The sequence below is a fragment of the Pipistrellus kuhlii genome, unplaced genomic scaffold, assembly GCF_014108245.1.
Source record: "Pipistrellus kuhlii isolate mPipKuh1 unplaced genomic scaffold, mPipKuh1.p scaffold_m20_p_22, whole genome shotgun sequence".
In the NCBI taxonomy this organism is placed as follows: Eukaryota; Metazoa; Chordata; class Mammalia; order Chiroptera; family Vespertilionidae; genus Pipistrellus; species Pipistrellus kuhlii.
This window is the reverse complement of record NW_023425521.1, coordinates 5,464,585-5,568,257: the sequence shown is the minus strand read 5'-3', so window position 1 is coordinate 5,568,257 and position 103,673 is coordinate 5,464,585. Positions and strand designations below refer to the sequence as shown.

The 103,673-nt window shown below is 52.4% G+C and overlaps 4 protein-coding genes across 13 annotated transcripts; all 4 read right to left on the bottom strand.

The window, feature by feature from the left end:
• Positions 1 to 335: 335 nt before the first annotated feature.
• Positions 336 to 19,347, bottom strand: KCNH4 (potassium voltage-gated channel subfamily H member 4). 8 transcript variants are annotated; one of them, XM_036451547.2, is made up of 17 exons: positions 18,912 to 19,347; positions 16,682 to 16,915; positions 16,226 to 16,372; positions 15,974 to 16,101; positions 14,786 to 15,029; positions 14,134 to 14,291; positions 10,957 to 11,164; positions 9,410 to 9,604; positions 8,816 to 9,015; positions 6,762 to 7,011; positions 5,967 to 6,211; positions 5,091 to 5,138; positions 4,545 to 4,897; positions 4,170 to 4,276; positions 3,441 to 3,514; positions 1,964 to 2,170; positions 336 to 754 (listed from the first exon to the last, which is right to left on the bottom strand). In XM_036451547.2, exons 1-17 carry the CDS (start codon positions 18,985 to 18,987, stop codon positions 515 to 517), a joined length of 3,114 nt encoding a protein of 1,037 aa, XP_036307440.1. In that variant the 5' UTR covers positions 18,988 to 19,347; the 3' UTR covers positions 336 to 514. The 8 variants fall into 8 exon arrangements, 5 of the variants coding, with proteins under 5 accessions (XP_036307440.1, XP_036307441.1, XP_036307438.1 ...); XR_004990334.2 differs by having other exon boundaries at positions 539 to 754; positions 1,481 to 2,170; positions 18,912 to 19,346; XM_036451548.2 differs by having other exon boundaries at positions 539 to 754; positions 1,809 to 2,170; positions 4,170 to 4,371; positions 4,748 to 4,897.
• Positions 19,348 to 21,109: 1,762 nt separating this feature from the next.
• On the bottom strand, positions 21,110 to 22,579 carry HCRT (hypocretin neuropeptide precursor). The gene is made up of 2 exons (XM_036451592.2): positions 22,305 to 22,579; positions 21,110 to 21,596 (listed from the first exon to the last, which is right to left on the bottom strand). The coding sequence occupies exons 1-2, from the start codon at positions 22,317 to 22,319 to the stop codon at positions 21,219 to 21,221; spliced, it is 393 nt and encodes a 130-aa protein (XP_036307485.1). The 5' UTR covers positions 22,320 to 22,579; the 3' UTR covers positions 21,110 to 21,218.
• Positions 22,580 to 24,548: 1,969 nt separating this feature from the next.
• On the bottom strand, positions 24,549 to 28,788 carry GHDC (GH3 domain containing). 2 transcript variants are annotated; one of them, XM_036451574.2, is made up of 10 exons: positions 28,662 to 28,788; positions 28,397 to 28,480; positions 27,943 to 28,220; positions 27,545 to 27,666; positions 26,901 to 27,402; positions 26,357 to 26,549; positions 26,165 to 26,236; positions 25,948 to 26,081; positions 25,478 to 25,566; positions 24,549 to 25,228 (listed from the first exon to the last, which is right to left on the bottom strand). In XM_036451574.2, the coding sequence occupies exons 3-10, from the start codon at positions 28,205 to 28,207 to the stop codon at positions 25,010 to 25,012; spliced, it is 1,596 nt and encodes a 531-aa protein (XP_036307467.1). In that variant the 5' UTR covers positions 28,208 to 28,220; positions 28,397 to 28,480; positions 28,662 to 28,788; the 3' UTR covers positions 24,549 to 25,009. The 2 variants fall into 2 exon arrangements, with proteins under 2 accessions (XP_036307467.1, XP_036307468.1); XM_036451575.2 differs by lacking the exon at positions 27,943 to 28,220 and having other exon boundaries at positions 28,662 to 28,787.
• A 3,267-nt stretch (positions 28,789 to 32,055) lies between these two features.
• On the bottom strand, positions 32,056 to 95,159 carry LOC118726604 (signal transducer and activator of transcription 5B). Of its 2 annotated transcripts, XM_036451568.2 has the most exons (19): positions 95,049 to 95,159; positions 56,203 to 56,339; positions 52,597 to 52,753; positions 51,201 to 51,290; positions 50,221 to 50,395; positions 47,342 to 47,472; positions 46,983 to 47,134; positions 46,369 to 46,524; positions 45,863 to 46,042; positions 44,463 to 44,550; positions 44,262 to 44,384; positions 43,144 to 43,236; positions 39,654 to 39,860; positions 38,491 to 38,585; positions 38,236 to 38,366; positions 36,688 to 36,858; positions 35,033 to 35,084; positions 34,685 to 34,789; positions 32,056 to 34,507 (listed from the first exon to the last, which is right to left on the bottom strand). In XM_036451568.2, exons 2-19 carry the CDS (start codon positions 56,328 to 56,330, stop codon positions 34,381 to 34,383), a joined length of 2,361 nt encoding a protein of 786 aa, XP_036307461.1. In that variant the 5' UTR covers positions 56,331 to 56,339; positions 95,049 to 95,159; the 3' UTR covers positions 32,056 to 34,380. The 2 variants fall into 2 exon arrangements, with proteins under 2 accessions (XP_036307461.1, XP_045442212.1); XM_045586256.1 differs by lacking the exon at positions 95,049 to 95,159 and having other exon boundaries at positions 32,056 to 34,386.
• Between the last annotated feature and the right edge of the window lie 8,514 nt (positions 95,160 to 103,673).

Sequence of the window (103,673 nt, the reverse complement as noted above, 5' to 3'; positions counted from 1 at the left end):
CATCTGGTGTTGAGGGGGCCTCTTTCTAACAACATTCCTAACACTCATCCCATCCACCCCTGCGATGGTCATCAGATAAATAAAAACTAAGAGGGAAGAAAGGGCTTAGGAGAGCAGAGGACGGAGCAGAGTAAGGTTCCTAGCAGTTCTTGGCTGGTGACCAGACCTTCCCCCAGGCCCTGCTGTACCTGGCCTGCAATGGGCACAGGCTCAATGGAGAGTTCCATGGCCACCTTTCCAGGCCTGGGGGTGAGGCTGAACCTGGACTCTGTCCCCCACATACTGTGTCTTAATCTATGGTTGTAACTGGGGAAGGAAGAGGGAGGGGAATAATACCCATAGTGACTCATTAAGATTTCTGCCTCATCCCTGGGGCCCCTGGGGCCTGAACATGGTACCAAGTGAATTGGATGTCGCCTTTGCCCTTTCTAGACACAGCAACCGGGCCCTGGGGTACGGTGGGGAGTCACTGCAGTGTAGTTCCTCCAAAGCCCTGGGGCTCTCTGACCAACCTCTAGAAACAGCCAGAGACAACAACTACAAAAATAAAGAATTTATTTCCTATCCCAAAGTGTCGAGCGGTAAAGGAGAACTGGAGACCAGGGTGAGACTGAGAAGTCAGGGCTCCGAGGGAGACCATGTGGGTAAAGGGGAGAGCAGGCTTGGCTGAAGCCTGGAGGCAGGGGAGGGGCAGCAGTGCTGCTGGAGCTGTTTCAAGTTGTTGGCAACAGAAGAGACCACCTTTAGTGACAGCCTGCAGAGAGAAACAGAGATGTTGACAGGCCCATACCCAGGAGTAGAAATAGACATTGCCGAACCCAAAAGGTACCTTTTGGGACACAGGATCCTGGAAACACACTCTACGGCAAGGACTGAAAACTCACACCCCACAAAGACCAGACAGATAATCCAAGTGAGGGGAGTTAGCTGAGTATCAGGAGATGCTGAAGAAATATGGAGGCTGTGAAGAAGTGGAGAGGACGGTCCCCATCCACAGAAGACATCGGCCACCCAACACCAGCTGATGACTGCCTGGTGGCATATGGATTGCCAGGTCTCCCAACGTTTCATAGAGAGGCTGGAATAGTTTGGTTCTTATGTATGCTCTCCTGATTTTTAATGTTGGCAACTCATTCATTTTTTAAAAAAACGTTGAGAGCCAAAGAATATCTGGGGGTCATCCTTTTGTTGCCTGTGTGGGCTGTGAGCCCCTCCAGTTCAGGTTGATAGTAAGAGGCCTAAGAAGTCTTGGTTTGCTCAAATGCCAGCCAGGATCTGAAACTTAGCCCTCAGATTTCCGCCAGAGACCAGGGGCTGGTACAGAACACCTCACAATATCACTACGCTGTCTCTGCAGTGGGATCTGCGATCTATCCCTCTGGCTGTAGACACCAAGAGCCCGCCTGCTGTGGCCTCACTCTTCATTTCCCAGGCTGGATCTGGGGCCCTTCCCCATCCCCGTCTGCTCCCCCATCTCTACCTGCCTCCAGGTCCTGAGGAGAAGGCGGGACATCTCATCTGCCCAGCCGATGGGCATCGTGCTCTGTCTCATGCCTGTTGGGCTCCATGGCCTGAGGTAACGCCCCTCCCAAAGGAGGAGTGTAGGAGAAGGTTCGGAGAAGGAAAGAGGGTCAGAAGTGACCAGGCTTTATGAAAAAGGTCCTGAGAATCCAGAGCCAACCAGACCAGCTGGTGGCTGCTGACCCGAGGCAGGAGGCCCTGGGCTCAGCCCCTCCCTGGTGGCAGGTGGCAATGCCCACCCCAGACAGGCCTGGGCCCAGGGCCAGAGTCAGTGGAATGTGTCCGACCTGGACCGGAAGCTGGGAGTTGGAAGTGAGGCCTCTGGCACTGGGGAGGGTCCCAGAGGGTCAGGTTCTGAAGGGTAGGGGGACAACATGTAGGGTCTGAGGTTGGGGTGGGCAGCCCCCATCTCTGCTGTCCCCACATTGGCTGGGCAGTGGACCTCAGCGAGAGTAGTATCCTGGATGCTAGATGGCGGTCCCGACCGACAGGGAGAGATGCGTGGAGGCCTCCACTGGAGGCACGGAGGGTCTGAGGGCCACGCTGAGCCTGTCGGGTGGCCTGGGGGACCCAGCCTGGCCTGCAGCAGGCCCATCATGTGCCGGAGCTCCTGGCTGAGCTGAGACACTTCTTGGTTGAGGCAGGAGATCTGTTGAAAACACACCAAATTGTTTCCCAGGTGTCACAACCGTCAGCCCCCTCCTAGGTGCTCCCCCCTCTACCGTTTACAGAGTTCTCTCCTAACCGCTCTGGGCAGGGGTCATTTTGTCTAGCGGTAACTATCCCAGCCCTTTGCCAAAGAGGATTGGGGACAGCAGCGATTGCCATCCTCCCAACACCCCACTCTTACAAGAGGCAGAAAAATGTGCTCGAAGAGGTTACAGGGTTTTGAAGCCGCAGAGGTAGCCTTACCGTCAGGTGATCCCATCCCAAGAGCTCAAGTGTTTTTCGAATGTCAGGGAGTACAGAATCAACTGAGAAACTTATTCAGATGACTTCTGGGCCCTGCCCCAGACCTCCCCATTTGGGTGAGACCCAGGAGTGTGCATTTTACCAGGATTTCCGGGCGCCCGGAGACGCTCCAGTGAGGAGCCCCTGGCCTAGAACTGTGAGCAGAAGCAGGGCTGGCCCTCAAGCCGGCCCAACAGGGGCTGGCCCCGCCCTCGGCCCCAGGCCCCGCCCAGCCCAGGTGCTCCCCTGGGAAGCTTGATGTTTATCTGAAGGAGGGAAGGCCAACTCCCAAGGGCTGGGCAGCTTCGCCTTGGCGACGGTTCTGAGATCCCTGGGGAGGAGGCTGAGGCAGAGCCTCCGCATACAGCATCTGGGCTCTTCCAGATCAGGATTCAGGTATTGGGCTCCAGGTCCCCCAAGGCTGAAGGCCCCTTAGCCTCCCTGTCCTCTACCCCCCAATCAAGGCGACTTAGACTGTGCTGGGGACCAGCCAGGCATGTGTGCCCTCTCATTGCATCCTCACAACCACAGGGGGACGAAAGCATTATTTCCCCCATTTTCACGTGAGGAAATCAAAGTTCAGAGTGGTTGTGGGACTTGCCTGAGGTCACCCAGAGAGTGTACATATATTTATTTTATTTTATTATTTATTTCAGAGAGGAAGGCAGAGGCGGAGAGAGAGAAACATCAATGATGAGAGTCATTGATTGGCTGCCTCCTGCACGCCCTCTACTGGGAGTTGAGCCCGAAACCCTGGCCCATGCCCTTGGCTGGAATCGAACAGGGGTGAGGGGTGGCAAGGGACCCTTCAGTCCACCGCTCAGTGCTCTATACATTGAGCCACACTGGCTAGGGCTAGTGTGAGTATTTAAATTCGGGACTCTGACTCCAAATCCCAACATGGTTTATATGATATTCCCAAAATGATATTCTCTAAAGGTGGAGGCAAGGAACCAGCCCCAACCAACCTCCTGGTTTAGCCTGCAGACCTTTTCCATCATCTCCTCCGCTTCAGTGGCCAGCTCCTGGCTGGGCCTGGTCCCTGCAGGCAGAACGGGGTAAAGGGAGGCAGTGAGTGCAGGGAGCATGTGTGGGGCTTGGGCTGCCCCCCTCCTGTCGCTGGGAAGGCAGGGAGCAAGGGGAAAGGAAGCTCTGGGGCAAGATGATGGGGAAACCAAACTCTTAGGCCTCAAACTTGAGGCCCTATGACTTCCCCAGGATCCCCCATCACCCTGGTCCTCCCAGCTCTAGGCACGGATCTCCCTTTTGATATCTAAACATAACTGTTATGCCTTGCAACAACTGCCTTACTCCACCCCTCAAACTCCTACCCACCCTTGAAGACCCAACTCAAGAGCCCCCTCCTCTAGGAGGGAGAGTTAAGGGAGCTCTCCTTTCCTACCTCAGAGCCCTGCTCCTGGCTCAGTGGTGGTGCTCAGCAGGCCATTCTGGAATCATTTATCTGACAATACAGGTGTGTCTCCACAATAGACGGGGAGTTCACTAGGAGTGTGGGCCAGGCCTGGTTTATCTGTGTATTCCCAGCACAGCACCCAGCACATGGTGAGGCCCTTACTCCATGTGGGATGGATAGTTGGATAAATGAATGAATGAATGAATGAATGGCAGGTGAATGAGTGACTATGAATGGCAGGTGAATGAGTGACTATGAGTGGAAGTCCACTGCTGGCCCTTACCTGGAGGGGAGGCCTGAGAGCGGGGCCCAGGGTGCTCAGGCCTCCTGCCGAACTGGAATGTGGGGGCCTCTGCTGTGCTGCCGGCGTCCTCGATGCCGTCCACTATGCTGGGACAGAGGCAGTGGCCGTCAGTCCCAGGGGGCGAGGGGAAGGGCCAGAGCAGTGCAGGCAGAGGGTGCATGGGGGCAGCGGTGCCAGGGAGCTGGGGAGGAGCAATGGTCAAAAGAATGGGATGGGGTTGCAAGCTGTGGTGGGTCAGGAAGGGCACAGGGGAAACATGGGGCAGAGACAAGCGGGAGCATTGGGGGCAGAGCCCCGAGAAGGTTCTGGAAGCCAGCAGTGGTATGGAAACGGCAGGGGAGGCCGGTGTCTCACCGAGGACTGAGGTCCGAAGTTCCAAAGGTTCCCAGTGGAGGAATGAGAAGCTGAGGGGGCTTCCTGGCAGCAAAGCCCCTGGGGGGGCCACGAGAGGAGGGGCCGTGTCCTCGGCCAGCCAAGGCAGGGGACGAGGATGGGGACAGGGAAGGGGAAGAGACGAGGGCTGAGAATGGAGGCAGCTCCTCGCCCAAAAGGCTGACCAGGGAGCCCCGGGGCCTTGCTGGGCTGAGGCTGGGCAGCAGGAGGGGCCGGCGGGGCCTGGGACCGCCTCCACGCTCCGACTCAGCCTCGGCCTCGGTGATGGACGGCAGGGTCTTGTCTGAGGAGGAGCCAAGGCTTTCGGAGTGGGGCTGCGGGCAGAGGGAGCAGCTGATGTTGCAGGACAGTGAACAACAGGCCCCTTCATTAAGCAACAGTCTTCCCTGGCAGAGGATGCTCCCCATCCCCTCTCCCTTCTCCCTGCAGCAGAGGAGCCAAGGAAGGTGCTTCCACCCCTCACCACTCCCCCATTCAACCTCAACTCCACCAGGAAGGCCGGGTTACCTGGGAGGGCCGAGGGGATCGAGGGGACCGGGAGAAGCGGCTGAGGCCCTGTGGGGACAGAGGGGACCACCTTACTCACGCCTTCCCCCTCCATGAGTGCTACACCTCCTCGGCTCACCCATCAGCATTGTGGGTTTGAGAATACGGAGCCCTTTTGTGGATTTGAGTCAGAGATACCTCCAACTCTGAACTCAGAGAAATCCCGAGTGGAAAGTCAATGTGAAAAGCAGTAAAAGACAAAGGCCTAGGGCCGTGGTCGGCAAGCTGCGGCTCGCGAGCCACATGCGGCTCTTTGGCCCCTTGAGTATGGTGGCTCTTTCACAAAATACCACGGCCTGGGCCGAGTCTATGTTGAAGAAGTGGCGTTAGAAGAAGTTTAAGTTTAAAAAAATTTGGCTCTCAGAAGAAATTTCAATCGTTATCCTGTTGATATTTGGCTCTGTTGACTAATGAGTTTGCCGACCACTGGCCTAGGGTATACCCTACAGACCTAAACCAAAAGGGGCTCAGGAAACATTTGGGGGGGTGAGAAAACCCCAGGGGATGGTGCCTCGTCCAGAGAGGAAGTTGATGGATGGGAAACACAGAAGGATGGTTGTTCCCTTTGGGGATTCTGGAGCGAAGCTGAGGGTGGGCCAACAGGAGATGGTTAGTACAGCTGGAAGTAAATGTGGTGAGAGATGGTCCATGCGGTTGGGTGATGGCCAGTGGGTTAGGGTCAGTGTTAAATATGGAAGGGGCAATGGACAGGGATGCCTGGGGTTGAGGACCTTTTCAGGGTGCAAGGCAATGCATGAGGCTCTCTTTAGGGCTGAGAGAGGTCTGCTCTGAAGGAGGGAACCTCAGGGGAGATGGAAGTCGTAGGGGTCTACGTACATTGGTGTCAGAGCCCTGGCGCAGGTTGAAGGTGAGGTCCCGGGGCAGCCCAGCCCGGAAGGCAGCCCCGTACTCAGGATAGAGCCTCAGGACCTCCGCCAGCCCTCGGCTGCTCAGCTGCTGCAGGCCACAGTAGGTCAGTGCCTTCACGTCAGCGCTGGTCTTCAGCACGCAGCTCGGGCCTGCTCCTGACCCAGGCTCCTGTCCTGGCTCAATGGTGTCTGCCCCAATCAGGTCCCCCTTTCCTGTGGGTAAGGGATGGGGCCAGTCAGCTGGGGAGAGGGACCAAGAGGATATACCTGGCCAATGGATTTGAGGGGTGGCCAGGGTATCTGAAGGATGGCTGAAGGTGGGATTGGTGGAAATGACCAATGGAATTGGGAAAATGTTAGTGGAGAATGACTGGTGAAGTTGGGAGACAGTTAATGAGGGTGTCAGTAAGGATGGAGGAATGACCAATGGAATTGATCAATGATCAATAAAGAATGGCCAGAGAGGTCAGTTAAAGGGTAAAGGTCAATGGAGTTGAAGGTCAATGGTGAAGAATCAATTTATTTGGGAGACAGTCACTGAGGAAAGGTTGATGAGTTGAGGGCTGGCCAATGGGATTAGGGGAGAGTTTGAGGGGAACAGCCAAGAGGGGATGATAGTAGGGTGAAGGGACCAAGAAAGAGTACTCCTCAGCAGGAATTCCAGATATCCACTGAAAGCACCCCAGTCTCTAGATTCTTGGCCACCCACAGGGCCTCTGGGGAAGGTCCCAGGGTAGGTAGTAGGTGGGGGTGGTTTCCTCACCCAGGATGGCCAGCACCATGTTGTCACGGAGCACCTCCAGCGAGCCTGAGCAGACGTAGTAGTGTGCCTGCAGAGCATCCCCTCGGCGCAGCAGGTACTCGCCCGGAGCACAGAATGAGGTCTTGATGTGCAGGGAGAGGGCCCGCAGGCAGCCCCTGCTGGCTGCTCCAAACAGCGGCAGCTGCAGGATCTCCCGATTCAGGTGCAGAGCGATGTCCGCTCTCAGCTCATCCGGGAAGTCACGCAGTAACTGCATAAAGAGCACAGGTCATTCGGGCCATCCCCCCTCTGCAGCTGCTACCTGATTTCTACGAACATGCTGAGCTGTCTCCAAGGAGATCACTCCAACTTGCCCTTTGCTCCGAAGTTACCCATTTCAGACCTTAATTTTGTGACCCTCCCAACCCAACTGCTGGGGCGGAGACTAAGTCTTTGCCCGCCTGCCCACTGGCCTTGGTTACACTTTTAGTCACTCTCGCATGCCCCGGTTCCTCAACACCACAAATGCAAGAACCTTCCCTGGTGGGTCAGCCTCAGACGGGAAGCCAGACTAGAAGTCAGCTCTGCTTTTAAGTCACGGTGGACCTTGAGCAATCCGTTTCCTCTCTTGGAGCCATCTGTAAATCGCTGGGTTACATCCAACCTTGAATATTATCCATGATCTCCTAGAGCTAAACTTAATATTCACGGTGCCATCGGCACTCTAGGCAGGCCTTTACTCCCTGTGGCTTGCTGATCTCTTTCTCGTCGCCATTGTCTCCCCAGTTTCTCTTCTGCAGCGTGCCTTTTTGGCTCTCTCCTAACTTTCCACACGCTCCCTGTGTCACAGCAACCAGCTCCATGACTTCCACTCCCTGGAAGCCCTGAGCCCTACATCTGGGCCCAGACCTGTATTTTCAACTACCTTCGGGGCTGACTCCACCTGGATCTCCCACAGACACCACACTCTCATCACGGCCCCACACTGGGCTATCATTTTTACCCCCAACTACAATCTTCTTCCTGTCACTCCCATCACACCCCTTGGCCCAGCCAGAAACCGGGGAATCACTCTGAGCTCCTCGTCTGCAACCAGGACCACCAAGCCCCATGGTGCCTGCGCTTAGACATCTCTCCTAGACCCCCAGGCCACTCCCCAACCTCAACATTTCGCAGGATAACATCAAAAGTCAAGACCAGCCGAAACTGGTTTGGCTCAGTGAGTAGAGCATCGGTCTGCAGACTGAAAGGTCCCAGGTTTGATTCTGGTCAAAGGCATGTATACTGGTTGCGTACACATCCTCAGTAGGGGATGTGCAGGAGGCAGCTGGTCGATGTTTCTCTCTCATCGATGTTTCTAGCTCTCTATCTCTTCCTCTCTGTAAAAAAAATTGATAAAATATATTAAAAAAAAAAATCAAAGCCATCTGTGACCTGGGCCTGCCCACCCAGTCTCTTGCACTCCTCTCCCTCTCCACCCACCAAGGCGCCCACACTCCCGTTCCTGAGGGCTCACAGAACCACCTTCGGTTTCCTGAAATCACCCCGCCCTTTTGTGTCAACGTTTCTGGAGCTGAGCTCCCATGGCTCTTCCTGTCTGGAATGGCCTTCCGGTTGCGGGCCCATTTCCTTCCTGTCCTTCCTGGTGCCCCCTTCCCTTACTCCTCTGGGCCCAGATGCAGCACAGAGGGGTTCCCAAGTGGCAGGCACATCCCTCCAGCAAGAATCCCACTCACTGTGTGAAATGCCTCCCTTACCGGGCTGGTGTCTCCCTGAGGGAAAGAGCTATGGTCCTTGGAGCCTCTTGTGCTCAGACAGAGGCTGGCCCCCAGCGGGTGCTCTGGGATTGCTGGCCGAAGGGAGCATCATGGCTTTCGGTAAGGCCTGAGCCCCCTTTCATGTCCCAGATTCTAGTGCACAGGAACAGGGGTGTGGATTCCAGCGGGCACAAGCCCTTGTGAAGAACACCTCACCGCCCTGGAGCCCATCGGCCTCCATCCCAAACCCGGAGGGAGCGGCTGTCCCTCTTCCCCATGGCACGGCCCCCGGCAAAGACCGGGAGCTGGGCCCGCTACCTGGTTGGCGTCGATGCCGCTGTTGACGGCCCACGAGGTCTGGAAGTACTCGAGCATGCGCTGCTTGAGCGGCCGCGGCAGGCGGTGCAGGCGGACGAAGTCCTTGAGGTCCCTCATGCGGCTGTGGTAGAGCGAGCGGCGCGAGTACATGCGCTGGATGATGGCCGTCACGTTCCCGAACACCACGGCGTGCATCAGCGCTGCGGCAGGGGCGGCGGGCCGCGGGTCAGGGTGGCTGTCCGCTCCCACACCCACCCTCCCCGGACAGGCCTCTGGGGTCCTGGGGAGGGCGGGAGAGCCAGGGGGCTCCTAAGCTCCTGCCTGGTGGCAGGGGCTGGCTTGGGAGGGGACTAGAGAGTGGTCCTGAGGGGAGGGTCAGACCTGACGCGTCTCTCACCTGCCCCTCCCCGGCCCCCAATGAGGTCATGAACTTGAGTGTCCCATTCCCTAAACAAGACACCATGCCTGTGCGTGGAGTCCCCCAGGGCCCGTATGTTGTAGGTCAGTCTATGTGTGAATGCAGGACTGCCTGGATGGCCTTCTCTGGGCCCCGGTCTCCCTATCCGCACGCTTGGCCTGGCGGCCCGGCCTCACCGCCTATGAGCATGGTGCAGATGGAGAAGATCTTCTCAACGTCGGTGTTGGCGCACACGTTGCCGAAGCCCACGCTGGTGAGGCTGCTGAGCGTGAAGTAGAGCGCGGCGATGTAGGCGCTCCGCCCGGACGGGCCGCCCGCCGAGCTGTTGACATAGGGCACCTCCAGCCGCTTGCCCAGCTCATGCAGCCAGCCTGGGGGGTGGAAGGGTGCGGGTGGTGGGGAGCTGGGCTTCCCTGAGCTGCCCGCACTCCGCTTTAGTCAAGTGTGGGCAGCGGGGAGGGGAGGTCTGCATGGGCAGCCTTGGCCTGAGCCTCCCCACCCACCGGGAATTGGTTACAGTTGCGGCTCAAGGCTACCGACTCTCTACCCTGCTGACTACTGTTCGGGGCCTCTGCTTCTCTCTAAGAGTTTATGGAGTGCCTCCTGTGCACAGGGTGCTGGAACTTGACCCAGCCAGACATTCTCCCTGCCCTGGAGGGAATGAGCTACTAAAAAAGGAACTATAAGAAGAAATGGGAGATAATCTGTAATACTATCAACAATAAAAATGTATTTAAAATAAACATAAATAAATAAAAGGGAACAACAGGGTATCTTAGGTGTCATACTGGGTTAGGGAAAGCCAGTACAGTGGGTGCGGGAGAGTTTGGACCCTGAAAACTCCCCGAGGACAGAGCATTTTAGCTGAGTTTGTAAGGAACAGACAGGTCACCTAGGACAGTGGTCGGCAAACTCATCAGTCTACAGAGCCAACTACCAACAGTGCAATGATGGAAATTTCTTTGGAGAGCCAAGTTTTTTTAAACGTAAACTTCTTCTAATGCCACTTCTTCAAAATAGACTTGGCCCAGGCCGTGGTATTTTGTGGAAGAGCCACACTCAAGGGGCCAAAGAGCCGCCTGTGGCTCACGAGCCTCAGTTTGCTGACCACAGACCTAGGTGAAGGGAGGGAAGACAGAAGGAAAAAGATTCCAGAGAGGAAAACTGGGTCAAGGCCCCGAGGGAGAGAGCAGTCCAACGTGGGGGCCGGAGGAGGCCAGTGTGGCTGTGGCCCAGGGGGGATGGGTAGGGGTGGGGTGGGGTGGGGGTGGGTAAAGAGGGGCCAGGTAGGGACAGAGAGGGCGGGCACTGAGTGTGGAATTGGTGGCAGTAGGGAGCCACCAGGAGGAGCCAGGAGGAGTACTGCTCCCTCTGCCCCAAACACCCCCCTACTACTGGAGCGTGTCACCCGGCAAAGACCAGGAGCCCCCGCACGCTACCTGGTTCCCTACATACCGTATTCTGATTGCCTATCACCCGTCTTGCTCCCCTGCTAGGCTGTGAGGTCCCCCCCCCCCCCCCCCCCAGGCAAAGCCCTTGTCTACAAATCAGTATTCCCACGCTTGATCCAGAAGGAGCTCAGTGCGTGTTGGTGGGGTGAATAGAGAAATGTGGGTGGTGGGTGGTGGGTGGCGGTACAGGTGAAGGCGTCGCGTGGGGGCCTGCAGGCCTAGCGCACAGGGCAGTGGGTGGGGGTCCGTGAAAGCGGGGGGAAGTGGCTCACCGATGTCCCAGAGCAGTGGGTCGTTGGCCTCCATCTCCCGGCGCCCGACAACATACCAGACGCAGGCCATCCAGTGGGCGAGGAGCGCAAAGGCGGACATGAGCAGCGTGAGCACCACGGCACTGCACTGCGAGTACCGCTCCACCTTCTGCAGCAGCCGCAGCAGCCGCAGCAGCCGCACCGTCTTCAGCAGGTGCACCAGCGACGTCTGCGGGAGGGTGTGGGGGAGGCTGTCAGAGGCACAACCCCTCAGAGCCTCCAGGCCCCCCCTCCCCGGACCCGCCCCCATCAGAGGCCCTGGGGCCAGGGGAAGCGGCAGCAGGAAGAACACCTCTTCCCTGTTGGAGGGATGGCCAGGAAATGCAGGGGATGGGAGAATAGTACCAAGACGAATAATGGCCAACATTTTGGAAGTACTTACCATGTTCCAGGACTGTGCTACGTTTTGTAATCCTCGTTTAAAAAGTTAAGCTTTCAGTCCTGTTATCATCATGGTTCCCAATTTGCAGATAAACTAAGGCCCGGAGAGGTGAGTGACTTGCTCAAGGTCACAGACCAAGGAAATGACAGAGCTGGGACTCAGATCTGGGCTCCCACCAAAGTCCATTTGGGGTCCAGCACTGTGGGCTGGGAAAGAATAAGTCCTGGCAAAGGCAGGGGGACAGACAGAATGACCTCTGGGCCTGCACCAAGCCCCGAGCGTCCAAGCAGTCAGCTGTGGACAAGAGTGGTTGCTAGTGATGACAGCAGTTGTGGTGGGACAGAGGGATGCATGGCAGAGTGGGAACGGGCTAGGTAGGACCAGGCAAGGTTTAGGTGTAGGGCGCTTTTCTCTTATGGCTCGGCTGCCAATGAAATGTTCAGGGAAGAAGATCAGGGACTGAGGAAGCCTGGGCTTCGAGATTTCCACCCTCGTGGGGCTTGGTGGGGGGCTGTGGAGCCAGTGGCCCCTCCTCAGGCTCCTGTGAGTGTTGGCTAATATCATCAGTGCCACTGTTTCCATTTGGCTATTAATGCCTCAGTTGCTCTCCCAACCTTGGAGATGAGGAGCAGATGGAGGCTTATCTTCTCACCACCAGGGCGGGGCTCTGGGACAGGGCGTAGGTAACCTGGTCTGAAGGCCCTCACTGTCCTCCAGGGGCTTCCAGCAGCATCCCTGTAGCCCTGGCCCCACAGGCTCCTGAACAACCTCATCCATTCTCTCTCATCTCAGCTGACGGAGGTGGCCCTGAGCCCCCCATATGGGCCCTCTCCAGGGCTTAATGCCTACCCTCCCCTCCCCTCCCCTCCCAGAGCTCCTGATTTTAGTTCTTCAGGACTTTCCCCCAGTCACTGTTCCTGGGCCCACTCCCTAGGGGCCCTTCTCTCCCTCTCCTAGGACCTGGCTCCTTCAATTCCACCACTCTGCCGGTGCCTCCTCATCCTCTCCCTCCTCCCTCCAGTCCCAGCACTGCTCCTCACCTGCCTGTATCCCAGACCATACACTCGGGGACCCTGGTTTCCTGGGAAGCAGGGTGCTATGTTGGGAAGAACCCTAGGCTAGGAGTCTGGAGACCTGGCTCCAATCTCATGCCTGTTACTGCTAGCTGTGTGACCTTCAGCAAGCCGCTTAACCTCTCCGAGCCTCTGCATCCATCTCTGAAAAAGAGGGCTAAGAGAAGCTGCCCTGAAGGGTTATTGTGAGGTTCCTATGGGACCCCGATGTGTGAAAGAACTCAGTAAACTGTAAAGTGCTTCCAAAGCTACCGGAGGAGGGGGAGCCTGGGAGGAGGGACAAGGGGCTCTCTGTAGCTCTCTCTTTCCCCAGGGGCAGCTGTCTGCCCAGCTGGCACAGTCCAGTGGGTACAGGGGACGGGGAGGGGCTGGGAGCGCTTCCTGGAATGGCCCGAGCCTCAGGGCAGACACACACACGCACGTGTGTGGGAGCGTGCATACACGTGCACACCGCCAGGAGAAGAGGCCCACAGCTTGTTGGCAGCTAGTTAAATCCGGCTGCATGTAGGTGGTTTCCCACTATAGCGGAGTGTGGCAGAGAGAGGAGCACACAGGGAAACCGCTTTCCACTTCCCCGCCCAAACCGAGGGGTCTGGGGACAGAGCGGGGGACTCCCTCCCCCTGGACCTGCTACCTACCGGCTGGGTGCAGAGCTGACCACTCGAGGGCATTCCCTGCAGCCCCTAGGGAGCTGGGCGGACACAGGTCTTAGCTCTCTGCCTCCAAACTCTCCCCACAACCTCTCCCTCCTTGTCTGGGCTTGCTGTGCTCCCCCCACATGCTCTCTCTCTTCATCTCCTGCCGGCCAAGCCCTACCCTTTGTCTAGGGCCTCGCTCTGCTCTCAGCTCCCTCAGGAACCCTGCCCAGGCCACCCTCGCCTCTGCCCCACTGGGGTGCTTTGACCTCCCCAGCACAGGCTAGATTTTAGATCCTTTTTACCCATGCCCACGTCCCAGTGTGGAGCTCCGAGGTCAGCTAGCTACGTGCCAGCCTCCACTCACAGCACCAGGGCCCCATGTTCCACTTCATCCACCTCTTCTGTTCCTGCTGGCCCCAGTCCTGCCCTCTCCCCAGCCTGGCTGCCGGGAGGCCGAATCCTTGTCCCTTTTCCCCACAGTGGCCGTGCCCCGCACAGCACTTCACAGACAGCTAAATGCTCATCAGTTGTTTGCTCAATAAGAAGGAGAAAAGCACCACTCATTTGGTATCAGGCCAACGCTGCCTTGGTAGCTCGACTCAGCTTTTCATGTGTCTCAGCTTCCCTCGGAGACTGTGCGCTGAGCTCCCCACTCACCGACCCCCTCAGGTCCTTTTCGGCTCCTAGCACAGGGCTCTGCCCCTAGTGGATGCCTGACCGGGAGCCACCGATGGGTTTACGGCACATGTGTCAAACACAAGGCCCGCGGGCCAAATCCGTCCCGCCAGGCCTTGCAAGGTGGCCCGCACCGCGCTGTCATCACTGCACTCCGCTGCGTTTCCATCACAATGACAGTTTCTGACTGTTCAGTAAACCATTCGGCCCGCGATTTAGGCTGGATTTTAGATTTTGGACCCTTCTCTGATTGAGTTCGACACCCCTAGTTTACGGGAAGGACTGCGTCTGAGTTCGGAGTCAGTCCCTTGGTGGCAGGTGCCATGCGGAAGCTGGGAGTTAGCTGCGTGCTGGGCCCGGAGCCACTCACCACGGTGATGTTGAAGATGTAAAGCAGGTCGAAAGGCAGAGCAGCAATCAGGTCGACAAAGAACCAGGTGGCCAGGTAGTGGAGGCCGATGGAACGAGGAGCGGAGACCACCTGGCCGGACTGGGACACGTAGGTGGTGCGGAAGTTCAGAATGATATCTGGGGGTGCGAGAGGCTGTTACGAGGGCGTCCTGGTCCAGAAACTCAGGCCAAAGGGCCCAGACGCTGGCTAGGCTGGGAACCAGCATTAGAGACCCCGGATGGAGTGAGAGGTAGAGTGGGCTTTCAGCTGATCCTTAGGAGGAAAGGTCTCGAGGCAGAAGGCTGCAGGCAGGGGTCAGGGGTCAGGGCACATGGACTGTTAGGACTTCAAGACCCAGAAACTAGAACCGAGCTTGAGATGAAACATGTTCCAAGGGGAGAGGGGTGATGGTCAGGGACACTTGGGGGAAAGAGGAGCCAAGGCCGGGGGAGGGCGAGGCAGGGGATGGGGAAGAGAGGGAGTGGACACTGCAAACACAACCAGGAAGAGACAGAGGGTTCAGGAGAGAGGCTCCAAGTGACTGGGTTCTGCAGCCCAGGACAGAGCAAGGCCAGGATGAGCGGGTCCCTCCAGCCTCCTCCCCGGGGTGTGCGGGGGCAGAGGGTCTAACCCAGGATGAAGAGCATCTCCACGGCGACGTCGCTGACCAGGGTGTGTCGGGAAGCGACGGGGGTGTCGTCGTCGCCCAAGAAGCAGACGTTGTAGGGGACGGTGACGGCGACGTAGAAGGTGGCGAGGAGGATGAGGCCGTCCCACACGGCCTTGGGGACGCTGTAGTGGAGGAGGAGGCAGCGGGACCCCCCCACGGAGGCCACCTTGTACTCGGGCACGGATGGCTTTGGCTCAAACACGCTCTAAGGGGAGAGGGGTGGTGGTTGGGGACACGTGGGGGAAAGAGGAGCCAGGGCCGGGGGAGGGAGAGGCAGGGGTGGGGAAGAGAGGGAGCGGACGCTGCAAACACAACCAGGCAGAGTCAGAGGGTGCAGGAGAGAGGTTCGGGGTGGCACCTGACCCTTCCTTGGCCAAGCTACTGCCCGGGGCCCCTTGTGAATCGGCCATGTTTTGTGGGGAGTTTAAGGAGTGACCGTCCCCCTGTGTAAGGATGTCATGACAAATCAGGCACACGCCCTACCTTGAGGGGTCACTAACTTCTCCCTCGGGTTCTTCTTGGGTTCTGGGGGCCCGGTGGGAGATCGGTGTATCCAGGACTGAGGGGAGACTGGCACAACACCCCGTTCCTTATAGATCTAAGAGACTACGCAGAGGATTGGAGACCTGATCCGTGGCTTCATTGGGGTCCTAGAGGAAGGCTGATGCGAGGCCCCCAATGGGGCCTTCTCACTAGGACCACAGCTGTGATCCCGCCCCCCCCCCCCCACACACACCTAGGTAACTTTATCAGCCAGAGTTGGGTGATATAATTGCTGCTAGAGTAAGGTGACCAGACGTCCCACTTTTGGCGGGACAGTCTCGATTTTTTACCATTTTGCCACGGGCTGTGGGACAAATTGTTAAAAATCGGGACTGTCCCGCCAAAAGCAGGTCGTCTGGTCACCTTATACTAGACCCCAGCCTTGTGACAACTTCTGAGCAGAGTAATCTCAGTCACAAGGAAGCAAGGGCGGTGGGGATGGAAGGAGATGAGGGGAGGCATGAGTTGGAGCAGAGCTGGACATGAGAAATGGGCAGGCAGAGGCCCAGGTCGCTGGAGGGAGACCAGACAGGCAGGGAAGCAGGGAGGCAGGAACAGGGCCTCGGCATCCCGGCTGGGAGGCGTTGGGGTGGAGATAGGACTCACATGATTGGTTTTCATGCTTCCCTGGCCCCGGCGGCCAAAGCGGCCAGTCAGTCTGCGCAGGACAGTGCGGTTCTGTCTCCGGGCGAATCGAAGTCTTGAGCTGGCTCCCCTCCTGCCAAGGGAGTTTTCTATTGGGAAGAAGGGTACGGGGATAAATGGGGCGCATCCCACAAGGCTGGGGAGGGAGAGGTCTGTGTGACCTTGGGCATACACCTCTGACCATTCATGCCTTCTCCCCAGACTCACCGTTACCGTGACTGCTGTCCCCATGGCTTTCTGAGGGGCCAGGTCCCGGGCCTCCGCTCGGAGTGATGTCCTTGAAGGAAAAGAGGAAAAGCACCACCTCCCCCATCCCGTTCTTGATGGGCATCATGTCCAGGAGGCACCGAAAGCCTGAGCCTGCAGGTGTGGGAAGATGGAGGGAGGAGGTGAGCAGCCCGTGGCATCCCTAACCCCCTCGGCTCCTGGGCATAGTCGAAGGGTTTGGTAAACGTTCGGAACTGGAGAAGTCCAAAGCTGACTCCTTCCCCTTCCAGATGGGGGGGGGAGGGCGGACCAAGGCCCAGAAAGGGTCAGGGACGCACTCAGGGTTACACAGCTGGTGGCAGTGTGTGGGGGGGACCAGCACCCAAGCTTTCACTGGGCCAAGTGGATTCTGGGTAAAGCCTGGGGTCTGGGCAGGGCTGCAGGCCAGGCCAGGCCCCTCACCATCCTTCCGGTAGAAGCAAATCTCAGTCCGGTGCTCCTCGTGGCCCTCTAGGGCCTTGTGGAGCCTCTGCAGGGCTGACTCGCTGGTCTCGGGACCGTAGAGGAAGCGGCAGCTGCAGGTTTTCTGCATGACCTCGGTGCGGCCGTAACCCGTGAGCTCGCAGAAGCCGTCAGAGCAGTAGACGATGGGAAAGCCCCGTGGGCTTTGTGCGTTGGCCAGAAGGAAGTTACTGTCTGTGGGGAGAAGAGGTCAAGATCAGGCCAAGGGCAGGAGGGGAGCTCAGCTTCCAGGGGGCAGCACCTCCCCCACGCTGTGGTCAGGGCCAGCAGCGCCCCAGGCTTCCACGCGATTCCTGGATCCTGCGTTGGGATCTTTTGAAATAAGAGTGAGAAGAGATAGAGACAAAGGACAAGGACTTAAGGTTGACCTGGTACTTGGAAAGGAACTGCTAGGGCCGTGGTCGGCAAACTGGGGCTCGAGAGCCACATGCGTCTCTTGGGCCCCTTGAGTGTGGCTCTTCCACAAAATACCACGGCCTGCGCGAGTCCATTTTGAAGAAGTGGCGTTAGAAGAAGTTTAAGTTTAAGAAATCTGGCTCTCGAAAGACATTTAAATCGTTGTACTGTTGGTATTTGGCTCTGTTGACTAATGAGTTTGCCGACCACTGGCCTAGGGGATTGGAGAAGGAACCCCAAGAGCTCATCCCCCTGCCTTCAGGGGGGTTCGCTCTCACTGTGGGGAGGCATACAGTGTGGTGAGCGAGGGAATGGGCTGCACCACCCCACCTGACCTTGGGCACGTTAATGAACTCTGCGTGTCAGCTTCCCCTTCTGCAAAGTGTGGGCTAATATATCTTCCTCCCGTGGTTATTGTGAGGGTTACGTGAATTCCCAGAGGAAAACCTTCGGCAACAGCCTGTGCCACAGTGTCCACTCCTCCACAGCTTTCAAAGCACACCCATAGCCACTACCCGGTCACCCCATTGGAGAGTGGAGAGGACAGCGATTCTGGTGATGTGACACCGTTTTATTGATAGGAAACGAAAAGGCGGAGATTACCTACACTCACAGATCTCCTTCGTGGGAGGAGGGAGAGCCATGACTAGCGTCCTCATCCCCTGCCTTCTGAGAAAGGCCCTCTTTTTAGCATCCCTTATCTAATCCCAGGCCTGTCCCCGGTGCTCAACGTCTGACAGGATTGGGCAATGAAGTTGGGGCTCCAGCAACCAGAGCCGCAGGACCTGAGCTGGCTCCCTCCGGTTCCAATGGACAGGAGGCTGCAGAGGGGCCGTATGGGCCACCCAGGGACAGAGTCTCAGCGAGGGAAGGCGCCTGAGACACGACCAGTCCCGGGGTTGCTAGGAAGGGTGTGTGCCTGGGCATGGGCTGGGCTGACCGGGACCCTGAGGGTGCTGGGCCCAGGGCAGCAGCCTCCTTCTCCCTCCCAGAGCTCGTTGCTCCGGGTGATGGGCACTATGGAAACAAGGGAGGCGTGTGTGGAGGAAGGGTGGAGAGGCGGGGAGTCTCCCCCGCCTGGGCCCCCCGCAGATCAGTCTCCGCTCTTGGGTACCGCTCGCCACATCTTCCAGGGGTAGCAAAGGTGCCCAGAGGGGCAGGCAGGAACCTCTAGGCTGCAGAGTAGGAAGAGGGAAAGGCGGGAGCAGGAGCGGGGAAGGAGGCGTGTGGCTGTCCAAGGTCCTGAACCGGGACACCCAGCTGGGGTGGTGGGCGAGCAGGGAGTTCCCTTCCTCGCCCGGACCACCCCCTCCTCCTGCCTCACCTCCCTCAAACGCAGACACGTCACGATTTGGGGGTGCGTGACCTTAGTCTAAACTAGGTCCTGCCTAAGTCTGATCTTCTCTCTTTCTCTCCTTCCCTCTCTTTTTCCTGGGGGAAGGGGGTGCTGGAACTGACCGCTTCTCCAGCCTTCGCGTCTCGGGCGCCACCACACGCGCCCCCCGCCAGCGGAGCTCTGCCCCGGCCGGGACTGCTCCCCAGGCCTCCCCTCCGCTTCGCCATACACTCAGCCCTTCGTGCCTCCAGCCACAACCCCTGCCCCGGGTCCCCGCACTCTGGGTCCTCTCCCCGCTTCCCCCCGCAGCGCACCCCTCAGTCCCGCTCCTTCACCGCGGCGTCCGGAGCTCCCAGACCCCCGGCCCCACTCGCCCTTCTCGCCCCGGGTCCAGAAGACCAAGCAGGAGCCCCCAGCCCCAGCCTCCGCCCCACTCACGCGTGCCGTCGAAGCGGGTGGCGATAGTGTCCAGGAAGGTGTTCTGCGGGGCCAGCAACCCCTTCATGACCGGCATGGCTCAGGGCGCGAGTTCAAGGCGCGGCGGCGCCGGGAGCGGTCAGCTCGGCCGGGCCCCGGGGGGCGCGCTGCCGGCGGGGCCGGGGCGCCCCATGCGCGGGCCTGCCTCCTGCCCTCCCTCCAGCCGCCGCCGCCACAGCCTCTGCTCTGAAGCTGTCGGCTTTCGGCTCGGCGGGGCGCCGCCTCGGTGGCCCTTCTCCCCGGGGCCCAGGCTCTTCCCCCCGGGGCTCGGCCGCGTCCGCCACGGGGCCCCGCGCGGGGAGGGGCTCCGGTGACACCGCACCTCTCTCCGCGGCCCTCCTCCGGGAGCGGGGCGGCCCACGCGAGTCTGTCTCTCTCGGAGGGAATTGGAGACACGCCTCCGGGGAGCAGAGGCGCCGCGAGGGTTCGGAGCCGGAGCTGCAGACACGCCTCCTCCCGTGGCCACGCCCCCGCGCGTGTTGCCGGCTCCGCCCACGGGCTTCCCCAGGCGCCGCCCCAGCCGGGAAAGGTAGCGGGGCCGCAGTGCTGTCTGCTGGAGCAGGGCTGCTCGGCAGTGCTCCCAGGTCCCGCTCCCCAACACGAGGCAGCAGGGGCTAACGAGGCTGCGCCTCCGTTGGCGCAGGGCCCGCTGGCAAATGCTGCCTCCCAGCCCGGCAGGACGGATGAAAAAGAGCTTTGGAGACCATCGGGCAGAGTCTTGGCTCCTCCACTTACTAAAGGTGTGACTTGGCCTCTCTGAGCCTCACTTTTCTTATCTGTAAAATGGAGCTAATAATGTTTACCTCATGCGGTTGTGTGAAAGTAATAGCCTAATGCATATATGTTGACACAAAATAAGTGTGTTGGAGAGCAATTTTCTCCCTTTTCCTATCGTCTTGACTTAAACCATCCTCTCTGCTGCCATTCAAGTGCAGGAGAGGCTGGAAGCAAGTTTGGGGCTGAGAAAGGTAGTTTCAAGGGGGACAGAGTCAGTTTTCAAATCTCCAAAGGTGAGCTGGTGGACTTTGAACTCCATCTTTTTCAAGACTTAACCAGCAGCAAGAAGGACCCAGGTGAGACCAGATACGGGACTTTTTTCACCGCGGAAGCAGACAGTTACCGGGGCAGCTGAGCATGGAGGCTTAGGTGACTGCTTCGCTGCTAAAGCCAGGGAAGACGGAAAGGTGGTCTCCCTGCCTCCTCAACCCCTTCCTCCCGGAGCCTGAACCCAGGATTAAGTTGCTTAGAAGCGCCACATCTTTTTGTGTCTCTACTCTTGGGACCCCTGTACCACAAACAGGGCACTTAAACAACAGGCATTTATTTTCTCACAATTTTGGAGGCTAGGAATCCAAGCTCAAGATAATGGAGGACTGGTTCCTTTTGAAAGCTGCGAGTTTCTGATGGGCTGCTGGCAATCTTTGGCTTACAGATGCCCCACCCACCTCTGCCTTCCTGTGCACGCGGGTTCTTTCTGCCTTACAGATGCCCCACCCACCTCTGCCTTCCTGTGCACCCGGGTTCTTTCTGTGTACATTTCTGTGTCCAAATCCCACCCTCCTTTTTTGTAAGGACCCCAGTCAGTCACCTTGGAGTGGAGACCCACTCCAACAGAACCTCATCTGCAACGACCCCCATAATAAGATTCACATTCTGAAGTGCTGGGGCCTCGTTAGAACTTCAACATATGAATTTGGGGAGGGGTTCACAAGTCAATCTATAACAGGTGTGTTCCAATAAAGTTGCAGGAAAATCTTGCCCCACCCCCGCATCGGAACTCGAAACTCCCAGCCACCCACAGGATAAAGTGACTCCCGTGACGGCCTTCGCAATCTGGGCTGCACCACCTGACCGCTTCCCCTCCAGGGCCTCCCTTCTCCCCACACACACCCTCCACCCCGCGCTGCAGCCTCTGGATGTTCCTTGCACCCTCCCCTCCAAGCACGCACATCTGCGACTCTTCCCGCGCCCACGGCCTTGCACCGCGCCTTGTCCTGGGGAGCTCCCCATCCCAAAGTGTTTCAGGTCCAAGGCCGCCCAAGCTGGGGTGAGCGGGGGAGGGGGCTGTCCCGGAGGCCCTCGGGCTCTTTCCAGTTCGCAAGACTCTGACGCCCCCTGGAGGGCAGGGCGCTACCACACAGGAACCGAGACCGGCCGCGTTAACGGAGACGCCTCTTTATTGCGCACTTTTCTGGGGGCTGAGAGGGGGCGGGCGGGCGGGCGGGCAGAGGGGAGAGGGCAGTGCCCGGACCTAGGCTGAGCGCGGGCTCAGATCACGGACCGACCCCCAGGAGCGACGGAGGAGGAGGCGGCCGCCGCCGCGGGACAGCGGCGTCCCGGGCAAGGGCGCGGCGTGGGCTCTGCGCCTGCGCGGCGGCCCATGGTCAGGATGCCGGCCGCGTGGTTGCCGTTGGCCTGCAGGAGGCGCTGCAGCCGGCCCTGCAGGCCCGGGGGGCCGGGCCGCCGCTTGCCCAGCGTGAGGATGCCGGCCGCGTGGTTGCCCGCGCCGTGCAGCAGCTCGTAGAGGCGGCAGGAGCACGTCTTCTGGCGGCAGCAGTCGGGCAGGGGCTGCGCGGCCGCGCCGGGCGACAGCAGCGCGGGCGGCAGCAGCAGCAGCAGCAGCAGCGTCACGGCGGTCCAGGGGACCTAGGGAGGAGGAGACGGGGCGCTGGGGTTCCTAACGCCGCGAGAACCCCTCCAGCCCTGCACCCCGGCCCTGCCCCGAGTGCTGCGTGCCCCCTCCTCGCCGCCCCTTGGTTTTCCTGCCTCTTCGCTATGCTGTGGGAGGGATGGGAGAAGCGGTCATGGGAGAATGAATCCCTGTCTCCTCTGAGTATCCTTACTTCGTCGTTACCCCATCAGAGTGCTTACCACTCCGCCTGAAAACACGTGTGTGAGCGTCTGTCTGCACCAGAAGTTTGTGCACTTTTTAGTCCAACTCCCTCCTGACCACAGCGGCAAACCAGTGCACATCAAGGACCAGCAGGATCCAAATCGTTGTCTTGCTTGCCTGCTCCTTCGCATGGGGACACTGAACTGGGCTTTGGCCCAGTTTCCCACCCTCTTAGGGGCCACAGCCTCCTCCCTTGGGAACTGGGTGTTACATAATTCCTACCGGGCAGGGCTGCCGGGAGGAGGAAAAGAGGGGACAGGTGCCAGCAGCACCTGGTGAGAAGTACGTGCTCATTAAACGTGAGCTCTTAGGAGAGCTGGGCACGACTGACCGTTAACCACGCAAGACAGGTCCTCAGCTAAGGGTCCACCCAGCCCCCTGCCTGCCTCAGAGCCGGCATGGGAGGAGAACAAGAGGGGAGACTCTCCCAGCCTTTCTTCCCGCCCCTGGAAGGCCCGTACCTTTGTAGGGCTCATGGTGTCCGGAGCTCAGAGTGGAGCTGCAGGGGAAGGCGCCGTCTCCAGGGGTCCAGGCAGCGAGGAGCTGGAAGGCCGTCGGTGCACGGTGACCTGCTCCCGGGGACCTGGGGTTTATAACGCTCTGAGTTGGGGGGGCACTTGCGTCCACTCTGGGGCCAGACAAAGGCACATCTAAGATTAGCCTCGCACAGGGGGCCGTCTCCAGGCTGGGCCCCAGGAATGGCCGCCAGGACACGCCGAGGCTGGGGTTGGATCACGGTGCCCCTGGCTCCCCCGCTCCCCTGTCTGCCTGCTCCTTGGAGATGGGGCCGTCTCCCGGCACTAATGAGGCCACCTTGCACCCAGGCATCTGGGAGCACAAAAGAGGCCTTGGCCGGGCCGGGCGCTGGTCTGGGACAATGTGGGGAGAGGCGGCTGCTAATTAGGGCAGGAGAGGAGGCAGGCGGGAAACCCATCCTCCTGGGGGTATATGTGTGTGCGCGTCTGCATGCCTCCCCTCTTCCCGGGCGTCTGTCAGGCTCCAGGGCCTTCTCCCCCATGGGAAAAAGGCTTTGAGCTGGCTCTCCCTCCCCCAGGCCCATTCCCTCCGCCCTTTCCATTAACCTCCCAGATGGAAAACTTTGAAAATCAAACCTGGGCAGCAGGGAAAAGAGTGCCTGGTGTTACCCTTCGACCTCCCCAGCTTCCTTCCTGGAGGGCAGAGACGGGGTCCTCTCCCACCATCAGCAGCGAGTGAGCCCCCTGAAGTCCCTCTTGTCAGGACACTGTCTATTGTTTTTTTTTTTTTTTAAATATATATATTTCTTTATTGATTTCAGAGAGGTAGGGAGAGGGAGAGATAGAAACATCAATGATGAGAGAGACTCATTGACGGGCTGCCTCCTGCACGCCCCCTACTGGGGATTGAGCCCAAAACCCCGGGCATGTGCCCCTATCCGGAATCGAACCTGGACCCTTCCGTCCGCAGGCCCACGCTCTAACCACTGAGCCAAACCAGCGAGGGCCAGGGCACCGTCCACTGAGCAGCTGCCCTGTGTCAGGCCCTGCCGGGGCTCTGGAGGGACCTGTGCATGGGGCAGGCCCAGTTTTCACGGGGCCCCACAGGTGGGAGTGTGGCCGGCACAGGACGGTAGCTCTGCAAAGGACTCTGAAAAGGCCTCTCACGAGAAGGGGATTTCTACCAGGCGAGGCCCGGGAGAGGCTCTCTCCTGAGGGACAACTTAGGCAAAGAGCGGAGGGCAGGGCCTGACGCACGGGGGGTAGTGTGGTGTGGTCCTCGCGGCCCTGGCTGTCCTCAGAGGAGAGCGGAGCCTGGACAGGAGAGCAAGGCCGGGGATGGGTCCACGGGCCTTGCGGGCTCAGCTGATTGGCCTTGACCCTGTGGGCGCTGGGGCGCTGTGGAGGTTTTCATGGGAAGGAGTCACGGGCTGGTACAGGGACTGGGTGGGCGGGCATCGGGGCCTGCATGTAGGGCATGGCGTTCCGAAGTCATTCGGGGACAGAAGCGGAGCCTTACACACAGGCGCTGCGTTACTCAGGCCGGTGGTCGGCAAACTCATGAGTCCACAGAGCCAAATACTCACAGGACAACGATCGGAATTTCTTTTGAGAGCCACATTTTTTAAACTTAAACTTCTAACGCCACTTCTTCACCCAGGCTGTGGTGTTTTGTGGAAGAGCCACACTCAAGGGGCCAAAGAGCTGCATGTGGCGCGAGAGCCGCAGTTTGCTGACCACGGCTTAGGAGGAGCTTCTGGGCCCAGAGCAAGTCTCGAAAGCTCAGGAAGCCTCCATGTGTCCCGCCAGGAAGAGGGGCGGTGAACCCAGGAGTCCCTGCGGTCGCCTCCTGCCGTGATGATGTGCAGCAGAGCTGCTGCCTGTGGCAGTGATCTCTGGGTGTCCGGCCAGGAAGGGGACCCCTGCTGAGCCAGGGCCAGAGAAGTTGGGGAGTAGCCCCTTCACATTTGGGTGAAGCTTGGGATGGGGAGAGGTGGGAGGAGGGGGCTCTGAGACTCCTGGGTTGACCTAGGTCACGGCATGAGTCCCCGAGGTCTCCTGAATGCACACACATGGGGCCTCCCCAGCAGAGAGAGGGGGAGCCCTGTGATCAGAGCTGAAGGGAGGGGACAGGCTGTGGCGGGATCAGAGCCAAGGGGACTCTGTCTGGCTCTGCATGGGGCTCTGGAGTGTTTGCAGTCTCCCCACACATAGACCCTGAGCCAGGAATCTGGGTGCAAGAGGTTTATTTGGGGGGTGATCGCAGAAAACACCTCGGGGGGCGGAGGTGGGAGGGTTGCCTGGAGAACCGTGTTGACTAGAGGGCTCCCCCTGCGGGCAGCGACACACTTCAGAATGGTCGCCCTGAGGGACAGTGACGCTGAGGTCGGGGTTCACCACTCCTGTTCCTTGCTGACTGAGGGCTGCTTCTGGGAGCCCCAACTCCCAACACACGGCGACCCCCCCCTCCTGTGTGGGAACTCTCTAGCAGGGTCCTCCAGAGGGGGCCACGGGGCTCCCCCCTCAGGCCACCTCCTGGGAGCTGGCTGGCGGGGCTGCACCTCCCTCAGGCCCAGGAGCTCAGATGAGCCACTGCGAGGTGACACGGAGTCACAGAGCCTGGCCCAGAGAGGCCCCGGAGGAGAGAGAGAGGCCGCTTGTGGGGTGGCCGGCCAGCGGGCAGCCCCAGCTCAGCACAGCACTCTCCCCTGCAGAAGCCGGGCCAGGCGCCTGTGCCGGAGCACCCGGGGCATCTCCGGGGGGAAGGGGCCCGCGGGGGAGGCGGCGAGGGCCTCCCGGAGGGCTCCGAAGGCCCCCGGCCCCACCAGGTGCACCCTGGCCGGGCCCACGCTGCCCCGGAAGCGCAGGGCCTTGTAGCCGGGAGAGGCCTCCTGGAGGCAGCGGTCCAGCTGAGGACAGAGAGGCGGCGTGAGGCTGCCGCGGGGCCACGGGGCTCGTGGATGGGGTGCGCTGGACGGTGCCCAGCGTGTGTCTGGGACTCACCCCTCCCTTCTTGGAGCCTCGGGGAGGTCCTCCTCCCTGCCCCCACCTCCCCATCACTCCGCTGTGCCCACTGCACCTGGCCGGGGCGTGGAGGGGGGGAAGGAGGGGCAGAGGGAAGGGGACGTGCAGGCAGGCCCGGTCCCCGTCTCACTTACCTTGTCTCGATTTTCCTCCGACAGGTTCCTCAGCCCCCTCAGGGCCACAAACACCTCATAGTGTGGAGCAGCGGAGCCCCCGGAGGAATCTGCAGGCAAACCCCACACACACGCCCTCCTGGGAACGGGGCCGCTTCCAAAACCAGTGCCCACCGCCCCACCCCGTTCTTCCCTGCTCTGAGGGTGTGGGAAGACAGGGGTTTCTTGGTGTGTGTGTGTGTGTAAGTGTGTGTGTGAAGGGGGGGAATAAAGGAAGAGGAACCCACAGCCTCGTTCTAAGTATGAAACCAGTCAGGAAAGTGACCAGGGAGTGGCTGCCGCCGGAGGGATGGGAGTGAGACCTGGGGGGGAAGGAGCAACCAAGGAGGCTGGGTCGTACCTCCTTCCCCGAGCGCTGTCAGCAGGAGGGGCGTGGGTTGTGGGGGAGCTGACCCAAGAATGGGGGGTCAGGAGCCCACGGAGACGCTTACCCAGAATGCTGCTCTCCACACAGACATGGTCCAACAGCTTGGCCCCTGGCCACTGCCCCACCGCCCGGCCCAGGGCCTCCGAGAACACGTCCTCGCCGATGTCCTCCCCGCGCACGCTCAGGGCCTGGCCCCGCCTGGGGAGGAAGGAAGGAGCGGGAGGCAGAGGAGGGGCCCAGGGTTGAAGGACGGCCCCTCGGCTCCCCAGGACGTCACCCACCTGCAGATGAACCTGACGACGGGGCACTGATTGTAGGCACCAGCTACCCGAACCACGTCACCCAGGCGGCATCTGGCAGGGTGGAGGGAGGGGAGGTCAGGCCCAAGGACCCATCGGCTCATGCCCCTGGCCCCCAGCAGGTCCCAGAGGGCCCGAGGCACCAGGGGCGGGGGGTGGGGTGCAGATGATCACCTGGTAAGGCTGGCCTGGTCCGTCACCACCAGCTCGTATTCCTGGCCCTTCTGGGCCTCGGCCAGCAGGACGGTGGTGGCAGCCTCCTCCTGGCCTCCCGCCGGGACTGGGAGCAGCTCGATCACGGGAGCTCCCGGCGGGAGGAGGTAGTGCCCAGCAGGCTGCTCTGGCCACAGGCTCAGGCCCACCACGCCTGCGGAGAGCAAGCGGCCTCGTCTGGTGGTGCCGTGGCTTTCGGCTGGGCCCTTCCCCCTGGGCCTCCACCCTCCGAGCAGCTGACCCTCCTGCTGCCCTCCCCCCCCTCCTTTGTGGCTCCCCCGGGCTCGGCACTCTGCTTCTGTGGCCCTAATTGGGAGGAGGCAGTGGGTCTGGGTGTGGCAGACCCGGGGGTAAATGCTGGGGCTGTGTGTGCATTTGTGCAACCTCTACGAGCCTCAGTTTCTCCATCTGTAAAATGGAGCTGCGAGTGTTGGAGGGATCACCGAGAAGGTGATGTAGGGCTCCCTCTATGGCAGCCAGCTCCCCGCCCTTGCGTCCCGCTGACCTCCGGAGGCGGCGTACGCCGGCGAGAAGAAGGCCAGCCCGTGGCACCACAGGGCCTCCAGGGCAGCCACGGCCTCGCCCTGGCCTCCCGCATCCAGAGTCACCACCACCTGCAGCTCCGGCCAGAGCCGCAGGGCCAGGCCCCGGGGTCCCTGCTCCAGAGCTTCCCGCAGCTCCGCCGCCCGCGCGGGGAGAGGTGCCCCTGGCTTCCCGGCAGCCATCGCCTCCGCCAGCTCCTCGCCATCGGCCTCCAGGCCCGAGAAAACGTCCAGGAGTTCGGCCGCCGTCCCGGCCTCCAGCGCCCGCAGCCCCAGGGACCTCAGCGCCTCCAGCAGCAGGGCCCGGGGGTCCTTGGCTCCCGGGGGCCCAGCCCGGCGGGGCGCGCACCACGGCCAGGGCAGAGGGTGGGGCCAGGGGGATGTGGGGGTCACACAGGCCCTGCTTCCCGGGGCCAGCGCCGCTGGGTAGGCCTGGTTGAGGGCTGCCAGGCCCAGCAAGGTGGCCTGGAGGGAGACAAGAGAGGGCGTAGCGGGAGCCAGACCCCGAGACGCCTGTTTGGGGATCCTTCTCCGCCCACCCGGAGGGGAGGGTGTGCCCGCGCACCGGGGTCCGCGGTGGGGCCGGGCCCCAGCCGTCTGCGTTTACCTGCAGAGAGGCCTCCCCAGGGTGCCGTTTGGAGGCAGGGGCCAGGAGCTGCTCCCCACTTTCTTCTTCTGGGGCCTGGCTGGCCTCGGTCAGAGGGAGGTGACTCCGGAAGGTGGTCATATCTGCAGCCGCAGAGACATCATCAACTGCCCATGAAGCCACACGAATTTTCCTAAGCGTTTCGGACCCGCCGCTGAGACCCTTGGGGCGGGGACTGGGACCAGGCCCAGGTGGGGGAAGCGCTCTCGGAGGGTCCTGGGAGGGCCTCTGGGTCAGCCTGTCTGTGTTGGGAGCAGGAACGGGGGAGCGGGGGAGGGAGGTGTTCAGGTTCTGGAATCTGACTGTTCTGTGGGGTTTCCTCCTCATTGGGCCACCGCCTCGGACCCTGGGAAACACACCTGTGCTCCCCCTGAGAGGAGAGGGGGGACCCCGGGCTCGCTTCAGGCACCGGCTCAGGGCCTGCTGCTGGCGCGGGCCCGCGTGCAGGGTGCTCTGCTCCAGCCTCCACTGCTGCCAGGCGGCTGCCCAGCACAGGGCCCCGCAGGCCACCCGGTGCTGCAGGCTGGCCAGCCAGGACGGCCCGGGCCCCGGGGCCCGCTGGCGCCAGAGCACGGCCAGGGGCAGCAGCAGCAGCAGGAGCAGCGGCAGCAGGAGCAGGAGCATCTCCAGGCAGCTCCTGGGGGAGGAAGGGCCCGGGAGAGCTGGTGCTGCGGCTGCAGGGGATCCCCCGTTCGTTTCTTACCCCCCTTCTGCCTCCCGCAGGAGAACCAGGACAGAGCAGGTGTAGGAGGAAGCCAGGATCCCCCGTCAGGCAGCGAGGAGGACAGCATCAGGCTTTAGCGTCGCACTGACCTGAGTTCGGATCCTGGCTCTGCCACTGGCTACCTGTCTGGTTCCACTCGGTTCAGGGGGCTGCTCTGAGCTCCGTCCCCCTGTCTGTCCAATGGGAACACAAGCCCTGCCTCAGAAGGTGCAGAGAGGGCTTGGCACGGTGCCCAGCGCCCAGCGGCTGCTTGACGAAGGAGTGGCTCTGCTCCCCCCCCCCCCCCAGGTCACACCCTGTCCCAGCTCCGCGTCCCTCCTGAGCCCTGGGCAGTGGTTCGTGTCCCACATGTACCTGTCACACCCTACTCCCAGCACCCAGGGCCCCTCAGCACGCCCAGCTCAGCAGACAGCTGACCCAGAAAGGGCCATGGTTTAAAGCGCTGGGCCTCACAACAGGGAAATCCGGTCACTGGGCCTGAGGGAGGAGCTGGGGTGGGGGAAGGGGTGCTCTTAAAGGAGCAGGTTCCCCAGGGGGGGCGTGCTGGGTGCTGGCCCGTGCTGGCAGGCATGGGAAGCGAGGGCTCAAATTCATGCAGGCGAAGGAAGAGAAAGTTGACTGTGTGGGAAAGAGCGCCAGGAAGCAGCATCGGCTGGGGGTGGGGCACACCAGTCCTGGAGCAGATTCGAGCTTGAGAACTGTTAAAAAGCAACGTTTCCTCCCAACCCAGAAAGCTACCCCACCAAGATAGGAGAGAAAGAAAGACACTTAAAATAATAATAATAATAATAATAATAATAATAATATATATATATATGTATATATATGTGTATATATATGTGTGTGTGTGTGTGTGTGTGTGTATATATATATATATATATATATAATTGATTTTTTTACAGAGAGGAAAGGAGAGGGATAGAGTTAGAAACATCGATGAGAGAGAATCATCAATCAGCTGCCTCTTACACACCCCCTACTGGGGATGAGCCCACAACCCAGATACATGCCCTTGACCGGGATTGAACCCAGGACCCTTCAGTCCACAGGCGGATGCTCTATCCACTGAGCCAAACCGGTTTCGGCGAAAGACACTTTTATTGAAGAAACATTCCGTTGGAAGGTGATGGGCACCCCAGGCTGAGAGACTGCAAAGGCAGGAAAGAATCTCACCCCTGTCCGTCGCCAAGCAGAGAGAACCCACCACACAGTGTTCTCCAGAGAAGTGACAGCTAGTCCTCCAGCCAGAGAACCCGACGGCCCCGCTTCCTCCGATTTGGGGGTCACAACCTGCGTTCGCTTCCCGGTTTCATCCCAAGGAAACACATGCTTCCGGAGGACACGGAGACCCTCCTGCAGTGGAGCCCGCGGAGCTGTGTGGGGCTCTTCTTCGGCCCATGGCTCACCCCTCTCCCTCCACTGTGCTCTGGACCAGGCTGGTGGACACCCTCCCCTCGGCCCCTCCCCTGGCTCTAAGCCTCGCACCATCTCTCCCTGCTCTTCACGGCTCCTGTGCACAGTCTCCTGCTCTCAGTCTACCCCCGTCCCCTGTGTTCACTCCTTTATTTCTTGCTGAGCTATTGCGCTTGCTTTTTAAAACCCAACAGCGTTATTACATGTCACTCACGCAAGCCACCCACTGAACGCGTACAATGGAATGGTTTTTAGTATATTCGAAGATCCGTGTGACACCAACTATTTCTGTAACCTCAAGAGTAATCCTGTACCCTCGAGCGATACCCCTCAGGCCCTCCCCAGCTTCCTCCACCACGGCCCTAAGCAAACACAAGCCTGCTTTCTGTGTAGGTGCGCCTGTTCTGGACGTTCCACGTCAGTGGAATCACACGACACATGGTCTTTTGCATCTGGCTTCCTTCACTTAGCATCATGTTTACGAGGTTCTTCCCTGTGTGGCTGTGGACCACCAGCTCATTTATCCGTATTGCCACATCGTCTCCCATTGGAGCGGACACCCTCCAAATGTGCTGTGTGAACACCATCAGGTTTGCTTACCCCTCCACCGATGGATGGGCGTTTGGTTCATTTCCGCTCTTTGGCTGTTATGTAGAATGAACATTTCCGTGCGTGTTTTAAAAATATATATATATCTTTATTGATTTCAGAGAAGCAGGGAGAGAAAGAGAGAAACATCAATGATGAGAGAGAATCATCGATGGGCTGCCTCCTGCATGCCCCACACCGGGGATCAAGGCCGCACCCCGGGCATGTGCCCTTGACCGGAATCGAACCTGGGGAACCCTTCAGTCACAGGCCGATGCTCCATCCACTAAGCTAGGGGTGTCGAACTCAATCAGATAAGGGGCCAAAATCTAAAATCCAGCCTAAATCGCGGGCCGAATGGTTTACTGAACAGTCATAAACTGTCATTGTGATGGAAACGCAGCGGAGTGCAGTGATGACAGCGCAGTGCGGGCCACATTGCAAGGCCTGGCGGGACGGATTTGGCCCGCGGGCCTTGTGTTTGACACATGTGCACTAAGCCAAACTGGCCAGGGCAGTGTACATGCTTTTCTGTGGACAGATAGTTTTTTTTTTTTTTTTTTTTTTTTTTTTTTTTTAATGTTTAAGGAACGGCTAAATTGGCTTCCCAAGTGTCCGCATCATATTACATCCCCACCACTAGTCCATGAGGGTCCCGATTTCCCTACATCTTTGCTAACTTATTACCTGGCCTTTTGACCTGGCCATTCTAGTGGGGTACGAAGTGACGTGAGTCTATTTTAATTTTAATTTTCCTGATGACTAATGACGCTGAGCCTATTTTATGTGCTTAGTGGCCACCTGTGAGTCTCCTTTGCAGACATGTCTTTTCAGATCCCTTGCCCATTTTAACTGGGTTGGCTTTTCACTATTAGGTGATAAGAGCTCTTTATGTATTTCACAAACTAGTACCCTATGATCCGCAAGTGTCTTCTCCTGTGGGTTGTCTTTGTATTTTCTTGATAGTGTCCTTTGTGTGGGAAAATTTCCTGGGGCGTACCCAAACTGACTTCTCCAGGAGGACAGGGCTGAGACCGAGAAGAGAGAAGGACAGAGAATTAAGCGAAGCGCTTATTAAGAGAACTGACGGGCAGCAGCTGTCTCTCTCGGGCAGCATCCGGACGCTGGGTCTCCACACCACAGAGGGACGAGAGCTGGAAATACGCAGCCTTCGGGGACACCGGTGGCTCTCAGCCAAGGGGCACGGGCTTGGTAAGAGCTGAATATTCCAAAGCACCAAACCATTTCTCCACGCAAGAACATTCCTTTCAGGTGGCACAGGGGCAATTTTCAAAACATCACGTGAGCAGGAAGGTAAGAAATGCCCGCATCGGCTCCGGCCGGTTTGGCTCAGGGGATAGAGCGTCGGCCTGCAGACCGAAGGATCCCAGGTTCGATTCTGGTCAAGGGCACGCACCTCTGTTGCAGGCTTCTCCCCAGCCCGGGCGCCTGGTCAGAGTGCGTGCAGGCGGCAACCCATCGGTGTGTTTATCTCACATCAATGTTTCTCTTTCTCTTTCCCTCTCTCTTAAACTCTCTCTACAATCAATGGGAAAATACCTTTGGGTGAGGATTAAAGAAAAAAAGTGAAATAAAAATAAATGCCCCCATCCGCCATCAGACCTGGCGGCCTGCTCTCAGAGGAGCCAACTCCCAAACCCTTTCAGTCACACAGGACGGCCAGCGTCCCCCTTCAGACCACCCTCCCTCGTCCTCGGATTGGAGAAACAAAACAGGACTCAACACGGCCCCTTCAGAGCAAGGCTTTATTGTAACATAAAATACACTATTCTGTGATTGGCCCAAGTAGAATTGTACACCATGCGCTTTTTTTTTTTTTTGCTGCCTATATGCTAATGGGCCTCCACACTAAAATATGTATCTGAAATAATTTCACAAAGTTTTAAAAAGGAAAGTTATAAAAAGTATACTTCCATCTTAAGTTATATCCACTCTGTCTCCCCGCCACCCCCACCGAACCCTGCAGGCCGCACACGGGGAGCGGGGAGGCGGGTGACTGTGTGCCTGGGAGCGAGCGGGAGGTGGAGGCGGAGGCGGAGGCGGTCCAGGCTCCCCCGGCCTCCCCCGATCTGCAGGGACGGGGAGGAGAGAGAAAGTACAATGCAGACAGCGAGCGCACCTTTCCGCCAAACATCTCTCCCACCGACAGGCACAGTTCTCAGGAAAATCGAGGACACAGTTCAGCCACTGTACAAGCATGGGCAGGAACCCCACACCAGGCCCCGGTCCCCACAACCCTACTGCCAGCTGCAAAGCGGGAGCTGGACCTCAGCAGGCACAGGGCTGGGTCCACTTCCCAATGGGTCAATCCCCGCCCCGGCCCCCGGCCCCCAACTGGGACAAGGAGGCAGGTGTTGGTGACGCCTGAGTGACAGGCAGGTGAGGGCTCTCTTACGTCCTTTCGCCTCTCCCCAACACGCCCTTCCTCACAGGCGGGGTTTTAATTGAATCCTGAGGGGCACGCAAGGGGCTTAGCAGCATCCTGCACCAATGCTGGCCTCCACGGAGGGCTCGGCCTGCTCCCCGGAGGCAGGGAGAGTCTACTTCCTGGCATAGAAAAATAAATCAGTGTACGAAACCAAGCCGGGGCAAACAGCAGCTTTTAGAAAGTCAACTCCCAATAAATAATTTACAACAGAGAAATATTTTCCTTTAACATCAAAACACTGGTAAGTTCAGAAGTTTATTTTATTTTTTTGTAAAAAAAATAGATTTACTCACACATATAAAAATAAGGTTTTTAGGGCCATTCTCTCCTGGGCCTAGTCACGTCCTTTTTGGAGAGGGGGCTAGCTAGGAGTGACCTCGTCGGCCTAACCTGAACACGATACCCGCTCCCCCCTCTTCCCACCTGCCTGCCACACCCCATTCCTTCCGCCGGGCAGGGAGCCGAGGAAGAAAGTGTGGACGAAGTGATGCTTGAGGCTTTTTTTCTGCAGCTTACCAAACTTCCAGCACACCCACCTTCCCAACGCCTGACGCCCAGCACCCCGCCCCAGGTGGGCAACAACGCCTGCCGGACATGCCGCCCCCTCCCCGAGACCTCGCGTGCACATGAACAGCGAAGGGGAATGAGGTGACCTGGGTGGGAATGGCACAGGACCCGACAAAGGAAACAAAGAAATTTCCGATGCCAGACGAGGGGGCGGAGGGGGAAAACAAGAAGTCCCAAGTGAGAAACAAAAACACCATCCGACGTCTGCAAAAAAGCTGGCATCCATCAGCCTTCCGGCGCGGAGGGGGGACGGGCAGGTGGGACAGTGGCTTCTCGGGGCGACGACGAGGCGTTCTACTCTGGCCGAGACACAAAGGACACCAACGCGGCGGGCTTCGGGGACAGGACTCTCCCTTCTTCTCTCCAGCTCCTCCGCGCGCGCGCGCGTGTGCACACAGAGGGGCGGAGTGAGGGGCGGGGAGGAGGGGCGGGGAAAACATGAAGACGTTATTTATAAAAGCCTCTTCCCATCCGAAGCCCTCCGGCTCCCCTCGCGTCCACAGTCCTCCTGAGGCGCCCCTTTCCCATCCCTGCCCGGGAACGCGGGGGGAGGCACAGGGGCGGGGGGCGGGGTCTTCGTCGAGAGGCGGTTTCCACGTTGCAGAAGAAAAGCAGAGAAGGTCATGGTTACAGCACGGCGGCGTGGCAGACACGGTGACAGACTCGCCGAGGCGGAGGCCTTTCTCCTCCCCACGTCCTTCCCTCACTCACAGGCCACGGCCGAAGTCCACCCTCCGGGCACGTGGCCTCTGTGCACAAGGTTCAGGCAGCCACAGCCTCTGTCTGCGGCCCCGGTGCCGCCGCTGGGCTCCGGACAGCAGGGGAGAAACACACCACGGACAAGCTCGCTCACACACACACACACACACACACACACACACGCTCGCCCTTCACTGGTGCCACCGTGCACAGGAACACTAACGTCACACTACTATTAACACTTCACATTATGAGTATTGAGAAGCGATTCATGGAATTAAAACATCCACAAGAGCGACGCCTCTGGCGAGGACGGAGGAGGCGCGGGCGCGGGCGCGGGCGGCGGCGCTGGGGAGGTCAGGACTGCGCGTGGGGGAGCCACTGCGTGTCCATGGGCCGGCCCAGCAGCTCCTCCACGCGGCGCGCCACGTCCATCGTGTCGTCCAGGTCGAAGTCCCCGTCGGGGTCCAGGACGGGGTCGGGGCTTGGGAGGGAAGGAGAAGAGAGGAAGGGGGAGGGGGCGGCTGTTAGAGACCCACGATGAGGAGCAGAGACCACCCCAGGCCCTCACCCGGGCCAGGGAACAGCCCTAGGCCAAGTGCCCAGTCCCTCCCCTCCTCCCCTCGCCCCCACGGTGAAGCCCTGTGAGAACACAACCTACTTCTGTGGGTACATGTTATAAGGAGCCTGGGGACCCACAGCCGGGGAGGGGGCCTGGTCCATGTAGGTGGCACTGCCTCCGGCAGAGTCCGCAGATGTCACAAACCTGGAGGAGGAAGCAGAGCAGAGCCTCTGAGGCCGCTGGCATGGGGAGGGGGGTGCCCTGGGCACTGGCCCATGGCGAGACCAAGGCCGGTTCCCTCCCCAGGGCTGAGCCGGGTGTTAGGGGGAAGGGAACGCTAAGCCCTTGGACGGGAGGGGTGGCGGGGAGGGGTGAGGACAGCGGGGAGGGGGTGGCGGGGAGGGAACAGAGGCAGCGGGAGACCAGAGCTGGGCCCCGGGCACTTACTCAGGGACCACTTGCTTGATCTGTGGCTTCACGTACCCGTCCACCGCTTTAGCTGCCGAGAGGGGAACGGGGATGAAAACCAAAGTTCTCAAGTGAAATCTCCCTTATGAATCACATCTTTTCTTAGGATAGGGCAGCACAGCCACCTGATTTAGCTTAGGATCTGACACCAGCACCTAACACTTCAGTCTGGCAGGACGGCCTGGCACAGGGAAGCCTCGGTCCTAATACTGCCCGTGGAGAGATCTCCCAAGGTGGCTCCCATGTGCTTACGCCGACTTCAGACCACAGAAAGCACAGGCTTCCACACAGGCCGAAACCCAGCACTAACTGCCTACTAACGGGGAAAGGGAAAATCCTTTAGGACCAGCAGGAGGAGGTCAGAGGAGGGGCCAGTCTCCGTCAGATACAGAAGCATGTTGTCACACATGGGACGGCCCCAAAGAAATGGGAAAGTCTTGGGAAGAGCTGGTCTCCTTGTCACGGGAGGTTTTCACGAGGAAGGTATACAAACGTCAGGATAACGGCTATGTATAACCCAGGGTTTATCTACTAAGAAAACTGTTTACACATCATCAAGGAAAAAGGGACTCCAAAAGAAAGATAAGCGAGGAACATGAACGCACTTCACAGGAAAAAATACAAACGGCCAACGTGTAGACGTTAAGAAACACAGGCTCTGGCGCTAGGCTCCCTGAGCTCCGATCCCGCGCGGCCTCTTCCTAGCTGTGTGGCCTCTGCCAAATCACTGACTTCTCGGGGCCTCCGTTCCTCAGAGGTGAAAGGGAGACAGTAACTGCTTCACAGACCCCTTCTGAGGACTAAATGAGATGCTCCATCAAAACGTGCCCAAGCCGAACCTGTTTGGCTCAATGGATAGAGCATCGGTCTGCGGACTGAAAGGTCCCAGGTTCGATTCCGGTCAAGGGCATGTACCTTGGTTGCGGGCACATCCCCAGTAGGGGGTGTGCTAGAGGCAGCTGGTTGATGTTTCTCTCATTGACGTTTCTAGCTCTCTCTCTCTCTCCTTTCCTCTCTGTGAAAAATCAATAAAATAAAATAAAAGTGCCCAAAAGTGGACCTGGTACTCAATAAGCATTTAACAAATGCCAGCCATTACTAGAATTGTACTTAGTATTGCTGCCATTATCATTATATGAAAAGGTGCTTTGACCTTACCTGGAGTCAAATAAATGAAAATAAAACCTGAGATGTCATTTTTATGCCAATCAGAGCCACACCTGAAACTGAGGAACAGGTTTTATGACTGGCAGGAGGATGAACGAATTCTTTTTTTCTTTTTTTCTATACTTTTCTGGACATTTTATAATAAATGCATAACACTTTTAGGCTCAGGAAACAAAGCCATCTCTGATGTGAGAAACAAAATTTTGCCTTCCTAATTTTGTTTGACTTAAGCTTGTGTTAAAAGCAAGTTGTTCCCTTCAATTTGGCACCTGGGGTTAGCGGCAGGCGTGCTTTCTGTGTGACTGCAGAATACAGCCCAGGATTTACATCTGCCCTGGAAAATGCTTAAGTAACTGCAGGCTAACTGCGTAGATTTCCATGCAAGACAGACACACACACACACACACACACACACACACAAATAACCAAAGCACAACAAAACCAAGTCAGAATGCGAACATTGTTACCAGTGGCAGGCTCGCAGGGGACTGGTGTGTAGTATTTGGAGTACACTTCGTCTTTCGGCCGGTCGGGGAACACGTAGATAAGGTAATCCAGGTCCCCCAGGCGGTCGGCCAGGGACCGGATGGAGAAGTCTCTGGTGGTAAAAGGCATCAGATTCCAAAACATTCTTTCCTCTAGATCAATAAAGAGAATAGTGATGTTCTAAACATAGTTTCTGAATAAGAAATCTTAATACCCACATATTCTACAAATTAAAATTGTACCCCCTCCAAAAAAAATCTCCATTTAAAAATAACGACAGATTATAGATCAAATCTGTTTTAAAAAATTAATTTTTAAATGTTTTATTGATTTTTTAAAACAAAATTTTAAGAGACAGAGGAAGGGAAAGGGGGAGAGAGAGAGAGAGAGGGAGAGGAAGAGAGAGAGAAAGGAAGAGAGAGGGAGAGGAACGGGACAGGCGAGAGGGAGGGAGGGAGAAACATTAATGTGAAAGAGAAACATCTGATGGCTTGCCTCCCATACCCAAGGATGGCACTCGACCAACTGAGCCAGGGTTGGAGTGGCTGGTTTTTTTTGTTGTTGTTGTTTTGTTTTGTTTTTTAATATATTTTATTGATTTTTTACAGAGAGGAAGGGAGAGAGATAGAGAGCCAGAAACGTCGATGAGAGAGAAACATCAACCAGCTGCCTCCTGCACACCCCCCACCGGGGATGTGCCTGCAACCAATGTACATGCCCTTGACCGGAATTGAACCTGGGACCTTTCAGTCCGCAGACCAACGCTCTACCACTGAGCCAAATCAGTTTCGGCTGGAGTGGCTGTTTTTAAAAGCCACGGGGAGCTAGCTGGTGATGCCTTCACCCCTTTCCTAGAGATCCAATGATCTCCCTAGGTGGCTCCAAGTTAAATGTCACTCTGTCCCTTTCCAGAAGACACTTCTTGACTCCCTGATACCCTGTACAAAAGCGTGTAAGAAAGCTAGGAAGCAGGTCCGTGGCCAGAGGACACGTGAGCGCTACTCAATGCCACTGAAGTCTTCAAGCCACACAAGGCGAACGCGGAAGCTGCTGGCGCCTTATGTGGGAGGGTCAGAGGGAAGCACTAGCGTTCTTGGGTGAAAATGAGCAGGGACAATGTCCTCGGGTCCGTGAGAATACAGGAATCACGAAGGTAACTTTATTTCTATGTGAACGGCTCCAACTTATTCCAGTAAGTTTCCACTGAACCACGCTCAAGGTTGAGTCGTGAGAAGGTGGACATCTCAAAAGGGAAGCAGCGGGGAGTGTGCCCAGGACACTGTGGCGAGCAGCTCCATCAGGGTTATCCATCTGCGTTCCTCAAAATGAGGACTTGTGTTTCCCATGATAAGATGGTACACAGGCTCTGGTATCACCGGCCGCTGTGTGCTGGGTGTGCATGTGTGCTTCCCACAATCAGTGCCGGCCCCAGCAAAGCACACGGAAAGTGCATGCTAACGTGACCTCGAAACAAAAGCAGCTCACCGGAGCCCTCTGGCCTCTGCTCTTAAAAAGGGAGGGGCACTCACGAGAATCAAACTTCCACGCGATGGTGATCCCGCCAATTTCAGAGTCGCTGAATCTCAACAGGAAGGTCCCATCGGGCTTGTTAATGAGCAGATCGTGGGCCTGTTGCTTGTTCACGAAACCCAGAATGGCCCTGGATCACAGAGGTCAAAGGAGCGGAAGCAGAGTGTGAGTTACTTTATTTTATTTTATTTTTTTAACCGTAGAGCTGGGTCCATTCTCACTTTATGGCAGACGCAAGGAAGGACGATGCTCACCCATCGTTCCAATGAGGCTTGAGATGCTTTTTCAACACCTCCATCACACCATCAAACCACTGCCAGAAAGTGTAATTCCGTCCTGGTAAGTTCTCCTGATGGGAGACACAACGATGAACGCAAGAAGGCAGAGGGAAGACTCCGGATAGTGCCTGTGTCTACATTCACTGGAGAAACCAAGTGGAAAACAGACACCTACACTGTCAGAACCATACAAATAGGAAGGCCTGCCTGAATTTCCCCAAATGAATGGTCCAACAACAACAACAACAAAACAGGATACGGGAGGAAAGAAGCAAACGGGGCAAAACAGCCCCCACTGCGAACACTTCTACCTGGCTGCCTGGGCCTCTGCTGTCTGTGATGTGGACTCTGGGACCAAGAGCTTCTAAGAAACGCAATATTTAAGGCTTTATCCCAAACTCTCTGAATCAGAGCCGGCATCTTAGCAAGATGCCCAGGGGGCTTGCACATTGGAACTGGGTTAGATCCCAAGGCCACAGAGATGGCTCCATCCCACAGCAACATGCAGTTCTTGGATTCCAGCGAAATTCCTGCTTCCCCTATCAAAACACCTTTGACCGCCAGCCAACACGTTGGCCAACTGCTTCACACACAACCACTTAAAACATGTACACTCAGAGACTGCGAGATCTCGGCACGAGGGTGCTTAAAACACCGGGGTGGAGGTGGGGGGTGATGGTGTCGAAAGGAAAACGAAAGTTAAATTTCCAATCGAAGATGTGACAGGGATGACATCCGAATGAGCAGATGCTAGAGGAAACGTGTCCCCCATCAGCATCCACGTGGGTGGGCTGGGTCCACGGGAGCCTGGCTTTGCATCTCACATCAGGGCACATCGGAGTCAACGGGACAGCCGTGGCGTTCTGATCATCGCCCAAGCTGCACTTCTCCCGAGTTCCGAGAATGCTTCCTCGGCTCTGCTTCCCTTATAAAACGCACTAGCTACACACAAAGCCCGGTTTACTTAAAATTCGAAGACGTCATTTTCTGCATGAAAAGTATGTCGTTGTCTGTCCATTCAGGAGCTTCCCATCATTTCAGGTGCATTGTATCAGACAGGAAGCCCGAGGGCCCAGGAAGGGAGGTTTCCGGTTGGGAGGGACTGATCTCGGGGCGGCCGGCGGGTGGCGGGCCCTCACCCTGTTGAACTGGGACCAGGACACGGACATGCTGTTGTAGTCCTCCAGGTGGCTGCTGCTGCCGTTGAACAGCTTCTGCGCCAGGAACACGAGGTTCTCCTTGGTCAGGCCCCGGTTGCTCTGCACCTCGGCCTTGAACTTCATGTTGAGCGCCTCGCACAGCTGCGGCCACAGCACTTTGTCGGGCACGGCGAAGGGCACCCTGCCCTGAGGGGGAGAGAGGCCAGGACAGTATGAGAGGACAGTTGCATGATTTGTTTCCTCAACCCACGAAAGGAGAACCCTGGTGGCGGGGTGGCGGGACAAACGTTTGTCTGACTGGGTCTGAGGATAGGTTCAAACTCTCATGGGGTGTGCGGTTCTGGAAGGAAACTCAGGTTCATGTCGCCTTCTTTGCACACGATAGAGAGGGCAGCCTCGTGCTGCGGACAGTGATCTGTAAGTGGTCCAACCCGGCATTGTCACAGCCACTAAAGCAAACCGTGACCGAGGTCTGGCTGTAAGCTCAACGGGACCAGAAATCTAAAACACTGACTCTCTAGGTACAGAGCGACAGAGAGAGACTGTGTGTGTGTGTGTGTGTGTGTGTGTGTGTGCACTCATACATATGTGTGCACAAGTGAAATCCTTGCCTTTGAAAACTTCTGCCAAGAAAGAACTCTGGCTCAAAATGAAACAGCTTACGGAAAAATAGAAACTCTGAGTCAGCTTTATTAAAAACAGGTGAGAATATGAATTTGTAACAAACTGCTTTTCCTTCCATTCAGCCATAGTACTTCATTTTAATGATCACAACAATATTTTTGAATCGGCAATTCCTTCACACGAAGTAAACTTTTTAAAGTGCAGCAAGTTAGACAGTGAGGTCTCTTTCCTATTCTGTCCCCTAGCAGCCCAACTCCTCTTCCCAAAGGCATGCAGCATAGTTTCTTGTTTACACCTCCGAAGGCATTCTATGCTGGCCTGCAAATACATACAAAGGGAAATTTTTTTTTCCCTTTTAAAAAATACAAATGGAGCCAAAACCGGCTCAGTAGATAGAGCATCTGCCTGAGGACTGAAAAGTCCCAGGTTCGATACCAGTCAAGGGCATGTACCTTGGTTGTGGGCATATCCTTGGTAGGGGATGTGCAGGAGGCAGCTAATTAATGTTTATATCTCATCAATATTTCTAGCTCTCTATCCTTCTCCCTTCCACTCTGTAAAAAGTCAATAAAATATATTTTTAAAAAATAATAAAAACATTAAAAAATCCAAATAGAAGCATAAAGTGATCCACATGTCCTGCATCTCCCTTTTTTCACAGAATACTATACTGGGGAGACCTCACATCAGCATGTAAAGAAATTCCTCATTTTCATTTGTGGCTGCTAACTATTCTACAATTAGAGGCCAAGTACACAAAATCTGTGCTCAGATAGGGTCCCTAGAGGCTGCTGACGTCCGGCTGGGGCCTCCCTTCAGTCCATGCCACCCCTGATGGACAGCACACGTCATAGCGAGTGATCAAACTGCCGATCGGTCAAACTCCCGAGGGGACACTTTGCATATTAGGCTTTTATATAGATAGATATGGACAGGATACTATTACAAGTAGCTACATCAGGGTTATACATCCGTGTTTCTCAAAATTAGTACTTGTGTTTCCCGTAATAAGATTTTACACAGGCTCTGGCATCATCTGCTGCTTTGTCATGGTGTACAGTTGTGCTTCCCATAATTAATCCTGGCCTCAGCATATAGTGAGTACTCACTGAAGTGTATGCTAACGTGATCTTGCAACAAAAGCAGTTAACGTTAATGGAAGAAGAAGAATATATTCAACCAGACCCCCATAGATGGACATCTATGTGTCAACCTTCAACCTTCAGCTAAGCAATGCTGCGATACGCTTATATCGTGGCATATATACAAATGTATCTATAAATTCCCATGTATTTCAAAACAGCGTAAAAATAAATGCACCCTAACATTCTGAAAATGTTTAAAAAAATGCTTATTTATTGAGACAAGATACGTTAGCAATGGCATGCTGCGGGGGGGCCCGCAGTGGCCGGGGGTGGGGTGTGTGTGAGGTCTGTGGACAGGCAGAGAAGGGAGGAGAGATGTGGCAATCCTATCCAGCAGGCTTATCAGGACAAGATAGAGGCAGATCGCTTTCAAAAAGAGCCTCACACTCAGGGTGTGTAGCACAGCACAGCAGAATTTCTGATAAGAATCTCACCTCGGAAGCAAATACATTGTTCTGTAAAGACAACTGTTGAGAATGTAAGACTGCTCCCGTTAGAGAAGAACATATGTTTATGTCCCAAATAACAACTAGACCCCTTCAGTCATGCTTTTACAGGCTAACCTCTCCTGGAAACACACGTAGAACGGGGCCTCCTGACATGGTGTGAAAATGCCCAGCAGGCAGCACGCCCGGGGTGTTCAGAGAGCGTCTGGGTGCATAAACCCCTGACATCGTGTTTTTACCCTTGGTCTCGTGGTTGGCAAAACTTCGGCTCGCGAGCCACATGCAGCTCTTTAGCCCCTTGAGTGTGGCTCTTCCACAAAATACCACGGCCTGGGCGAGTCTATGTTGAAGAAGTGGCATTAGAAGAAGTTTAAAAAAAATGTGGCTCTCAAAAGAAATTTCAATCGTTGTGCTGTTGATATTTGGCTCTGTTGACTAATGAGTTTGCTGTCCACTGGCTTAGGCAAAGCATCTCATTCTTCATGAGAGACCTGGGATGAATCACAGAACCTAACATTTGGAAAGTAAATGTCACCCTTTCACTGGAGGGAGGATGACAGGAAGCAACTTCTAAGCCAAAGGGACCTCCTGAGAGGTCTCTCTAGAAGGAACCTGGGAGTCCCAACGTCCACGTATGGCTTCACCCACGGAGTCAAAACAAAGCTTCCTGAGCACGGCGTCTGAGACAAGCATTTTGTGCGTTATGTGGTTTATCTTCCCAACAACCTCATGGAGCATTATGTTTCCGGGTGGCAGACACTGAGGGGCCTTAAGCCCAGAGAGGGAGAGTGGCTTTCCCACAGCCACAGAGTGAGGACACGGTGCGACGTGCCCTGAAACCTTGGCCTGGCTTCAAGCCCACCCTCTTTCCATTTTCTTTTCTTTTTAAAAAAATATATTTTATTGATTTTTTACAGAGAGGAAGGGAGAGGGATGGAGAGCTAGAAACATCAATGAGAGAGAAACATCGACCAGCTGCCTCCTGCACGCCTCCTACTAGAGATGTGCCCGCAACCAAGGCACATGCCCTTGACCGGAATTGAACCTGGGACCCTTGAGTCCGCAGGCTGATGCTCTATCCACTGAGCCAAACCGGTTGGGGCTCTTTCCATTTTCCACACACACTCCCTTCTGTCTCCCACCAACAGAAACAGCGTTTCCCTTCGTCTATGCTCTCGTGGGGATAGCACGTGAGAGAGATTCACGACACCAGCATCCAGAGCTGGAGGCCGGAGGTCCGCGGGGCAGACTCACAGACTCTGCGAACGCGTTGTCCCAGAGCACAGTGGCCGTCGCGTTGTTGTCCTGGCTGCCGTGGACGATCACCACCACCGGGAGGGACAGGGTCTGCAAAGACACAGAAGGGCTGAGCGCCCCTTCTCTTCTTTTCTTCAATCACAGTATGTTCATTCTTCTGCAAGTTCCCGCACGTGTCCCCTGGGACACAGCATGGAAACGGCTCCGATAACGACATGACTTTTCCATCCACACTGGCAAAATCTTAAGACAGTTTAGATCTGGTAAAACAGATTTTATTAGGTATTTCTGAAGGATGGGCTAAGTTCTCTAAGTGACACAGAGAACAAGAGAGAGAAGAGAGAGTGTGGCCCGGCCGGTGTGGCTCAGTGGTTGAGCATTGACCCACAAACCAGGAGATCACAGTTCCATTCCAGGTCAGGGCACAAGCTTGGGCTGTGGGCTTGATCCCCAGTAGGGGGCGTACAGGAGGCAACTGGTCAATGCTTTTATTCCATCATTGATGCTTCTCTCTCTCCCTTCCTCTCTCTGAAATCAATAAAAACATTTTTCTTAAAAAAGAGAGAGACCTCTCAGCATAACCATTACGGCTTGTTGCAGCTTAGGTTCTTACAGGGGTATTTCTTGGATCACATGATCTCACACATCTAGAGGAAATAATGAACAACGTAAACTGATGAACAAAAACAGACCCAGAGAAAGAGAAGCAGCGATCAGACTCTCAAACCTCAGAGGGAAAGTAAGGGAGGATGGGGGTAAGGGGAAGAGATCAACCAAAGGACTTGTGTGCATACATATGGGCCTGGCCAGTGGCCATGGACAACGGGGGTTGTTGGGGGGAGGGCATATGTAGGGAGGAGTTTGGGATGGGAATGGGGGAATAAGGACAATTATGTGAGACCATAATCAATTTAAAAAAAAATTTAAAAAAAAGAGAGAGAGTATGGAGACATTTTTTGGGGGGAGGTGGAGTGGGGGGAGGAGGAGGGTGAAGCAAGTAACAAACATCCATCCTCACTTTCATCCATAAAAAATGTTTAAAGAGGGACTGTGTGACCCAAACCATTCTCGTGGGATATAAGTGCTCAGAGACACCGGCTGAGGGGGGGCTTTACCTTGACTTGAAAAACCAGCTCGTTTCCACCAACACTGAACTGTGATTCGAACAGGATTGTAAATTTCTCTTCCGTCACGGACTCTGCCCCACGACGGTCCGACCTCTTGATGCGTTTCAGGGACTGCCGAGGAGAAAGCTAAGGTGACACGGTCCTCGGATACACAGGGAGGATCTGCTCTTCCCCGCCCGCCACCCTCACCATGTTCCTGAAGTGGGCGCTGAGCGTGCCTGTGGCCTGGTGGTACTCCATCACACAGCAGTTGTTCAGGATCTCGCCACTGTAGTCACTGCAAACCAGAGAGAGACGCCGTTCAAACCCACGCAGGGTCTCAGCTCACAGCGGGCAGAGATACGCTCGGGGTCGGAGGAACCACGGAAGGTATTTAAAACCTTATGTCCCGCCATGACTGGTTTGGCTCAGTGGACAGAGAGTCAGACTGAGGACTGAAGGGTCCCAGGTTCGATTCCGGTCAGGGGCACAGGCTCCTGGGTTGTGGGCTCGATCCCCAGTCGGGGGCGTGCAGGAGGCAGCCGATCAATGATTCTCTCTCATCATTGATGTTTCTCTCTCTCTCTCTCTCTCTCTTTCTCTCTCTCTCTCTTCCCCACTTCCTTCCTCTCTGAAATAAAAAATACATTTAAAACATAAAAAAATAAAAATCTGTCATTTAGAAGAAAGGTTAGCTCCATGAAACATACAAGAAATAAATATACATAAAATATACACAGGGTTTCGACTAGGTGAAACCCAATCACACTACCTTCACAGAAGAACCCCTTCTGTTCGTTCTGAGAGCCAGAGCGGCCAGAGGGGCGGCTGGGGCTCCCACATAGGACGGCTGTGGAGAGCAGCCACCGTGTCTGCACAGGTTCAAGCCTCGGACCGATGACAGGGCACTGTCCTCTCGGGGCCACGTGCAAGTCCCAGCTTGGAGGGCGGAGCCCTCCCCGCACAATGACAGCCAACAGCTATGGTCCGAACACGTGGCCCCAGGTACCGGAGTGATGTGGGTTTGACAGAGTTCAGGTGCGTGTAACTGAGTAGGATCGAAACCCACCAGAAGGTTGTCAACATCTTGACCAAGCCCTTACTTTTTTTTTTTTTTTTTTTTAAATATATTTCACTGATTTTTTACAGAAAGGAAGAGAGAGGGATAGAGAGTTAGAAACATCCACCAGCTGCCTCCTGCACACCCCCCACTGGGGATGTGCCCGCAACCAATGCACATGCCCTTGACCGGAATCGAACCTGGGACCCATCAGTCCGCGGATGCCAAACCGGGCCCTTCTTTGCCCTGTGGCATCGGCTGTAAAATAAAGACACGGCGTGCAGTCCGTGGCGCTGTCGCTAGCTCTCCATCGGAGCGGGCAGCGTCCCACCCAGACCCAGCTTTCACTCCCTTGTCTGTCTTTTCTCCATCCTGCACCGCCCCCGCTCAGGGCCACCGAACCTGGCTGAGCTGGCGCGGCACATCCGGCGCCTGGGGACCGAGCGTGCCCTGGCCGCGCCAGCACCCACAGAGAGCGCCCGGGGGAGCCCTCCTTCCCACGGCCAGGCCCCCGGGAACGCGGCCGAGACACAGGCAGGGACGCACGTACTTGCGGGTGTTCTCGTTCTTGAGCAGCGACTTGGCCTGCTGCTCGCTGATGATGGTGGCCTTCACCTGGGGCGGGTTCATGTGCACGTTCAGCTTCCCCCCCACCAGCAGGCGCACGGTGGCTGCGAACTTGGTCTGGGTCTTCAGCACCTGCGGGGGCTGCTTCTCGATGATGAACGTGCTGCGGGACCCAGGGGCGAGACGCTGCCTCAGGGGCCGGGCCTCCCGCAGGGCTCGGCGGGCAGAGGGAGGGCACGGGGCCTGGGAGACCCTGCGAGGGGATGGCGGGAGGGGAGGCCGGGAAAGGGACTGGGCAGCGGGCACGGGTGCAGGAAGCAAGGGCAGCCCGGGGAGCGCTCGCAGAGACAATGGGGACAGAAGGGAAAGGGTGTGAGCAGGCAGACGAGGACTCCAGTGAGAGCCCTCCCGCCCCCCATCTGCAAAGCACCCCTGCCTCCCCCAGCCAACTCCATGCGGGGCTGGGCGGGGCCGAGAGGCTGCAGTCACCTGGTCACCAGGGCTGAGATGATGTCTGTGATGGTGGCATTGACCTCCGCCAGCATCTCCTCCACGGGGCCGGGGATGGGCAGCTGCTGGCACAGGTGCTCCGCTCTGCGGATCTGCTGCCGGTTCTGCCAGATGATCTCGGCCAACTTCTCACACCTGCACGCCCGCCGCGGGGCCAGAGGAGAGGACAAGGCCTTCACCCCTCCCCCAGGCCACAGGGGAGAGGCGCCCGGCTGGGGGGAGCCCCCCAGGACCCAGCCCCACCTCCCCCAGGAAGGCTTGGCACCTCAGCGCCCACTCCTGTCCACTGGGCAGAGCAGGACAGGGGCTGCCCTGACTTCCAGAAACACAGACGCCCAGGAGGCGGGACCCTGATGTGTACCCAACCAGCCCGAGCACCTGGCCCTGCCCACCCCCAGCACAGTGACCCCCGCCCAGGGAGGGCATGACTGCGGCTCCCAGGTCTGTGTCGGGAGCCAGACCACGGGTGAAGCAAGACCTGCCACGGACAGAGCGAGCGGCTGCACATGGAAACACGGAGCAGAATGAGCAGCTGGTAGACCACCCCGAGCCCCTGCCCCCCTCCCTGCCGGCCCGGCCCCCACCCCCATTACCAGGACTGCAGCACGTCCAGGCTGCCCTCAGGGGGGCCCCCATTCCCGGCCAGCTGCTGCCGCCGCTTCCACTGGATCAGCTCGTCGTCCAGGATGATGGTCTGCTGCTTCCGCAGCAGCTGCAGGGTCCGCTGGTGCTTCTCGGCCAGCTCCTGAGGGGGGGCAGGCTCGCTCAGGAGGCCGGTCCCCCCAACCCCCGCCTGCTCTGCCTCACGGGCCCCACAGGCCCCCTGCCCCCCACCCGGGGTCCCGGCCCCCCACCCGGGGTCCTGGCCCCCCACCCGGGGTCCTGGCCGCCCCTCTCGGTCCCGGCAGCTCAGGACGCGGCCCCCACGCCCGGAGGACGGCCGCCCACTCACCACGCGGTACTGCTGCAGCGTCTGCGCCTCGCGCTGCAGCCAGGCCTCCAGGGACGCCTGCTTCTGCTGCAGGGCCGTCTCCCGGCTCAGGCGCTCCTGCGGGGTCAGCTGGGCCAGCTGGGCGAACTGGGCTGCGGGGGGACAGCACACCCGTGGCCACGGTGCCCGGCTCCCAGCAGGAAACCCAGAGAAGCCACGCTCCCTCGCTCCGCAGACAAGACCCTCCAGGGGACGTGTCGACGGCAAGTCAGGGGTCTGGCAGCCCAGGGCCCCAGAGGAGCCGGCGTCACTGCCTGGCCCCCCAACGCTGAGCTCCCCTCCAGAGACCGGGAGGCAGAGGCTGTGGGTGCAGCTGAGGAGGGTGCTCCCGCCCTCGCCCGCACAGCCGGGCCCAGCCCTCCTCAGCCACCTCGGGGTCCAGCCTGGAGCCACGCTGCCTCGTCTGCCTCGGCCCGGCCACTGGCTAGCTGGGTGGACTCGGGGAACCCCTTCTCTCTCCTGTGCCTCAGTCTCCCCGGGTGCACACGGGGAAGCCCGCTCCCTGCCTCAGCGGGCTGCGTGGGGACAGAAGGCTGACATGGAGAACGCTCAGGAAGCCGCTGGCACGGGGAAGCTCCTGGTGAGAGCTGGTCCTTGCTGCTCCATGGGCTGCAGGACAGGCCTGAGGGGAGGGACCCGCAGCTCCCAGCGCCCCCTCACCCGCAGGCCTGGCCTCCTGGGGAGGCTCTGCTCCCGGCCTGGCCGCCTCCTCCAGGCACAGCTAGCTCCTCTCCTTGGGGGGAGGAGTGTCTCTGCCCAGGAAGGCGCCCAGCACGTGTGTCCAGGTTGGGGCACGGTGAGCTCAGCCGGCCAACAGGACGAGGAGAGAGAGAAGATGGAGAAGAAAGAAGAGGGGGGGAGGGGCCTACACAACAGCAGCGAGACTGGCGCCTCCTGCAGTGGCTCAGCTGCCTGAGCATCCTCTGGTGCCCCCAACAGCCAGGGCACCCACAGAGGGCAAACGCTCAACGTTCTCCCTCTCTGTCCTCAGGTGGGGATTTAAAATTAACTAAATAAGTTAAGAAGAAGAAAAAAGTAGGAATATTCTCTGAGGAAAAAGAGGCAGCTCGCCTCATATCAGTGTGAGGAAGCTCAGCAATGGCAGGAATGGGGAGTCTGAGAGACACAGTTACCGTCGTAAAAACATCAGCTATGAAATACGTACAACACAGGGGAGGCAGAAAGAATCACATAGAAGCACCTGTGACTTCATGACCAGCTTAAGAAATCCAGCATTTCCCAACCAAAGCCACCGCCCACCCCCACAGCCTGCAACCCCATTCCCCACCCCACCCCCGCCAGGGGAGCCGCTGCCCTCCGTTCTGGGGTGATCATGCGCAGCCAATGGCCATTGGGAACTCGCAGGGTCCTTCCTCGGGCTGAGTCAAGGCGAGGTGAGCATCAGCACGTCTTGGTCCAGCTCCTGGCAGGCCTCTGAGGCCCATGTCACCCTGACCGAGGCCCCACCCCAAGGTCACTCAGGCTGGGACGGACCAGAGCAGCTCCGGACCGCCAGGAAGAGCCCGGCCGAGGAGGGAAGGCGGAGACCTGGCTCCCCTCTCCCCGCAGGGGCCCGGGCGGGAAGGGCAGCGTCCAGCGGGGAGCCAGCGGGGGCCCTGGGTGCCGCCTCGGGAGCCTCGCCTCCACAGGGCGGGGGGCGGGGGCGTCCTCAACACCTGGTCCCGCCTCCCTCTGGGAGCGACCCGGTTAGTCTCTCCTGGCGACAGGCAGGCGTTTCTGGGAAGGATGCCAGGGGAGGTGGGGCAATTGTCTGCTCCGCTGGAGGGAACGGAGCCTTCCCTGCACAACAGATCAATAGTCTGTGTTTCTGATGGGGAACCTGGTAAGTGAGACCGAACTGACATTGTGTGAGGGGTACGAACCCAAACCCAAACCCACACACAGGAAACGGAGAACCAGGAACAGGATCATCGACGTGGTCACCGGTGCCCGGCCTGGGACAGAACTGATAGTGTGGCTGCCCTGTTCCCTCACCTAGGAAGTGGGCTTTCCCCCACCCTCCTGGGGCCAGTCAAGTGTGGAAGAAGACATGCTAGAATCATCCCACTGACGTCTATTCCACACCTGCTGTGACTCAGGCCATGTGCTGGCCGCAGGGTGCAGAGATGCAAGACGCAGTCCCTTCTCAAAGTCCCTTCACATGCTAGTGGGGAAGACACAGATAATAAATAATATCGACATGACTATCGGACGGTGCCCACACGCATGGTGATGGACGAGCACACTGCATGTGCATGTGTGTGTTTCTGGATGGCTGGTCGGTGGAACACCGTGGCCAAGCTTCTCTGAGACTGAGCGGGGCACGCAAGTGGGGAGAGGAAACCACATTGCCAGGCGCCCACAAGGCCAACAGAGGGTGCTGTGGAGGCTCCACAGCCTCCGGACTGACCCTGACGTTCTCTGTACCCAGAGAACCAGGCTGCATCCCCACCAGGAAGGGGGCCTTTGTCTGCGGGCACTGATGTGCCCCAGGATTGGCCTCTCTGAACAGCTGTGCAGAACGTGAGAAGTTTGTCACCAGAAACACGCTCCTCAGCCCTTATACCAGCCCGGCTCAGAGCGTAAGCAACACCGATCACACACAAAACTATCGCCCGGGTGCTGCTGACTGGACCGGGAGTACCTTCCTGCAAGACCAGAGCCAGCTGGGTATGGGAAGCTTGAGTGAGCTCCATCCTCTCCGAAGGCAAGACGTTGCCCTCTCCCCTCCCCAGGCCTCACTTTCCCAACCCTAACGATGCCCCGATACTCCAGAGAGAGAGGCAGCCGGTTCTCTCCCGACCGGATCCGAGCTTCCTCCAGCCCCGCTCCCGCCTCACCCTGGATCCGCAGGCTCTCCTGGTACTGGATGATGAAGTACTCCTGCGTCTGCTGCAGCTTCTTCAGCTCGCTCTCCGTGTCCTGCGTGACCAGCCGCAGCTCCTCGAAGGTCTGGTTGATCTGAAGGTGCTTCTGGGACATGATGTCGGCCAGACTTCCCGCCGGTGAGGCGCCCTGGACACAGACGGGGGCAGAGCGTGGGCGGCCGTGAGCTGGGCAGCGAGGACCGGAGACCGCCCACCTCGGGCCCGAACGCAAGGGATCGGCCGGCACCCATCAGGGGGATGGAACTCCATTATCTTCCTTTTGAGTCCCCGGCATTGCTGACGTCATGTGTGAGAACTGGCGTAGAGCGGGGAAGGAGGAGAAAAGGGGGAGCTGGCGGATCCTGGCGTCTTCCTCAAACACAGGAGGAATGCCTAGGGCAGCTCTGGCCTCTCACGGCCCATCTGATGCCCTTCTAAGTCACCTGGGTTTTCCCACTAAGGGTGATGACCCCTGGGGACAGAGTGGGGAGCAGGCAGGTGAACACACATGGTCTTTGTTCTCGCTCAAGACCTACTTGTGACTGAGGGGAGAGGGAGACGGGGGCCCCTCTCCCAGGGGTCATCCTGCAGACCCCGAAGGGAAGGTACACGGAGGCATCCACAGGGGCTTTGTGGACCCAGGCATGTACGAGGCCCGGTCTGATCCCTTCTTTCCCCAACCGCTGGCCCAGAGGAGGCGGGCAGAAGTCGCACCTGAGTATAGACATGACTTTACTGAAAAGCGACCCATTTGGGGTTGAATTACTAATTGTTTTGTGGCTGCGAGCTCATCGAGGCTATAAACCAGTTAAGACCAGAGTATGGTCTTCTGTTTCCTTTAGGACAGGCTCTGTTTATAGAGACACCATGGTCACCATGACAAACGGGGTCCGGAGGGAAGTGGGCGAGATGGGGGTCCCCAGCTCCTCTCCCCACGCCCAGGGGGCACTCACGTTGTTGGCTTCTCGGACCAGCCTCTGCTCGTTGTACAGAATGTGCCGGATGCAGCGGACCAGCTCCAGGGGGCAGCGGTCATACGTGTTCTGAAAGAATCCAAGAGCAGACAGTCGCTTGGTCCCACTCCGAGCTCGGGGCCTACCCCCGCCTTAGAGGAGACGCCTAGAGACACGACGGGGTAATCACGAGGTGTGTCGCTCCCCCCATATCAATGGGGGACAAGGAAAGCACGTTGTCAAAGGCCTAAGAAGAAGAGAAGAGTATTTTACTAGTACTTCTTGCACCCTAATTTGCCCCGAGTACTAGGGCATCCTTCTTGGACACAGGAAGGATAAACCCCAAAAAAGGCCACATCAGAGGAGAATCTGGACAGCACGTTGCTGGGCAATCAAAACTACTCCACCAGCTGAAACCAGTTTGGCTCAGTGGATAGAGTGTCGGCCTGCGGACTGAAAGGTCCCGGGTTCGATTCTGGTCAAAGGCATGTACCTTGGTTGCGGGCACATCCCCAGTAGGGGGTGTGCAAGAGGCAGCTGATCGATGATTCTCTCTCATCGATGTTTCTAACTCTCTATCCCTCTCTCTTCCTCTCTGTAAAAAAAAAAAAAAAATCAATAAAATATATATATATTTTTAAAAAAATACCCCACCAGAGACGGGGAGATGGACATTGTACGTCTCAGATGTGATTCCGTGAGAAGGATGTGACAACACTTAAGAGTGCGGATCAGGGTTGTGTAACCTGAGTCTAATCATGAGGAAACGCCACACAGACCCGACGTGAGATACGTTTTATCTTAAAAAGCAGAGGCGCTACGTTACTTCAGCATGTTCGTGTAGCAAAAGACAAAGAAAGGCTGAGAAAACAGTTCCAGATGGAAGGCAATTAAAGAGACAGGATGACTAGATGCAAGACGTGACCTGGGACTGGATCCTGGCCGGGAGGGGGGAAAAGTGCCCGAAAGGTCATTGGACAAGATGGGAAGACGGACGTAACGTCACCTGCGGGTGTTCTGTCCAAGCACCGTTCACTGATGGCGCTAACAGGATAACAACGGTGTAAGGGAAATGGACTCGGAGGTGCTTAGGGCAGAGGGAAAGGGACACGGTATGCACAACTTACTCTCCAGGGACCAAAACAATGCGTGTATGTGGAGATCCTACCATAAAGCCAATGTTAACAACGGGGTCTTTGTATCAACCTTGCAACTTTTTATAAACTTGAAGTCATTTTCAGATACAACGTCTAAAGAGAGTGACAGCCGTGACAATAAACAACAGGATCTTTATGCAGGCAACCTGGCCGCCCGCGCTGGGCTGGAGAGGGAGGACTTCACGAAGGAGGGGTCCCGCCCGGGGGGGGAGGACAGCGGTGACCAGGCTCGCACCCACCTGGAGCTGCTTGGCGTAGTGCCCCAGCTTGATCTTCAGCAAGAACCCGTCTTCCCCCACCTGGTGCTCCGCCTTCTTCTGCAGCTCCTGCACCAGGCCCTCCAGGAGCTGGGTGGCCTTAATGTTCTCCTGTGGATTATCAAGATCTATTGAGTCCCTAGGGGAAAAAAATTACATACATATGTATACATACATGCACACGAGCCTATACAAATGCAGCCTCAACACGTCGCACCTCGTCTTTGGCTACAGAGATCTCGGCATAAAGCTCTCGGCAAACTTTAGGGGAGGTTCCGTTCAGACTGACGAGATGCCTCCATGAGTCCAATCCTAACCCACCGACTGCATGAGTGGACTGTATAGGACCCTATTTTCTTTCTCTTGTTCTTTCTCCCTTCCTTCCTTCCTTCCTTTCTTCCTTCCTTCCTTCCTTCCTTCCTTCCTTCCTTCCTTCCTTCCTTCCTTCCTTCCTTCCTATTTTTTTTTACAATGTACTGCCCTTTCTCCTTCCTCCTACACGTGCTCTGGTGCTTATGCTCTCTGCCGGGAATGGAGAGGAAAGGGCTGTGAGTGCCCTGAAGGAAATAGGGCTCCGATAATTTCCTATTTATAGTCACCCCTTCATGGTGTAAGGGACACAATGTCCAGAATGGTCTACTTTTTTCCCCCCACCCTCGACTGGTTCTATATGTTGCTAATGTCACAGAGAGTATTTTCCGAAGACAGGTGAAACAGCACTCATTGCTGTTTCTAAGGAGCCTCGGAAATGACTTCTTCAGACAGACGCTTCCCCCGAGTGTTCGCACAGGTCGCAGGCCTGGGACCTGCAGCAGCACTAACTCCCCTGGGGAACCGGAGACGCTGCATTCGCACAGAGCCAGGCAACCGGTGACAGGGTTTGGGTGGCCTCCCTTCCCCCCTCTCTCCATCCCCCCCTTCTCAACCCCCCTCTCTTGGACGCTCTCATGTTTTAAACAATTTAAGGCAGGAGTTGCTATTTAGCAGAACTTAATTACTCTGCTCACTGCAGAAACCCAACAGCTATCAGACTGAAATAATACTCAGTTACTGTTGCTCAGGTCTAGAGCCGAACAAGAGATTTGGTGCAGCTAGCGACTAATTTCAAACAGAGGCCCAGCAGGGGTACCACACACTGATAGCGGACTTCATCAAACGATATGCTGAAATGTGCACTTGGAGAAGGCAGGAGAGAAAGTCAGATGTGCAATGTGCATGTTCCACGGACCAAATAAAACAGACATTAAATAAAAGACTGGGAGGAAGGGATGGCGGCCCAGCATGCACCCCGGTGTCAATTGGCAACAAGGCTCCTCGTCCCAGGAAGCCATCCTTGAGAAGATCCAGCCTCAGAGCAAAACTCATGGAAAACAAGCACTGGTGCTTGCAGTTAATTCTCTGTTCCTTCCCCCTCAGTCACCTCTTTCCCGCCCCCCCCCCCAAAAAAAAATATTTTCTTACTGTGTACATGAAGGACTGGACATTTTTATTAAAATTTTTATATTCCTTTTTAAAATATTTTTTTTTATTGATTTCAGACATGAAGGGAGAGGGAGAGAGAGAAACATCAATGATGAGAGGGAAACATTGATTGGCTGCCTCCTGCACATCGCCCACTGGGGACTGAGCCCACAACCTGGGCATGTGCCCTGATCGAATTGTGGTCTCCTGGTTCATCGGTCAACGCTCAGCCACTGAGCCGCGCCGGCCAGGCTAAAATCTTTATGTTCTTTTTTTTTTTTTTTTTTTTAATGTATTTTATTGATTTTATACAGAGAGGAAGGGAGAGAGATAGAGAGTTAGAAACATCGATGAGAGAGAGTCATCCATCAATCAGCTGCCTCTTGCACACCCCCCACTGGAGATGTGCCCGCAACCAAGGTACATGCCCTTGACCGGACTCGAACCCGGGACCCTTCAGTCCCCAAGCCGACATTCTATCCATTGAGCCAAACCGGTCCCGGCTAAAATCTTTATATTCTTGAGAAAACCCAAACGAGGGAAAATTCTGGAGTTATCGGGGCGAGAACTTCATAAGTTAAATAAATGTCTGATAACTATGTTGTATACCTGAAATGAATGTAACATTGTATGTCACTGCCATGGGGGGGAAATTTTTTTTTAACTAAATAAAATTCAGATTTCCTTTACTATCAACAAGTCTTTTAACATTTGCTCAGTAGGAAGACGACGTGGAAACTCTATCAAATGAAATTTTGAATAAACAGAAACTTCCTCTTCATGTCTTTCTGAACTCTTCGAGATCATTAAAAAGGGAAAGGAAATGGAAAAGCATGAAGCAAGGTGCAGTTAGTTGGCATGCTCACATTTAGCTCTTTTTTTTCTCACTTAATTACACGAGGCTGATTTTTTTTTTTTTTTTTTTTAATTGCCTAGAAAATTGCCTACCTGGTGCTCTCTAGTTTCTGGAGAGAAATTTGCCACTAATTTCACAACTGCGACTCTGCCCGGCAGTGCTACTGCCAGGGATGCAGCCCTCTTGAAAAGCGTGAAGGCTGTCTCTCCCCTTCCCCCTCTCCCCGAACCGCCCTCCCCACCCCGGGTCTGTCAGAGAGGCCGCGCCACCCGCACCCGCCACCCGCCACCCGCCACCCGCAGTGATGCAGGCCTGAAGCAGAGGCTGAGTCTGTCAGATCAGATTGACAGGCTGGTGACAAACCAACCTGCGTCAGGCCCTGAGCAGAGCAGCAGGCATCCTGCTGCCTGGGTGTGACAGTGTCAATGACAAATACTCCTTATCAGCTGGCTGCATTGTACTCATTCTAAAGGAGTTTAAAAACAACCCCCCCCCAACATATAATAAAGAGTAATTTGAAAACAAGAAAAATAAACATGCTTATTACATCTGCCATCAAGATTTAGTCTTTTTGTGTCTATATAATTTACATATAAACGTAAAAACACCAATGTCTCTCCATTGTTAAATTTGTTAACAATATTATTATTATTATTATTATTATTATGTGAATAGACATACCTTATCTGTCCCATTCAGCACTAAATTCTATGTGGACAAAGGTTTTAATTTTTTCATATGAACTCTGCTACCTAGGACTCTGCTAGGCACCCTACAGGCACTCAAAACATTGGTTCATTGGGTTTTACTAGCTGCAATGCTCAAACGTTTTTAGCCAGAATTAAAGAGAAGATATATATTTTTTTTATTTTTATTTTTAGATATCCTATTTAAAAAAAATTTTTTTTTAATTGATTTCAGAGAGAAAGAGAGAGAGAGACAGAAACATCAATGATGAGAAAGAATCATTGATCGGCTTCCTCCTGCATGCCCCATTCTGGGGATTGAGCCCACAACCTGTGACCTCATAGGTCAATGCTCAACCTCTGAGTCATGCCAGCCGGGTGGAAGATACCCTTTAAAAAAAAAAACCAAAAAACCCTAAGAGTCATTCTATCTTTCTAAAATTTCAGATGGCGCCAAATACCTCTTCATGAGTCAGGATTTTTTTTTTTTAAGGTGTAAGTTTTGGAGTCCCCATCGTGTTATCTTTCCAAATGTGAATATGCTTGTGCTTCATGAAGTGTGACAGAGAAAAGCCGCTCACTCACCAGGGCTGGCTCTCGATCCACTGGGACAGGTAGTGGCGCACCTCGATGGGGAAGTGCTGGCCGTACAGGGCCTGCATCTGGTGCAGGGCATCCCCCTGCAGCTGCTGGGCCTGGATCCACACGGCCATGTTCACAACCTGCCGAACAAACAACCGGGGGTTTGGGTGGTGTTTTTCTTCCCCTTTTAAGTCCACAAGAATAAATATTAATGTAGTTAAAAAGCTGGAGATAATTGCTTTTTAAGCCCTTTCTGGTAGACTGAGGATCAGGGTTCTTGAACTGAATGTTAGCGTTACAATGTTTTCAGGATGTAGGCGGCCATGGGAAGGTACCTAAGTGGGCCCATAAAGCTCTGACTGGCCCATAAATCGAAGTCCTAGAAGCAGAAGTGCAAGGCAGCCTTAGGGGGAGAACTGCCTATAGCTTTGATATCATAGACATTTTCTTTACTTTAAAATTTCTTTATTGATGAAGGTATCACATATTTGTCCTCAACCCCCCATTCCAATCGCCCACCCCCCTATTGTCCTTGACCACTAGTTAGGCTCATTTTCTTTACTTTTGTTCAGAACTTGAAGCAACCATAAGCAGCATCTGAATAGTAATGATACATAATTAGCATGGGGATTTTTAAAAATCACTTGTTTCATATTCTTGTTTTGACTTTTAAGAATCGCAGCAAACATACTGCCATTTTTTAAAAAGAGGAAAGTGAAGATGTCTGAAGCATGGATAGAACCCTATGGATGATGACTAGTTACCTAAGCAACAACGCTCTGCACACGAAGGGCACAACTTTATGGGAAAAACATCCCAAGGTTCACCTTCTGAGCCATGGCTAAGGAATTTAAGAAGCAATGTTCTGTTAAATGACGGCCTTTAGAAACCTTCCAGACATAAAAACAATACATTCCAGCGGAGAGTCAGAAACAAGAACCATTATATTCCAATCGTGGGCAGGTTTTTAAAATATGCTCTCGATTTCAGGAAAAAAACAAACGAAAGTCTCATAAAACTACCAAGATGCCTTCTCAGACCCACCTGAGAATTCTAAATTCATCTGGCAGGAACACTCTGGGCTTAACCTGACTGCAGTGGTAACATGACTTTCATGTCCACAGAAGGGACGAACACGGAACCTTGCTCTAACTCTGATATAAGGCAGGGCTATCTCTAATCCCATCCTAAAAAATGTGGCTATTGATTGGCACAGTTCTCCCAAGAGCCGTTACGGTTGGGGTCCTGTCGATGAGAGCTCGCTCTTGTTGAATACCAGAGACGACAGGACTGGGTTAGGAAATAAAAACCCCATCTCGGTTAGTTATCGTTATCCAATAGCATAACCCTGAGCTATTTATGGGCCTCGTCAGTTAGCCAGCAGCGGGGCGTGGGGAGGGCGCCAGCTACCTATTTTAGCCTTGCGCAATGCTATAGGACACGTGAGCGGTGTGCAAGTTTATTTAGAGCTTTGGGGGGGGGGGGGGGCCTGAGATCACCACCGTCACCCAAGACATCACGTTTCGATGGCCGAGCGTTTACCAGGGGAGAGACTCTTGGATGAAGGAGCTCCCTCCGCATTACGATCAAACATCTGGAAGACATTGAATTGTACAATGTCATTTTTAATCACATAAATCATGTCCCAAGATTTTGGAAACTTGGAAGAGACACCAAAGCATGTTTTTTGTTTTTTTTTGATAAAAGGTAAAGGGATGGATGGGTGGACGGACGGAGGCGCATAGGCATTTACACGTATGGGATGAAAGAAGGATGAATAAAAGAATGCAGGTTTTAGTCTCCTTTAGTGAAGGGAACTGGAGAGAAGACCTCACCACGGTTCTTGTAGTGACTCGTGAAAGATACCAGCGGACTGCCAGGACCGGTTTGGCTCAGTGGATAGAGCGTCGCCTGCGGACTGAAAGGTCCCAGGTTCGATTCCGGTCAAGGGCATGTACCTTGGTTGCGGGCACATCCCCAGTAGGGGGTGTGCAAGAGGCAGCTGATCGATGATTCTCTCTCATCAATGTTTCTAACTTTCTATCCCTCTCTCTTAAAAAAAAAAAAAAATCAATAAAATATATTTTAAAAAAAAGAAAAGGTTCCAGCGGACAGGAAAGCAATCCTGCATCCTGCGTTCGTTAACTGAACTGACCCAAGAGACACAAGAAGGAAAAACGTTTCTCTCCTCAGAGCCTCCTTCTCAGTCCACCCAAGTAACGTCACGGTCTGGTCGCTTTACCCGTCTATTTTCTTCCCGTCACCGACCACTTCCGGACTTTTATCCCGTATTTGTCTGCGGTCTCCCCGCCGGGCAGAAGTCGCCCAAACACAATGCCTGTTTTGTCCACCGCTTCTTCTCTTGGGCCTAGAACAGTGCCTGGCACATCAGCAGTCAGTCAATGTTTCTTTCTGTTGCCTAAATAAAGGTCTACGCACCACTTGGTCAAATCCATAAGCTCTTTTCAAAGTCACTCTGGAACAAGATGATCAGTATGAAATGCCCAGCAAGAAGCTGGAACACATCTTAACACGGGGATGACTTTCTAATGTGGACGAGTCTATACTTACAATGGCCTATCTGTTCCTTAGTAATGCTTGCCACCATTTGTCACTTTTCCTTTTCGTTTCCATTCATCTGTTTTTGTCTGTCTTCCCCTCTGAACTCCGAAGGACGGTACGTGACAAGAACACAGCTATTCGCTTCTGTGTCCCCAGTGCAGAGCCTAGCACGGCGGCCTGACACGGCAAGCAGTCGATAAACACTTGCTGAGTGGTTACACACACACCAAATATTTGGCCAATGTTTCACGTGTCCTGCTGTCGCAGCATATGCCAGGAGTCTATTATTGTTTTGTTTTGTTTTTAAAATATATATATTTTATTGATGTTTTACAGAGAGGAAGAGAGAGGGATAGAGAGTTAGAAACATCAATGAGAGAGAGTCATCGATCAGCTGCCTCTTGCACACCCCCTACTGGGGATGTGCCCGCAACCAAGATACATGCCCTTGACCGGAATTGAACCCGGGACTTTTCAGTCTGCAGACCGACACTCTACCACTGACCCAAACCGGTTTCGGCCTATTATTATTTTTGTTTGTTTGTTTTTGTTAATCCTTACCTAAGGATATTTTTTCCATTTTTTTTTTTTTTTCTTGAGAGAGTGGAACGGAGGGAGGAAGAGAGAGAAATAACAGATAAATGTCGATGTAAGAGAGATACATCCATTGGTTTCCTCCTGCACATGCCCAACCGGGGCAGGGAATCCAGCCTGCAAGTGAGATATGTGCCCTTCAGTTGGTGCTCTAACCACTGAGCACACTGGCCAGGGCCTATTATTGTTTTAAGAAAGACCACGGTGATATGCCAAACGTAGTAGGGGTACTATATAGACATCATACATTCATTTTGTCTCGTGGGTTGGTTTTTTTTTTTGTGTGTGTGTGTGTGGGTTTTGTTGTTGTTAATCCTCACCCAACGATATTTTTTTCCATTGATTTTTAGAGAGTGTGGAAGGGAGGGTGAGAGACAGAGAGTGAAATATCGATGTGAGAGAGACACATCGATTGGTTGCCTCCTGTACGCACCATGACTCGGGACTGGGGATCGAGCCTGCAACTGAGGTACATGCCCTTGATGGAATCAAACCGGCCACCCTCAGTCTGGTGTTCTAACCACTGAGCAACCCAACGAGGGCTTGTCTTGTATTTTACATTAGTTCTTAGTTTTCATCAAACAGTGGGATGCTGAGCTGTTAGCATTTGTCAGAATATTTTTTTGGCTCCAAATATAACAGTTACTTTCTAAAATGCCACTTGAAGAATAATAGCTGGAAAATATAAGGTGGCAACCAACTCATTTTGATAAATACAGTGTACTTTAATTCCACGACACGAACATTCTTTGATAAAGTAGGTTTTGCCTATGAGAAGTAAAATAAAATAAAATAAAATAAAAAAATACACAAAGTAATACAGAATCATTTTTACTTTTTAACTAAAAATTACATATGCATGGAAAATGGGGTAACTTCACTGAGATTATTATGTAACAACTTAAAATATGTGGTTGAAAGTGAATCTAAATATCAAGGAATTAAAAATCTGATGAACAGATTTAGAATGTAATGGAATATAATAGAATCAGGGGCATAGAAAGGGAGTGGACTGACAATTCTCAGGGGGAAAAGGGTGTGGGAAGGGCCTGGACAAAAATCGTACAGATGAGGATGGCGGGGGCGGGGGGGGGGGGGGGGGATAAGGGCAGAGGGTGGGTGGGAACCAGGTGGAGGGGAGCTATGTGGGGGGGGAGGAACAATTGTAATAATCTGAACAATAAAGATTCATTAAGTTTAAAAAAATAAAAATAAAATATGTGGTTGAGGGAGAAAAAAACGCACTTTCCCCAATCGTATCAATAAAACCTAGATTAAGCACCAGTGCTTTTCTACATGCAGGTAGCCACTGGCCACACCCATGACCGGGCGACACCTACACCTGCACAAGCTTATCCTCTGCCCTTTCTCGCCAGCCTGGCTGCTCCCACGGCCTGGCTGCTCCCCACGGCCTGGCTGCTCCCCACGGCCTGGCTGCTCCCCACGGGCGGTGCCTGCCCCTCCCCCCCGCCCCGCCCTGGCCTCTGTGCACTCTCTCTTCTGCTTATTTACGGGCAGCTCCCTCGTCAATGCGTGAGGTTCTGACAAGGGAAGTGGTTTGTGTCTTCGGTAAATCATCACAGGGGCTTCTCGAAAGACTGGGAAATGGATTCACAATCTTATTTTTAGCCGAAGATGAGAACTGTGTGAGCGCTGCTTAGGTGCACTGGGTGTTCAGGAGCGTTCCCGGCGACCCAGCACAGCGCTGGACGCAGGCCGGCGTGCTTTCTGAGCGCGTGAGCACCTGCACCCACTCTGTCCTGGACGCTGCTCGGGCGTGCCAGGCCAGAGAACGTGGACCCTCGGGCAGTTGTTAAAAAAGGCCTCGGAGTTTAATAGCTCCTAATGATACGGGCTTATTGAAAGCCATAAAAATAAATGCCCACTAACAAATAAATTATACCAGTGCCTGGGATTTAGGGATAATTTTGTCTCAATAATAAGTACCTTTTTATGAGATGCTTTTCCTTTTAAAAAGAAAGCATAGAACTTTGTAAAGAAAAACATCACGGTCTCTGAATTCTTCCGGAACACTGTGGCCAAAGTCACGCCCTTAGCTGAGCTCTGAGCTGAGAAATGTGGGGGACAGGACAACAGCAGGTCCTGAGGCAGATGGGCCAACGGCGTGGCTGACTTCCAGCGTGGGAGGGGAGAGGGAGGCGTAAATGTGTGCGGGGATTTGGTCTGCCGGACTTATGTGTCTAATTTATGTCCTTAATATGTTTTAAAAAATTAGAGAGTGAGAGAGAAAGAGAGAGAGAGGTTGACTGGCTGCCTTCCCACACACCCCAGCCAGGGATCGAACCCATAAACTTGGGCATGTCCTTGACTGGAAATCAAACCGGAGATGGTTTGATGAACAGGACAGCGCCCAAGGAATGGAGCCGTACCGGCCAGGGCTAGGGGTATAATTTAAAGCATCTTTATCCCTGGCTAGTGTTCCTCAGTGGTTACCGTGTGGGGGCGAGCACGGGTTTGCCCCCTGCCACCACCCCCACCTCACCCCATCCCTATTGTGTGGGCGCCAGCAGGAGGCGAAGGGTTGATTTATCTCTCTACCTCTGTCTCCCTTCCTCCCACTCTTTCTGAAAAGCAATGGGGGGGGGGGGGGGAGGAATAGCCTCAGGTGAGGATAAAATAATGAATAAATAAAGCATTTTATAATTCCTATCCTCCATCCCACCACAACCACCACCCCATCCCATCCCATCCATCCCATCCCGGCCTCTCACATAGGGTTCAAGTTCAAACATAATGGCTGTCCCCTCAGTAGGGAAAGGCACCGGGAGGACTGCTCCTGGCTCGCCTTTGAATGAGAGAGAGTGTTGTGATGGGTGCTGTCCGGAGAGCAAGGCTGCCCCGAGCATAGTGAGTCCTCACTCAATGTGGCCGACAGGTTCTGCAACTTTAAGCAAAACGATGCACAATGAAGCCAATTTCCCCACAATTTCCCCGCTGGCTAATGATGTAAACAAGAGTTCCGTTCCTAGGGGATCTCACCTCCGTGTTAGAATGGAACCATGTTGAATGAAATGACCTGCTAAACTTCAGAAAAATAATTTAAAAGTCCTGTTCTTTCCAAGGACAATCTGAATCCTACGAATTAAAGTATGAATTATTAGCAACACATTTTTTGATTCATCCAATAAATAAGCATAACTTTAGAAATAAGGTGGAAAACTGAATTAAACTAACATTTATTAGTGTTATTATCCGCCATCAGATTTACCCCTTACAGAACACCCACTATGTTATTTAAAGTAAATGCTTCTCAGGACCTCCTCATTTAATCCTCACAAAACCCTGGGAGGTCAGCACAGTTATAATTCCCACTTTACAGATGGAGAGAACCGAGTCGGCAAATTAGACAGGATTGTAAAATGGTGCAGCTTTGGAAAGCAAGCTGGAAATTCTCCAAAAAGTGAAAACATGGGATTTCCAGAGAACCCAGCAGCTCCACTCCCGGTCACGTGCCTGAGAGAACTGAAAACATGTCTGCAAAAACGTGTGCACAAACGCTCAGAGCAGCATCATTCATAATAGCCACAGAGCAGAAATAACCCAAAGGTCCATCGACAGAAGAAGGAGTAACATGAATAGGAATGGAAACATAAAACGGATAAAATGGAATCTTATTCAGACACAAGAAGGAATAAAGTACGGACACGTCCTACAACAGGGGTGAACTTTGAAAACACGACGCTAAGCGAAAGAAGCCGGACATAAAAGGCCACATCCTATAAATTCCATGCATATGGAATGTCCAGAATAGGGAACCCCATGGGGGCACAGTAGATCGGTGGCTGCCAAGGGCTGGGGTGGCAGGGAGGGACCCTTCATGGGGACGGGTTTCTCTTGGGGGTGAGGCATTGGCTACTTCCAAGGGGCTGTGATCGAGGGGCCGCCTGGCCCGCGAGGTGGTCCTTTGCCCCCTCTCCCACGCTCCCTTTGTCCGGAGGACTGGCGGTGGTTGGCCGTGTTATTTCATGTACTTTCCTGTCTGTTGCTACATTTCACAATTCAAAAAAAAAAGAAAAAGAGTAAGAGGTTAGAATAAGAAACCTAACCGTGAAGCTCTGATTTGGGCCAAGGCATGGGCTCGTGGGCAGATGAAACAGGAGGTGTGTAAACGTTGCTTCTAATCTGATTCTAATCTGAAAAGTGGGAGGCAAGGAACCAGGATTCAAAACTGTTCAGCAGATCGGCGCCGTTTAAAGACAAAAGGGCTTCAGAAAGATTATAAACAGCAAGCTCCCTGGTTGTGTCAATATCAATGATGACACGTGTGCCGTGGTGATGGTTACCCAGTAGCAGGAACTCCGAGGGACAGAAAAACATTGAATAGTAGCAATCAAGGATTAAGGCCTCGTGCATATTAAAACTGGCCTACCATCAAGTAAGAAGGTTATAGTAAAACTTCCCCGTGCAGAAGTAGGTCAATACCAGAGCCATCTGCTCTTTAAATTTTTTTTTTCTCTAAACACTACTTTATAAGCAATCAGGAAGGCAGTTCTCTAACAAAATCAGATTATTAAACAGATGGGACAAGAGCAGAAAGAATAAAAGTATTTGGCTCGTAAAAAACATAAACAAGGAAAAATTTGCCCAGGCAACATAGAGATGATGATAATATTCTGGGAAGACAATCAGTCATAAATCTTTACGTCACGGCCAAATGATCACATATTATTTTGGGAAGAAGAGAAAAAGGGGAGGAAGTAGAATGGGGGAGAGGGGTTGGGAAGAGGAGGAAGGGCAGCTATTTGCTAAATATAAAGATCAAGTCTGTATCAGTGGGTTCGCGTATATTTAAAACTGTCACCTAAATATAACCTGGCCCAGCACACGCAACCCCATAAATAAAGAGAGTGGACTCAGACAAGGATCATCAGAGCTGCTCAAACGATTAGGTGATCCTTGTTGGAGAACAGGATGGTCACACTGGGTCAGAGTATTGCCTCACATGTTCCTTATGACTCACAGAGGGGAAAAGGCATGTATTCAGTGGAAAACGCTGGAGGACAACACCTTAGCCAAGTAATCAAACATCCCCAATCACGGGGCGAACGGACATCTTGTGCCTCCAGATGCGATGCACGGAAAGGAACACACAAACCAAACGTCTCACGTCTACTCACGAATAAACAATCGGACAAATACAGATGGTGGGACTCGTATGAAAGAAAAATGTGGAACTGTTCTAGATTAAAGGAGACTAAAAAAACATGATAACTGCCTAGAACATAGTTAAAAAAAAACAACAACACATCACAGTTCTAAAGGACATTACTGGGACAATTAAAAAATTTAATTACATTAAAAAAAATATATATATATATATATATATATATATATATATATGTTTTTATTTTAGAGAGGAAGGGAGAGGAAGAGTAAGATAGAAACATCAATGATGAGAGAGAATCATTGATCAGCTGCCTCCTGTACGCCCCCTACTGGGGACTGAGCCACAGCCTGGGCATGTGCCCTGACCGGGAATCGAACCTCCCTGGGAACCGGGAATTGAACTGTGACCTCCTGCTTCACAGATCAACACGCAACCACTGAGCCACACCAGTCGGGCTTAATTACATTGTTAACATGGCCTATCTACTGGATATTATTGTATCAATGTTACAGTTCTTGAGAGTGATAATGGCACTGAGTTTATACAGAATGACCTTGTTGTTGGTAGATACGTACTCAAGTATATAAGGGTAAAGCCATGATGTCTGACTTACTATCAAAGGGGAGAGGGAGGGAGAGGTGCTACCTAAATGTAACAACTGTGAACAGCTTGGCCAATCCAGGCAAAGTGTATATGAGTGTTCGTTGTTCCATTCTTTCAATTTTTCAGTAATTTTAGTTTTTTTCAAAATCAAAGGGAGAAAAATAAAAGCAATGAGAGTAGAGGCCTGCTCTCGCCTGGAAATGACCCCTGGCGGCACCTGAACATCAGGCCGTCTCAGACTCGGCGCTGCGGGCGGGAGGATGCTGTCCTACAAGCCGGGCCCCCTCCTACCTTCTCTCTGTGCTGAAACCCATTTAGCAACTTGAAAACCCATTTGGGAAGGAACTGCATCACTACCGCTTCCCAGGTAACTACAAACATCTGCTGGGCCCTGGCTGGGTTTGCTCAGTGGTTAGAGCATTGGCCGGAAGACTGAAGGGTCTTGGGTTTGATTCCGATCAAGGGCACCTACCTTGGAGGCAGGCTTGATCTCCCCCTGTGGGCACTCCCCCGCTCCTCTCCGTCAGGGCACATGGGGGAGCCAACCAATAGATGTGTCTCTCTCACATCCATGTTTCTCTCTCTGTCTCTTCCCCTCCCTTCCACTCTCTCTAAAAACTCCTTTTTCAAAACGATATTCCCCTTCCCCGTGACGACACACCTGAACACCCCTGGCGAACGAGAAGGCCCTTGGCAGTCTAAGGGCGACACTTCGAGGCCTCCGGAGGGCTAGAGCTACAAGGCCAGATCCCAGAAGGCCGTAGCCGGTGGTTCCCAAACTGGCGCCTACACAGAGGCCGACGGAACTGGGGGGCTCCATCCTGTCTTGTTGACTTCGTTTGTGCCCAGAACCTGCACTCACAGCCTCGCCGAGGTCTGCCTTCCCTCTCGGACCCTTCCCTGTCTCCGTCAGGCTGGGGGCAGGCAGCTCAGGCCTATTTCTGAGGACAGAGAGGCAGCCCTGAGGTCATGCCCCCCTGGGTTATGCTTTGCACTTTGGTGTGCACCCACACCAGCGCTCACCCAGCCATCAGCAGCAAACCTGGGAGAGCCCGAACTGGGCCCAGGAGAAGGTAGCATTTCCTGTGCCCTCCCCCTCCCTCTCCCTCCCTCCCTGTCCGGTAGCTTCATTCTCTGTATTTACCATAATCAGAATCTACTTTATCCTTGCCAACAAACCGTTATTTGAATGCAAATCCTTTAAACACACACACACACAGAAAGTGAACCTAACCATGTTTTGGTTAAAAGAAATGGAACACTGAAATCATGTCTGTGGAGAGAGAAATGCCTCCTTGGCGAGTTCCTGTTTGCTCACTGGATGGTGCTCCGTTGGTGAGGCCGGCCGGGCGGCAGCTTTCCGAGGACCATGCCCACGTGTGGAGGACGACGCTCGCTGTGTTTAACTCAAGCACGTCCTGCCGGAACGCGGGCCCAGCCATGGGGCAGCAGGTGGCCGGCGGCTCATCCTAAGTCCGAGGCGAAATGACACTGACATCAGGGCTCCCCCGTGTCTTAGAAAGTCAGCATGTTCGGCCTCTTGCCCAGGATGAGACACAATCACCATAGCAGAACCTTCGACATGAAGAAGGATGGAACCCGTGCACAAAGTAACTCTCACCGCGGAGTTCACTTGGCAAGAAAATAACAATTGCTTTTGCTGAGACAGACTGCTGTTTCCAGAGACAGGTTCCCTCTGGCTCCGTGTCTGCGGGGACAGCCACACGCGGCCGAGCGGCCGTCCTGACCGCACACAGCAGGTGCGCGGAGAAGCCCGCCGCTACAGGCACAGCCAGGCGAGCGGCTCCCGGGCCTCTGCTCTCCCTCGGGCTGCGCTGCGACAGGAAGCAGCAGAGAGCAGCCATTTCCTTCCCGACGGTCAGCTGCCTCCGACAGACCAGACAGAGCGCGGCTCATCCTCGCCAACTTCCCCTTCGCAGCTTGTGCGCACCGTGCTTGGTTTCCAGTAAAGCTCCAAAGAAAACAAGCCGAAGGTGAGACCCGGGACACAGTAAGGTGTCTCACCGGACGAAGGCAGAGACAGCGCGACCACAGGGAGCTGAGCTTTTCAAACAGCGGCCGGACGGTCCAAGGCCCCCAGGTGGCACGTGGGCTGATCCACACGAGGAAAAGGACGGGATAGATGTACACGGAGGTTCCCAAAGTCCGCGGTCGGTGATTGCTCTCATTCCACAGACCCGGAAACAGGCCTAGGAGGGAGGAAATCTGCCCCGAGTCCTGCAGCAAGAAAGCACAGGACCCGAAACCAGTCTGGCTCAGTGGATAGAGCGTCGGCCTGCGGCCTGAAAAGTCCTGGGTTCGAGTACGGTCAAGGGCGTATACCTTGGTTTAGGGCACATCCCCAATAAGGGGTGTGCAGGAGGGCAGCTGATCGATGTTTCTCTCTCATCGATGTTTCTAACTCTCTATCCCTCTCTCATCCTCTCTGTAAAAAAATCAATAAAATATATATTTTTAAAAAGTAAAAAAAAAAAAGGAAGCGCAGAAGCTGGGATCAAGGCTGCCCACCGGCAGGGCGCCTCCTCTCAAACCCCGCACTTACTGAAACCTCTCGCCCACCCACACGAGTTTTTCCTCGCAAGGATGCCTGTGGCTTAAGACAAAAGCTACAAAGTGAATTAACACCAAGTACAACTCCCAGAGAGATTCAAGAACATTGTCTGACATCCCAAACATGCGCTGTATGGGATGGTGAGAACGTCTAGATGACAAACCTTCGGACTCCCAAAGGGGGCCCTGTGAGGGGGGATGGCTCACCTTCACTGCCCTGAGTCCATCCGGAGTCCGCTGCGCCTGTCAGATTGTTACAGGGGGTGAGAGGAGAACAGGGAGAACGGTGCTGGCGGTGGGTACCTTCCCAATGAGGCCAGAACCGAGGCCCCGCCCGCCTGTGGTCAGAATGAACACAGAACACTGTGACACGTCCTACAAGAAGCAGGATGGGCCATAGCCGGTTTGGCTCCGTGGATAGAGCGTCGACCTGCGGACTCAAGGGTCCCAGGTTCGATTCCAGTCAAGAGCATGGACCTTGGTTTCGGGCACATCCCCAGTGGGGGGTGTGCAGGAGGCAGCTGATGTTTCTCTCTCGATGTTTCTGGCTCTTTCCCTCTCCCTTCCTCTCTGTAAAAAAATCAATAAAATATATTTAAAAAAAAAAAGAGAGAGAGCAGGATGGTTGGTTATACTTGTTACATTTGTTCCCAAATCCCTTACTGGTTTTCCATTAGATATGTTATAATCCGCCACCAAGATTTAAGAGGGAGCATCGTACTCTCCGGTTTTCTCATTACAGAGACAATAATCACTCACAAAAGGGAGAAAGCAGCTTGGGAAATACCCTGCCAGGTGAGATAGGACAGGAAAGGATACTGAAATCAGCTGTCATCTGGCAACTGTTCCCCCTTATACCAACAATTAAACGTCCACTTACTTAATGCTGATCTGCAGACCAGATGTGAATAAGTTCCTGTGATAGCGAATATTAATATGACAAACGTGTAAGTCACCACATTACTGTTTGCCGTGTACGTTATATAACTGGCTGAATGGTAGAGCATCTGGGTCCACCAAACCATGTCCCTAAGAAGTATTTACTCTTCTGAATTTAACAGGGGCCCTGGGAACAAGAGACCTAGGCGTTTTATACTTCTAGGAAAGGTGTCCCTTACAATCTTGAACACCGTTAGCTAAAAAAAGGAATCAACCCATGCTCGGATCCTATGCCTTTTATCATTTTGATCACCCTGGCTTTAATTTTTTTTTAATTATTCTTAATTGATTTTTAGAGTCAGAAACATGGATTGGCTGCCTCCTGCACTTCCCCTACTGGGATGGAGCCTATAACCTGGGTATGTGCACCGACTGGGAATCAAACCGGCGACCTTTCGGTGCATGGGACAGCGCCAGGCCAACCGAGCCGCACCAGCCAAGATTGACTGTTCCAGTTTTCCCGGTCAGGGCTCATGCCTGGGTTGTGGGCTGGATCCCCAGGGTGGGGCGTGCAGGAGGCAGCCGATCAAAGATTCTCTCTCATCATTGATGTTTCTGTCTCTCCCTCTCCCTTCCTCTCTGAAGTCAATAAAAAAAATATTTTAAATAAACGAATAAATAACTGACAGATGGATTGCTTTACCGCTCTGGAGCGAGAACGTGCCACACTCTGGGCATCAGAACTAACGCAATTTTGAGGGACCTGTCGCTTAACTGCATTGTAACTCACCCCAGGGCAGGGCAAGCTACAATTCACTCACTGTGATTCCCGCCACACAACACTGAGCGCGCGGCAGGTGTTCAAGAACCGCGTGTTAGACCCGGCGCCGGGAGACCTCCGAGTTACGAAAAAGAACCCAAATTGGGGGAAATAGCTGAGACGGCTGGCAGGTCAGCTATTTCCTTCCAGATGTTATTTTTAACGGCGCGGAGGCCATGAGCGCGGGCCCCGGTTACAGGAACAATGGGACTGAGTCACACTTTGGAGAAAATGTGGCGGAGGCGAAGCGTCGTCGCGAGCGGCACCATCCACAGACACCGGACGGTCCCTGAAACAGGGCTCCTGGCGGCGACGCCAAAGAGGAGGACTGCATGAAACGGACGGTGCCCATTCGAGCAGGAATTCCAAAGACGGCTTCTCCTCCGGGATGCAAACGAAGCCCCGGCTTTTAATTATACGCCTCAAAAGAGCGGCTGAGCGGACGCGTAAGGCGCCGTGTTTATCGACAGCCCATACGGCTCCCAGGCCAGCTACCAAACGCGATCCGGGAAGACCGATTCCGGGGCCAAAACAAGAGGGGCGAGCCCTGCTCCCGGAATGCAGATCCCCGCTGGGAGGGCGACGCGGTCTGATGGGCTGGGGGCCTGTTCCTTCCTCGCCCCCTGAGTCCTCCGGCGGCCGCAGGATCCAATGCCGGCGCGGGAAGGTGTCTCAGCCAGCACCGCCGTGTGTGACCGCAGACTATTCCACGTAGTAAAGTAAATTTAGCGGAGGAAAAGCAGAGTCTTGGATGGTTACGGATGTCTCCTACTCCTGCCAAGAACGCTCCAAAGCTGTCCCCCGTCAGCAGCTGCTGCTGTGAAACAAGCCCGGCCAGTGCCAACGGAAGCTGAGAGCGGGCCCTGTGACAAGGGGGGGAGCTGGCATCTCTTGGTGACCCACACACTCCCCAAACGCTGGCGATGGAAACGCAGGAGCCCTGGGGGCGGGGCAAGCAGGGCAACCAATGTCCATTCGAATTTATTTATTTATTTTTAAATATATTTTATTGATTTTTTTTTTTTTTTAACAGAGAGGAAGAGAGAGGTATAGAGAGTTAGAAACATCGATGAGAGAGGAACATCGACCAGCTGCCTCCTGCACACCCCCTACCGGGGATGTGCCTGCAACCAAGGTACATGCCCCTGACCGGAATCGAACCTGGGACCTTTCAGTCCGCAGGCCGACGCTCTATCCACTGAGCAACACTGGTTTCGGCTCCATTCGGATTTAAACAGGAAGGACCAGGGGAGACTCCCAGCACAGAGAGCCCAGGGTCATGGACAACAGGGGAGGTGGGGCATACGTGGGGAGGGGTTTGGAATGGGAATGGGGGGATGAGGACAATTATGTGATACCGTAATCAATAAATCAATAATAAAAAAAAGAAAGCCCAGGGTGCTGCCGTCAGGGAATGCCGCCACAGCCGTTTCCGCGCCTCCACGCCTCTTCAAGAGGGGTCAGACCTGGCAGCGGGGTGTGTGTGTGTGTGTGTGTGTGTGTGTGTGGTGTTTTGTCGTCAATTCTGTCAATTGATGTCGATTCCCTTTGCTAAATTTACTTTACTAAATGGAAGTCCATCTTCTGGCTTTGATGATGTCTACAACACCTGCAGTTGCAGACATCATCAAAGTTGAATTAAAAAAATTACCTGTCCTATCCTCATGGCTTTGGCCCAAACTCTTTTTTTTTTTTTTTAAATATATTTTATTGATTTTTTTTTTTTTTTACAGAGAGGAAGAGAGAGGGATAGAGAGTTAGAAACATCGATGAGAGAAAATCATATATCAGCTGCCTCTTGAACAACCTCTACTGGTACAAGGTACAAGCCCTTGACCAGAATTGAACCTGGGACCTTTCAGTCCGCAGGCGACGCTCTATCCACTGAGCCACACCGGTTTCGGCCGGCCCAAACTCTTAAGGCTGAGTCCAGCTGTTGACCCCCCACTCCACAGGCTGAGAATGGGGTTAAGGAAGCAGTGTCAGGAGCTCTGCTCTCCTTAACCTGAACATGCGAATCGCATGGGATCCTTTTCAAATCATCCTCCAAGGCTCTCCCTCTCTCTTTCTCTTTTGTCTCTTTACCAACCAGATCTCCTGCTTTATATTTCTTTTTTTTCCTCAACAAGCTAGTTTCTATCATTTAAAAACAAATGAAGGGTATTTCCTCTTTAGTTTTAATTTTCCTACTTTCTTTCCCCCTCTCCCTCCAGGCAGGCTGAGAGGCAGCCACCACTATGTCATTTATATTTGGATAATAGGGTCAGGTTGTCTCTGTAGCAACTACACAGAAAAATGAAAATGATAAAGGAAGAGAAAAGGAAGGAAGGAAGGCAGAGAGGAAGGGACAGATGGAAGGGAAGGCAAAGGGAAAGGAGAGAGGGAGGGAGAGAAAAAGGGAAAGGAGGGAGGGAGGAGGGGAAAATGCAATGAAGAGAACAATGGAGGTGGGGATGAGTATGAGCATACAATCTCTTCATCAGGCTGCAATCAAACCTTTTTGTAGATGCTGTCCTTTATACAGAGCTTGTCTTAATGTCTGTATAAACAATTGCAACAATGGGTTGGTAATTTTCCAGTTCCTAATCCGTCTATCACCATGAGAACAATGTGCTTTATGACACACAGAGAAAGCCTAGTCTTCGATATTATCCACCAGGCCTGGAGGAGATGAGCCTGCCGACATACCGATTAGGAATCACGTTTTCAAAGCTTTAATACCCTCTGGCGCAGCGGTTCTCAACCTTCCTCACACCGAGGCCCTTTAATACAGCTCCTCGTGTCCTGGTGACCCCCAACCATAATATTATTTTCCTTGCTACTTCATAACTGTAACGTTGCTGCCGCTATGAATCATACTGTAAATAATCTGTTTTCCGATGCCCTCAGGCGACCCACAGGTTGAGAACCGCTGCTGTAGAGCCTAAGACCATCGGAAAAGAGATATTTATATTACAATGCACTAACAGCAGCAAAATTCCAGTTATGAAGTAGCAACGAAAATAATGCTGTGGTTGGGGGTCACCACAACATGAGGAGCTGTGTTAAAGGGACGCGGCATTAGGGAGGCTGAGAACCGCTGGCCTGGCGGGATCCAACAAGCTGTCGAACTCCCGTGCCTTTGGATGCTTATTGTGTATGAATCACTGGCGAGGTCTAGGTACAAAGCAAAGAACTAGAAATGCAGGGGTAAGAAAAACTGTCAAGCCCTAGCTGGTTGGGCTAAGTGGACAGACCGTCTGCCAGCGGACTAAAGGGTCCCGGGTTCGATTCCAGTCAAGAGCACATGCCCAGGTTGCCAGCTCAATCCCCAGTAGGGGGCGTGTGGAAGCCAGCATAACAATGATTCTCTCTCATCCTTGATGTTTCTACCTTTCCCTCCTTCTCCCTTCCTCTCTGAAGTCAATAAAAATATTTTTTTTAACAAAAGAAAAATCGTCAAGTCTCCAACCAAAGAGTCATACTAAAAATAAATAAATAAGTAAAATAAAAAATAAATCCGGACACAAAGGGACTAATATTATATGATTCCACTTATATGAGGTACCTAGAATAATCAACTTTCTATAGAAAGGAAGTAGAACAGTGGTTGCCAGGGGCTGGGGGGCAGGGGTGGGAGTTACCATTTAATAAGTACAGTTTCAGTTTGGGAGTGATGATGGAGGGTGGTGATGGCTGCATGACAACGTCAATATACTTAATGCCACTTACACATGATTCCAATGGTTAAAAAAAGTTTTTTTCTAACAGGGGGAAAAGTCAGTTCATGCCTAGCGAACTAACGTTTCTTCCACCCTTAACTCTGAAATTCAAAGGGAACAGAGAACTGGCTTTCCCTTCTTTATTCTTTCTCCCACAGTAAAAGGCATGCGTTCAGCCCTTCTGAGGGTTGAAGCAGTCTTTGAATATACCCTCTCTATTGAGATTAACGGGGAATTAGTAGAATTAAGGTAGGTAACCCCAACACCAACCAATGCTTATTATAAGAGTCTAAAGGCCTGGTGCACAAAATTCGTGCACAGGTGGTGTCCCTAGGCCTGGACGATGATCAGGGCCAATCAGGGCCTTCCAGCTGCTGGCTGGGACCTTCCTTCATTCCTTGCAGCCCCCTGGTGGTCAGTGCACATCATAGTGAGCAAACTAACTCCCAGTCTTCCAGTCAAACTCCTGAGGGGACACTTTGCATATATATATATATATATATATATATACATATATACACATATATATGTATATATATATACACACACACACACACACACACACATATATATATAAAAGGCTAATATGCAAATGTATGTGATTAACTCTCTCATAGAAACAATAAATATTAGTCTAACAAACACTTAACTGAGCATCTGTTACATGCCAGGCTCCATTCCAGGTACTGAAGATACAGCAGGGAACAAAACAGATATGTTTTATTAAACTTAGACACTAATATATTTGAGGGGGATTAATCCTGACCCAAGATATTTTTCCATTGATTTTTAGAGAGTGAAAAGGAGGGTGGGGAGATATATAGAGAGAAACAATGATGTGAGAGAGACACATAGATTGGTTGTCTCCCGCATGTGCCATGACTAGGGCCGGGAATCAAGCGTAACCCCAAGGTATGTGCCCTTGACCAAACCAAACTGAGGACCCTTCAGTCCATAAGCTGATGCTCTATCCACTGAGCTCAACCAGCTCTAGGATGTGCCATTAAAAATACTTGACAGTTTCAATGAATACAACTTATACTATATTTTCTCATTTTTGTTTTTAGTTTTCTTCTTTTTATTTCTGTTGGGGAGGGGACCACTTGACTATTTAGAATCTTACAGGTAAACAGCGAGGTCTGTGCATTCAAACCAATTATTTGGGGGAAAGTTTTCAAAGGGTCTCAACAAAATCAGAACAACAAGGGTGATGACTGGCTTTTGTTAAAGGCTTGACAATGTGAAAGCAATTTCTTATGGAACCGGGATATCTGTTCATCCCTGTTGGGAGAAGGTCATCTTTATGGAGCTATAGGACAAATCGGGTCTAATCAAGGATCTCAAGGTTAAGATCATGTCCTGTGGTATTAGTGCAGCTTTATCCCAGCAGACATGGTTTTATGTAGAGGATAACTTTCGTGCGTGCCACAATCAAATCATTTATCTTTCGAAGTTGGTTTGCAGATTTGATCTCTACAAGGCTCTAAAAATATAGAGCATGGAGTAAAAATTCACAGTTAAGACTCCAGTTTCTACTCCCCCCCGAAGCATAATAGCACAAGGTGGTAGGTGGCTAACACACATTTAGTTTATCTTTTCCCCCATGAAATAAAATATAGGTCCAATTCTACTAAAACAACAGATACATCCCAGTGAAAACTTTAAGTATAATAAAAATATTTTTAAAAGCCTGGAAATATTTTTAAAAACCTATTTCTGAAGTCAACACAACCTTTTATTCGATATAATGAATGTAATGAATGTTAAGGACAAAAGAATCAGACTCCTTGGAGCACAACAACTTTGGTACATGCTCTTAAATTTTCACCTAAGAAAATATTTTAAATATGCTAAAATAGCTTATGATATTACATTGGGTCATTTTCCTTTATGGAGATTAATCCTCAATTTTATCGAGGAATCAATAACATTCAATAAGGTATATCAGAATGTTTTAAGTGTTCTAATTAAGCTACTTTTGGCACAGTACTAAAATAAAGGGGTTCCTGAAGCACACCCCATTTGAATCTGAGGTATTAAAAGCTAATGGATTTTTTGTTTGTTTTTTTAAAATATATTTTATTGATTTTTCACAGAGAGGAAGAGAGAGGGATAGAGAGTTAGAAACATCGATGAGAGAGAATCATCGATCAGCTGCCTCCTGCACACCCCCCACTGGGGATGTGCCCGCAACCAAGGTACATGCCCTTGCCCGGAATCGAACCCGGGACCTTTCAGTCCGCAGGCCGACGCTCTATCCACTGAGCCAAACCGGTCCCAGCGGATGTTTTATTTAACATTAAAAAGCCAATTAATTTGGCTCAGATGTCAGCCAATATGCAAAACAACACAGGAGTTCTATACATCTCAGAGGTTCCTTCTAGAAGCAGAGATCTAGGAAGAACATCCAGATCAACTATGTAGGAAGGCCTGAAGAGCCAAGGGCTTAGGCATTCCCGGAGGTTCCACAACCTCTCTGCCAAGATGGACCTCTCAAACTGTTCAGTCTGCCACCCGCAGCTGGAGTGACCATCACTTCCACCATACAGAACTCAAAACCCTCCCCCTCCCTTCGGTGCCTCCTAGGACTAAACTAACATTTGGGGGAGGGGAGGGCGAGAATCTCTTTTGAAAGGGAAAATTTCATCTGTAACTACAAGATGCCATATTTCAAACATCAACTTTAAGTATACCATAAAAATGAATAGTAGCTAAGACGAAAAGAAAACGATTATTTTCTAGGCAAACTGTTTCTCTCTCTCACACACACACACACACACACACACACACCCCAAAGCGAAACAAAATAACAAGAACTCTGTCTAAAAGTGATTTGATAGTTGAATAATACCTAAAACAGAACAGGCTTAGTTTCAGAGTTGTAAGCAAGCTCATATAGGGGATAAGAGACCAGTTAGGCTGTTGCATCCAAATTCAATATTCAGGCCCCTGCACCCTTCTGTAATCAAACAACAGGTAACTACCAACCTCTGCCCCGTACCCTCTTCCTGGTCAGCTTACAAACGAACTCATATTCCAAAACCCATCTGATGCTTGTTGTTTGGAACATAAACTATTTTCTCAGAGTTATAAAAATATATATATAAAAAAAAAATCCCCAGGTAAACCCAAAAACCTCAGTTGAGCCACAATCTTACGAAACCCAATTACCCTTTATAATTTTGTTTCTGAAGAAATGGTGTTAGCATTTCTGGTCAGGGGTGACGTTAGTAATAAGATAATCCCCCCCACCCTGTCTGCTCCCCACCCCACCGCCCACACCGCACAGACTGGAGAAGACCTTCCCCCCAGGGAAGAGAAGGGCCTCCAAGGATATGGATGATGCTTCGACCCTGCCTTGGTGCAGCATCTCCAAAGCGGAGCGTGTCCCTGTGCGCCTGTGTGTGTGGAGGTGGGTGTTGGGTGGGAATGTAGGGGCGTCATCTTCCTCAGGTAAGAGTAGCTTCTGTTCCCTTAAAGAGTTCCCAGAGGGCAAGACACCCTATTTGAATCTGAGTTATTTGTAAGCCAGATGTTAAAAGTAGGAGACAGCCCATATTTTATTCTATTTCTTTAGAAAGCCTGTAACTGCGCTATCCAATATGATGGCCACTAGCTACATGGGCTACTGGGCACTTTGCATTGTAGCTAGTGTCACCGAGAAACTGAATTTTTAAATGTTGTTTCATTTTATTTAAAAAATATATATATTTTATTGATTCTTTACAGAGAGGAAGGGAGAAGGATAGAGAGCCAGAAACATCAATCAGCCGCCTCCTGCACACTCACCACAGGGGACCAAGGTACATGCCCTTGACCGGAATCGAACCCGTGACCCTTCAGTCCGCAGGCCTACGCTCTATCCATTGAGCCGGTTTCGGCAAATTTTGTTTCACTTTGATGAACTGAAATGTAAACCCAAAAACTGATGCTCAGTTTAGTTACTGGCAAACTTACATGAATGCTTGGAACAAGTTGGGTATGTGAATCTATTGATAGAGATTTTTATGAAATCTGAACACAATTCATGTATTTCTGGTGAACATTTTACATCCAAATTGAGATATGCTATAAGTGTAAAGTATACACTAGATTTTGAAGAAGTAGCATAAAAAAAAGTAAAATATCTCATTAATAGTTTTTATATTGATTGCATGTTGAAATATTTTTGATACACTGGGTTAAAGAAAAATATTAAAATTTATTCCTCCTATATCTTTTTACATCTTTTTTTTAAGAGGTGGCTATTATAAAATTACACTTATATTGTACTGGCCAATGCTCATCTATAATATTTTACATATTTCCTATAAAACTCTTGTTTACAATTTTCTAGTTCATATATGTCTTATTTGTAACATTTATAACTTTCCTTCTACATTTTGCTTAGAAGAAAAATTTCTGAAAGCAATCCTAAGCTTAGATTAAAACTTAGAAATGCACGTGGTTTTGCCCTAGCTGGTGTGACGCAGATGGGTGGACACCCCCCTGTGCACTGAGAGGCAGCCAATCCGATTCCCAGTCAGGGCACCTGCCTGGGTTGCAGGCTCAGTCGCTGGGCACCCATAGTGATTGAGGGCGGGAGGCAGCATACCGATGTTCCACTCTCACATTGATGTTTCTCTCTCTCCCTTTTTCCTCCCCTCTCACTAATAACCAATAAAAAATAGATTTAAAAAATTTTAAGGCCCTAGTCAGTGTCTCAGTGGTTAAAGCACCCACCCACACACCAAAGGGTCATGGGTTTGATTCCAGGTCAAGAGCACATACTTGTGTTGCAGATGGGGAAAAAACATCCTCAGGTAAGGATTAAATATATGTATATATATATTTTTAATAAATATATATAAATTATGTAGTCACTGTACTTACTGAAATGTTAGTATGGAATTACACTATTTTGAATGGAAGTGTACAGAATATTGTTTTTTAAAATTCCTATTCTGTTACAAAATCTCCATAGAAAAACATGTTTAAAAAGACTAGGTCTAGTGATTCTTTAAGGGAACTACTGGTGATTATCTGCCATCTGTTAAAAAAAAAATGTTAAATTCATTTTGAATCATATTAAAAATCTATCCTACTGCATATTTCAAAGGAAGTTCATGCAAATTCTTACTTCCCTCTTTGATTTAGTCTCTGAAAAAATTTAATGATCCACATAAAATGCCTAATAAGGTCATATGGTATATTCAGAAATGCTTATCTATGGAACAAATAGAAAAGAAGCAGATCTGCCTTAGCTGGTTTGGCTCAGTGGATAGAGCATCGACCTGTGGACTGAAGGGTCCAAAGTTCGATTGCAGTCAAGGGCACATGCCCGGATTGTGGGATCGATCCCCAGTGGGGGGCGTGCAGGAGGCAGCCAATCAATGATTCTCTCTCATCATTGATGTTTCTTTCTCTCTCTCTTCCTCTCTGAAATAAATTAAAATATATCCTATCTAATAAAAGAGTAATATGCAAATCAACCATCACTCCACTACACCCACCAGCCATGCCCACCAGCCATGCCCACCAGGCAATCAGGAGTATGCAAATTAACCCAACCAAGATGACTGCAGGCACTGAGCAACCAGGGGGCTTGGGTTTCCCCAGCAATGGAGGAAGCCAAAGCTTTCCACACACCCTGGGGGGCCCAGGCCTCCACTCAAGGGTACAAAGTTTCAATTATAGAAGATACATAAACCCCAGATCCCAGGGCTTCCGCTTGGGTTGCTGGGGGGTGTGGCTGGCCTGGAAACCACTACAGGCCTCTCACCCAGGCTGCCCCATGCCCCGAAGGAACCCCTACTCTGATCCAGGACACCCTTCAGGGCAAACCAGCTGGCCCTCACCCATGCACTAGGCCTCTATGCTACTTAATAAAAGAGTAATATACAAATTGACGATCACTCCAACACATAAGATGTCTGCCCCCATGTGGTCAAAGATGGCTGCCCCATGTGGACATAAGATGGCCACCACAAGATGGCCAGGAGGGGAGGGCAGTTGGGAGGGACCAGGCCTGCAAGGGAGGGAAGTTGGGGGTGATCAAGCCTGCAAGGAGGAGCAGTTGGGGGAAACCCAGGCCTGCATGGGAGAGCAGTTGGAGGTGGACCAGGCCTTCAGGGGAGGGCAGTTAGGGGTGACCAGGTCTGCAGGGGAGGGCATTTGGGGGCAATCAAGCCTGCAGGGACAGGAAATTGGGGGGGACCCAGGCCTGCAGGGGAGAGTAGTTGGGGGTGACCAGGCCTGCAAGGGAGGGTAATTAGGGCCAAACAGACTGGCAGAGGAGCAGTTAGGCATCAATCAGGCTGGCAGGGGAGTGGTTAGGGGGTGATCAGGCTGGCAGGCAGAAGCAGTTAGGGGCAATCAGGAAGGCAGGCAATTGAGCAGTTAGGAGCCAGCAGTCCTGGATTGTGAGAGGGATGTCCGACTGCCCATTTAGGCCCAATCCTACTGGCAGTCAGACATCCCTTGAGGAGTCCCAGATTGGAGAGGGTGCAGGCTAGGCTGAGGGACACACACCCCTGTGCACAAATTTCATGCACTGGGCCTCTAGTTTAAAAAAGAAAAGAAAAGCATCAGATCTGAACATATATGAGGGTTTAGTATATGATAAAGATGGATTTTCATATGGGGAGGGGAAAAAGGGAGATGATGGAAAAATGTGGATTTTTTAAAAAATAATTGGCTAGCCATTTGTGATTGATTTAGGTTAAAATTATTGATATATATGAAATATTTAACTCAGTGCTTGGCACACAGTGAGTGGTCAATAAATATGGATTACTGTCATTTTTAGGAAAACAAAGTGACATTCCCACCTCACTTCTTTTACTAAAATATATTTTTATTGATTTCAGAGATGAAGGAAGAGGGAGAGAGAGATAGAAACATCAATGATGAAAGAGAATCACTGATCAGCTGCCTCCTGCACACCTCCTACTGGGGATCCAGCCCACCACCCCACTGAGCCAAACCAGCTAGAGCCCACCTCACTTCTTACACAGAAATAGATTCCCAATGACTAGAGAGACAATTGCAAAAAAATAAAAAAATAACAGAAGTATAAAATATTCTAAAAGAAAATGCAAATGAAAATTTAATAATCTTTGGTTATGGATGGGTTTTCTAGGCATGTCTTAATAGCATGATCAGAGGGGGGGAAAACTACTAAATTAGACTACATTTACACACTGCAAAAAATACTACACAAAGTTGAAAGCCAAAAAAGAATAAAAGAAGAAGGAACTAGGAGGTCATATGTAAGACAGAAAGATCTTTGGGAAAACGGAAACACCTATGATAGAAAAACAGGCTAATATATAAAAGGGCAAATCAGAAAGAAGAAATACAATTGGCAATGAACATGTGAAGCACTGTCCAACTTTGCTAGAAATCAAAGAAGTACAAACAGAGAGAGGCCGGCAGAGATATAGAGGCCGTCAGCACTGAGCTCTGAGGATGTGGGGAAATGGCCTTCCCTTCATGCACTGCTTTCTGGGGGCACACCAGCTGGGAGAGTCTTCTTGGAGGGCAGTTGGCACTATCTATGCAAACAACTCAGCAACTCCACTTCTAGAACTTACATTAAGGAGATGGTCTGGTAAATACGGGGGGGAAAAATCTACTCAGTCTAAGAATCCCCGCCATGAAGTTGCCTTTAAAAGTGCAAAACTTGCCAAAGCCGGTTTGGCTCAGCGGTAGAGCGTCGGTCTGCGGACTGAAAGGTCCCAGGTTCTATTCCGGTCAAGGGCATGTACGTTGGTTGCGGGCACATCCCCGATAGGGGGTGTGCAAGACGCAGCTGGTCGATGTTTCTCTCTCATCGGCGTTTCTAGCTCTCTATCCCTCTCCCTTCCTCTCTGTAAAAAATCAATTAAAAATATTAATTAAAAAAAGATGTATTAAAAAAAAAAAGTGCAAAACTAGCCCTAGCCAGTTCGGCTCAGTGGATAGAGCATTGGCTGGCCTGTGGGATGGCGGGGAGGGGGGTGTCCTGGGTTCGATTCCAGTCGGGGGCATATACCAGGTTTGCAGGCTCGATCCCCAGTGGGGGGAGTGCAGGAGGCAGCCAATCAGTGATTCTCTCTCATCACTGATGTTTCTGTCTCTCCCTCTCCCTTCCTCTCTGAAATTATTTTTTTTTAAAGTGCAAACTAGAAACAACCTAACTATCCAGTAATAGATTAACTAAATGATAGTAGGGCTATATAATGGAATACCTTAAATGGTCAAGTAGATTGATATTTATTAAGTTTCTGAGAAAATAAGTCCCTCCTGAGCCCCCAAATAACACGATCAGACTAGAGGTTTGCTTTAACCGTATATTTGCATTATTTTTCTCTCCTCCATATTTTCTAATTCCACTACCTGTGTTATAGGGAGCTGGTTGTTTATATTAGGGGCTTGCAACTAGAGTCTATGGACCTCCTGAAGTGTAAGCAGCATTTCGTGTGTGTGTGTATTTTACTGGGAAGAGAGCCAATGGTTTTACTGAAGTCTCAAAACATCCTCTAATCCCCAAATGGTGAAGAGCCACTGGCATATCTAGATTAATGGGTCAAGGTGTTGTCTAACTGTGCCTTAAAAAGCAGATGTGAGCGGACAGCCCATTCATTCACTCGTCAACAAATATTTACTTAGTACTTACTAAGTCTTACCTTAATAGCCAAATTACTATAAAACTTAGGAATACATTTCTTTACTTGCTTTGGAGGTATTTTATTTTTTATTTTATTTTATTTCAGAGTGAGGAGAAATAGACACATCAGTGATGAGAGAGAATCATCGATCAGCTGCCTCTTGCACGCCCCCTACTGGGGATCGAGCCTGCAACCCAGGCATGTGCCTTGACCATGAATCCAACCGCAAGTTCCTGGTTCCTGGCTGGACCACTGAACCACACGGGCTGGGCACCGTGGAGGTATTTTAAACACCACCCTCCCACACATAAACTTCAAAAAGCCCTCTAGCAACTAAGAGACAAAAAGCAAATTAAAGAGTTTCCAACGAAATTGCGTTACTTCTGAAAGGTGTTTGTGTGTGTGTTTCTTTGTGTTTATTTTGCAGTCTTTTGAATGTTACCTGCATTGAACTCCTTTAAGAAGAGAACCTTCAGATCTACAGATTGAAAAAGACTTATCTTTGTGAGGATAGCCAAGTTCTCAAAATCGGATAAAGTAACACAAACAAGTAACTAGTTTCCATGAAGACAGCAATAAATCATTTTATATATAACTTTTAAAAATATGTTGTATAATTAATTGATGCCACATTATAAAATATATGATGCTAAATTTGAGGCCCCCAAATTTAAATGATTTATAAAATATCTCATGGTTTGGTGAAAATGTCTAAGATACATAAGGGAAGAAACTTGTTTAACTGGTCACAGTAACATCACAGTGATAAAACAGATTACAGGGAAAATCAGCCACTACAAATAAACTGAAACCAAAGGAAAACATAATTTTGGATTAAATGAGATCATCAGATTTTCAGGAGTCAGCAGAGGTAAGAAGTTATAAGCAAAAAGAACCATAAAATTAACAGATTTATTAATAAAGGCATATTGGGCAATATGTTTACAGTTTTCTTTTCTTTCTTTTCTTTTCTTTCCTTTTTTTATGGAATCCAATTGTTGGCCATTTTTGTTGTTGTTTTTAATCCTCACCCGAGGACATTTTTCCATTGATTTTCAGAGAGAGTGGAAGGGAGGGGGAGAAACAGAGAGAAACATCAATGTGAGAGAGACACATAGATGTGTTGTCTCCCACACACGCCAGACCAGGGCTGGAGGTCGAGCCTGCAGCCGAGGTACATGCTCTTGACCAGAATCGAACCCACAACCCTTCGGGTTTACAGGCTGATTGATGCTCTATCCACTGAGCAAACCCGGCTAGGGCTTAATTTTATTTTCAGTATGTAAAAATATTCATCTTCATGAATTTGAGTTAACTATTTATGCGCTTAGGTTTAAAAAACATTAAAAGATACTACCTGGTTTCTTTTATAGTTTAGTCGTCTCAAAACTGACTTAAAATAAAATTATTTTATAGCAAATTTCATTACAATAAGTTATAAGGCATAATCTAAGTTTACTGACATGACTTTTACATCAAATAAATAGGTCTTCTGTTGGGCTCAAAAATACATATTTCTTTTTCTTTTTAAGATTTAATTTTATTTGCTGCAAAGTAAGTAAGACCTAAATAGTGGTGGCTCCAGAATTCTCCTAAAACATCAACTTATAATTTGTTTTCATTTTTCTTCTTTGAACTCCTTAAAATGTTAAAATACTAAATCTAGTTACAAATAAACTACTTAATGTAAATTTAATTAGGTCGGAACACGTCTTTTGTATTACTAACAACATATACCCAAGAGGAAGTATCTTTTGCTAGACATTTCCTTCACCAGATATTCCCAAATGAATACCCTAATAAACACTTAGAGAAGTCATTAAGCATGACTAATGGAATTACACGGAAAAGAAACCTAGCAGCCTTTGTAGGTATCATCATGGAAGAGAAAGCAGAACAACAGCAAGTGCAGAAAATATATCGAAATAATACAATGATCAGGGTTGTAAGAAGTTAAAATAAATTAAGCCTGTCTTTTTTCCAAAAGTCAAAACAACAATAAACACACACCTTCAACTTGAAAAGAATAGTAGCTTAGCAGAGCATATATGCAAGTATATAAGACATTATAATTTCTTTTTTTAGAGAGAGGGAGGGAGAGGGATAGAGAGTTATAGAGAGTTAGAAAAATCGATGAGAGAGAAACATTGACCAGCTGCCTCCTGCACACCCCCTACTGGGGATGTACCCACAACCAAGGTACATGCCCTTGATCAGAATCAAACCCTGGGACCCTTCAGTTCAAAGGCCGATGCTCTATCCACTGAGCCAAGCAGGTTAGGGCAACATTATAATTTCTTTATCATATTTAGAAAACAATATAATTTTTATCAGCTTATGAAGCATTCCACCAAGTATAGGAAATAACTCAGTGCTCAAGTTCAAATTATTTTAACTAAAAATGTTGATTACAATGGTAATGATTTTAATATAGCTCTTCAACAAAATACGTCATCTAATCATACTAAATAAGTATACCATGTCAAGTAGTTAACACAAACGCAAATGATTCATTTTTTTGTTCCTAAAAAGGAAACATTAACTGAAAACAAAAACAGATTGTTTATTCTAAGATAAATCAATATACAAATGTCATTTAAAAAATTACCTCAGATGGAGGGTGGGGATAAAAGGGAGAAATCAAGCAAAGGATGTGTGTGCACACATATGAGCCTAACCGGTGGTCAAGGACAACAGGCGGGTGAGGGCATGAGTGGGGAGGGGGAGGGGATGGAAATGGGGGGATGAGGATAAATATGTGATACCTTAATCAATAAAGAAAGTTTAAAAAAATTACTTTCCCCCAGCTTTATTAAGATATAATTAACATAACATTGTGGGAGTTTAAAGTGTAGGTGTACATGATTTGATGTACGTACATACTGCAAAATGGTTACCACAATAAGGTTAGTAAACACATCCACCACATAGTTTCAGTGTGTGTGTGTGTGTGTGTGTGTGTGTGTGTGTGTGTGGTGAGGACTTCGAATATCTCTCTTAGCAACTTTAAAACACACAATACATCCTTAGCTACAGTCCCTATGCTGTATATGACATCCCCAGAGTTTACTCTTTGACCACCTTCAGCCATTCCCCCACCACTAGCCCCTGGCTGCCACCAACCTGCGTGTCTATGAGCATGTTGTTCTTTATTACTAGATCTGCACGTCAGTGAGGTCACACAATATTTGTCTTTCCCTGTCTGCCATTTCATTTAGCATAATGACCTCAAGGTTCATCTGTGTTGTCCTAAATGGCAGGATTTCCTTATTTTTATGGCTAAATAGCAAATCCATTACATATAAAGGAAGGGCATAAACATCACATTTTCTTTATCAATTCATTAAAGTAACTTTTTTCTTGATTATAAAAGTATTTCCTGTTCATTAAACAAGTAATGATGAACAGGAAATGCTAGGAAGTACGCACACACACATCGGGAATCTCAGTCCAGAAGAAATCTCTTTTTAATCTTCTTTTTTTTTTTTGCTTATTAAATTTGCTTATTATTCTTATTTAATGCTTATTCTTTTTTTCCCAAACCCAACTGTATGGGGTTCTTTAAAAATAATTTGTTTTTGTTTTTTTAATTTTTTATTGATTTCAGAGAGGAAGGGAGAGGGAGAGGGAGAGGGAGAGGGAGATAGAAACATCAATGATAGAGGGAGAGGGAGATAGAAAAACAATGCTAAGTTTTGTCCAAACCAGAGAGAATCATTGATCAGCTGCCTCCTGCACACCCAACCCTAGGGATGGAGCCTGAAACCTGGGTATATGCCCTGACTGGGAATCGAACCATGACCTCCTGGTTCATAGGTCTATGTTCAACCACTGAGCCACACCAGCAGGGCTATAACTTGCTTTTTCATTTAGTAATATATTATAAACTTTACCTAAGTAAGTAAATTTCATAACATGATTTGAAATGGCTGAGTAGTATTCCACTATATAGAAATTCCTAAATGTAATTCATTAATCTAGTAATGCTAAACATGAAATTGTTTCCAATTTATTGCTATTTTATTGATTTTTAATTTTTTTAAAAAATATATTTTATTGATTTTTTACAGAGAGGAAGGGAAAGGGATAGAGAGTTAGAAACACTGATGACATCTATCAGCTGCCTCCTACACACCCCCTACCGGGGATGTGCCCGCAATCAAGGTAGTACATCCCTTGACTGGAATCAAACCAGGGACCCTTCAGTCCCCAAGCCGACGCTCTATCCATTGAGCCAAACCGGTTTCGGCTATTGCTATTTTAAATAACACTATGAGGTTAGCCTTGTACACAAATCTTTGAATACATTTGAGATTCTGTCATCTAAATGGAACTGTTAGGTAAAAGTGTAGGGACACTTTTAAGGCTCTCAATACACATATCAAACTTCAAAAAAGCACTAATTTACATTTCAACCAATGAGTCGTGAAGGTGTCAGTTTCCCTCATATTCCTAAGCAAAAGTTTTTATCTTTCCAATGCTGTTAGTCTGCCTGGCCGGTAGCATCCTAGGCTGAGCATCAACCTATGAACTAGGAGGTCACAGTTCAATTCCTTGTCAGGGAACATGCCTGGGTTGCAGGCTTGGTCCTCAACTGGAGGTGTGCAGGAGGCAGTCGATCAGTGATTCCCTCTCATCATTGATGTTTCTATCTCTCTCTCCTTCTCCCTTCCTCTCTGAAATCAATACAATATATATATTTAAAAATATTTTTCTGCCCTGGCTGGTTTGGCTCAGTGGATCCCAGGTTCAATGCCGGTCCAGGGCAGGTACTTCGGTTGCAGGCTCCTCCCTGGTCAGGGCACGTGCAGGAGGCAACCAAATGATGTGTTTCTCTCACGTTGAAATGTCTCTCTGTCTTTACCTCTCTCTTCCAACTCTCTCTAAAAACCAATTGAAAAATATCCTCCGGTGAGAGTAAAAATAATTTCCCCCTTATTTTGTCATTTACCTTTGGTTCCTGGCATTATGAGCATAAAGAAGTTTTTAATATGTATGCACATTGTACATGTATATGTACATGTACATGTATATGTGTATGCATAAATGTATATGTATGTGTATATGTACATGTATATGTATGTGTATGTGTATGTGTATGTGTATGTGTATATGTATATGTATATGTATATGTCTATCTCAACATATCCTTTTATGAGTTGTTCCATAAAAGCCACTGTTTTAAGTTTGTCCTGTTCAAATGTACCCATTAACTGGAATATAATGCTAAGTTTTGTCCAAACCAGACTTCACATTTGGGTAATAAAAATTCAAATTCATACATTTGGACGATGTCACACTTCTAGGACAAAATTTAAAAATGTGTGCTTAGGATAACAAGCTACCTTACTTAAGGACCCATCCGCTTAAACTGCCGTGCTGTGCTCTGGTGTTGCAGAATCAAGAGCTCATGCTTCATTCCCAGCTCAGTTGACTGTAGCCATGTCACTCAAGAAGCCAAATGTTTTCCATGTTGTTCTAATACCTTCAACAGTTAAAGAGGAAGGCCGATCTCTATTCACTTCACAATGAATTTAGTGTTTTCACTTGCTACTCAAACTCATTACAAGATTAACTTGTCTTAGGATAAGCTTCAGGGTTTCCACTTATCACTACATAATTGAAACAATAACAACATAAAAAGAAGGAACATTTGCATTGCATCTCTCTAAGTTAGACTCCCATACCTTTTGGAATGAGGCTCTCCAATGTCCAATTCTCACTATAATTCTCCCTCATTTTCTACCAGAAACAGATCACAAATCCTAAAGACATAAACCCACAGGGTAAACTGACGGTTTATTTTGTAAATAAGCTGCATATTTCTGTAAATCTCCAGTTGGCTACTTTCTTCAAGCCTCAAAGATGACCAAGAGATTTTCAGAAACAGGAAACAAAACAAAAAATAGAATTACCTTTATTTCTGAGAGATAATTTTACCTAAATTATGGATGACTATATCTTGAAGAATGCTCTATGATAAAGCTGAAAAATTCCAATTTTTAGTACTTCAACAGATGAAGTGCTGAGCATTTTCTTTTTATAAACACTACAATGACATTTGTGAATGTAGCTTAGTTAAGACATTTCCCCCAGGTGGGCTTTCAAATCCCATTATTTACAAAAACACTAGTGATTTGCCACCAGCTACAAGCTCTGAAAGTCAGACAACATAAAATAGTTTTTGTCATAAACTTTCTAATTTACTCTCGCCTACAGGCTGGAAAACCCCACTGAAGGCTTCTTAAAACCAACAGACATTTTAAAAAGCGTTAATTGTAGGATCTCACTGACACAAACATAAGGAAATTCTGAGTTATAGATACTTCACATGAAGCTTTTTCCACTGACACTGTAACTTTTGTCAACATTCAAAGAAAATTCAACCCTGGTCAAAGGTGACAGTTTGACAATCCTGGAAGCTAACATCCTCTGTTTATTTGAACTAGTTTATACTCTCTGCTCAGGGAATTCAAGTTTTTCTCATCCCTGGCTTGATCTTTCAAATTCAGATCACTACCCTTTGGGGCTTGTGAATGATATCTTCAAGATTTAACTTCACAATCCACCTCCAAGGAAAAGTGCTCAGAGAAAATAAGCATCGGATACGAAAAGGAATACGTTTCTTCGACTAGTTTCTAATGACCATTTGCATAGCCCTAAACACACAGTACTTTGTTCAGCTGCCTTTTACCCCGCCCCCAAATTAAAGCTCTTAAGACCTCCTATCTCAGAAATCACATTTAGTGGCTTTAATAAAACAAGAAGAGGACCATAAATCCCTTCAAAATAAAGCTGTCAAGAAGATGAGCTGGATACTTGAGTCCTCAAGCCAACAAACACTTGTGTCACTTGCCACACTGGCACAGAAAGTTCCTTTTGTTTGTAAACAAAGGCCAAGACGACAGCTTACAGCACTTCTCCTGTGGTGTGCAGGATGATGCTAGTGAAAGAACAACACAGGACAACTCAGCGTTAAAAGGAAGACTCTCTTTTCATGTAATTCCCACTAGGAAACTATACATTAGCTGGGAAAATGCTTATCATGTTCATAACTTTCAAAAAATTCCAAATACATTACATTTTTTTTTTCTATTAAAAAAAAAAAAAGGGCCGAAACCGGCTTGGCTCAATGGATAGAGCGCCGGCTTGGGGACTGAAGGGTCCCGGGTTCGATTCCGGTCGGGGGCATGTGCCTTGGTTGCGGGCATATCCCCAGTGGGGCGTGTGCAAGAGGCAGCTGATCGATGACTCTCTCATCGATGTTTCTAACTCTCTATCTCCCTTCCTCTCTGTACAAAATCAATAAAATATATTAATAAAAATTTTTTAAAAATAAGAGAGTCCATTTTGGAACACAAATAAAAAATATAGGAGCCTTAAAGAAGCGGCTGTCTCACGGCAAGGTTGCAGCTGCCCACACTTCTTTGCGGTACAAGGGTTAGGAATGCAGCCTCTGAAACCAGCGTGGCCTGGATCGGGATCCAGCGCCGTCACTGCGAGCAATGTGACCTTGGACAAGTTACTTAACTTCTCTGTGGTCATTTCTTCATCTTTGACTGGAGATAATATTCCTCTCCCCACCCCCACCCTCCGAGGATCATGTGCGCTAAAACATGGCAAGAGCTGTCACAGAGTCTGCTTGGCACTGGAAATGGACAGTGTCAGGTGTTATTTTTATTATCTTTGTACTTTTAGGCTTTGGACATCATCGGAGTTATTTTTTAATAAATGTTTCTGACCGGTTTTTGAAGGATGGCATCATCATGAGTGTACAGATCATGAGTGTATCTTCCCAGAGGAGCCCACCGTAAGCAGAGCCATAGCCTAGAGTCGTAAATCATTATTTTTGGTACCAATCATGGATGCGGCTGTTACCGGCAACTTCAGCTTGATTTCCCATATGCCCAAAAAAAATCCCCCGCCAGGGGAAAACAAGCAGTATTAGGAAACCCTTGGGTTTGTCCTGCGAGCATTACAGAGTAAAGCCAAACTCACTTTCACTGGCCTGACGGGCACTGGCGATCTTAGTCACCACACTGATCCCAACAAATAACAACAGTTGACTGGCTCGCTGATGTATTTCCCCTTGTCTTCCCCAACCTTTCTCTAACGAGTCAGAAAGGAAAGTTCTCATATTTTCTGAGAATCTTATTACTGCTCTCAAACCATCGTCTGTATCTCAGTATAATTAAAAAATGAGTCAGCACAAGCACTTCAGATACCTAGCAGTGCACAGACTATGGAGCTATTTCTCTTCATAACAGAAATCTGGGGAAATAATAAGAGTCAGAGTGTCCAAGGGAAGGGAAGACTAAATGGACAGTTGAGTGTTGAGCCAGATTTTGGAAGCGAGCTTCCAGAAGACAAATGTTCTTTATCAATCAATACGTGTATTTTTCATCTTAATAGTATTATAACACATGAGAATGGATGCAACTAATATGAATAAACTCCAAGGAGAAATACCCAGTACATGACAAATTATAACTTCTCCTTTCTTGAGTACTGGAGGGGGGTAAGGGAGGTGACGATACCCTATGGGTATTAACCATTATGCACTTGCAAATCACATGATGCGTACCTGCCCAACACGCTAACGCAGGACTGCCTTTAGCAATGTGGGGTACAGGATGAAAAGAAAACGCAGGAGAGAGAAGCGGCCCTCCACGGCGAACGTATTTGAATGCCAATTACGTTAAGAGTCTATTCGGTCATTACACTTCTTGGAATCCCGTCAGCGGAAGGCCCAGAAAAGACCACTCGCTTCAGTGTCTGAAACAACATGATCACATGCTCCTCTCAGGAACATGCCAGCACATACATACACAGTGACCTACCACATGGGAATTACTGGTGAGGGTCAAGGGGGAGTTTATGGCTCAGGGTGGCTCTTCCAAAGTTCTACCACCATCCCTAAATGTTTCCCTGTTCTTTTTTTTTTTTTAATATATATATATATACTTTATTGATTTTTTTTTTTTTACAGAGAAGAAGAGAGAGGGATAGAGTTAGAAACATCGATGAGAGAGAATCATCCATCAGCTGCCTCTTGCACATCCCCTACTGGGGATGTGCCCGCAACCAAGGTACATGCCCTTGACCAGAATCAAACCAGGGACTTTTCAGTCTGCAGGCTGACGCTCTATCCGCTGAGCAAAACCGGTTTCGGCTTCTTGTTCTTATTTAACTCCTCCATGACATTCTGTATGGCTCAGATGAAGTCAGAAAAAAACTGCCATATTCACTGTACAATGCATGGGGTTCTATATTGTATAAAGCAGAGGCAACCTTTCTTTTTACATGGGGGGGGGGCGGAGAGAGAGAGGGAGAGAGAAACATCAATGATGGGAAAGAATCATTGATTGGCTGCCTCCTGCACGCCCCACACTGGGGATCGAGCCCGAAACCGGGGCGTGTGCCCTGACCGGGCATTGAACCGTGACCTCCTGGTTCATGGGTGGATGCTCAACCACTGAGCCATAGCGGCCGGGCTGGGGCAGCCCTTTTCTACAGGCTGATATTCAAGGCTTCACAGAACCCAATTCAGCTCCGTCTAGCGCTGTGCAGTTTCTAGGTACCTGGGAGGAAACAGATGGCAGCAGCCGCGCCCCCCCCCCCCTTTTTTTTTAAATTGCACATTTGTTGTTGTGTTTTCTTCCACGGCTGCTAAATCTTGAAGAGAGTTGGGGAAAGATTCAGGAATGTCTTGCCCTCCCAGTTGGGTATTCAGGCTGAGCTCAGTAAAACTGTCATGAAATATTGCAACAGGTCCAACACAAACCACAAGGCGCCTGATGCTTGTCTTTGTTTAAAAGTGAATTGTGACGCTAGAGAAGGTTACATGTGGACCTAATTCTGAAAATACAAACAGGAAGCACCCCCACCCCAATATTACCATAAAAAATAAAATGAAAAAAAGGAAACCAAACCTCAAAGTTACCTTCCAAGGAAGTCATGGGTGTGACCAAAACTAACAACAGTAATAAAACGTCATCTAAAACCCTGAAACCACCAAAAGTGAGGGTCTCGTTCGACCGACTAAAAATCTAGCACCTGAAATCACTCCTCTCTTTGATCAGAGAAAGCAGCACAGACTTAGATATGTAAAATCTTCTCCAGACTGGCTTAGGTTTTTCAATGGTAAAGAATCATCATTAATAATTTTTAAAAGTCTAATGTCAATTCTCTACTTAAAATAAGGACATGCTCATTAAGAGTGAATACAATTTAAAAAATATATATATTTTTATCACCATGATGGTCACAATTTAAATGTGCCAAAAAACGAAACAAAACAAAAAAACACCTGTCTAATCAATGGAAAGTAGATTGTTATATCTGACTCCCTATTCCCAGAAAGAAGCATAAAACTTGTGTTTCTAACACTGCAAGGGGGGGGGGGGGGGGGGAGAGAAACACTTCCTGTTTTAGAACAGTTCTATTAACAAAGCTCAGATTTAAAGAAAAGTGTTTTTCCTTTAAACACCACACAAAATTGGGGACAGTGATAGTTTCGAACTAACGTCTAAACGTTATTTTTATTAAGAAGTTCCCGAGTCAAATTATTTTGATACTTTCTTATGCAGTAAAAGAATATTTTTCTGAAGGGTAACTATAGGAATTATCAGATAAACATATTTTTAAAAGAATACGTTTCAAATGCTCAAAACACATGAATAAAAATGGGAGGACATAAGAACATTCAGAAATTCGTGAGTACTTTATGAATACGTACATGTTTGTAGGGCACTAGACTATTGAAGCTTTTTTTTAATTCTACCTTCAACCTGCAATTGCATCTTGAGCATATCATTTACCTACTTATAACATCTTCCTTTTATAAGACTACCTATATTACCTACCTACACAAAAATAAGTCAGAGGAATAGCCACAAGGACACTCATACATATAAACCTAACACAAGTCACAAATAACTTGAATGTAACTTGAAAGAATTTTACTATAACTTCAAAAATTGACATAAATACCAAAAGAGCAATAAATTGCACCTTTTACTAGTCTTGATGTGTTTTTTGTTTTGTTTTGTTTTGTTTTTTGATATAGAGACATTTTTTAAAAAATCAATTGAGAGCAAGGACATGAAGATGAAATGAGAAGTTGGGGCACCATAGGAAGTGCTGACCAAAACATTTATGTTGTAACACTCCAAACAATGATAGCACTGTTTTCCCCTCCCATCACATCTATCGTGAAGTACCCACCTCAGAAACACACCCACCTTCCATTTCTTAACACAAAATCCACATGAATATCCTGTTGACAAAAATACGAGCCCTGAAAAGGCGAGGTCTGGCGAGAAGGTGGCATAATTTATGTCGCTGGGGAGACAGCCATGATTTTGTGCAGAGTTTAGCTCCAAGTTATGCAATACCCAAACTGCTGGTGATAGAAATCAACTCTTTTTTTTTTTTTCCTCCTTTCTTTCTGATGTGTTGTGTTTTGAAAGAAAGACCTCTTCATTCCTTCCTCTATGTCTCAACCAGGTGCTCAGAGCGCTCATCTTCCAGAGGCCTCAGGAAACAGTCCTCTGTGAGCCGACTCTCACCTGCCCAAAGGGGGCGGGGGGGGGGTATTCTTTTCACGCAACACGACGGACATCACAAGGGGTCACACGGTACATTTTTTCTGCCCTCGGCAGCCCCTTCCCCATTTGTGCTATCCATTCTAACGGCTGTCACCTGCCGCGAGATGGAAACTGGTACCAAAACAGACAACAACACCACCGCCTTAAAAGAGACCTTCCGACGTGGAAGCCACTCGGAACGCTCAGAGCCGGCCCAGTGTCCAGAGTGTTACAAAATTAAGTTAGAAAACCCACGGGAGGCACACGACCTACAATAGACCGTCTTGTGAAAAAGCGAGGAAAGGCACACGCAATACAACAATGACTGTGAACAAAGGTGCAAGAAACGGAAGGAGTGCGTAGAGAGAGGCAAAGTTCTGTTATCTTCGTCGGGACCACAACAAAATCAACTCGAGGGGATCTGCGCAACAGCTGACAGCTTATTATGGCCCAGGCGGCTCTCCAGCCGCGTTGGAAACTTAAGATACAGGGGGAGGGGGAACCCCGTTGGAAGACTGGGGGGAAAACGACACAAGATCGGTTTAATCATTCGATGACACGCTAGTCCTTTCAAAGGGCACTCATTCCCCCAAAGCACGCCCGAGACAGCTTGGGAAATTCTCTGGAGGCAAAGATCCACTACCTCACCGCGCTTTGGGGCCAGGAGCACGGAGCTGAGAGCTCCCTGGCCCACATCTCAGACCCTGCACCGCCTCACAGCTGGTGTGACCTGGGCGGGCCACGGGCTCCACCGATCTGGGCCTCAGTTTCCTCGTGGGCACCATCCAAGAGCGTGGCATCCTCGCCAGGGCCCTTCCCAGCCCGGGCCTTCCCGCAGCCCGCCCTGAGCGCGGCTGGCTGGGTTCAGCTGTGACGGCGGGACAGGGGACAGGGCGGGGAGGCACCTGGCCTGGCTCTTTGGGAAAGACAGGGTCGCTGTCTCTCTCTGCCTCTCCGGTGCCAGGGGCTTCCATGCACCTCCTCTTCCTGGGAGCTGGCACCTGCTTTCCTCCTCTGCGTTCCCATCCCTGCCGGCCACAAGTGTCTGCCACCGCCTCTGGCTCCTCACACGGTCCCTCCTGACCATCTTGCCAGACTCCTTCTGCCTCAGACCAGCTTTGGGGACCCAGAGCTCCCCTTCCTCCGACTCTATCTACCCCGACATCAGGGGCACTTTTTTTTTTTTTTACCTCTTTATCCTGGGCTAGGAAATAATAATAATAATAATAATAATAATAATAATAATAATAATAAAAGAACACGCTGCATCCCCCTGCCTCACGCAGGAGCCGGGCCTGGCGGGTCCATCTGGGGGACCCCGCACCCACAGCCTTATCCACACGTTCGCGTTTGCTGCCTGGACTCCTTATAAGGCTCTGCTCCCTGGAGCTCCGCTAACGCCCCTGCCCACCGGGCACCCCGGGCTCACCCCCGCCCCCCGCGGACACCCCTGTGGGAAGGGGGAGGGGGACAGGGGGCGGCGGGGCTGTTCGGAGCTGCACCGCCAAAGTGTGCGTGGCCCCCTCGGCTCCCGGAGGTGGGCGCCGGGGACCCTCACGCCCGCTCCCCGGAAACGGGCGCGCACCCCCCGCCTCGGCTCCGCAACCCCGCCCCCCAGACACCCCGCCGCCCCGCGCCCCTGGACCCCCGCGCCCCCGCGGCCGCCTCCCCGCCCGGGAGCGATGGCGGCGCTCGGCCCGGCCGGGCGGCTCGGCGGCGGGGGCGCGGGGCCCCGCCCGGGAGGACGCGCCGGGCTGGCCCCTCGGCTCCTACCTCGCCCGGCCCCGCGGGCGCCCGCAGCCGCCGTCCGCCCGCCTCGCGCTCGCTCCCTCCCGCCTGCGGCCGCCGCGCCGAGTCGCCTGCGCTGGGCCCCCGCCCGGTGACGGCTCCGGCCGCCGACGCTCCAGCGCCCGGGCCGCGGGGGCGCGCGCCGCTCGCTCCCGGACACCGGCCGCGCGCGCCGCCCGCCGCCCTGAGCGCGCCCCGCGCCGCGCGCCGCTTCCTGGTTCCGCCCGGAGCGCGCCCGCCAGCCCCGCGCGGCCGCCGGGAGGGGCCGGGTACCCCCGCACACCCGGGGGGCCGCACGCTCGGGGGGGCGGGGGGCGGGCGGACCGGCTCCGCGCGCTGCCCCCCGTGGCCAAGGCAGCTTGGCCTCCCTATGCGCGTCCCCAGCCGGGCCCCGCGCGCAATGGGCACATGCATGCTGCTTGGCTTCGTGTCCACCCCCGCCGGCCGGGCTCGGGCCAGACGGTGTGGTCTGGTGGATGGGCCCCCCTCTGCGGCCCTCCCACCTCCCTCCCCCCGGCCCGCATTCTGGGTCCTGTCCCTCCCAGGCCAAGGTCAGAAGTCCGCCGCCGGCCCATCAATAATTATCCCGGGTTTGCTCCCACGAGGGCGGGCAGTTCAGCCAGGGCTCCGGCTGCTTACCACCCAGACGGTGGGGAGCCCGGATGGATGGCCACAGCAGTGTGCAGTCGCCCTGGCCAACTGGACCCCCGTCTGCTACTCCGGAGGGTATTAGTGGGGGACTTGGGCGGCTGAGACCATTTCGCTCCCAGGGGAATGTGGCTCGCAGTCAGGGCTGCGGGAGGGGGCTGACTGCTCTCTCCAAAAAAGAAATGATAAAGCAGGATCCCTGCTGTAGGGAGAAAGAGGTCTCTGAGATCCTTTTCCACGTAACGGGGAGGGGGTGCGGCGTCTGAGAAGGCAGCCTGAGTCACCCACTCTCCTCTCTTCTGGGTACATCTCCTCCGGAGCTGGCCCACGGTTTCCCTGGCAACCCTCCAAGGGCCGGCACCAAAGCAAGGCATGTCAGATCTCCAGAGCCCCAGCTGCAGGGGCAGAAGGAGGAGAAGGACCCAACGCATACACACAGAGATCCCTTCCCTGCGGCCCGAAAATCTAGCATGTCCAGGGATGACCAAGATGGGCAAGGCCCCAAGTTCTCCCATGATCCTCCTTTGGCAGCTCTTCCCAGCAGCCTCCTCTTCCCCCCCAGAAGAACGCCGGCCACAAAGATCCTTGTGTCTGCAGCTGGTCACAAAGTCCTTCTCCCTGACCCGGGCTCCTGCTTCTCTCCCACACTCCGGGCCAACACCTGGCACGGAGCTTCGCACCGGGGAGGTGCAGGGAGCTGGGAGGCCGGAGCAGGAGGACAGGCCTGAGCAGGAAGCTGGACGGGAGCACCAGCCCTGAACTCTCTGGCTGGCAGCCCCTGCGACAGTCACTGCCCGTCGTCTTTCGACACCAGGGCACACCACGCTTCTCTGTCTTGTAAGCTTTCCCACCTGCACACGTTCTGTTCCCTCTGCCTGGAATGTCCCCCTGCCCTCTTGATGTCTGCCCTCGGGTGACACCTGTTCCAGGCAGTACAAACCTCGCCCTTCCTGTTCCCCACCACACGTTCATGCCTCTATCTATCATGGCTCCTCTGGTGTTAAAGGACAATTTGTTTACGTGTTTCTCTCACCGCCAAACGGCTGGCGTGGTATTCCATTCCCCCTAGAACCCCCCACGGCCCCGTGCCCAGCCCAGAGCAGACATCCACTCAGTATTGGAGGACCGAGATCGTTGCACTAGGAATAGAAATGGAAAACCGGAAGGACTGTGTACCAGCTAAGAGCCCAGACTTGAAAATCAGGCTCGCTGTCAACTCCTTCAGCCATGTAACCTTAAGCTTCCTGCCTCAGTTTCCTCACTGTCACACGGTGATAGTCATAGGACCTACCTTGTCGCATGCTGGTGAGAAGTGAGTTAATGCATATAAAGTGCTTCCAGCTGCTGCCGGGCACTCCAGAGAGGTTAACTATTATAAATGATTTTGGTAGCAGCTAACATTTGCATCCCTCTTGCCAGGACTGGTCCGTCCAGCTGCCTGCTGCCCGTGCCTCCAGGTGCTAGTTTGAATGCCGTGGAGGGTGAGGCAGGGAAGGTTCTCTATTGCTCATCTCCCAGCACATCTCTGACTGACCACTAGGTACCAAGCTGGAGCTGGCTGGCTTGTGTGCACAGACGCGAAGAACAGAATGTTCTGGGTCGCTCCCTCAGCAAAACAAGAATGTTGTCAACTTGAGACAGGAAGGAAGGTCCAATACCAGCCTCTAACGGCTTGTCAATGCAGATAAGGTGAGACTCTCTTCTCCCGGGCCTGGGGAGATCCAATCCCCTCAGCTGAGGGGACACCAGACTGAGACAGAACACATACGGAGTCCTAGAAAGGGAGACATGGGACAGGAAGCCAGGATCCAGAAAGACCCAGCAGACAGCCCGCACAGAAAGGGCTGGAGGCACACCTGCACCTGCAGCGATGTCCGCGGGGGAGCGCTCCTGCCATCTCCGCCCGCGCCCGCCTGGCCCGGGAGACAGCTTGAGGGAGAGCCGGGAAGTCTGGTGGGCAGCCTTGTCTATAACTCTGATGTATTCCTTTTGTAACACTGTCTTTAAAAAAATATTTACTTATTTCAGAGAGGAAGGGAGAGGGAGAGATAGAAACACCCATGATGAGAGAGAATCATGGACCGGCTGTCTCCTGCAAACCGCCCCCCTCCTCACCCCCCGGCCCTTCCAAAACCAGGGACCAAGCCCACAACCTGGGCATGTGCCCTTGGCTGGAATCAAACCCGGGACCCTTCAGTCCACAGGCTGACGCTCTATCCACTGAGCTAAACCAGCTGGGGCACTCTGATTTATTCCTCACCAGGGGTTGACTTGGACCATTGTGTGGCTGCTACGGAGAACAGATCCCGCGCCTCAGTCTCCCTCGTGGGTAAGTCACAGGCGCTAAAGCCTAGATGTGTTTGTAAAGGCCTAAGACCTTCCTGGGTGTGTATGTAAGGCCCTGGTACCTGTGCCGGCCCCTGCAGAGGGGGGCCTGGGGGACAGGAAAATGGAGACACTAACTCTACACCATGTATCCTTTTACTCTTGACTTTTGTCCCATATGCTGTACTATCTATTAGAACATAGGAAAAATGAATTTTTTTTTAAATAGAGAGAGTGATTATGAAAGTATCTAAATATCACGTGTGGCTTGCAGAAGGTGCTTGATAAAGAAACTTTTCTCTTTTTTTCTCTTTTTAACCTCAGCCCAACCCCAGCCCGTTTGCAGGGCCAGGAGGGAGTAGACAGGAGGGTGGAGCTGGGGGATGGGATGTGAGTGACAGGCGTGCAGGCCCGTGCCACCTGGAGATTCTCCCACGCTGCTCTCCCTCTCGTCCCCGATGCTTCACCCCTCGGGGCTCCCTTCCAGCCGGAGCTCAGGGGGTGGCTCTCTGGAAAGCCCCCCCCCCCCACCTCGGAGGACAGGGCCACTGTGCCCTCCCCTCACAGAGTCCCGGGCGATGCTGCCTGTTCCAGGATGCAGGGTGGACACGGGGGAGGCAGCAGAGTGTCAGCCGGCCACTATCTCGCTGGCTCGCCTGGCGGTTTAAGAACGCCAAAGTCCGCCCAGCACCAGGCAGAGACGAGGCTGCTGTTGCCACTGCCGTGGACAGAAAAGCAGGTCAGTGGGACTAGAGCAGGCAGAGGCCAGGGCGGCAGAGGAGAGAACCTTCTGGGGGCTGTGGATCAGGATATACGAGGGAGACGGAGGCCTGCACTGGTGCAAGGGCATCTCTGAGCTGGCAGAGCCGGAGGTGGCCCTGTGCTGTGTTAGGGACCTTCATTCATCCAGCCCCTATTCTGCATCAAGCAATAGGACCTCCCCTCCCCCTTTAGGCTGCTAGTCAGAGCCCTCCAAAGAGACCTGCAATACAAGGAGAACTGAGCGGCTACAGGAATGCAGGGACTGGCCAAGGCCTCTGAGCACCTGCGATGTGCGAGGCACTGGAGGGATACCACACAGCAATCGCGGGACTGGACTGGTCTTGCTTTGTCCTCCTTTTGCAAAGGAGCTTGCTGAGCTCAGAGAGGCGGGCTTATGTGCGCTTATGTGCCCGGAGTCACACATCAGGATTTGCACCGGATCGTTAGGCGCCAGAGCCTCTGTGTTTTCCTTCCTGACCCTATGACAGGCGAGGAGGTGCAGGGAGGAACGGCATTCCAGGCAGGTGGGATGGAGGGGGCAAAGGTGTGTCGTTGAGAGAAGCCAGGGCATTGGGGGAACTGCACGCTGAAGCCCAGAGTGACAGGAAGGCCCGTGTTGGAGGCTGGGAGAGGGCAGGGAAGGCGTGGGTGGGTTTGTGCAGTAAGAAACCAGGGAACGAAGGAAAACAGAGGTGGAAGGAAAGGAGTCCCCTCCGGGCATAACAAAGGAAAGTGGCGGCGCGGTGGGGGATGGCAGGAAAGGCGCGGCTCTCCCCTCTCCCACACCAACCCCAGAGGGCTTGAGGCCGGATCCTGGGCTGGCGGAGCCACAGAAGCGTTCCTGTGAGGCTGGAAGGAGGAGAAACTAGCTCAGCGGGAAGAGGGAGCAGGTAGTCCTTGTGCATGAGGATGAGGGAGTACATTCAGTCGCAGCCCACTCAGGACAGTGACCAGTCCCCGCCCAGCTGCCCAGCTCCGGGCCCAGGACCCACCTCTCCTCGCTCGCCAGGCTCCAGAGCCAATCCCTGCTAAGGGTGGGCTCCTCCCTGCCCTCCTGACTGGCCAGGTGCTGCACGCTGCCCCCCACCCCACCCCAGGTCCTGCCAGCATCTCTCCCCAGGCAGGTGGTCAGGGCTGGCGGCACCTCCCCTCCCACCCACGCCGTCAGCCCTGTACCCCCCCTCTCCCTCTATTCCCAGAAACGGAGGACAGTCGCTATGCCTCGGGGCGGGATGGCCTTGTGTTCCCTCCGTGACTTCGCTGTAAATGGACTTCCATGAAGCGCGGTGGAGGAAAGGGGACAGGGGCAGGAAGGGCGAACAGGCTTCTCCCCAGAGCCAGCAGCTCCTTCCCCTGCCCCCAAGTTCTCACAAAACTCCTCACCCAGCCACAGGGGACATCCTCACTCCGCGTGGGTGTGTGCTGGGGATGGGGCAAGTCAGGAAAGGTTCTATGGTCGAGACCCTTCCCACTGGGCCAGGCAGCTGGATGCTGGAGCCAGGCCTGCATTCCGGGGCCAGGCAGCTGTTTCCTGAACTAATGAAGCAGCATGGGGGCAGGTTCCCACAGGGAGGTGCCAGGGTGAGGAGAGGCAGGGACATTGGTCTGGGGGGGGGGGGGCGGTATCCGTATATATATATACGCTGAGGATGGGCCTACGGCCGCCTTCCAGCCACCTTGGGGTGGGAGCTGGCATGGAGGGGGACGTTGTGGGGAAGGCGTGCTGGGGGTGAGGCAGGACCTTTAGGAGCCTAAGGGCTTCAGCTCTCCCTTCTCCACTGAGCAGAGATCCTCCCTGGACCACCTCCAGCCTACTGGGGAAGGCTCCTCACCTCCCCCCCACCTTCCCCTGGCTCTTGCACAACAGGAACTCTCCTTGAAGAAGGGACCTGCAGCAGAGGAAACAAAGGCATCTCTGTGCTGTGCCCCCCCCTCGCCCCCTCCCAGGGACGGCTAGGTCAAGGTGACCTCTGTCTGTCCTCCCCAGGGTAGGGGCATCCGCAGGGCCTTCTCTGCCAACCTGGTCTCCAAGGACAGGGCAGCAAAGGGACGTGAGAAAGCTCTTTCCTTCCTTCATCAACTCACAGCAACATGCAGTCATCGGCCTCATTCCACACAGCAGGGGCCGGGGCTGACTTGGAGGTGGGTGTGCCACGGGAAGCGCCACGGAACAGTGGTGGGCTGGCCCAGTCACAGGGGACATCGTCACTCCGTGGGTGTGTGCTGGGGATGGGGGAGGTCGAGAAAGGTTCTACGGCAGAGACCCTTCCCATGGGGCCAAGCAACGTGCATTCCCTGGCCTCTCTCCTGAACTCATCAAAGGGGCTGCTTCTTGCTGAAACTGGTTTAGCTCAGTGGATAGAGCGTCGGCCTGCGGACTGAAAGGTCTTAGGTTCGATTCCGGTCAAGAGAATGATCCTTGGTTGCAGGCACATCCCCAGGAGGGGGTGTGCAAGAGGCAGCTGATCAATGATTCTCTCTCATTGATGTTTCTAACTATCCCTCTCTCTTCCTCTCTGTAAAAAATTAAGAAAATATATTTAAAAAAAAAAAGGGGGGGGGGTGCTTCTAGCTGTGCCTACCCTCAAGGTTACTGCAAGGATGAGTTGAGTTGAGGTGTGTAAACATGTTTGCACACAACGATACCATGATTCATTCCAGGATGTGTGCACACTGTGCTAACTACAGACTAGGCCAGGGATCGTGACTGTTCCTAATAAAATATGGTCATCTTCTTTGAAGGACTGTATACCCGTAAGATGTTTCTTCAATCATGTTATTTTTACATGTAACACATATTTTCATCCTTCCTCACTCCCTGTGTACTAGTGTGACTTGGAATTGGGGCTGAGGGGGCATTTGGGGGGGGCATCCTGGGACCCCCGGCTCAGTCCGCACCCTACGCAGTCTCTGACCTTCCTAAACCCCATCCCCTGGGCCTCAGTCTTTCTCCTCTATCGTCTGGGCCTCTAAAACCACCGGGGTGCTTTGTGGTAAGAAATAGCAGAGACCAAACCAGGGGACTGAAAGCAAAAAGAAACCCCAAGTTTGACATTTCTGGGTAGCTGTGTTATCCGGAGCCATGACCACAGTCACCTCTGCCCCCCAACCCAACTCTGACACCCTTTCCTCGTCCACTCCTTTGGGCGGCCTTTGCCCATCCTGGGAAAGCTCCAAAGCTCCTCCCCTCCCCACCGCATCTCTACGGGAGAACAGAGGCACCAAGAGACGAGAGAAACCCAGACTGAGTCAACCGGGGAGCGAGAGAGGCCCAGAGAGAGAGAGAACAGGAGAAGAATAAAGAAGCAGAGCCTCACAGTCTGGGGGAGCCAGAATGCATCACGGGACACAACGTGAGGAGGAGCACACGGGGGCTCTGAGGGCACTGCAGCATGTCCTTGTAGGCTCGCCCCTCCAGTTTTGTTCACTGGGACTTCCATGCTACCTTTTTAGGACTCGGGACTGCCCAACCCCTAGCCAAGCCCGGCCCCAGCCAGCCAGATGTTCTGTGGGTGGGTGGGGCTGCCAGCTAGTAGGCCCCTGTAGGCCCTGGGGAGGAGGCGGGAGAGGTGGCTGCCTGGAAGTGGGCAGGCAGGGGTCCCACTCTGGAGCCCGCACCCCCGTGTCATCCTCTCCAGAAGCCCAGATGTGGGTACATCTCCAGATACGACTCAGAGGACGTGGAAATCCAGGAACCTGCTCCCACCGACGGACGTGCCCACCTGCTCCTCGTGAGAGGCTGGAGGGCGCAGGTGCCACGTTGGGTTTGGATCTGCTGCTGACAGGCTGCGTGACACTGGCCAAGTCACTTCCCCTCTCCAGCCTCTGTTTCCCCATTTGTAAAATATTTACGGTTGTTTCCAGCTCTGGCACTTGACCTTATTGCAGGGGCCCCCAGCTCTGGGCCTCTGAACCTCCTCTGCCAGATGCATTGCACAGAGTGGGGGGCAGCGGGAGGGGGAGGCCCGGGCTTCCTCCTCCCAGGGGCTTCCCGGCGGAGCATCTAAAGAGCAAGGTTCCCTCGATCCTCTGGGAACCCCCTCCACAGTTTTCAATTCCTTTCCTCACGGACCTGCCAGCTCAGACTGCGACCACACATGGAAGTGTGTGTATGTGGGTCCCAGGCATTCCAGCTCCTCCTGCAGCTTCTAACTCCGGGGTTTTCTCTGACGTAAAAAGGAGGAGGGAGGGGAGGAGGCGAGGGGAACGAAGGTGGAGAAGGGGAAAGAGGAAGAGAATGGAAAAGGGCAGGCCTACCAGGGGGAAGAGAATGGAAAAGGGTGGTGGGAGAGAATAATCCCTGCCCCCCTCCCCCCAGAAGTCTTGGCTCGGCTTGGCCCTGAGAGGGCAGCCAGCCTGGCCCCTAGCTTGCTGCTGCCAATACCAGCTGCCAGGCAGAAGGAGGCCTAGAGGAGAGGGAAACTGGGCAAAGGGGATGGAAGGCTTCCAGTCCAGCCTTGCCCAACTCTGCAGGCCCCTCCGGGGGCCCTCAGGGAGGGGCTGCGACCCAGGCAAGGCCTGGGAAGGGTGTTCCCTGCTCTGGCGGGGCCTGCAGGCCATCCCGAGCCTTAGGATCCAAGGGAGCCCTCCCTGGACCTGCCTGAAGGTAGAACCAGCTTCCGATGGGACTGGGCTCGGGTGAGGGGAGGGGCAGGGTCATTTATGGACCATAGTTTGCCAACTAGGCTGTGTGCCCACTGTGTCACGCTGGTCAAGCCCCTTCCCCTCTCTGGACTTGTCTGCAAAATCGGGGGGGGGGGGGGTGACGGGGGGTTCCACTCATGACCGCCAAGGTTCTTTTTCAGCTGCAGAGGGTGAGTGCGAGGCCACAGGAGTCGTGGAAGGAGGGGCGGTGGGGCTGGCGTGAGCAGGCTT

Excerpts from the sequence above, each read along its gene's own strand:
- LOC118726604 (XM_036451568.2), bottom strand. The coding sequence starts at position 56,330 with ATGGCCGTGTGGATCCAGGCCCAGCAGCTGCAGGGGGATGCCCTGCAC. Across the intron at positions 46,043-46,368 it reads ATCTCAGCCCTGGTGACCAG|CACGTTCATCATCGAGAAGC; the intron begins GTGACTGCAGCC and ends TGGGTCCCGCAG. Across the intron at positions 35,085-36,687 it reads CCCCTGCGAGCCTGCCACTG|CTAAAGCGGTGGACGGGTAC; the intron begins GTAACAATGTTC and ends CCCTCTCGGCAG.
- GHDC (XM_036451574.2), bottom strand. The coding sequence starts at position 28,207 with ATGCTCCTGCTCCTGCTGCCGCTGCTCCTGCTGCTGCTGCTGCCCCTG. Across the intron at positions 26,082-26,164 it reads GTCGTCAGGTTCATCTGCAG|GCGGGGCCAGGCCCTGAGCG; the intron begins GTGGGTGACGTC and ends CTTCCTCCCCAG. Across the intron at positions 25,567-25,947 it reads TGTGGAGAGCAGCATTCTGG|ATTCCTCCGGGGGCTCCGCT; the intron begins GTAAGCGTCTCC and ends GTTTGCCTGCAG.
- KCNH4 (XM_036451545.2), bottom strand. The coding sequence starts at position 18,987 with ATGCCGGTCATGAAGGGGTTGCTGGCCCCGCAGAACACCTTCCTGGAC. Across the intron at positions 4,898-5,090 it reads GATCCCCTCGGCCCTCCCAG|CCCCACTCCGAAAGCCTTGG; the intron begins GTAACCCGGCCT and ends CTCTGCCCGCAG. Across the intron at positions 755-1,808 it reads ACTCCCAGCTTCCGGTCCAG|GCTGTCACTAAAGGTGGTCT; the intron begins GTCGGACACATT and ends TTCTCTCTGCAG.